This window comes from Phyllostomus discolor, chromosome 2 (genome assembly GCF_004126475.2).
Source record: "Phyllostomus discolor isolate MPI-MPIP mPhyDis1 chromosome 2, mPhyDis1.pri.v3, whole genome shotgun sequence".
NCBI classification, from domain to species: domain Eukaryota; kingdom Metazoa; phylum Chordata; class Mammalia; order Chiroptera; family Phyllostomidae; genus Phyllostomus; species Phyllostomus discolor.
This window is the reverse complement of record NC_040904.2, coordinates 101,476,360-101,598,255: the sequence shown is the minus strand read 5'-3', so window position 1 is coordinate 101,598,255 and position 121,896 is coordinate 101,476,360. Positions and strand designations below refer to the sequence as shown.

General features: G+C 40.6%; 4 protein-coding genes across 11 annotated transcripts in view; 2 read left to right on the top strand and 2 right to left on the bottom strand.

The window, feature by feature from the left end:
• Positions 1 to 1,334: 1,334 nt before the first annotated feature.
• WDR5B (WD repeat domain 5B) lies at positions 1,335 to 4,245 on the top strand. Of its 4 annotated transcripts, none has more exons than XM_028505252.2 (2): positions 1,335 to 1,443; positions 1,855 to 4,245. In XM_028505252.2, the coding sequence occupies exon 2, from the start codon at positions 1,960 to 1,962 to the stop codon at positions 2,947 to 2,949; it is 990 nt and encodes a 329-aa protein (XP_028361053.1). In that variant the 5' UTR covers positions 1,335 to 1,443; positions 1,855 to 1,959; the 3' UTR covers positions 2,950 to 4,245. The 4 variants fall into 4 exon arrangements, with proteins under 4 accessions (XP_028361053.1, XP_035874072.1, XP_035874070.1 ...); XM_036018179.1 differs by having other exon boundaries at positions 1,363 to 1,443; positions 1,887 to 4,245; XM_036018177.1 differs by having other exon boundaries at positions 1,374 to 1,478.
• Positions 4,246 to 6,034: 1,789 nt separating this feature from the next.
• Positions 6,035 to 38,843, bottom strand: FAM162A (family with sequence similarity 162 member A). 3 transcript variants are annotated; one of them, XM_036018180.1, is made up of 6 exons: positions 38,690 to 38,839; positions 22,771 to 22,901; positions 14,384 to 14,503; positions 12,551 to 12,659; positions 9,192 to 9,300; positions 6,035 to 6,294 (listed from the first exon to the last, which is right to left on the bottom strand). In XM_036018180.1, the coding sequence occupies exons 2-6, from the start codon at positions 22,826 to 22,828 to the stop codon at positions 6,202 to 6,204; spliced, it is 489 nt and encodes a 162-aa protein (XP_035874073.1). In that variant the 5' UTR covers positions 22,829 to 22,901; positions 38,690 to 38,839; the 3' UTR covers positions 6,035 to 6,201. The 3 variants fall into 3 exon arrangements, with proteins under 3 accessions (XP_035874073.1, XP_035874074.1, XP_028360628.1); XM_036018181.1 differs by lacking the exon at positions 22,771 to 22,901 and adding an exon at positions 33,242 to 33,251 and having other exon boundaries at positions 14,384 to 14,496; positions 38,690 to 38,837; XM_028504827.2 differs by lacking the exon at positions 22,771 to 22,901 and having other exon boundaries at positions 38,690 to 38,843.
• An 858-nt stretch (positions 38,844 to 39,701) lies between these two features.
• Positions 39,702 to 71,584, top strand: CCDC58 (coiled-coil domain containing 58). 3 transcript variants are annotated; one of them, XM_028504620.2, is made up of 5 exons: positions 39,703 to 39,802; positions 53,428 to 53,553; positions 61,996 to 62,142; positions 66,730 to 66,789; positions 71,295 to 71,584. In XM_028504620.2, the coding sequence occupies exons 2-5, from the start codon at positions 53,443 to 53,445 to the stop codon at positions 71,343 to 71,345; spliced, it is 369 nt and encodes a 122-aa protein (XP_028360421.1). In that variant the 5' UTR covers positions 39,703 to 39,802; positions 53,428 to 53,442; the 3' UTR covers positions 71,346 to 71,584. The 3 variants fall into 3 exon arrangements, with proteins under 3 accessions (XP_035874068.1, XP_028360421.1, XP_035874069.1); XM_036018175.1 differs by lacking the exons at positions 66,730 to 66,789; positions 71,295 to 71,584 and adding an exon at positions 63,562 to 63,775 and having other exon boundaries at positions 39,702 to 39,802; XM_036018176.1 differs by lacking the exons at positions 39,703 to 39,802; positions 66,730 to 66,789; positions 71,295 to 71,584 and adding an exon at positions 63,562 to 63,775 and having other exon boundaries at positions 53,404 to 53,553.
• A 35,647-nt stretch (positions 71,585 to 107,231) lies between these two features.
• The window catches only part of CSTA (cystatin A), a 16,340-nt gene continuing 1,675 nt past the window's right edge, over positions 107,232 to 121,896 (bottom strand). The window contains exons 2-3 of the mRNA XM_028505181.2: positions 112,747 to 112,848; positions 107,232 to 107,460 (exon numbers count right to left, since the gene is read on the bottom strand). Of these exons, the coding sequence (XP_028360982.1) occupies positions 107,332 to 107,460; positions 112,747 to 112,848 (231 nt within the window). The 3' untranslated portion in view covers positions 107,232 to 107,331. The remainder of the gene's footprint in view (positions 107,461 to 112,746; positions 112,849 to 121,896) is intronic.

Sequence of the window (121,896 nt, the reverse complement as noted above, 5' to 3'; positions counted from 1 at the left end):
TTACTTCTAATGAATAAATTATAATGGAAATAATTTCAATTGATGCAGAATTTAAGGTGTTTCTACACTTTCCAGTAAAAATCACAGTAATGTAGGCTAATAGGGAGGAGGCAGAGTTTAATCAAAATTGAACTTTAAGATATATTAGAGTGGAAAATGTCTCTAAAATGTTACAGAGGGGTGATCCATGATGGCTAAGCAGTGGCATAATGCATATAAATGGATGCTCCAAACCATTTTAAAGATGCTCTTCTCATTCCTAGAACCTCCTCATTGTGTTCATCTCATTAACTTGCATTGAAGACTAAAGCATTTGTGTAATTCCTAATTCCAAACTAAAGTAACTCCTGTCTAAATTCCAAACTAAAGTAGTAGGATCTTAAAGTATTATACGTGACCTAATTGTGCTGTTGTGCCTTATAAAGGGCACGACTTTCAATTATCCTTTATATGAAAGGAAACCCATTGTTCTGAATGTTTCAGTTCTTGACTGACAGAAAACACGAGGGATATTTACTTTTTGACTTCAACTCCGCCACCAGGAAAAACAACTTTCAAAACAACTGATTCTCTCGGGCACATTTTATTGGAGGATTGGAGACACTACCAAGTTTTTGGTAAACCTGTTTTTGTATAAAGGGAGTACAACTGAAAAGCACGTATGGTTTACATACTTTCACGGCCATTACTCATTTCTTAAAACTAGGGTAAGGTCTCTACAGCCTAATTACGAGTAACCTTACACATTTCTTACCCCATTCCACCTACTACTTTGTCCTTTCCTGTCTTAAGCACCTATGCAAATCTGAACTTGCCTTAATTTTCTTTAGAAGCTTAAAGCATAAGGAAGTGCTAAAACGTTTGCTCGTTCTCCCCCTTAATTACCACCGTGTCACGCTCTCTAAACACTGGCCTTTAAAGGCCCCTGAGACAACTACTTTATCCTTCCTTAAATGTTTAGGAAGAGCAGGAGCTTACACGTAGTCAAAAGCGCCTAGATGGGTCGACTACCTTAGACACCTTTCCGAAATGCATACTGTCTGGGCGGTTCACGTCCCCAAGGTGGGGCTTAACCCTCCGGCTAAGGGATGCAGTCCTTTCTTGACACACGGCTTGCAAAAAGAAAAATACTTTTTACATATATTCATTCACTGCTTTCCTCGTTAGACAGTCAGGTCTGAGACGGTCCAGGTGATCACCCCATCGGATAAGCAAGCAGTGCTCATTTGTTTGTGGAAGGCGGTGCGGGGAGCCGGGGTGAGAAAGACCGGAAAGAAACCTTGCGCAAGCGCACGAAGGCCTGCCCCATTGGTCACGTCAACTCGGAAGAAGGTGGGTGGGCGGGGCAGTGCTCCCTCTGCGCAAGCGCTGACCGTCTAGCCCGCTGTTTTAGGTTTACGCGGTCGGGCGGATACGTTTGTATATGCGGGATGCAGCCGTCAGGTCCGAACTTCAAGTAACTTCAAGTGTCTACGCAGGTTTTCTCTTAGCTTATGAGATTTTCTGTTTAAAACCGTGATGCATTCATGCTCAAGTACCTAAAGTCTGTCAGACTGGGTTTTTCAATGTTCTCAAAGATGTCCGAGTTGGGGGGAGGGGCGGTGAGAAATAGTTTCCGTAGAGCTTAACCCCGCCCCGCCGCTTAGACAGCTCTATACTTTCGCAAAATACCCGACATTAATACCTTACTTTGCCGACAACGCATGAGGCCTTTTTAATAATACTTTTCAAGTATTTGTTCCCAGGGGGAAGTGAGGAAAAACCGGTGGTCCAATCCATGCTGCTGAATCAGTGTATACCGTAGTTTAGAGACGATCCAGAAATTATAATCATTAAAGACCGTTTGTTTTTCAGTCTGATGCTTTAATCTTCATTTTGCTGGGCAGAAAGCCAAAATACCGGGCTGCCTGGTTCAGGGCCTGACGCCTAGCCAACCTACAGACTTGGAGCTTCAGAGCCATGGCAACGAAGGAATCTGACGTCCAGGCAGAGTCGGCCCTCACCTCATCAGCCAATCCCAGCAAACAAGAGTCTGAAAACCCGAACTATACTCTCAGATGTACTCTCGTGGGACATACGGAAGCAGTATCATCGGTTAAGTTTAGTCCTAGTGGAGAATGGCTAGCAAGTTCTTCTGCTGATAAAGTAATTATAATTTGGGGAGCCTATGATGGAAAATATGAGAAAACACTTTATGGTCACAATCTGGAAATATCAGATGTTGATTGGTCATCAGATTCCACTCGTCTTGTTTCTGCCTCAGATGATAAAACTCTAAAGATTTGGGATGTGAGATCTGGAAAGTGCTTGAAAACGCTTAAGGGACACAGTAATTATGTGTTTTGCTGTAATTTCAATCCACCATCCAACCTCGTAATTTCAGGATCTTTTGATGAGAGTGTGAAAATATGGGAGGTGAAAACAGGAAAGTGTCTCAAGACTTTGTCTGCTCATTCTGACCCAGTTTCTGCTGTTCATTTTAATTGTAATGGGTCCTTGATAGTGTCTGGTAGCTATGATGGTGTCTGTAGAATCTGGGATGCTGCTTCCGGTCAGTGTTTAAAAACGCTTGTTGATGATCCTAACCCACCTGTCTCTTTTGTAAAATTTTCTCCAAATGGTAAATATATTCTCATTGCAACTTTGGACAATACTCTTAAACTGTGGGATTACAGTAGAGGTAGGTGCCTGAAGACATACACTGGTCATAAGAATGAGAAATACTGCATATTTGCCAATTTTTCAGTTACTGGTGGAAAGTGGATTGTGTCTGGTTCAGAGGATAACCTGGTTTACATTTGGAATCTTCAGACTAAAAAGATTGTACAGAAATTACAAGGTCATACAGATGTTGTAATCTCAACAGCTTGTCATCCTACAGAAAACATCATTGCATCAGCAGCATTAGGAAATGACAAAACAATTAAACTGTGGATAAGTAACTACTAAACTCTTTAGAAAGCAAGTAGTACAGCCAAGTTGGATAAAAGATACTTAAAAAGATGGTTTCTTTTCATTTTGGCATGGTTTCATATTTCTTTTTACCTTTGCCTTGGGTTATTAAGATTTTAAGACCTATAACCTAAATTTACAAATCAAGACAGTTGGAAAAGCAAGTCTAGAACCTAGGGCTTCCAACTTTTAATCCTGAAGTCTGTTATTAATCTCTTTTATCTGTCCCTAGACAGATTTCCATTCTATTCCTCTCTTTTTTTAAAGATTTTAGAAGGGAAGGGAAAGGAAGGAGAAAGTGAGGGAAACACCAATGTGTGGGTGTCTCTTGCACGCCCCCTATTGGGGAGTTGGCCCCTAACCCAGGCACAAGCCCTGACTGGGAATCAGCCTGCAACCCTTTGGTTCGCAGGCTGGCGCTCCATCCACTGAGCCACTCCAGCAGGGGCCCATTCTATTCCTCTCAATGACTATTGTAGAGGATTGGTATAATGATATTTGAGAAATATTTAGAAGATTCACAAGACAGAGTGACTGATTAAATGAGGGGAGCAAAGGAGTTTGGGATAATTCCAAGGTTTTTGGTTTGGGAGACCATATGAGTAAGAGTGTAAGTCTGTGATGATGGTGGATTGAAGATGCATGTCAGATGCCACTCACACACTTAAGTGATAAGCCTACATCATAGGATGTGAAGTGGTCCATGGAATCAAGCCAGCAGATTGGGAAAAACAAACGGTTAGATTCATTCTAAAAGTCTAAAACATTATAAATGTTATTTTACTAAAGGACCCCTTGATGCTTTGTCAGGTTGTGTGCTCTCATGATTTTCAAGCAAACTAAATGTCTGAGTGGGAGGCTGCTCTTTAATTGTGTGTCTGACCCACAGGCTCTCACCCATGCTTCAAACTTAGTTCAGACATCACCACTTTGTGAAGCCATCACTGCCTGCTGGACTAACCACAGCTGACAGCTGAGTTAGGTTTTCCTGCTATTTCTATAGTTTCTGTTAGTAAAGTTAAAATATACCATTTACCAGTTGTACTGTAATAGTTTCATGGGCCATGTTTCCAGTATATTATGTGCTCTGTGGAGTCAATAAGTATGTCATATTATTCATCTTTGTATTCTCACTTTTTGTATATACAATGGACTCAAGTAGTGTTTGACAAATGACAGCAAATCACACCACCAACACTTCATTCTTCACCTGCTTTCACTAAATTTTCAGAATCAATTCCCCATACTATTATTTTTGTTGATTAAAATTAAAAGTGTCCGAGTAGAGCCTCACATATTAACTTTATTCCAATAGGGCTTTTAGAAGATAGAAAATGGTTTCTTCCCAGTATCTATAGAGACATGATGAAAGAAATCTAGAAATTAAGCAAAAGATAGTACATCAATTGAAAGGATTAAGAGCAAACCTGTCTTTTGTATTCTATAGTATCTTATACTAGTGCTCATTATATCTGATTTGCTTGACTAGTTCTGAGGCACATAAGATATTAGAGTTACTAGTAGGGTATGACTGCTAAGAAGTTAGTATGTGAGGATACTGGGAGAAGTGGGATTAGATGGGGGCAGGCTTATCTAATTCTGGCCAAGAAATTTCTATTTAACCCATAAAGAGATAGCCACTATAAGTTACTGAATACAATGACACAAAATGAGAAATGATTGTGTAAATTCTTGCCACACTGTAACATCTATGAGCTTTGGTTTAATGAAATATTTTTATAAGATAAAACACTTTAAAATGCTTCTTTAGAAGTTAATAATGGTAATTGTTCTATGAAGAAAGATTACTTGTTTTTATTATTTTTTAAAAGATTTTATTTATTTATTTTTAGAGAGGGAAAGAGAGGGAGAGAAACACCTGCCTCTCGCACGCCCCACACCGGGGACCTGGCCTGCAACCCATGCATGTGCCCTGATGGAACCAAACCAGCAACTCCCCGGTTTGCAGTCTGGTGCTCAATCCACTGAGCCACACCAGTAGGGCAGACTACTTATTTTTATTAAAATTGTATTAAAATGTACTCATAACATTGGTTTAGGTAACATAAGTGTTAACATAAGATAACAGTAACATTAGGTAACATAAGATGTAACATAAGTGTTCCAAAATAATAATGAAAAAACAATCTGTAAAAATGTATGAGAAATGATGCTTTTCCATAATTTTCAAGTGATAAAAAACAAAGAATTTGGTATCTAAAAAGTAGTTATGGTCAAGTTATCCTAAAATATATAGACAGACATCATTAACATCAGATAAATTATTAAGCTATAGGTAGACTGGCGTATTATATTTTACTGAGTATTTTATTAAGTCAAGTTCCCAAACAGCTGCATACACTGCTTTTTAATCTGTTACAACCCTTGTAGGAGACCCAGCAGGTTAATATGGCTATGAGGACCTGTTATCCATTTTTACTTGTGAGAAAATAAATGAAATACTTAAAAATAGAAACCAGCACCCATACCTAAATATGAGACAACTTGGCATCCCAAAGGTACAAATGCTGATCTTTCAACACTAATGAGAAAATGCATTTGATAGATTTTCATAACTGAATTTAGTGTAAAGGCAGCAGGAGAAGGACCAGGTGGGAATTCGAAGCCATGGAGCAGAATAGGTGACCGTGCTGGCCCCAAGCAACATCATGAGGCTGGGATTTCAGAGTTCTCAGAAACTTGTGGCCAGATCACTCTCCTCACCTTGCCAGGACACCTCTGTGTGCCAGCACACACCAAAATGGCAAAGTATGGTCTGAATGCTTACCAGGGCTCTGACAAGGAGCTCCCTAAATGCACTTGGGCAGTGTACTCAGCTGGCCTGTCTTATGTCTCCAGAATGAATACAAAGGAGAGAGAGATGCAGAAAAAGAAGCCATTTTAGCGTCTGGGGAGAAGTCACTTTGGCAATGGGAATCAAAGATAGATATGGTACCAGATTTTAAGGGAGAGTTAATATTAAAGTCAAAATAAGTTGTATCATTTTTCATTCTCTAATTTTCATCAAAAATCTGAGAAACTGCATTTAGCCTGCATTGAAGCCATGAAATGCAACAAGTCAGTTCTTTTAAGAAAATTTATTTGTACCTCTAGAGCAAAACAGGGAAATGGTTTTGTACCAACCATGCTTGCACGAAGTGGATCCTCATACCACATTCTTTTTAATACAGGTTATTGCTGAAACATTATTCCTGGATTTTCAAAATCCAGCCAACATGGATACCTCTGCTACTCTGTTTTGGCCTTCATAGCTGCTTCCTCTCTCAGACGAGCTTTCTTTTCTAAGTTCAGGCTTGTTAAAGATTCATGTCTTTTGGCAGCCTAAAATGAAACAATTTGAACAAGTAATTATTTATGCCCATTTGGGAGTGATGTCATTACCTTGCACTGAAGTCAGCGGGGTACCTAGAGCAGAAGAACGGATGGGCCTGCTGCACGATGGGCCCCACAGTCCCCTCTGGGTGACTTCTGCTTCCTCTGATGCCTCCCAGGACAGTAGTCCATCCATTCAAGCACTGCTCTTCCTTCTGGCCTCATTCATTCAATCTTCTAGCCTCTCTCCCTTTTTCCTGCCTTCAATATTAAATGCCTTCTCATTTCCATTTTTATCCCCTTTTCTTTCCTTTTGCTTTTCTTTGTTGCTACCATTTTTCCTCCAAATCTTATAAACTTTCACACTCTTCTAGCTTCTTACTCCTTTTTTTATCCCAAACATTCAGCTTTGGGGATCCCAAACTTCACCAACTACTACCATTGATGACTTCCAGCGACATATATCCTACAAGTCCATCCTTTGAGAGCAAACAGCAGTGGGGGAGAGGCACCCGTCCTTTTCCCTTGCTTCCCTCCCTTGAAGCTTGTATTACTAGACCAGCTTCAAAATTTTTATACCAAACAAGTTACACTATCACCCTATAAGGCAGTATTTTCTTATATCTGTGTAATTTCATATGTAAAGAATTAGGTATGGGAAGGGGAGGAGACTGCATGGCAAGTAGGGGATGAACACAAAACAGTGGCTAATTTCTCTCTTCTGATTCACATGAAGTTCAAAAGTTTTCCATTCCAGTGGCATCCGCCAACTTTCTAGAAATAGTTCCATAAAAAGCAAATAATACAGTTTTATGATACAAAACAGGAGAGAAACTCTCTAGAGAACACAGTGTGGCCCTGACTGGTATGGCTCAGTGGGTTGGGTGTGAAAGGTTGTCAGTTTGATTCCTGGTTAGGGCACATGCCCAGTTGAAGGAGTACAAAAGGCAACCAACTGATGTTTCTCTCCCTCCCTTCCCTTATTTCTTAAATAAAAATTTTTAAAGAATGCAGTGTATATACCCTTGGATGAGGCTAGAGGAGATCCTAGTATCTTCTATTCCGAGACTAAGGAGAGCTAGAAGTTCGTTTCCTTTTACTCTAGACTGTTGGAATAAGGAGGTCAGTTATCTCTGGGTTGAGAGAAAACCCTTTTAAATGTGATAATAGATACAAGACATCTCTTTCCAAAGGGAGGCTGAGATACATGGTATTAAAATAAAGGTTCGTTTAGTCCTGACTGGTGTGGCTCAGTTGGTTGAGCACTGTCCTGCAAAAAAAAAAAAGGTTGCCAGATCAATTCTGGGTCAGGGCACATGCCTGAGTTTCGGGTTCAGTCCCTGATAAGGATGCATACAAGAAGCAACCTATTGATGCTTCTCTCTTACATCACTGTATCTCTCCCATCTCTTTCTCCCTCACTTCCCCTCTCTCTGAAAATAACTAAATCAAATCTTTTACAAAATAGATATCTGACCATTGCTGCTGCATATAAAAGTAACTACTTTAATCACAAGATAGTACAATATGAAGTTTGATAACTTGCAAATTTGGCTCTCAATTTTTATCTTGGTGCTTATTAGCTATGTGAATTTGGGGAAATTATTTAACATCTTTTTTAATTTTAACTTTTTTTAAGATTTTTATTTATTTTTATAGAGAGGGGAAGGGAGGGAGAAAGAGAGGGAGAGAAACATCAGTGTGTGGTTGCTTCTCATGCACCGCCAACCAGAGACCTGGCCCGCAGCCGAGGCATACACCCTGACCAGGAATCGATTCAGCGACCCCCTCGGCTTGCAGGCCCACGCTCAATCCACTGAGCTACGTTAGCGAGGGCTATTTGACATCTTTTTAAAAAAGATTTTATTTATTTACTTTTAGAGAGGGAAGGGAGGGAGAAAGAGAGAGGGAAATAGTAATGTGTGGTTGCCTCTTGTGCACCCCCTACTGGGGACCTGGCCAGCAACCAGGCATGTGCCCTGACTGGGAATTGAACCAGCAGCCCTTTGGTTCACAGGCCAGCACTCAATTCATGGAGCCACACCAGCCAGGGCTATTTAACATCTTTTAAGCTTCACATTCTTCTTTTATAAAACACTTAATAAGAGAATCTACATCTTAGGTTCTTAGGGTTATTGTGGTAATTAAATGAGTTTAACTGCCTGCTATATATAAGCACTCAGTAAGTGGGAGCAATTTTACTATCATCTCAGGTTGAGGTTCAAACTGTGGCTCTGCCATTAGGGAGATGCATGACCTTGGGCAAGGTACTAAAGCTTTCTAAGCTATGTTTCCTCAGCTATAAATAAGGTCCTAAAAATAGTACCTACCTTGCAATGTTGTGAGGTTCAAATGAGATAACAGCAAAGTATAATACTTGGCAGACAGGTCATTTAGTGATAGTTATTAATAATATCTACATTAATACAATGATTTCTGCACTTGAATTCCTATGTACTGCTGAGGAGCTACGGTCTTTAGACATATGGCCCAGCTTGGCTGAGCTCGAAGCAAAGACTGTGGTAAGACTGCTCACCAGGATTAAGGCACTTAGAAGGGGGATAAACAAGCCCATGTACTGACAGTACTTTACAGACATGCATGGAGCTATCATTAAATTTGTCAGTGTCATATTTCCTTCACATTATTTATGAAATCTGTTTATGAAACTAAATACTTTTTACTTTGCACAAAATTTAGTCCTTCTCTTTGCCAAGGTTAGGATTTGCTGTTTATCCCCAGACGTGATATCCTAGGTTTGCTAGGTTTGTCCCTACTGTATCTTACTTTGTGTCTTGTAATTTCTTGTGTAGGAAGTAGCCTCCACTTCTCAGAGAATAAATACGAGGGTCCATCCCTGATTGCCTCTTGAGGAAAAGAAAGATAGAGAGGAAGTCCACTCTTACCTTCTTGCCCTCAATAACCATCAAGATGCATCCTGCCACTGTCAGGGCGATCATTACATAACTGATCTTCACCCGGACCTTGTTCTTTGCAGCATCGAGCATCTCAAACCTAATAATACAATGAGACCAGGAGAGAGAGTTCACTTTCTGAAGTTGCCAGCAGGATATAAAGCTCTGTACCACAAATCAGAAGTGGAGTGGTACCTATAAATATTAAAAAGGGGGTGGGGCCTGGAGATCTTGTAGGACTTTAGTGTCAATGGGGCATTTTCACAACTCACTTTTTATTTACATATAAAATATAATAAGATAGCACAAATCTGAAGTAGAACAGAAAAGAGAAAGTGTGAAGATAGAAAGTGAAACCAGGAACAAAGTCCCCCCTGCCAAAAGGCAACACATATTAATCTATGCTTGCTATGGTGGGCCCTGAGTTTGGCTCTCAAGTTTCACATTAGCAGCCAAAGCTAAAAGTGGAACCAATAGCTGTTTCTCCTTGAGGTTCTCAAGAAGATATTCTGTGATATAATGATTCTCTGAATAATATTCTGACAACAGATACTGCAATGAGCCTCAAAAGTTTCAACACAAAGCACAATTCAAAAGAAAACAAACACAGGAGAGACTTAAATAATGTGCTCTTTATACCCAACTTTTCTGCTCTCTGCCTTGAATCAGGAGTAGATTTGAAAATATCTGGAATAATATAAAGACCCTTTACACAATACTCCCTTAATGTTTATCTCTTAACTGATGTTTTGCTAAAACTGAGTGACAGTGAACTTTAGCTCTTTGGCAAGTGCCTCTTTAACCTGTTTACTGAATACAGATCCATGTGCCTTAATGGAAAGTTAAGGGTTAGGGTTAGATTATCATTCTTATGGGAAAGCTGAGAGGCCAAACAAGAGAGTATGAAGAGCCCTGGCTGGTGTGGCTCAGTGGATTGAGTGCCGGACTGTGAACCAAAGGGCTGCTGGTTCAATTCCCAGTCAGGGCACATGTCTGGGTTTTGGGTCAGGTCCCCAGTAGGGGGTGCAGGAGACACAACCACACATCGATGTTTCCCTCTCTTTCTCCCTCCCTTCCTCTCTCTAAAAATAAGTAAATAAAATCTTTTTTAAAAAAGTCTGAAGAGAAGGCCCTTCCACTTTGGTGATTCTGCAGTGGGTCGAAGCTCTATTACTTGACTGTTTGGTAGAGCTTCAGGGCGGGGCATGTAGAGTCCTAATGGGCATAGGATAGAGAACTGGGCTACTCAGTGGGTTATAATTAAGAAATGATTATCTCTAGATGATAGGATTGGAGTGCTAACTACCCCCTCACCCCCATTTTAACACATACTACATTTTAAATCAAAGAACAAAAAGTACTTTAAAAGTGCTTGGAAGGAAGCACAGGATCTGGGACACAGCAGGTAGTAGGAGAAGACCCCAAAAGCATATACAATGTTATGTGAGAGCTGGGACCCACTGAAGCAACAATGTGCATGGAGCGCTTCCGGCACTGAGGTTGGCGGGGCCTGCAGGTGGGAGAAACCAGAGACAACTGCTAAGGACAGTGAGTTGCTCTATTAAGAGCATCTAAGATCCCCCCAACCACAAACTAACTACCCATGTTGACAGTATTTTATGTGAGCTGGTACTTTTCCAACTGAAGTACTGTGATCCTCATGAAAAGTGATATAGTTTACTTTTGAGGGAACATTTAAAAAGTCCTAACTGGTATGGCTCAGTAGGCTGGGTGTTGCCCTGCAAATGAAATGGTTGCTGGTTTGACTCCCAGTCAGGGAAACATGTCTGGGTTTCAGGTTCGGTCCCCAGTTGGGGGCATGCAAGAGGCAACCAATTGATGATTCTCACACATTGATGTTTCTCTCCTTCCCTTCCCCTTTCTCTAAAAATTAATAAATAATATCTTTTTTTTTAATAGTAAAGTGCACATAAATAAGGCCATGACGCTGCCCTCGATTCTATAGGGAGTAATCACAATGGGCAAGTTAAGCAGTGCCTGTTCAGAAATATGAGCACAAAGAAAAATAAATGGTTGCCCAGGCTCAGAAAAAGGCCTAGGGTAACTCACTAGGTAGTACTTTGGGCTAGAGGGGATCTGGGAACCACCTACAGATCTGGGGCCAACTGAAAAAGGTGTTGCACAGCAAAGTCTACATAGCACCTGTTAGGTCCATGGGTGTATACCAGCTTGTATTCTGCTGGGACTTTCATAAAAAAATTGGGACAGGCACACATTTGATGTCACTTTTGAAATTTCCCACAAGAATATATTGTCACTTGAGCAAAGATGGAGTAGGGCTTTCCTGTTGAAATAATTTTTCCTCTTAAAATAATGTGCTATTTAATTTGACATGCAGAACCAGAAGGACTCTTTTTTAAAGGTGTTGTACACAGAAGGCAAATACTACTTATCTTTCTGACAAAGATACCCTGAATGAAACCACATCTTTTGCAATCATGACTTGAAACCAGAAACCAGAAGGTGCAGGAATAGTTTTCTTGCAGGAAGGGAATGAATAGGAGATTTGTCCCAAGTCCCTGTCTCTGAGGAGGACAATGCCCCACTGGGAAGATGGCATCTATTTCTCAGAATCTCTGTTGGCCAAGATGCAAACCAATCAGTGAAGCAGTGGTTCTCAACTGGGAATGATTTTTGTCCCCTCAGGGGACATTCTGGAGACATTTTTGATTGTCATCAATGAGTGTCACTGGCACATACAAGAGTGAAGAGGCCAGGGATGCTACTAAACATCCTATAATGCACAAGGCAGCCCCCAACAACAAAAATTATCTGGCTCAAAATGTCAAGAGTGCTGAGGTTGAGAAACCCTGGCTTAGAGGAGCATGTACTCATCATCTACAGCCTCTGTACGAGTCCCAAGACCTCAGCCAGGCTGGGTTTAAGGAAGGTGGTAACAGAAGGTGCTCTTTCCTGCATCCCAGAGATCCAGGAAATACTTTTATGCCAATGTCTGAGCACTTGAGTGGATTGCATAGAACATGGTTATTGTCACTGGTAACTGATACACCCAGATTAAAACAAATTACAAAGAGTGAACATCACTGTTTATTAACATTTCTGTAGCTAGGAGAAGAAATCTAATCAGTAGACTTCAGAGTATCTGCTGCTCACTAGGCACTATGTAACATATCAACGATAAGATACTGACTTCCTAGCACTGTTTTTATTCCGGATACTTGATAAAGACGAGACATTTGGAAGACGTGAAAACTGTTTTAAAATTTAGTTAAAAGTTTTTAAATAGTCAGACTCAGGGAGACTGCTTTTCCTTTAAAACAAATCAGTGAGAAATAAAAGCTGCTTACAACCCTAAGTACAGCACTCACGAGACAGTCTCTGGGATTTCTTCTTCCTTTTTGAAGCGACCCGACCATATCAGGATCTTCTTCTCCCAATCTGTAGGTTTGTGTAACGGCACTCGGTGTCTGTAAGTGTCTATGAGAAAAACAAGACAAGATATCTTATGTGAGATTATGACCCTCAAATTTAACAACAAAAAAATGTTATTTGTGTCATTTTAGAACTACTGGGCCTAAATATATGCCATCTGAGTAGGTTTCATTAATGAGCCTGGAATGGAGATAATCATCAGCGAAGGTGAAAAGAGAAGGCAAAGGGCTGAGCCTTGGGCATGACCCACACGAGAAAGAGGCAGTAGAGGAAAAATGAGTGGCCAAAGAGGCAGATAAATAAGAAAGGGACAAAACCACAGACTGTGAGAGAAAGTCTTTTAAAGAAAGGGGAAGTCACTGATGGCAAGGAGCAGGAAAATTTAGGGAATCACAGAATGTCAAGGTCGAAGGGACCTTGGAGGTAATCTCATCCAAATTCTACGTACTGCCTCCATCTCTCTTGCAGACAGACCTTCTCTTTGACAGTTACCTACATGTCACACTCGGCCCCACCTCCACACCTGTGTTTATGTTGTTCCTTTCACTTAATCAGAAGTTAACAGCAAAAGAGCAGGAAAATCAACAGGAAAAAAAACAAGAAACCAAAATCAAGAAAAGAGGTTTAGAAGTATAGAAATAGCACTACTGTAGTTTTATCTAAACCTTCTATCATTTGACACAGCTCTCATTATAGTAGTTTTCCCTTCTCATTGTAAGTACCACATACCCATGGAAGACAATTCAGAAAGGCTAGATGTGAAAAAAAAAAAAAAAGATAAAGATAAAAACCATCTCTAATTCCCTTGTCATAGCATAATCCCTATATTTTTATTTTGGTGTGTTTCATAACTCTTATCCCCGTAAGTATGTATGTATGTATGTGTAATTTATACCTGGGTTATGCTTGTGGCGTATACACAATCTAAAATTTTGTATCCTGCTTTGTTCAGTAACTTTGTCACATTTTCCATGCTAGTACATGGTATGTAAAAGCACCATTTCCAACAGCTGCATAATTTCATCAGGTAGATCTGACATATGTAATTAATAATTCCCAGTTAGTTGACATTTAGATTTATTTCTCATTTTTTTATTATGTATAAAAAATGGAAATGCCTTTACACTCAAAACTTTTCCTGTATGTAGGGATTATTCCTTAGGACAGATGCCCAGAAGTGCAATACCAGGTCAAAGGCTACAAACATTTTTAAGCTGTCGATAAAAATATTCTTTGAGGATGGTTCCTTTACATTCACCAAGACCTGCTTGGCTCAAGTGTACTCTCATGAAGACGCGACAAGCAAATAGTTCTTGGGACCCTACAGTTCATTAATTATGCTCCTTCTTCCCATAGTGGTGGCAATGAAAAGGGTTTGAGTTAGGGATAGGACTAAATGTGGCTGACATTAATGGCCAACCTAGAGTTTAGCCCAGATTATATTTTACCCAAAACATCATTTCTTGATTTAGTAATTTTTGGGGTTCCTTAAAATATTTCTAAACTACTGCTTACTTTGGTGCCTCTATTCTCCTACAAAAAGTGACAGTCCAATCTTTGAGGCAAGAAATAAACATGACAAATGAGAAAAATTAAGAATCACTGCTACCTGTGAGCACAGTCAATGTCAGTACAATTTGGAAGACCTGAACTACATGACAGTATGATGTAGTACCCCTGTCACCACCTGTCCCTTATGTTCTTTTGATGCCAATTGTCCTCTTTGGGAGCTGCCTAGTCCATGATTAGAAAATACAATAAAAACTTACGGGGTGGAGTTTTTGGACTTTCCTGTGGTTTGGTGCAAAATCCATTTATTCTCTTCAAATTAGAGTTTCTGGTAAGCCTTAGAAATGAGAAAGCATCTCTTTCACATAACCTACAATTCCCTAGAAAAGAGAGAAAAATATTTCAGAGGAAGAAAATCTGTTGTCTCAAAATAAGCAAAGAAAATATGTTGTCTGCCTGCAAAGTATATATTTAACAAAATCAACTCATTTAGGAAATGAATATACCCCTGGCTGGTGTGGCTCAGTGGATTGAGTGCTGGCCTGCAAATCAAAAGGTCACAGGTTTGATATCCAGTCAGGGTACCTGCCTGGGTTTCAGCCCAGGTTCCCTAGTTGGGGGCATGCAAGAGGCAACCAACGGATGTATCTCTTGCACACTGATGTTTCTCTCCCTCTTTTTCTCCCTCCCTTCGTCTCTTCCTAAAAAGTATGCAAGTAAAATGTTTAAGAAAAAGAAAATGAATATACTACTCTATTTGTAAGATATATGCACTATATTTATAGGTGCTAAGCTTGGTGTCATTTTAAAATATACATGTGTTGCTGATTAGAAAGTTAGGAATTTACAGCATTTTATCAGCTGTAAGTTTTATAAAAAGTACATCTCACATGTCTTATCATAACAATAATGGTTTAGGTGGAAATGTATTATGGCACCCAGCTGTGTAGGTAAAGATTAGCAAACTCCCAGACACGATAAACCAAAACATCAAGTTGCCAATACTATTGTTGTCAACTACGAGTAGGAACCTGCAATTGCAACGGGGGTTCTAGAAAATGTGTTCCTTCCAGACCATAATTCTCCAATTAAAAATCAATTTTGGATGTAATCATGAATTATGCATACTTTTAAAACTACACAAACATACATAAATATATAAAATTATATTATTATATATAAATATACAGGTTAATTTTTTTAAATTTATTGATCTTAGAGACAGAAAGGGAAACATTGACTTTTTGTTCCACTTATTTATACATTCACTGGCAGACTCTGTATGTCCCCTGACTGGGGATCAAACCTGCAACCTTGGTGTATCCACATGATGCTCTAACCAACTGAACTATCAGGCTAGGGCCTAGGTTGTTCATTTTTTCTAAGACATTTTATGTATTTATTTTTAGTGAGAGGAGAAGGGAAGGAGAAAGAGAGGAGGCGAAACAGCAGTGTGTGGTTGCCTCTTGCACACCTGCTACTGGAGACCTGGCCTGCAACCCAGGCATGTACACTGACTGGGACTCAAACATGTGACCCTGTGGTTTGCAAGCCAGCACTCAATCCACTGAGCAAGACCAGCCATGGCTAATTTTTAAAATCTAAATTCTAAGCACCTATAGAGAGTAGTATTACAAACCTCCAAATACTTACCACCCAGTTTCAACTATTATCAATACATGGCCAATAAATAGTTTCACCTGAACCCTACTCCTTATTCCCTACTGGGTTATTTTAAAGCAAAATCCCAAACATCGTATTAGCTCTTCTGTATATACTTCAGTATGCATCTCAAAGCAACACCTTTTCAAAATTCTATCTAAAATACCATTTGTATTACAAAAAATAATTTATCATCACATTATCATATAATTCAGTTTCCTGAATGGTTGAAAAATTTTTTAGTTGCTTTATTCTAAATAGATGCATATACTGAATATGGTTGATACTTCCTGTGTAGGTCTCCCTGCTTGCCCTCCTCCTTTTTCGTGTGATTTGCTGAAGAAACTAGGTCATCTGTTCTATAGAATTTCCCTCATTTAAGATTTTGTTGATTGCATCTCCATAGTGTTGCTTAACATATTCTTCTAACTACCCTATATCTTGTAAACAAATGTCTAAGGTTTGATCAAATTCAAGATAGAATTTTTTAGCAATATGTCATAGGTGATATTGTGTATTTCTTACTGAGTTGGATAAGAGGCATATATTGATTTTTTCTCTGCAATGTTAAGATTAGAGTAGATGATATATCAGTCTGACTTACCTCTTATAAAGTTCCTCACCAACCTTTCATCTGATGTTTTTAGCTAGATTCATTAGGAAAATTCTTTTCTGCATTAACTATTTGATTATCCTAAGGTAAAAGTTATACAGGAAATGTGGGGGAAATGCTTGATTTTTCCCTTTGGCTAGTTTTCAAATTAAATGAATTGGTTTTCTTGCAACCTCCATGGGCGACCTTTTGTTTAAACGCATCAAAAGGAACTCTTGTATTTCACCAATGTGATGTGCTCCACTCCATTTCAGTTATTTTTCTTTTTGATGCTCAGATGCTCATATCATAATTCACTGGGAACTCTTCTAATTGGGCTCCCAAGTCCTTTCAGCATGTACTCAGTGATGACTGATAGTTTTCCTACTTTCTGACAATATGTTCCAGACTCATTGTGATGCTTTCTGCCTACAAGGTGCTCTGGTTCTTTTAAAGAGGAAATGTTTTTAAAGATGCCTTAAGGAAGGATGGTCATTGTTACTGGGTTTGTCCCCAGTTGTTTTCAAGTCTTTCCAGTGAATAAAACTTGTAAATAGATGTGTCCTTAAAACAAATGTAGGACTTCCGGCCAACATGGAGGTGTAGGTAGACACACTGTGCCTCCTCACACAACCAAAAGAAGGACAACAAATTTAAAAACAAAAAAATAACCAGAACTGACAGAAAATTGAACTGTATGGAAGTACGACAACCAAGGAGTTAAAGAAGAAACATTCATCCAGACCAGCAGGAGGTGCGGAAACGGGCAGCCTGGTGGAGAGGACTTGCGGCAAGGCTGGCCTGGAGGACCTGGGCGAGGCAGGGGCTTGCAGATTGGGTGGTCCCATATTCATATGCAGAAACTGGAGGAACAACTAGGGAGCAAGACAGACCTCGAAACCCAGGGCTCCAGAACAGGGAAATAAAGTCTCCAAGCTTCTGACTGAACACACGTGTGGGGCTTGAGACAGTAGTGGGAAAAACTCCCAGACTCACAGGAGAGTTTGTTGGAGACACCCATAGGGTTCTAGAACGTACACAAACTTACCCACCCAGGAATCAGCACCAGAAGGGCCCAATTTGATTGTGGGTAGTGGAGTAGTGACTGAAAACCGGCAGAGAGCAGAGCAAGTGGCACAGTTCCCCCTTAGACCCCTCCCCCACAACAAAGTGAGAAGGGCTGCCCTGCCCTGTTTAATACCTAAGGCTCCACCTCTTACATGTAACAGGCGCGCCAAGACAAAAAAAAAAAAAAAAAGGGCCCAAATGAAAGAACAGATCAAAGCTTCAGAAAAACATAATTAAGCAACGAAGAGATAGCCAAACTATGAGATGCACAGTTCAAAACACAGGTTATCAGGATGCTCCAGGAACTCACTGGGTAATTAATTGAGAAGCATAAAAAAGACCCAGGCAGCAATGATGGTTGCACTAAATGAAATAAAGAAAAATCTACAGGGAACCAACAGTGAAGAGAAGGAAATCAGGACTCAAATGAACAGTTTGGACCAGAAGGAAGAAAGAAACCTTCAACCAGAACAGAATGAAGAAACAGGAATTCAAAAAAATGAGGAGAGGCTTAGGAACCTCCAGGACATCTTTAAATGTTCCAACATCCGAATTATAGGGGTACCAGAAGGACAAGTGGAAGAGCAAGAAACTGAAGACTTATTTGAGCAAATAATGAAGGAGAACATCCCCAATCTGACAAAGGAAATAGACTTCCAGGAAGTCTAGGAAACTCAGAGAGTCCCAAAGAAGTTGGACGCAAAGAAGCACACACTAAGGCACATCATAATTACATTACCCAAGAGTAAAGATAAGGAGAGAATCTTAAAAGCAGCAAGAGAAAAGGAAACAGTTACCTACAAAGGAGTTCCCATAAAACTGTCAAATGATGTCTCCAAAGAAACCTTACAGGCAAAAAGGGGCTGGAAAGAAGTTTCAAAGTCATGAAAGGCAAGGACCTACATCCAATATTACTCTATCCAGCAAAACTATAATTTAGAATGGAAGAGCAGTTAAAGTGCTTCCCAGATAAGTTCAAGTTAAAGGAATTAATCACCACCCACCCCTAATTATACGAAATGTTAAAGGGACTTATCTAAGAAATAGAAGATCAAAAATACGTACAGTAAAATGACAACAAACTCACACCTATTAACAACTGAACCTAAAAGAAAAACAAAAACTAAGCAAACAACTAGAACAGGAACAGAACCACAGAAACAGAGATCATGTGAAGGGCTATCAACAGGGGAGTGGGAGGAGGAGAGAGGGGGAAAAGGTACAGAGAATAACTAGCATAGATGGTAGGTAGAAAATAGACAGGGGGAGCTTAAGAATAGTATGGGAAATGTAGAAGCCAAAGAACTTATATGTACGACCCACAGACATAAACTAAAGGTGGTGGATGCAGGTGGGAGGAGATAAAGGGGGAAAAAATGGGACAACTGTAATAGCATAATCAATAAAATGTTAAAACAAATGTACGTTTAAAAACTTCTTGTTCAAGTACAGTAGTCTCCATTTTCTATCACTCCCCACCCTTGATCCTACCTCACTTTGGTTTTGTCCATGTGTCCTTTATATGTGTTCCTGAAAACCCTTTTCCTTCCATTATCCCCTCTTGCCTCCCCTCTGCTTATTGTCAGTTTGTTCTTAATTTCAATGTCTCTGGTTATATTTTGCTTGCTTGTTTTTGTTGATTAGGTTCCACTTATAGTTGAGATCATATAGTATTTGTCTTTCACCACCTGGCTTACTTCACTTAGCATAATGCTCTCCAGAGGCATCCATGCTGCTGCAAAGGGTAGGTATAGGGGACCGTTCCACATGGCGTGGGAAATGTAGACCAGTCCCCACTTGGAAAGGCCAGTGGGGAGTGAGGTCCTGCACACAGGATCCACGCCCATGAATAGGTTCTCCCGTGGGGAATCAGGCCTGCATTGTACCCAGGCTGCTATGAGGTTTGCTTTTGCTAAAACTCCCTCACCCTGGATTGAAGCAGAAAATGTTTACTTTATCTTTATGTATCTTTATCTTTAAATGTTTATCTTTAAAGTAACTTCCCAAAATCTATGCTAAACTTCTCAAGGATGAGTGTAACCAGTTCAACCACTTTTCCCTTTGTATTTTCAAATATCCTTCTTCTGTGATGTAATTAGCAACATCCTCTCCTTTGTTTTCTGTGAAAGGTAACCACCTACAGCAAACCTGTGCATAGTAAATGAGGACCATCTGCGATGTAATGTGCCCAGAAAAGCACTAAAAGCCTGTCCAGGCAAGGGTCGTGGCCCTCTCTCTCAAGAGAGTGGCCATGCCATCCCTTTTTCTCCACAGGACTTCTGTAGTCTGTGTGTTTGTTTATTTCCGAGACAATACACGAACTCTGCAGGCCATGGTCTGAATCAGGTAGGAGAGCTCCTTCTTCCTTCCTGCTGCACAGTATTCCATCATGTAAATGTACCAGTTTTTTGATCCATTCATTTAACTGATGGGCAATTAGGTTGCTTCCAGTACTTGGCTATTGTAAATTGTGTTGCTATGAACATTGGGGTGCACAGGTTTTTTTGAATTGGTGTTTCAGGATTCTTAGAGTATAATCCTAGCAGTAGAATTGCCAGGTCAAAAGGCAGTTCCATTTTTAATTTTCTGAGGAAATTCCATACTGTTTTCCAGGTTGGTGGCATAAGTCTGCATTCCCAACAACACTGCACTAGGGTTTCCTTTTCTCCACATCCTCTCCAACATGTGTGGTTTGTTGCTTTATGATGGCCATTCTCATCATTGTGAAGTGGTACCTCACAGTGGTTTTAATTTGCATCTCTCTGATGGCTAGTGACACCGGGCATCCTTTCATGTGTCTCTGAGCCCTCTGTATGTTCTTGGAGAAGTGTCTGTTCAAGTCCTTTGTCCATTTTTTAATTGGATTTTTGGTCTTCCTGGTGTGGAATCATGTAAGTTCTTTATCTATTTTGAAGATCAAACCCTTGTCTGAGGTATCACTGACAAATACATTTTCCCATACAGTTGGTTCTCTTTTCATTTTAATGCTGTTTTCTTTAGCTGTGCAGAAGCTTCTTATTTTGATGAGATCCCATTTTTCTTTCCTTTATGTCCCTTGCTCTAGGGAACATATCAGTGAAAATATTGCTGTGTGGAATATCTGACATTTTCCTGCCTATGTTCTTCTCTAGGACTTTTATGGTGTTATGACTAATATTTAAGTTTTTTATCCATCTTATTTTTTGTGTGTATGGTTTAAGTTGTTCCTCGAGTTTCATTTTTTTGCATGTAGCTGTCCAGCTCTCCCGACACCATTTATTGAAGAGGTTATTTTTACTCCATTTTGTGTTTCTGCCCCCTTTGTTGAATATTAATTGACCATAGAGAATTGGGTTTGTTTCTGGGCTCTCCATTCTGTTCCATTGATCTATGTGTCTGTTCTTATGAAGAAATAGTTTTTTTGTTTTTCATTTGAGAGGAGAGGGAGAGACAGAAGAGATACCAATGTGTTGTTCCACCCATTTATGCTTTCATTGGTTGATTCTTTATGTGCTCTGACCAGAGATCGAACCTGTAACCTTGGCATATTGTATGCTCCAACCAACTGAGCTACTCAGCCAGGGCCCACCTAGCATGTTATCAAGGTTTACCCATGTTGTAGCATTTTAGCATTACTTAATTTTTTTATTGATGGACTTTATTCCATTGCAAAGATATCCCAGAATTTCTTTAAATATTAGTCAATGGACATTTAGGTGGTTTCCACTTTTTGGCTACTATGAAGAATGCTGATATGGACATTTGTGTACAAGTGTTGGAGGGGACATTTATTTTCATTACTTTAGGGCACATACCATAAGGGAAAAGTGCTGGGTCATGTGGTAACTCTACAATTGATCATTTGAAGAGATGCAAGACCATTTTCTAAGTGGCTGCAGCATTTTACATTTCCATCAGCAATGTATGTGGGTTACAATTTCTTGCATCCTGGCCCATGGCCCACACTTGCTTTTATTTATTGTTTAAATTAAAATAATTCTAGCAGGTGTGAAGTGGTATCTCTTTGTGGCCTTGATTTGTAGTTCTTTACTGAATAACAACGATGAGGATCTTTCATTGGCATATTAGCTATTTGTATATCTTCTCTGGAAAATGTTCTTTCAGCTCCTTTGCTAATTTCCCAACTGGTTGTCTTTTTATTACTGAGTTGTATGAGTTCTTCATATATTCTAGATACAAGTTGTTTATCTTATATATAACTGCATATATTTCCTCCCATTTCATGGGTTGTCTTTTCACTATGTTGATGAGGTCTTTTAAATAAGAAATTTTTAATTTCGATGAAGTCCAATTTACCCATTTTATCTTTTGTTGCTTGAGCTTTGTCACAAGGTCACAAAGCTTTACTCCTATGTTATCTGCTAAGAATTTATAGTTTAACTTTTAGGACTGTGATCCACTTTCAATTAATATCGGAACATTGTATGTGGAAAGGATCCAACTGCAGTCTTTTGCATGCTGATATCCAGTTCTCCCAACATCATTTGTTGAAAAGACTATTCTTTCCCCTCTTGGATTTTTTTGGGCACAATACAGAAAATCAATTGACCAAATATGTGAGGGTTTATTTTTGACTCCATTCTATTTCACTGATCTACATTCCCTTGTGTTGTTGTATTTTGCCACATAAGTCTAATGTTCTATGTTGACTTGGTGGTCAGCCAATAACTGGACAGAGATTTCTTTAATTGCATTCCACCAATAGGTTTGCCAGCCTTTGCTGAAGGACTGTGTTTGTGCTGGGCCATGCTCCAGGGTGGGGTTTCTGGGACAGGGGAACTATTGGCACTGAATTAGCTCTGAGTCAGGTAAAAATAAAAGGAAAGAAAAGAAAAGAGAAGAAAAAAAGAAGAGGGGAGGGGAACGAAGAGGAGGGGAGGAAGAAAAGAAGAAAGGCCTGTGAGTACAGAGGTTTCCAGGGAACTGCCAGACAGGTCAAATAGTGACAGTTCTCCAGGGCTGGGGGTTTAGGGCTACTGCAAGTCCATGCTGCCTTCTTCAGTGCCTTCTAGGCTGCTGGTTTCCATGGCTCCTGTGATTGCAGGACCATTTGTTTTCAAAGCTACTGTGAAGTTGAGAGGGAATAGGAATCAGTTAAAACTACACAAGGCTTGCTGTTCTTACCACAATTAAGTGCTTTTTTCTTGGAAAAATGCTAGTCAGGTTGTCATAAGCCTCTGGTTATTTTCTAGAGGTCTGCAAAAATTGAGTTTAAGTATTTTTGGCAGTATTCTCACTACTCTTATACTAGAGTGGAGTTTCAGAAGTCCTCATCCTAACATAGCACAAGTCAGAACCTCTATTTGTGTCAAGATTTGTGGTTACCTGCAGTCTGATTTCTTTTTTTTTTTTTAATTTTTATTTCTTTCTTAAGAGGCCTCATTTATTCCAGTTTTCTAGGTTTATAATCCCAGAAACCTCTGTCTGGGTTTCAGTAACCACACCATCAGTGCCACTTAGTGGAAGCAACTAAAAACTACAGTTGAGCTGGGCTTGTTTCCTCATTTCAAATGTGGTTCATGTAGCATTTACTTCACCAGGACTGATGTGAAGATTAAATGGAAAAACAAACGTCACAGCACTTGGCAAGATGCTTGAAACACAGCAGGCACTCTAAACATTGTTTTTGTTTTTGTTTTTTGAAACACTACTTAAAACATTAATCTTCAAAACATTTCCAGAACACTTTTTCTGACCAAGATAATTATGCAGTTACCAGGGCATGAGAAAATTCTATGAAGCTTTTCAAAAGTTTTTTTATGGCTCTCAGGATTAAAACAAAATTATTTAGTTGTGTGGTCTCAAACTTCAGTGTGCACAGGAACCACTTGATTGGCTTGTTAAAACACTGGACATACTACCTCCAGTTTCAGAATCAATAGTTCTGAGGTAGAGGTTGGGAATTTGCATTTCCAATAAGTTTCTAGGTGAAACTACTACTTCTGGTTTGAAACTACACTTTGAGAACCACTGTGTTTTTAAAACAAACTGTGGTAAAATATACATAACACAAAATTTACCATTTCAACCATTTTTTAAAAAAGATTTAATTTATTTTAGAGAGGGGAAGGGAGGGAGAAATATAGGGAGAGAAACATTGTGTGAGAGTCACATTGATAGATTGGCTGCCTCTCACACACCCCAACCGGGGACCTGCCCCGCAACCCAGGCATGTGCCCTGACTGGGAATCAAACCAGCAACCTTTTGATTCTCAGGCCAGCACTCAATCCACCAAGCCCCACTGGCCAGGGCCCGTTTTAACCATTTTTAAATGTACAGTTCTGTGATATTAAGCACATTCACACTGCACCACCATCAGCAAAACTCACTGTCATCACTATCTACCTCTAGGACTTTTTCATCTTCCCCAGAGAAGCAATGGTTTCATGAGACCAGGAGGCCCCATCTCACACCATCCTGTCCCATTCCCTTCTGGCAGGCAGTGAGACAGAAAGGAACGAGGCAACTGGCAGTGAGCTAGAAGGACTCTGCTCTCTAAATAGGAAACAGAAACAGAATCAACAATTATTTCCTTTGGTGGCTGCACTTCCCCATCCCTCTTAATTAGAGCAGAGGCAATTTAGGAGAATGGAACAGAACAGACAGTGAAGAAGGATAGAAATTTAGGTAATAATAAAGCAAAAATGCTAACATGTATACGTACTTACTATATCAATCACACAAATAAAATGCATGTTTGCAGATTCTTAACAAATGATAACTGAGCATTGTTCCAGACAATATACAAAAACAGATAAAAATCTATGCCAGCAGAACTTACATTCTACTGAGAAAAAAATACACAGTTAGATAGTATGTGCTCCAGAGAAAATATATAGTTAGGTAGTCCAAACAGAACCAATAGTAAGTGCAAGGGCCCCAGACAGGTTCTGAGACACAGTGAATAATGTGAAAAAAGTAGGATTTGAGATTATAGAGGTACCTGAGGTGGAGGTGGGGGTAGGGACTTGAAGGTATGGGGGGTTTATGTAGATCAGAAAATATCTCCCAACTTTTTCTTACTGCAACTTCATACTGGATGCCAATAATTTTTAACTCCTTAAGGTATAAACGCTGATTAAAACATAAATATGATCTCATTATACATATTAGAAATAACAGACTAACGTAAAAAATAATTTTAAAGAACTGACATACCTAAAAAAATGAAGTACTTGATGTGGGCTCAGTTTTTATTTTGCTATTACAAAAAGAGCATAAAAGTTTTAGTACATTTTGCCCCAGACATCCAAGCCAAAAATGTTCCATTTTCTAGTGGACCACAATGGAAAACAAACATACAAATGAAAAGGAAAACAGCTCTTTAGCCCTCTGGTTGAACCTGCAGGCTGTCCCTGGTTGACAGCTCTGCATCCCTAGGGCCCCAGCAGGAAGTCAAGATGAAGCCTCAGCTGTAGCTAGGTCAGCTGGGATGAGGCTGGTGCGAGCACTGGCTTCCACCCTTTTGTCCCTTCCCTTCCCTTCCCTTCCCTAAAAAGCACTTCCAAATTCATGATAGACAGTGCAGAGAGGTGGGGATGCCTTTTTTCTCAGAATCTTTCAAGACCTTCCTGGAGATAAGCATCAGTGATGTGATTTGGGACATGATCAATCTCTGGGAATCAGTGATGATAAATGAAGGTTCAACAAATGCTAGACAACAAAGAGGCTTTTAAAAAATTTTCTAAGTGTTTCCTAATCTTTGTCAAGATCAGTTGTCAGGTGTGTTTCAAGTAGGTTGCTAGCTATGAAGTTTGCCAATGATTTACTTAGAAAAATGACATTTGTCAAAGCTCATAAAACTGTACATCACAGAGTTTTAATATATGCAAATTTAAACATATCAACCACGGCCCTGGCTGGTGCAGCTCAATGGATTGAGTGCCAGCCTGCGAACCGAAGGGTCACCAGGTTTGATTCCCAGTCAGGGCACATGCCTGGCTTGCAGGCCAGATCCCCAGTAGGGGGCATGTGAGAGGCAACCACACACTGATGTTTCTCTCTCTCTCTCTAAAAAGAATAAACAAATAAATAAAAATATCAAGCAGGATGTTGGAGAAATCCCAGGATAGAATGCAGAATGTGACAAATGTATCTAACTGTATTAGAAATGTACGACACAATCTAACCTCATAACCTTCAAGGTGGGGGAAAAAAGAAGCTGACCTAAGTAACTCTGGAAAACATTGTTTTGATTAGAAACTGTAAGACTAAAAACAAAAAGAACCATACATAAATACTGTAATTGACAAATTTGTTTTTTTTTTTAACATGAGCATGGGTTAACAATTCTAAAACTCCTTTACAAGTATAATAGGGCTGACCAAGTAAATAAACAAATGGTTGCCCTGGCTGGAGAGGCTTGGTTGGGTGCATCGTCCTGCAAACCAAAAGGCAGTGAATTCGGTTTCCAGCCAGGGCACATACTGGGTTGTGGGTTTGGTTACCAGCTGAGACATGTTCAAGAGGCAACTGATCAATGTTTCTCTCCCTCTCCCTCTCTCTAAAATCAATAAGCATGTCTTTGAGTGATGATAAACAAAAACAAAACCACATGGTAGATAATGAGATCCAGTTTTCTCACTGTCAGAGAAAGGAGTTCCAAAAGCAGGGGTGGAAAACTAGAATAAACTCTGTGGTGCTGGATCAGAGTTAGAACACTATCAACTATTTTAGTTTTACATACTTATATGTTATTTATGCATTTGTAAACATACAAAGATATGATGGACACATACAGACATAATTATTTGTATACACATGGCTTAGTATACATATACATATTTCCCAGTTCTACCCACTGGGTGGGCCTGGAATCAGTGACACATCAGTAGCAATATACACACTCAATGCCCAGATCTTTGTTTCTAAATACCATTATCCAAAAAAAGGAAGTGGAGCTCCTTAGAGAAAAATAGCTGATTCTAAGATGCAGCAGAGAAAATATAAGATGAATATGGAACATCCTGTAGCACCAGAAAGAACAAAAGTGTTAAAAAAAACAAAAGGATGGGGCGTGTAAAGGGACAAAGGAGCTGATCTGATAGAGCCCACAATGAAATAATTTGAGGAACATAATAAATAATACAGTAATAGATTATATAACTGAAGGCATAATATATATGAGCCCATACTGATATAAATAATAACTAGATGACTGAATAAATGAAGGAGAAGGGAGAAATCTTCCTTAAAGAGAAATCGCTAATATATGTAGATAATCTTCCCTCCTGGATCCTTCCCCCTTGAGTATGGATCAGACTTAGTGATTTACTTCCCAAGAACAGAATATGAAAAGGAAAAAAATAGTGACTTCACAGGAAAGAAACAAAGTGGACAAAGTCACCAGTCATAAAACATGTTCCTCAAACCCATAATACTAGTCTCATCATGAGAAAGCATCAAACAAACCCAAATTGAGAGACATTCTACCAAATATTTGACCAGTATTCTTCAAAACTATCAAGATAATAAAAATCAAAGCATGTCAAACTGTCACAGACCAGAAGAGACTAAGGAGACATGACAACTAAGTGCAATGTGGTGCCGTGGATCGAACCCTGGAAAAGAAAATGGACAACAGAGTAACTGGTGAGAACCAAATAGTCTGCCCTTCAGCTAATAGTAATGTGCTAATGTTAATTTCTTGGTCTGACAAATGTGCTGTGGTTACGTAAGATCTTAACATCAGGGGAAACTGGGTGAGGGCTGCACAGAACTCGGCACTATTTTTGCAACTTTTCTGTAAATTAAAATCATTCCAAAATACAAATATTTGAAAAACATGGGTACTTGGGTATTATTATCTTTTTGTTTTTACTTTATACATATTTTATAAGTATTTTATATTTACTTTATAGTTACTATTAAAAATTAGAAAGATTTGATGTTATTGCTATAAAAATGTCACTCACTTACACTCCAGTATGCTTTTGGAATGGGAAAGAAAAAGGAGTGGGGTAGAGTAGCGGAATTGCCCAATCCAGGGTAGACCAAAGATGTGCATGTGAAGATCGTCTGACAAGTGTACCCTCATAGAAATGAGAAAATTATACATAGTAGTTTATACTTTGTCACACCTTACTATTCTCCAGCATGGTTGATATTATCTGGGAGCTTTTTAGAAATGCAAACTTTCAGCTCCCACTCCAGACCTACAAAATTTTTAATGAGATATCCAAATAAACATTAAATTTTGAGAATCAAAAAGTCACCCATATTTATTCAACAGTTGCTGAGTACTTACTGTGTGCCAGACACATGGAAACCAATACCATATTCTCTAAAGTCTAGGACAGTGCTAGTTAGCCACAGCTGGGAGCGTCACAGAAATACAAATTCTCAGACTCCCACACCAAACCTTCGGAACCTTCTGAGGTGGGGTCTAGAAAAATGTTCTTACAAGCCCTCCAAGTGATGCTTATACAGACTAATGTTTGAGAAACACTGCTCTAGAAAACTGGATTTCAAACTCTGCCAATGGGAATCACCAGAACACCTTAACCAAAGGAAAAAAAAAGAAAGAGATGCACAGGGCCATGCCAGACCAATGAAATCCTAATTTCTGGGACTAGGACCCAGACCTTAATATTCTTTGAAGGATTCTCTAAGTGATTCTAAGGTGTGGCTATGTTTGAGGATCACTGCTCTTCAACATAACCAGCTAGAGTTCCCGGCAAACATAAGCTTCATGAATGTCCAGAGTGCAGCTGAAGAGCTTAATACAACATCTCCAGTTAGGCCCAAAATAAATTCCTCTTCAACAGTTAATTTACTGACAAGAAGCTCAGCTGTACTTCTAACTTCTGTGTATCAGTTATTTTTAATTCATTGCACTGAAAGTTTGGAATCCCTGTGGAGTATGCCCAGCTTTCAGTCTCGATCAAATACACCAGTCAGTCCTTGACAACACAGTGTGCACTGGTCTAGCTGCCTTGCCTCTTCACCCCCCTGTGGAAAAGGCTTCAGTTCACATCCCTCCTCCACAGCCGCTGGCTGCCCCTTGTGGGGGAACGCAGCCACTGTCTAGTTACCTCACAGTGAGTGACCAGAGTCCACAGTTCTGATCCTGCCTCAGTGGTGTGAGACTGTTTGCCCAACCCCCTCACTCTCTTTTCCTAGTTTTCCAGAAGGCCAGTAGCTGCTACCATGACCTCCACTGGGAGAGGCTTATTTCTGGGGCAATGATGTTCCTTTTTCATGCCCCACGGAAAGATTTCCTAATCTAAATGCTTACACAGTACTCATGCTAGTCCACAAATGCCTGTTTAATCCTTTTAGAATTGAAATAGGATATTTCCAGTCTTAAAATGTTTGCTGTAATAGGAAAGGGCGAGTCTGAGGAAGGTGCTTTGAAAGTTTGTTTCATGAACCAGTCAATTTTAAGTCTCAGGAGGATAAAGCTACCTGTATGCATATCTGAGTATAGCATAGTTCATACACATAACTATCTCATCAATACTGTATTTTATAACTATGATGAATTGTATGTCAAATGTTTATAGCTACTCTAATTGACCTAGTAGAAAGAATGATTAAATTAGGGTAGGTCTGTCATTTAAATAAGTTGGAGCTCTTACTTCTACCCAGAGCTCATTTAGATTCGAGAACCATTGATTTAGTTTCCACATTAGAAGCAAAGCTGAACTGCACTAAGGACTGACCACAACAAAACAAATGAGTAAAACTGAAATATTAACTTGCTTTGAGCTTTGTCAGTGAATCAGACCCGAATGGCTTGCTACTACTGTTCCGACAAGGAACCAATCTATGTGGCTTCAAATCTGATTTGCTCTGCTCCTGTATGTGGCTTAGACTTCTGGATCTGCCTGCCAGCCTGCCATCACTCACAAGCCTAACTCTGCCTTGTTACTGAGGTCCAAGCTAGCATTTGAGGGCTCCGAATATAAGTGATGACACTGGTCCAGCTCCCTCTGTGTCTGGTATTGTGGCTATCCACACTCCCCCACAGTGAGAGGCCTTTTGCCTGCTCTTCCCCCCAAATGATTTGGGAAACAGGCAAAGACGTTTTGAGCAGGAAAACAAACATAAGCAATGGTATTTCTGGAAGATAAATCTGAGTGCAGATTGCAAGCCAGGCCTGGGGTGGGGGGAGAAAAAGTAAAGGCAACAGGAGTGGGAAGACACGAATATGGAATCTCACTTTAGATGGTGTCACTACACTGTACTCAAGTGAGGTGTGTAAAAGAAATGGATAGCTGGGTTTCCCCAGAGGGCCCTGCCCTGCTCCCTGCTCCTGGCAGCTCCATGGCTCCCAGCCATGGTGTTCGTGTTCATGGCCTTCTGCTATATGCTGGTGCTGCTGTTCACTGCCAAAATCATCTTCTTCATTGTCTGGCACCATTTGATGAGCTGAAGGCTGATTACAGTAATCCTATAGACCAGTGTAACACCCTGAATCCTCTTGTACTTCCAGAACACCTCATCCATGCTTTCTTCTGTATTATATTTCTTCGTGCAGCAGTGGCTTACACTGGGTCTCAGTATGTCCCTCAACATGGCATTTCATATTTGGAGGTATACCAGTAGACCAATGATGAGTGGACCAGGACATGACCCTATGACTATCATGAATGCAGATATTCTAGCATATCGTTAGAAAGGATGGTGCGAATTAGCTTTTTATCTTTCAGCCTGTTTTTTTATTACCTATATATAGCATGACCTCTGCTTTGGTGAGCTCTTAGAACAACACACAGAAGAGCTGGTCCAGTCAAGTACATGCAGAAAAGCCACTAAATGAAGGGATTCTCTCTAGCAAGATCCAGTTTCCAAGAGTAGCCTATAAAATCTTATCAGTTGCATTAAAAAAATGACCCATTTTTTAAAATGTTTCCACATTTTTTGCTCGTAGAAAGACTGTTTTCATGTTATGCTGTTAAAGAATTTAAATGTAATTACATATAAATAGATATAAAATGATTACTTTTGGTGTTGACAGGTTTTAACTTGCATTGCTTAAGGAACAGCCATAAGCCCTTGAATGACTGCATTAATTATTGTTTGTCCTTAGTCCATTGGAAGCTTTTGTTTATAGGAACTTGTAGGGTTCATTTCGGTTTTATTGAAATGACATTTAATAATTGGGTATGAATTAGCTGTAGATATCAGGTCCTTCTGAGGAACTGAAAATACATGTCTGATCTGTGGGAAACTTCATGGGTTTTCTCATTTATCATGCAGACGATTATATAAGGATACATTAAAAAAAGTAAGAATAATAGGATTTTTTTCCCTTTGGCTTCAATATTACCCTTGTATACTGCATGAATGAGATTTCTATACTTCCATCAGAGTAATATACTTGCTTTAATTTTTTTAAAAAATAGATCTTTATAGTGACATTAAAAAAAGATTTCATTTATTTTTAGAGAGAGGAACAAGGGTGGAGAAAGAGAGGGAGACAAACACAATGTGCGAGAGCTATATCAATCGGTTGCCTGTCTCACACCCGCAAGTGGGGACCTGTGCCCTGACTGGGAGTTGAACTGGCGACCTTTCCATCCGCAGGCCATGGCTCAATTCACTGAGCCACACCAGCCAGGGCTGCTTTATTTCTTAACTGTAAGTGAATATGATATAAAAACATGTGCTGAATTACTTATGAAGAAATTGGTTATTATACTTACTGTTCTAATCTGGTGGTAAAGGTAGTTTTAAGAATTTGCAAGTACTTTAGATTCACAAAACTGAATGAAAGAGAACACTGTATAACCATCCTGCTGTTCCTTTAGTGCAATACAACAAAATTAAGACTTTAGTGCATTGTTTTAAAGATTACAAATAGCAATTTCATAAACTTGCTTAATTCTTAATAAAGACATATTACTGTCAATGTTAAAAAAAAGGAAGAAAATGGATAACTGTAAGTCCTAATGGAGAGAACCTAATGTACGTGAAAACTAATTGGGAGGAAAATTGGCAAGAAACAAAAAAAGGAAAGGAAAAAAGACAAAATTGGCAAGACAGACTGATAAGAGTTTTTGTGGGCTGGCTAGAACCCTAATCATCATTTATAACATTGGTTCTACGGGAAAAATCTTCTAGAGTTGAAAAAACAGATTTATAAATAAATCTCTGGCATCTGTCCAGTTTTTAAGTTGTGGGGGAAACTCTATGGGAAAAAGTCTTGCAATTTTACGTATCACCAGATACATGAAGTGTGGTGGCCACACTTCAGTGAGATGGGGCCGCTCCTTGGTGATCATTTTTCCCTCGTCAACATTCCAGCCCATTCCCAACAGGGGCTTTTGAAACTCTCTTGGCCTTAGCTAACTGACCTAAATTGGCTTTGGGACAGAAACAGATTCCATATTGCTCCACCTGTTTTCTCATCCCTCCCTGCAGGCTCAGAACACTGGTCCTTCACTCTGCGCTACTGAGCTCTTTCACCTGTAATTCCTCTTGCTAAGGAATGTTGTACTGAACTTTTCTCACAACCTCTAGATCCTTCCTTTCCATGCCAAATGTTTTCTCATTCTTAAAAAACAAAAACAAACAAACAAAACACACAAAAAGAACAAACCTTGAAATTATAAAAGTTAACATTTACACTACAAAAAATTTGGAAGCTAAAATAAATAAATAAATAAATAAATAAAAGTATCCATAAGCATACTCTCCAGGAGTAACAACTTAGTGTATTTCTTCCCAGACTTTTTCCTATGCTTACACACAACATATACATTTTTTTTATAATCACATAATACCATACCTGATGTCACACTTTTCCTAGATATTAATTAAAAATACTTTTGTAGCTATATAACATCCAACACAGATATAACCTGAATTCAATTATTCCCTATAGCTGGATCTGTCTCCCATTTTCACTATTACAAATAATGTTTCAGCCAACATTTTTCTACATAAATCTCTGATGGTATTTCTGATTATTTTCTTATATAGAATCCTGGTGGTTGAGGGCTAAAGGATATGATGATTAAAAGATATGAACCCTTTTAAGATTCTTACTATATATAACAAACTGCTTTCTAGAAAGGCTGAATCCATTTACACTTCTATCAATATTTGATGAGAATTCCTATTTCATCACACCACAGTGGCATTGAGAGTCCACTATCTTGGACAAAACATTTACTTGTTCTTAACAGCTCCTATAAATAAGACACTAATCTGCTTCCTTTCATAGCCCAAATGACTGAATAAGTGGTATGCATCTGCTACCTTGACCTCACCACCCAGTTTACTACAATGTTTCTTCCCCCACTCATTTTACTAAAATTGTTCTAATAACATTAATGATCTCTTTCTAATCACATGAATGTGTTTTTTAGATTCTTATCATTAGCTTCTTTGACTCCACTCTTCCATCTTTGTGGCCATTTGACTCTACCAGTCTCATCCTGCTACAGGGACTCAGTCCCTCTTGACATTCTACACCATTTTCTCCCTTTACCCCTGACCTCTACTATCTATCTTCTGTACCGTCCTCTTCGCTACCCTCCTACTATTTACACTATGTCAGGCCTTTCTAAGCTGCTGCCTTTGCCTCTATTCTGCTCTCCTCTCAGGGAGGACTCCTCCATTCTGTTTTAATAATCGGCTCCACACTGACGGCTCTCATATATGCCCTAACTGTATCCTTCCTTTGTCCTCAGGTCTTCAACTGAGAGTTCCGTCCTCACCTGTAACTAACTGCCACCCACCACGCAATAACGCACCATCCTCTCCACCACCCCTTCCCAACTTTCCCATTTCAGACGATGGGGCAACACTCCTTTGGTCCTCCAGGCTCAAAGACCTCAAGTCTTTAAAGTATTTCCTTAAATGACTCTATGTCTCATTCATACTAATTTCTTCAAAACACTTCACAGATATATTCCTCTTGTGTCATTCCCATCACCACCTCACACATTGGTTGGTTACTGAACTATCCTCACAGGTAGCAGCTATTCATGTTGTATGCAAGCAGTCATGTTAATTTTTTTAAAAGGTTTTATTTATTTATTTCCAGACGGAGGAGAAGAGAAGGAGAAAGAGAGGGAGAGAAACATCAATGTGTGGTTGCCTCTTGGACACCCTACACTGGGGACCTGGCCTGCAACCCAGGCATGTGCCCTGACTGGGAACTGAACCAGTGACCCTTTGGTTTGCAGGCCCACGCTCAATCCACTGAGCCACACCAGCCAGGGCCAGGAATATTAATTGTTGAAAAATTTTTCTTTTATCACTTCTGCTCAAAGGTTTCCTTTTTGTCCAAACTCATCTGATTCAAAATCTTCAAAAGGCCACACCATATCTCCTAGTACGGCCTGACCAAAATCCAGTGTAACCCTTTCTCCTTACTGCCCTTTCACTCCACACCCCCCACCCTGTCACTCACTCCAGACTCATTACTACCCCCGCCTTTGCTCATGTTAGTCTCCCATCCCTTCTGTTTCAGTGGAGCCTTCAGTAGATAATCATAACCTACACTACTTTCCCTTTCTCTGAGTGGTATGCTGGCTCTTGGGCAGGGGTTAGCAAGGAAAAGCCCTGATTTGCAGTGTGTGTCAATAACCCTCACCATGGCAGACTTTGAGCCACCAATTTATCATCTCTGACTGTGTGATTGGGAAGAGAGGTGCCCAAAGCCACTAGAACCAGCTCCAGGACACCCCAGAACTGAAAACCTGTCCGGTAACCCAAAACTTAACATATTGTCATGTATAAGCTCTCCAGAGGTACTACATAAATGTTCACTACAGTAAACTCCAGGCCTAAGAGTGGCAGTCCGCTCATTTTAGAGCTTTCATAGTGTACAGGACACAAAGTGTGTGCTTATTAAAAACCTGTTGGCAAAACCTGGAGGGAGAGATATGCAAAGCTAAATACCGGAGCAGGACAAAAGGGCATGAACTCACTTAGGGTTGGTTAGCAAAGACAAACAAAAACCCAATGAATGTAGTGGAAATAAAATCTGCATAGGAGCCAGGAGATATTGGTTATGGCCCACCTTTGTATTTGTGTGACCCTGGCAAGTCAATTTTCTTCTTGGATCTTAAGTTCCTTCATCTTTAAAATTAGGGGACTGGACTATGAACTGATCTCAGTAATGGATGCAAACTATGGACCCGCTCTCCGTAAACAGCTATATAAACATCAAAATTTGAATATAATTTTATGTCACATGTATTATAATTTCAGAGGTTTACAGGGACTCTCATCTGTGAAGTGGTCCAAGAATTGCAAGTTACCAGTAACCCTGACTTATATCTACAAAACAATAAACAAATTCAAGCCATAAAAGCCCATATTCTGTTTGCCAAGGGAGTATAGCAAAGATTTCCAAAAGAAAATATTAAAAATAAAAGGCCGTCATTTGAAGGATTAAGCTTTGGCTATTTGAAATTTTACTCACCTAGAGTATCTTATTCCTATTAATATTCTGGATAAGTGAGATATACAGTGGTCTCTTGGAATCTGAGTGGTCCCTTAGAATCTGGTTCTAGGATCCCCTCAGATAACAAAAACCCAAGGATGATCAAGTCTCATATAAAGTAGCATAGTATTTGCATATAATCTATGCGCATCTTCCCAAATGCTTTAAATAGCCTCTAGAGTACTCATAATACTTTATACAATGTAAGCACTATGTAAATATCTATTAAGCTGTATTGTTTAGGAAATAATGACAAGAAAAAAAGTGTACTTGTTCAGTAGAGATGCAACCATCATAGGCCTAATTAAACAGTATAAATCCGCAATAAGGTAACTTTTTTTTTAGTATTTTTGATCTGTGGTGACTAAATCTGTGGATAGTAGAGACTTTACATTATTTGGTTAAGGTTGCTTGTTACATCAGTTTTCATACTTGAAAATCCACTTGCATATGAATGTGTGCCTCCTTTTCATAAGTAAAACGACAGTTCATGACTCTCGTTTAACATCAGAGACCCAAAGAGCCACGACACATACATATACACACTTACTGTGAATAGACAGCTTGAACAAGGAAAAGAGCACAAGTTCCAGAATTAGAGGACAGGCTCATTTCCTGGCTCTAACATTGTGAAGTGAAGTGATTTGAGATAAGCCATTTAACCCTCTGATCAATGTTTCTTCACTTGTAAAATGGAGAGGGGATGATAAGACTTACCTAAGAAGGCTACTATGAGAAATTAGTCAAGTAAAATAACATACATGAATATATTTAGCTATAAAATGGGCAAACATGGGTGAGCAAATTATTTGGACTTGTTCACAAAACAAAAAACACTAAGAGAAGAACATTTGGAAAGAGTTACCCATATAACATCTTCAGTGGATCTATCTGGAATAAAATTGTTCTTAAATTGTCCAAGGAATTTTATTTTGATTGAGTGCCCAATATTAAACTCCTTACACATTAAAAGTATACTGAGAGGCTTTGGAATCTTTTAAAAAATTTCTTTCTTTCTTTCTGTTAAAGATTTCATTTATTATTTTAGAGAGGGGAAGGGAGAGGGACAGAGAAGGAGAGAAACAGCACTGGGTGGTTGGTTGCCTCTCATGCACCCCTTGTTGGGGACCTGGGCTGAAACCCAGGCTTGTGCCCTGACTGGGAATCGAACTGGCAACTCTTTGGTTCGCAGGCCAGCACTCAATCCACTCAACCACACCAGCCCGGACAGGCTTTGGAATCTTTATAATACATAAATACATTCTCAAGGCTAGAAGATGAACTACTTATAAACTTTCGGTCTTAGCTCCTGTGTAGTCAAAGTCCCTCTCACTCAATCTATTTTAGCTTTTTTACAGAGCAATGATCCTTTCACTTATCATGCTGAAAAGGTTTACAATAGTTAAAAGGGAATACAGTAGTCCCCCCTTTGCCATGGGGTAAACATTCCAAGACCCCCAGTGGATGCCTGAAACAATGAATAGTATCCATCCCTACATACTATGTTTTTTAATATGTACAAACACTTTACTGCTTCTCTTTGGCCTATCTGAACTGCCAACATCACTACTTTTGTGCTTTGGGGCATTATTCAAGTAAAGTAAGGGTGACTTGAACACAGGCACTGCAACATCACAACAGTCAATCTAACAATCGAGATAGCTACTAAGTGACTAACAATCTGATGGTGTATACAGAGTAAATGCTGGACCTGGGGGCAAGATGGAGTGGAAAGACGCAAGATTTAATCACAGTCAGGCAGAAGACAGCATAGGAAGAACTTTGAGACTGCAATACTGTTACTGGCCAGCGTCTAGCACCCTGGTTGCCAGGAAACACCTTTTACCAATTAGGTAGAATAAATAGTAAACTGAGGCAGAGGGAAGAAGGAGACATGTCTCACATGCTAACTTAGCAGTCCTGAGACTAGTCTGATAATATTGCCAGGTGTTCCAACATCACAAGAAACACCATGTTAGCAAGAAAGAAGGGAAGTCCTTGAAATTCTATGTAGCATTTCCACTATCTGGGAAAGAAAGCCTTGAAACTGTGCTTTCACCCCAGAGCCTGGAATGCAGGAGAGGGTCCATGGTGCCCAAGAAGCCTGTAAAACAACTTTGGTTAATTGTCTACCTCTGGTCACTATCTGTTTTACAAGGGAGTCCCTGATGCTGACAGAAAGAGCCCATAATTAACTTTGGAAAGTGCCCCAATTTTAATTAACTGCTTCCTGTCATGTAGTATTTGTTTTACAACAAGATGAACAAATGGGGTCTTGGGCAAGATAAGGATCCGGGCTAACAGACCCCCACACACCTAATTTTGTGTAGTCACATTCCCCCAGGAAAGCTCACACCACATTTACCTGTTAATCAATATGTAACTTTTTTCCTCCTATCCCACCAACTATGTAAGTCCTCAGAACAAAGGACTCGCTCTCGCTCTCTCTCTCTGGGGCTTGGGCACTCTTGAGGCTCTTGGCTCTCAGGCCACTGGGCCTCTGGCCACCTGGCCTCAGGCTGCCTGGGGACAGGCCACCCTGGTCTTCAGCCCCTCAACTTTTGCCATGCTGCTTTGCCCTGAAACTTTGCCTTTCGCCCCCACTCTACCCAGTCCTGTTTTCTTCCATAGGAACGGATCACTAATAAACTGATTACACACTAATAGATTTGCTTATCTGTAACTCTTTACGTGCATCAGCAAGAACCAGGTCTCTCCTGTCAATAACACTATTCAGAACTGCCCGCAACGTCAAAATTATAAATTTTTTATTTGTCATTTTCCTTTAATATTTTCAGACCACGACTGGCCATGGAAAATTGAAATGGTAGAAAGCAAAACACAAATAAAGGGGGACTACTATGTACAAAAGATTTTAGGCAAATTAGTTCAACAGATTGAACAAATCAATTAAATCAATCTCCATAGCCAAGTTTGGGGCGATTCTTCCTTTAAAATTTGAATTATACATCTCTTCAGTAATTTGTTACCAAGGAATAAAAGAATGATCATTGCGCCTTATCAAATCTTACAAAGGTATGTGGGAGTGGTTAGCTCTGGGGCAGAGACAAGAGGCAAATGCCGATTTCTTCGCCCTTACTAGGCAAGAGCTCAGCCGATTTCCCAAGGCAAGTTAAACTCTGGCTCCAAACACCCATTATACAGATGTTCACTAGGAAAACAAACTGCAGATCCTGTATTTACATAACACTCGAAGAAATTCAAAGTACTTAATTGCAAAATTGTTTAAAAGAAATTCCCCATTTTAAGAAAACTGTGAGACCTTAAATCTCTTGTCTAATCAGACTGGATTAAATGGATAAATGGATAGGAAACCCCAGACTACAGGTTTTCTTTGACAGCAGAGATAAACTCGAGATGGGGTTGCGGGCGCGGCGGCAGGGGGGTGGGGGGAGGCTCAATACTCAGTAGAAGTAACGGAGGGAGGGGAGAGATTAGGGTGGGAAAGCTGACTGAATTAAGCAATGAGGTAGTTCTAAGAATGGCAGGTGCATTAAGAGCTGAGCTTCTAGAAGGCTGGTGATGGGAGAGAGGAGAAAGGATGGGGGAGCAAGGGCTCAAGAAGTTGGTGGGAGCAGTGTGGTTACGAGCCAGGTGCGAGGGTCACATCAGGCTCGTCCCTACTGTCTGCTTAGCAGTTGCTCGCTCAGCCCTTGCTCTCTCCCATTATTACTACCATGAGGATACGATTCCAAGCAACTAGAGGGGAGTGCGTACGGCATCAAGCCACAACCAGGCCTGGGGAGGCTGCAAGATTCCTTCAAACCTAGTGGCCAAGGTGGCTGCCCGCCGCCCCCACATTCACTCCCGCATCTCACCCGCCGCCAGGAGCAGGCCGCGGAGGCTCCCCATCGCCGCCTACTCCACCGAACCGCACGACGCCTAGGAGAAGGCAGTGGCGCGGGAGGACTCAATGTCACCGAGGGCCGCAAAGGGAAAGACGTAGGGGGAGACGGTGATTGGGACACGTGAGAAGTGAGGGGCGGAGCGAACGGACCGTGCTTGACGCAAAGAGCGTATGGGAGGGTATTCCGGGACTTACCGTGTGAGACGTTCGGAACGTGCCAGACTCGGAGAATGTGGGGGCGAGGCGTCTAGCGGGCACCACCTGAGGCACGCGTCCTTAAAATGCACACACAGAGTATGAGTATAATGAGCCTTTCCTATACGTATTATTCTTTGCATCTAAGAAAGTACTCGTTTAAAATAGAAGAAAAGTAGTGTAACTGCTGTATAACTTTGGCGAACTGTAGACTCACGAAATCATACTGCCTAGGTAAACTGTATTTCAGTGTTTTCAAATGAATATACAGTATATGTCTTTATAAAAAACACGTAGGTGAGGCATACCTTGTTGGGTTTGGGAGTGTCTCTCTGGCTAATGTGTATTTCCTATTTCTGTTTACCTATTTTTATAAAACTAAACATTACACATCTAACACCTGCTCAACCCTTATGCACCCACTCTGACAGAAATGTCTTGACATTTCTGAGTGGTCCCCAGTTCTTAATGAAGGCCCCTCAGCTTTGAGAGGTAGATAAAGGAAGGGAAGGGTTAAGAAACACCACTTCTACTCCACCAGGGAATTGTCTCCCTTATTATAAGAAGATGGGATTAGGGTAAAACGATTCCTTCAAAAGTTCTGACATTCTTCGATCCATGCGTATGGGTCAGTTCCAGGAGGTCGTGTTAAAGCAGTAGGCAATGGAAAGAACAGTAGAGTTCTAGGTTCCGAAGTGAATGAGGACTAGGGGATAAAACAGGCCTAGAGCTCAGCCTTTCTCGCGGAGGTATGCCTAGAAATATTTTGTCAGGCGGCGCCGCGGACACCTTTGCTCCGTGGTGATTGGCTGGCGAAGGGGGCCTCGCGTTTGTCCAATATGGCGGCGCCCAGTGGCGGTGGAACTGTGAGGAGTTCGCCGAGTTCCAGGTGATAGGGTTTTTCTCAGTGGCAGGCGTGTCTTTTGTTTTGTCCCCGGACCTGTTCTCTTCTCTGGCCTAGGAGGGAGTGCAGACTAGTTGTGGAAGAAGCGGGCAAATTCAGACCTCCTTTTTCGAGCTATTGGAGGTCATGGGGGGCGCGGGCTTGGCTTTAGGAAGCCAGTCTGCTCCTTGGGGGTCATGGTTCTCTCTGCGTCGCTCAGGCCTTGAGTAACCGCCCGGAAACTCCAGGTGGTTGCGCGGTGATCAAGCCGCGGTGGGTAGGGATTGTAATAACGTTTTGGCCACCCCCGAAATCTTTTCTATCCTATACCATTCCCCCTCGTATTTTCAGTTGAGCATTTGTAGGAGATTTTTTTAAGTGGAGAGCTTATTTACTTGATAAAGTAAAACAACTTGGTACAAGTTTTCCTATTTTGATGGGCAGAACGTTTGGAGTCTTGAAGGGGAGATCATTCTAGTATCTGCCTGGGTTCTGCTGCCTTCCTAGGCATTAGAGAAAATGTAACATTTAAGAAAAAGGCTGTATCTTTTATATGTTCAAACACCAGAGGTCTATGATTAAATATTAACCCATGTGTTAAAGGACGGGTTTGGATTTTGACCAAGTTGCAATGAAAGTTCTCTGTTTCAATGTAGTTCCATATGTGCTGCTGTCTAGATAAATAGTTGAGTTTTAAAAAATCATGACCATACAAATGTATTTTTAACCAAGATAATGAAAAGTCATTTCACCTGTCGTTGACCTATCTGTAGTAAGCTTTGTGCTTTGAGTCATTTTGTAGGGATTGGTAATTCTTGAAGGTGGTCTCAGCAGGCTGAATTCTCTGACAAATATCATTTGGCCAAAGAACTTAAGTGGGGTCTTTTTTATGTGGGGTCATTGCTCACTCTTCACTTCAGCTGCTTATTAGATTAGTTTAGCACAGCGGCTGACTTCAAATAATCCATGTGTCCAACAAATGCAAACACTCGTAAAATTTTTAAATAAAGACTTGGCTTTGAAAGTATGTGGACTATTTAACGTTTACTGGCCCCTTTATGGCTTTGGTTTTGTCACATTCATACTATGATTTAAATTGAGTTAATGCACTCATAATTTTGCAATGATAGTTTTAAGGTTTATGGGAAAGAGCTCTGGTTAGGGAGTTAGATGTTCTGGATTTAGTACTGCTTCTCCCATTAACAGCTTTGGAGCTGACCACTTAACCCCTTTGGGAATTAACTTTTGAATATATAAAATAAGGTTATTTTAAGTAACATTTATAACTGCCTTCTCCAGTTATTTGAATTCCTAAAACCAAATTTCAGAGAATCGCTTTTTGCTTTTAAAACATCCAACAGTGCTTAGACAACACTGATTTTTCTTTTGGAAGGTCAGATAAGATGTTGTAAGTGGGGCAAAAGTTAAACTGTCTTACAGAATCATTCTGTTCACACAGATAATGTAAGTAAAGATATAATAAAATAAGTCTCTAGTGAAACCTGGGGGGAATTTTTAGATACTTTCTCTAACGTGGTTTATAAGGGAGAATATCCTGGGTTAAAAGTCAGAAGATCTGGTTTTCCAGGGGTGGCCTTAGCACATCATTTAACCTCACTGTAAATGAGAATAACGTTTGCCCCTACTGCCTCAGAGGCACACAAGAACATAAGTGAAGGTGCTGTAAAATTTTAAATTTTAGTATAGCTTTTAGGTTTAGATAAGTTTGTTAAATTGTAAAGCATGGTTAACTGAGTGTGACATAGTCACAAATTATTCAGCAAGTTTAAATTATTTAAAGCTATGAAAAACCATTACATTTTCTTTTTTAATTAAATACTTTTGAATTTTATTGTTATTCACTACAGTTTTCTGCCTTTTCCCCCCAGCCCTCTGTACACCCCAGGCATCCCCCACCTCCCTTCTCTGTTTCCACCGCCCCCCTTGGTTTTGTCCGAGTGTCCTTTATAGCTGTTTCCTGTAAAACCCTTCACCCTTTCCCCCTCATTATCCCTTATGTCCCCTCAGTTGTTCTTAATTTCAGTGTCTTTGGTTATATTTTGCTTGCTTATTTGTTTTGTTGATTAGGTTCCACTGAAAGGGGAGGGTCATATGGTATTTGTCTTTCACACCTGGCTTATTTCACTTACCATAATGCTCTCCAGTTCCATCCATACTGGACCGAAGTGTAGGAGCTCTTCTTCTTTCTGCTGTGTAGAATTCCATTGTGTAAATGTACTATAGTTTCTTGATCCATTCATTTACTAATGGGCTCCTGCATTAGTAAATGAGTGCAGGGTGGCTCACTCTGCACTCATTTGAGGTAGCTTCCAGCACTTGGCTATTGTAAGTTGTGCTGCTATGAACATTGGGGTGCATAAGTCCGTTGAATTGGTGTTTCGAGATTCTTAGGGTATAATCCTAACAGTGGAATTGCCGGTCAAAAGATAGTTCCATGTTAGTTTTCTGAGGAAATTTCCTTCTGTTTTCCATAGTGGTTGCACCAGTCTGCAATCCCAGCAACAGTGCACTAGGGTTCCCTTCTCCACAACCTTTCCAACACTTGTTGTTCGTTGATTGTTTATGTTGGCCATTCTGACTGGTGTGACGTGGTTTAATTTGCATCTCTCTGATGGTGAGTGATACTGAGCATCCTTTCATTTGTTTCTGAGCCCTCTGTATGTCCTCCTTGGAGAAGTGTGGCTGCTCAAGTCTTTTGCCCATTTTTTAATTGGGTTTGTCTTCCTGGAGTGGAGTCATGTGAGTTCTTATATATTTTGGAGATCAAACTCTTGTCTGAGGTATCATTGGCGAATATGTTTTCCCATACATTCAAATGCTGTTTTCTTTACTCATGCAAAAGCTTTTTATTTTGATGAGGTTGCATTTGCTTATTCTTTCCTTTATGTCCCTTGCTCTAGGGGACATATCAGTGAAAATATTGCTGCATGGAATATCTGAGATTTTCCTGCCTATGTTCTTCTGAAGGACTTTTATGGTATCACGACTTATATTTAAGTCTTTTATCCACCTTGAATTTATTTTTGTGTATGGTGTAAGTTGGTGATCGAGTTTCATTTTTTGCATGTAGTTGCCCCAGCTCTCTCAACACCATTTGTTGAAAAGGCTATTTTTACTCCACTTTATGTTGCTGCCCTCTTGTCAAATATTAATTGACCATAGAGACTTGGATTTATTTCTGAGCTCTCTGTTCTGTTCCGTGGTCCATGTGTCTGTTCTTATACCAGTAACAGGCTGTTTTGATTACAGTGGCCTTGTAGTACAATTTGGAATCAGATATTGCAGGTTCCTCCTACTTTGTTCTTTTTTTCTCAAAATTGCTGTAGCTATTCAGGGTCGTTTATGGTTCCATATAAATTTTTGAAGTGTTTGTTCTATATCTGTGAAATATGTCATTGGTGCTTTAATAGGTGTTGCATTGAATCTGTAAATTACTTTGGGTAGTATGGACATTTTGATAATGTTAATTCTTCCAATCCATGAACATGGCATCATTCCATTTGTTTGTGTCTCCCTTAATTTCTTTAATCAGTTGTTGTGTAGTTTTCTGAGTACAGGTGTTTTACCTCTTTGGTTAGGTGTATTACTAGGTATTTTACTTTTATTGTTGCTATATCAAATAGGATTTTTTTCCTTATTTCTGTTTCTGAGATATTTTATTGTGTTGTACAAAACGCCTTTGATTTCTGGATGTTGACTTTGTATCCCACTGTTTTTGCCAAATTCATTTATTACGCTGAGCAGTTTTTTTGGTAGAGTCTGTAGGGTTTCTATGTACATTATTATGTCATCTGGAAACAATGACAGTTTTTGTTTCCTCTTTTCCAATTTGGATGCCTTTTAATTTCTTTTTCTTGTCTGACTGCTGTGGCTAGGACTTCCAATACTATGTTGAATAAGAGTGGTGAAAAACCAGCATCCTTGTCTTGTTCTTGAATCTTAATGGGAAAGCTCTAAGTTTTTGCCCATTGAATATGATGTTGGCTGTAGGTCTCTCATATATGGCCTTTATTATGTTGAGGAATGCTCTCTCTATTTCCACTTTGCTGAGTGTTTTTTATCATAAATGGGTGTTGTACTTATCAAATGCTTTTTCCGCATCTATTGATATGATCATGTGATTTTGTCTTTTCTTTGTTTATGTGATGTATTATGTGTGTTGATTTGTGAATATTGTACCATCCTTTATCCCTGGGATGAATCCCACCCTGATCATGGTGTATGATCTTTTAATATATTGCTGGATGCAGTTGCCAATATTTTGTTGAGGATTGTAGCATCTATGTTCATCAGCAATATTGGCCTGGGGTTTTCTTTCTTTGTTGTGTCTTCTTCTGGTTTTGGGATTAGGATGATGCTGGCCTCATAAAAGAGTTTGGGAGTTTTCCCCTCTTTTTGGATTTTTTGGTTTTTTTGGGATAGTCTGTGAAGGATAGAGGTTAGCTCATCCTTAAATGCTTTGTAAAATTCTCCTGTGAAACCATCTCGTCCAGGGCTTTGTGTGTTGGGAGTTTTTTTTTATTACTGCTTCAATTTCATCAGCTGTTATTGGTCTGTTCAGGCTTTCTGTTCTTTCATTGAGTTTTGAAGATTTATTTTCTATAAATTTGTCCATTTCCACCTAGGTTTTCAAAATTTCTTGGCATATAGCTCTTCATAGTAATTTCTTCAATCCTTTGTAGTTCTGTGGTATCAAGTTGTAATGTCTCCTCTTTCATTCTGCTTGTATTTATTAGGGTCCTCTCTCTTATTTTCTTGATGAGTCTGCTTAAAGGCTTGTCGATTTTTGTTTATCTTTTCAAAGAACCAGCTCCTGGATTCATTGACCCTTAGAATTGTTGCTTTTAGTCTTTATGTCATTTAATTCTGCCCTGATCTTGGTTATTTCCTTCCTTCTACTTGGTTCTGGGGTGTCTTTGGTTGTTGTTCCTCAAGTTCTTGTAGGTGTAGGGTTAGGTTGTTTATTGAAATGTTTCTATTTTTAGATAGGCCTGTATCACTATGAACTTCCCTCTCAGGGCTGCCTTCTCTGTGTCCCATGTTTTGGTTTGTTGTGAGTTCATTTTCATTTGTTTCCAGAAACTTCATGATTTCTTCCTTAATCTCATTTTGACCCATTCATTGTTCAATAGCATACTATTCAGTCTCCATGAGTTTGAGTGTGTTTGAGTGTGTTTGAGGTTGATTCTAGTCTCATTCCCTTGTGGTCAGAGAAAATGCTTGTTATGATTTCAATTTTCTTGAATTTGTTGAGACTTGTTTGTGTCCTATCATGTGGTCTGTCTTTTGAAATGTTCCATGTGCATTTGAAAAGAATGTGTATTTTGCTTCTTTGGGATGAAAGGCTCTACATATATCAGTTAAGTTCATTTAATCTAGGACATTGTTCAATGCTGTAATATCTTCATTCATATTTTGTTTGGAAGATCTCTCCATTTTTGACAGGTGGGGTGTTAAATCCCTACTATAATTGTGTTGCTCTCAATATCTTCCTTGAAGTCCTCCAAGATTTTCTTTATGAATTTGGGTGCTCCTATGCTGGATGTATATATATTTACAATGTTTATGTCTTTTTGGTGGATTCTTCCCTTCAGTATTATGAAGTGACCTTCTGGGTCTCTCTTTATGGCCCTTTTTTTGAAGTCTATTTTGTCTGACACGATTATTGCTACCCTGGCTTTTCCCCCTGTCCATTTGCTTGGAAAATCTGTTTCCAGCCCTTCACTTTCAGTCTGTGTAGGTCTTTTGTCCTGAGGTGGGTCCCTTGTAGGCAGCATATGTGTGGGCCAAGCTTTCTTATCCATTCAACTATCCTATGTCTTTTGATTGAAGCATTTAATCCATTTACATTTAAGGTTATTATTGATAGGTACTTATTCATTGCCCTTTTTTTTGTGTGTGCCTGTGTTCCCCTCCTCTCTCTCTCTCTCTCTCTCTTTCTCTGTCTTCCTTCTTTTCTTCCTTCCTTTCCTTAAATCAGACCCTTTAGCATCTCTTGCAGAGCTAGTTTGGTGAAGGTGTATTCTTTTAGACTTCTTTTGTCTGGGAAACTCCTTATATGGCCTTCCCTTTTAATTAATTGAGAGCCTTGCTGAGTAGAGTATTCATGGTTGCAGGCCTTTGGTTTCATTACTTGGAATATTCCTTGCGCATTCTCTTCTGGCTTGGAGTGAAACCATTACATTTCTATGTAAGTACCTTAAATGTGAAAAGCACAGCAATGAATATAGTGGAAGAAGAAATGAGAAGTCATGTACTTTTTAATTGTAAAGATTAGGTGTATTTTTTTCACATTTTTATTATGACAATACTCATAATTACAGAAAAGTTGAAAGACTTGTGCATGAGAACACTCAAGGACCTACCATCTAGATTCTGTATTCAAGTAGTTTGCTGTATTTACTCTATCATATACGTATTCATCAGTCCATTTTTTATTTTTTGGTAACATGTCAAACTAATTGCAAACACACAGATACGTCATCCCTAAAGATGTCCTTCACTATGCATATCATTAAGTAGAGTTCATATTTGTATACTTTCTTTCTGTAAAATTTGTATTAGTGAAATACACAAATCTTAACAGTACTAGGTTAAATGAGTTTTGACATTTATATATGCCTCATTAACATAGAGAATAATACCATTATCTTTCAAAGCTTCTTTATGCCCCTTTCCAGTCATCCCATCCCCATCCTTCTTCCTTCTTCCCTCTTACACCAGTGTTCTGATTTTTTTTCCATATATGTGCATGCTTTAAAGTTTAGGAGTTTTTGACCTGGCCGGTGTGGCTTAGTGGAATGAGTGGTAGACTGTGAAGCAAAGGGTTACTGGTTCAATTCACAGTCAGGGCACATGTCTGGGTTGCAGGCCAGGTTCCCAGTAGGCAGTGCACAAGAGGCCACTACACAGTGATGATTCTCTCCTCTCTTCTCCCTCCCTTGTCTCTAAAAATAAATGAATAAATTTTTAAAATACCCCAAAGTTTAGGACTTTTTAAAGTGTTTTAAATTTTTATAATTCTTATTATTCTATTGTAAAAGTTGAACTTAGCACTTCTAGAAAATATCCTGTTTGCAAAATGAAATAAAATCCAGAAGAGAATGTTTAAAGTTGAATGTCTGGGATGCCATTTTAACATTCAGCAAGAATTTATCGGATATTGTATTAGCCTGCTAGGGCTGCCATAACAGATACCACAGAATGGGTGACTTAAAGAACAGAAATTTATTTTTTCCCAGTTCTGGAAGCTAGAAGTCCAAGATGACATCCTATCAGGATTGGTTTCTGATGAGCCTCTCTTCCTGACTTGCAGATTGCCGCCTTCTCACTGTGTTCTCACATGGCCTCTTTGTGCATGTACAGAAAGATCTCTGGTGTCTCTTTTCTCTTACAAGGACTCCAGTTCTGTGGGATTTGTGTACTACCTCAATTACCTCCCTAAAGTTCCTGTCTCCAAATATAGTCACATGGAAATTTTGGGAAGAAACAATTCAACCGCTAGGTACCAGGCACTTGGGAAGACCCGTGGACTGAATATAAAACATAGAAAATTTCAAGAATATGAATAAAATGCTATAACAGTTCAGAGAGAAGTCAAGAGATGATCATTGAATTGGGCCTCAAGTGGATAGGATCCAAGGGTATTTTAGGTAGAGAAAACAGTACATAAGGCTGACAGTTTATGTATTTGGGGGAAATAGCAAATCAGTATTGCTAGAACTCCAGATTTGTGCAGGGGCACTTTGAGATTGCACACAAGATGGGGACCAGACTGTGGATGGCCTTGGATGCCAAATGTGAGGGTGGGGGGTCACTTTTGAGCAGAGCGGGTGAGATGATCAAATAGGTGCTTGAGGGAGATTCACTACTTGTGCCATGGTCTTTGTTCAGGCTCTGTCATTTTTTGCAGCTAGTTTTGTGACAGGTCTCCTTACTTTCAGTTATTCCTTTCTGTAATATATCCCCCCTTCAATCTAATCTACTCAAGAGGTAAAAAAGAAAAACTTTTACCTTTTGGAACAGCATGGATGGACCTAGAGATTATTATGCTAAATGAAATAGGCTAACCAGACTATACTGGTTAAAACATTAGCAGACTAATACAAATACTGTATGATTTCACTTATATGTAGACTCTAATAAACAAAATAAACTGACAAAGTAGAAACAGAGACAGGGATACGTGGAGCAGGCTGACATCTGTCAGAGAGGGGTGGAATGGGAGGACTCAATGAAAGAAGGTGAGGGGATTAGCCAAAGAACATACATGCATAACCCATAGACACTGACGACAATGTGGTGATGGCCAGAGGGAAAGGAGAGTGGGGGCTGGATGGAGGCAGGCAAAGGGGAAGAAAATGGGGACGTCTGTGATAGTGTCAACAATTCATCATGAAGTCTTACCAGCTCTGTTTTCAAAATATATCCTGAATCCAGCTTCCTCTCCCTAATTCTGCTACCACATTATCAAACTCACTTTATCTTGCCTAGACTACCATAGTAGTCTGCTAAATGGTCATCCTGTTTCCATTCGTCTCTCTGTAGTCCATTCTCTAAATAGCAGCCAAAGTTATTTTTTAAAAATTAGTCATTTATGCCATCCCCTTGCCTAAAACTGTTACTGTTAAAACAGAATCCTGACTTCTGGCAAGATGGAGGAATAGGTGGACGTACCGTACCTCCTCGCACAACCAAGATTAGAACAACAATAATATACAACAATAATTTACAGTCAGAATAATGCCCAGATCTGGCAGAGGATTTATCTGAATGGAAGTCAGGCAGCCAAGAAGCTGAAGTAGATGCGTTCATCCAGACTGGTAGGAGAAGACGAGCAGGGCGGGCGCGGTGCTGGTGCGGGTCAGCGGCGTGAGGAGGTCAGGGAAAGTTTGGCGCGAAATCGGCGCGACAGCCATCCGGGGCGCAAGAACGCAGCGGTGACCCCTGAGTACGCAAGTTGTGGCTGGCAGACCCAGAGGGTAGCGATTGTGGACCAGGACAGAACTCGCAGCCTGGGAGCCCAGAGAAGGGACTGAGCCCAGGAGAACGGAACTACCGCCATCGTTTTCTCCCGTCCCCACTCCTGCTCTCACCCCTGCCCCCACATATAACGTCACAATCTAGCAACTGGGGTGCCCAGCCCCAGTGAACACCTAAGGCTCCGCCCCCCACCGTAACAAGAGCGACCAGACCGAAAAAAAAAAGGAGAGACAGGGGAAAAATATGTTTTCAACAGAGCAGATCAGTCCCCCAGGACTCATCCTTTTGAGCAACCAAGAAATAGCCAATCTATCAGATGCACAGTTCAAAACACTGGTGATCAGAAAACTCACGGAATTGGTTGATTTTGGGCGCAATTTAGATGAAAGGATGCAGGTTACCATAAAAGAGATGCAGGAAGATACGTGGAGGAGAGCCAATAGTGAAAGGAAGGAATCTGAGTCTCAAAACAATATAGTGGACCAGAAGGAAGATAGAATCAACCAAGCAGGAAAGCATGATGAAATAAGAATTCAAAAAATCGAGGAAAAGCTTAAGAGCATCCAGGACACCTTTAAACGTTCCAATATCCGAATTATAGGGGTATCAGAAGGGGAGGAGCAACAAGTGGAAAAGTTATTTGAACAAATAATAAAGGAGAACTTCCCCAATCTGGCAAAGGGAACAGTCTTCCAAGAAATCCAAGAAGCTCAGAGAGCCCCAAAGAAGTTGGACCCAAGAAGAAACACACCAAGGCACATCATAATTACATTAGCCAAGGTAAAAACGAAGGAGAGAACCCTAGAAGCAGCAAGAGATAAGGTGACAGTAACCTACAAAGGAGTTCCCATCAGACTGTCAGCTGATTTCTCCAAAGACACCTTACAGGCAAGAAGGGGCTGGAAAGAAATATTCCAAGTCATGAAAGACAAGGACCTACATTCCCAGATTGCTCTATCCAGCAAAGCTCTCATTTAGAATGGAAGGGCAGATAAAGTGCTTCTCAGATAAGGTCAAGTTAAAGGAGTTCATCATCACCAAGCCCTTATTTTATGAAATGCTAAAGGGACTTATCTAAGAAAAGAAGATAAAGAAAAGACATGTATAGTAAAAGGACAGCAAAATCACAAATATTAACAACCACACCTAAATCAAAACCAAAAGAAACTAAGTAAACAATTAGAACAGGAACAGAACCACAGAAATGGAGGGCACATGGAGGGTTAGCAGCCGGGGGGTGGGAGGAGGAGAGAGGGGGAAAAGGTATAGAGAATAAGTAGCATAGAATGTAGGTTGAAAATAGATAGGGGGAGGGCAAGAATAGTATGAGAAATGTAGAAGCTAAAGAACTCATAAGTATGACACATGGACATGAACTAAAGGGGGGAAATGTGGGTGGGAGGGGTGTACAGGGTGGAGGGGAGAGAAGGGGGGAAATGGGACAAGTGTAATAGCATAATCAAGAAAATATATTAAAAAAAAAAAAACAACAGAATCCTTGATGGTTTCCATGGTTTCTGTTGTCCTTCATTTTCTTCTACTCTAACCTCACCTCATACTACTTTCTTACTCACTCCTAGCCTACTCCTTTTAGTTCTTTATGCCAAAGTTTGTTCTTGCCTCATAGTTTTTTTACTTATTTCCCTGGACATTCTCATAGTTGGCTTCATATTTAGGTCTCAGCCCAAATGCTTCATCCTCAGAGAGGTCTTTCTTGATCTCCATGCTAAGGTAGGCCATTCACTCACCCAGCCACGCTTCATCCAGTTACCTTAGTGTGTTTTCTTAAACCCCTTATCTGCACTTTCAGTTACTTGCAGTCAACTATGGTCCAAAAATATTAAATGGAAAATTTCAGAAAGAAATAGTTCATAAGTTTTAAATTGCACACCTTTCTGAGTAGCCTGCTCCATCCCACCCAGGACATGAATCAATGAGCCATCCCTTTGCTGCCTGCCAGTTAGTTGTTTAGTAGCTGCCTTGGACTTCAGATCTACTGTCTTGATAATGCAGTGCCTGTATTCAAGTAACTCTTAATAATGTCCCGAGAGCATAAGAGTAGCAGTGCTGGCAGTTCAGATATGTCAAAGAGAAGCTGTAAAGTGCTTTCTTTAAGTGAAAAGGTATGTATGTATTAAGGAAAAACACAGAATATATAGGATTCAATACTGTTCATGGTTTCGAGCATCTACTGCGGGCGGGGGGAGGAGTGGTCTTGGAATGAATCCCCCATCAATAAGGGGGGAGTATACTGAAATTACCTTGCATATTGTACTTATTATCTGTGTCCTCTGAGAATTTTGTTCCATAAGAGCAAAAAGCTTTTCTGTTCTATTAACCACTGTTGTCCTGGTGTTTAGAATGGTGCAACAGCCCTGTCATGGCTGCAGTGGCTCAGTTGGTTGGAGCATCATCCTGTAGACTGAAGGGTCACATGTTCGATTTCTAGTCAGGGCACATACCTCCATTCGGGGTTTGATCCCTGGTTTGGGCGCATATGAGGAGGCAACCGATAGATGTTTCTCTCTCACATCCATGTTTCCCTCCCTCTCTCTCTCTAAAAGCAATGAAAAATATCCTCTGGTGAGGGTAAAAAGTAAATAGATAGAAAAGAAAGAGCTCTGGCTGGTGTGGCTCAGTGGGTTGGAGTGTTGTCCTGTAACCGAAAGGTTGCGGGTTTGATTCCCTGTGAAGACACGTAGACACATATTTAGGTTGCAGGATCAGTCCCTGGTGGGCACATACAGGAGTCAGTCAATCCATGTTTCTCTTGCATATTGATGTTTCTCTCTTCCTCTCTAAAAGCAATTTAAAAAATGTCCTCGGGTGAGGATAAAAAAAAATTCTTGAGGCCTCTCAATCAAGGAAAGCTTTATCTAAAAGGTGTAACTTAAACATTAGCCTAAGAAGATCAGTTCGGGTTTATTTTTTCTTAATAGTAAAATTGTAGGAGGTAGAGTTGGCAAGGTAGGTCCCTGTTTACTACTTGGCTATTTTTTGACAGTCTAAATAGTGCTAACCATCATTTGTTTGGAACTTGCCACTTACTGACATGATATATCCTCCAGTGTACATAAAACATTATTTAAAGTTCCTTAGTGAATATGTTGAGATGAACTCCTCTAAGAGTTCAAGTGTACAGAGAATGATGGTGCTATTGCCAGAAATAGATAGAGGAAGATCAAAAATAGGTACAAGACGAGGGAATAAGACAGTGAAGTTGGTTTTGGACCTGATATTTACCCGTGTTTTATTAGTTGAAATTATGAGCCTTCTACGAGCTGTTTTATTTCTAGCTTGAAATCTAGAAAAGATCTTTGAATTACTAATGAAAGATTAAAGACTAATAGGAACAGAACCTGGACTGCAGACTTAGTCTAGGCAGCCTAAATGGTTAATATAATTGGAAACAACTTAAATGTTCATTAATGGGGAAGTGGATAAGCTGTGGTACCTCCACAGGATAGAATATTAATGCAACTATTAAAAATGTCTTCAATGTGTTTTTAATAAGGGCAAAATGCTTATAGTATAATGTCATAAAACTGGACTTTGAAATGTTACATAGTACCTTAATTTTATAAAAGTATTCATAGATATTTATAGAAAAACTAAAGGGACAAAAATATTGGTAATGGTTAACTGTGAATGATTTTTATTTTCTTTAGGATTTTCTAATTTTTCTGAGACGAATGTGTAATGCTTGGATGTTTTCAGTAATAAGTCTGTTGCTAGTACTACTTAATAATTTTACAGAGATCACATTTGTTTGTTTGTAGGTGGGAGAACAAATGTAAGAAAATAACTTTAAAAGAAAGAGAAAGGCACACTATATATACCTCTTCTAGTAGCCGATGCCCAGTTTTTCTGGTGATGGAAGGTTGGGAGGAGGGCTGTGTGTGCTGGGTAGGCCTGTTCTCTCCAGAGGCAAAGTCTTCTTCCCTTTTGTAATCATTTTTCTTTTGGTTGGTTTGAGAATTGGAGCCTTTTTGGGGAGAAGTGTGAGCTATAGTTACTAAGGAAGGTGAGTGATTATCATTTGTTCTGTAAGCAAGAAAGCCATGAAGAGGTTTGATCCTTTCTCTAGCAGCATATTCGGTTTTACTTATTTTTGTTACAAAAATTATACACAGCCATAGTAAAAAATGAAAAGTCTAAATGGATATATATAGATTAATTTAGCCTAAAAGAGTATAGATTGATTTCTGTATATTAACCACTACTGATAGTTTCTTGTGTTATCTTTCCAGAAATTCTCTACCTAGTACCACATTTTAGAATGATAGAGAGGAAATGGGATAAGCAGTTATGCTGCAGGAATCGAGCTCAGTAGAACTACAGTCTGTATACTGGAAACAGGAAGAGCACACACTACCTACTAAGTACTGTGGGTTTAAAAATGAATAAAACAATCTTTACCTTAAGATGATCCCATTATTAGGATTACTAGTACATAATTCTTATAATGAAGATTTTCTTGTGGTTGCACTGTATTTGGCATGGTTTCCCCACTCCTAATGTACAGGGTTGTAATGTATCAAGGAGCTTATTTTTTTTGTTTGTTTAAATGCTTTTTTTTATCACTTCATTTTCCATTCAGGTTATTCTTTTGTTTTAAATATGTATAGGAATTACTCAAGGTGATGAGGACGATTGATGACAGAATAGTACATGAATTAAACACTACGGTTCCAACAGCTTCCTTTGCAGGGAAAATTGATGCCAGCCAAACCTGTAAACAACTTTATGACTCTGTAAGTATATCTTTTGAGTCTTTCTTTTGTGCTGTTTTTATGTCTTTCTTTGCAGGCAAAATAAGAACTCATTTGATAAATGTATAATTAAACTGTAGATAAAAGAAGGACACCTTCATGTTTTTTCTTGCCCACACCTGAGGGGCTTAGACCTGAAGTTTGTCTGTGTTTTATTAGTTGAAATTATGAGCCTTCTACATGCTGTTTTATTTCTAGATTGAAATCTAGAAAAGATCTTTGAATTACTAATGGAAGATTAAAGGCTGATAGGAACAGAATCTGGACTACAGGCTTAGTCTGAATGGCCTAAATGGTGATTATAGTTGGAAACAACCTAAATGTTCATTAGTGGGGAAGTGGTCAGATAACTAAAAGTTTTAATCTAATTTCTACAGACTGAAGAAATGTGTGGTAGTATGCACAAGTCTGTGAAGGAATGGTTCTAAGGAACGGGAGTGGTTGTTTTTTGGCCCCCTCTTGGGAAGCCTTTAATTTATGCACAAAGGAATGAAGGAAAAAGTGCAAACAGTCAAGTAAAACAGTGGGTCTAGAGCATTGGCTTAGAATGAAACTATCTAAGAAGGCAGAGAGCTGGTGTAAGAAAACCCTTCATGCCTTCTGTCTTCTTTCTTCCCACACTCATCAGGAAGGGGAATAGAAGCATTTGGCAGTTGAGATAGGAGAGTCACAGATAAATTGTTTCTTCCTGAGACTTTGGTTTCTCAAGTATGTATTTTTTCGTCGACTCTTAAAGATTCCCTTTATTCCTCTCTTTAATTTCCAAAAGCAGAAGGAAATAATGATATAGCTAAATATTTTTTTATAGTTTCTTACATCTTTTCTTTAGCTTGGAAGCTAAAGTTCTAGTGCTATTTGTTTTTTAGGCTCTACTGCAAGACTACTATTTGGATTCAGTGCCTTATAAAGAAGGTGTTACTTAAAACCTCTAGTCCATTTCTCAATTATGAAAAAAAAATCAATTTTGGATGAGCTTATTGATATCAGTTAAATTCAAACTATTAACTGCAGCTATTTTTGTTTTTCTTCCATATGAAAGTATGTTATTTTACCGAGTAGTTGGTAATTCTAGTGTCTTGAGAAGATCACAGGGTTGTGGGCTTTAATGAGTAGAATCCAGTATTGGAAGTAGGGAGCACGTGGTCTAGTCCTGGTTTATTATGAGGTTGTTTGACTGTTCACTTGTTTCTCTGGGTAGCTCTGTCTGAGGAACTGGAAATTTATGATCACTTTAGTGATGCCCCCTCTCAACACATATAAGCTTTATAATCTATTCAGTTGTTTTCAATCTTTTTATTAATTTAGAGGTTTATATTATAGTGATTTAACCACATAGATTCCAGATCTAGATTATATCTCACCTCTGCTGCTTCCTCAGTGGATTTCCTTGAACTTGTTATATAACCCCTTTGCCTCAGCCTCCTTTTTGTAAAATAGTATCATAATAAAACCTCATTCATAGGGTTGTTAAGAACATTAAATGAGTTAATATAAAGTACTTACTGTACTAAATGTTTTACATAAGAATTCTTGATGCTTCTATTTAGTTACTGCTATGTTATTTCCTATCCTTATTTGAACCAGGATAGTCTTGCATACTAAATTTGAAACCTTTCTGTTTTGGATATTCTTATGTGCGAGGGGGAACATCCCAAACATCAGAATATATTTATGAAAAATTGTGTATTTATTCTTACATGTTTAAACTTCAGTCACCTTCAAAGTACTCTCCAATTGATGCAAGACACCCATCCAGATGTTTTTTTCACTGTGCAAAACAATTTTTGAACTTGTCAATTTTGATGGCACTTAGTGCTTCTGCTGTTTTTTCATTCACCTCCTCCATGTTGGCAAAACATTTCCCTTTGAGGACTTTCATCTGGGGAAAACAAAAAAAGTAGTGTGGGAGTAGATTGGTTGAATAAGGAGGGTGGGGTACGGGAGTCTTGCTGGTTTTGGTCAAAAATTGCTGAACACTCAGTGAGGTGGGCGGGTGTGCTTGTAAATCACCCATCATGAAATGGGCACATTGAAAGAGTCTTCAAAGAAAGCCTTCAAAAAAATCACTGAAGCTGGGGCAGCCTCTCACAACAAGACCAGCTGGTATGCTGATTACAGATGGGTTCCTAGAACACTCACCTAGTGAGGGAAGCCTATACTACAAGATAATTCCTTTTTTTTTTTTTGGTCTGCCTTTGTATGTCTGTCTTTCTCTGCCGGTATCCTAGAGGGATCCAACAACATGAACATCATACAAAGGATTGTTTATCAAGTAGTTTTGTGCCAGGGATCAGGCCTGCAGCACAGTGTCTGTGCTAATAAAGTACCACTGAGTTCCCTCAAATATGTCTTAGTTAAGAAGTGGAACTCTGAAGTGTCTAAGCCACTTACAGTCACCTTGATCCTTTCTTCTGTAGCCAGTGAAGGAGTATTTACACACTAATGGTAATGCTTCTTCATAGGAGATGAACAGCAAGGCTCTTATGAAGCACTCGTTTTAGTAATTCCAAGTCTTAGAAGTATACTCTTGGTAAAAGTAAAATAATTTTAATGAGATCTCTATATTAGAGCACATTCCCTTGAATCTGTGAAATTTTTCTAGCTTTATTTGTTTTCAAGGTAAACATAAAAATCAATCCTGAGCAATTTAAAGTCTGTGAATTTGGAATAGTGCTTTACAAATGCAAAAATATTATTGGTGTCATAGTGATGGATTTATTCTTAAAGGCATCTCTTTAATATAATGAACCTTTGGAATATATACTTAAATGGTATGCTTCCTCCTTGCATCATTTTGTCAGACGTTCTAGAAGATTTAAAACACAAAAAAATGCTATGACAAAAACTAATTTTTGTTTGATTTTAATGATAGTTAAACCAAGGGTCATTGTCAAGTTTAAAAAAATAAATTATGGGAGATAAAAAATAAATAAATTATGTTTGGGAAACTAGAATTTAATGTAGAATTTATTTAGAATCAACCCTTGTTTTAGAAAGAAAAATACCAGAAAAGCTATAATTAGGAAAACTGTTGGCATTATATTTCCCTTAAAGTTGAAAACACTGTTTTAAAATAATGATTAGAAGACATATGAAATTTTAGACTGAAAGAAGTTTTCAAAGTTTGGATAATATAAAACTGCAAAGTCCTAGACAAACACCCTTTAGACTAGTTTGAAATCATTCTCCTACCTCACCCCCATGTTTTCGTTTCAAAATTGCTTACCCCAAATCAAAGGAAGTGCGGTTATGATATGCCTATTGCTCAGTGTTTTTCTCTTGTAACCAAAGGCCTTCCTTGCCTTTTACCAAGTTTCTTAATAAGTATTGCCTTATTTCCTGTAGTAAGCACGTATATATGAAAGCACATATATATGAAACAGTTCTCATGTGACCAGATCCTCCAGCATCTGAATTACTAATGAGCTAAGCCTGGTTTATTGCTTTATTTTTCTCTGGTATTGCTTTATTTTCCTGTCACATAATCTATTACAGTCGTCTCTCACTATATTGTGGTTCACTTATTGTGGCTTCACTGTATCATGGGCTTCAAAAACCTGCGAATTTTATGTTGTTAAAATTACATAGGTTTAAGAATGTAGAACATGTTTAAGAGCATATGAAGTGTTTATGAGAGTGTAGGAAAGGTTTATAGGAGTGTGGGAAGGGTTTATAAAGCCTTAAAATACATCTAAATAATAAAATAAATATAACGCCGCTACTTCGGGGATTTTCACCTATTGCGGGGGTCTCTGGAACGTAACTCCCGCAATAGGTGAGGGATCACTGTTCTAGCTATCAAGCCTTCTCATTCCTTTGACATAGATGTACAAAAAGCCCATGCATGTTCCTCTTTTACATGGCTCTTAATTCTGAATTTTAGTGCAGAATGGTCATTGAAGACCAGATTAAAATAATTGATAATACAGAGTAAAAGACGTTTTGGCCAGTAGTTTCTCTTCACATCACATGGGTTCCCAGGGGGCTAATCCGAAGGAGAAGTAAGCAGGTGAGGGTATGAGGGTGGGCTGCAGCCAGAAGTGTATCCACAGGAAAGAGGCAAGTTAAGAGGGGAATAGTGGAGGAAAGCCCAACCAAAGAAGGAAACTTCGTGATGAGAGAGAATGAAAGGAAAATGTACAAAATTCAACTTTGGTTTTAAAGTGAAGATAGAAAAATGTCAACTGTAATTGAAAAGTAAAGTTTAAAAATATTAAAAATAAAAAATTACTTTTAAAATAATTAACCAAAATGCAGATAGAAAAATGAAACTGTTTTGTTACATGCTACTAGTTGGTTCTAGTATTATTTTACCAGTTGCTGAGGGGCTAGACAGATATCAAAGTGATTAAATAGCAGCTGATATCTTAGCAGTGGATTGAGTTGTGTTGCCCTAAATATGAAAGGTAGAAAAAATATTAATGATTATTTTCTCATAATCCATAATTTTACAAAAGGGGAAACCGAAGCCTGGAAATGCGAATTATTTCTCCAGTCTTACACAGCAACAGGGAGCACTTCCTAACTCTGAGGATGGTTCTTTTCTTTTTATTCTCCTTTTTTTAAAGGCAAAATTAAAGATTTATTTAGTTAACGAGCAGTTAAATAAACGACATTGGCTTCCTCCTTGTGATAATGTTATCTTAAACATTGGCCTAAAATATTAATCTTGAACCTTAAAGACCCAAAACTTTCTAATTGGGCGGTGAATAACAAACTCTTAGTACACTGCCACAGTAATCTTACAGAGTTGTTGGGAGTTCATACATGTGAATCAAAACAAGTTAATATACGTGAAGCACCTGGTCAGTACACAATAAATATCTGTTTTTTCCCCAGTCCTCTTATCTTTCCCTTTCAATTAACCCACAAAACACATTATGAGCCACAGGAGTTAAGCAAGGCCATAAATAGAGCCTATGGTTTGAGTCTATAGGTTTAGGTTTCAGAATACCTGAATTCAAGTCTATGTTACCTTGGGCAACTTACTTCACTTCTTTTTTTTTTTTAATATATTTTACTGATTATGCTATTACAGTTGTCCCATTTTACCCCCTTCACTCCCTTCCCACCCACATTACCCCCCTTTAGTTCATGTCCATGTGTCATACATATAAGTTATTTGACTTCTACATTTCCCATACTATTCTTACCCTCCCCCTGTCTATTTCCTACCTACCATCTATGCTACTTATTCTCTGTACCTTTTCCCCCTCTTTCCTCCTCCCACTTCCCTGTTGCTAACCCTCCATGTGATCTCCATTTCTGTGGTTCTGTTCCTGTTCTAGTTGTTTGCTTAGTTTCTTTTGGTTTTATTTTAGGTGTGGTTAATAACTGTGAGTTTGCTGTCATTTTACTCTATATATTTCTCTTTTCTTTTTCTTAGATAAGTCCTTTAACATTTCATATAATAAGGGCTTGATGATTATGAACTCCTTTAACTTGACCTAACTTAACTTAACTTCTCATCTGAGAAGCACTTTATCTGCCCTTCCATTCTAAATGAAAGCTTCGCTGGATAGAGCAATCTTGGGTGTAGGTCCTTGCCTTTCATGACTTGGAATACTTCTTTCCAGCCCCTTCTTGCCTGCAGGGTCTCTTTTGAGAAATCAGCTGACAGTCTGATGGGAACTCTTTTGTAGGTAACTGCCTTGTTTTCTCTTGCTGATTCTAGGATTCTCTCCTTCATTTTTACCCTGGCTAATGTAATTATGATGTGCCTTGGTGTGTTCCTCTGCCAACTGCTTTGGGACTCTCTGAGCTTTCTGAACTTCCAGGAAGTCGATTTCCTTTGCCAGAATGGGAAAGTTCTCCTTTATTATTTGTTCAAATAACTTTTCCACTTGTTACTCTTCCTCTTCTCCTTCTGGTACCCCTATGATTCAGATGTTGGAATGTTTAAAGGTGTCCTGGAAGTTCCTAACTACCTCTCATTTTTTTGAATTCTTGTTTCTTCATTCTTTTCTGATTTGATGTTTCTTTCTTCCTTCTGGTCCACACCGTTGATTTGAGTCTCAGTTTCCTTCCCATCACTATTGGTTCCCTGTACATTTTCCTTTATTTCAGTTAGCGTAGGCTTCATTTTTTCATCTAATTTGCTACCAAATTCAACCAATTCTATGAGCATCCTGACTACCAGTGTTTTGAACTGTGCATCTGATAGTTTGGCTATCTCTTCGTCACTTAGTTGTATTTGCTCTGGAACTTTGATCTGTTCTTTCATTTGGGCCATTTTTTTATCTTGATATGCCTGTTACGTAGTGAGGGGCGGAGCCTTAAGCGTTCACCAGGGTGGGGTAACCCACGTCACTGTATTGTGGTACTGTATGTGGGGGAGGGACCCAAGAGGGAACAATGGCACTTGCTCTGCTCTCTGCCAGATTTCAGTCCCTTCCCCCACTTTCCACAAGCAAACTGGGCCCTTCTTGTGCTGATTCCCAGGTGGGTGGGCTTGTGTACATTCTAGGATCCTGTGCATTCTAGGTCTCTCCAACAACCTCTCCTGTGAGGCTGGGAGTTTCTCCTGGTGCCTCAACTCCACAGGTGTTTTCAGTCAGAGGTTTGAGGCTTTATTTCCCTGTGCTGGGATCCTGGGTTGTGCAGTCTGTCCCACTCCCCAGTTTCGTCTGGTTTATCTGTGCACAAATGTGGGACCACTAGGTCCGCCATCCACCTTGTGCACTGCATTCTGCTCCACAGTCCGCTGCCTCGCTGAGTTGGCCAGCCACCACTTTGTGCGCCCTGGTCTGCTAGCTGCCCCTTTGCTGCAAGTCCTCTCCACCTGGGGCTGCCTGACTCCACCCCTCCTACCGGTCCTGATGAATGTGTCTTCTTTAACTCTTTGGTTGTTGCACTTCGATACAGTTTGATTTTATGTCAGTTCTGGTTGTTTTTGTTTTTAAATTTGTCATTGTCCTTTTGGTTGTGCGAGGAGGCACATTGTGTCTACCACTTCCATCTTGGCCATAAGTCCCTTACTTCACTTCTGTTTTTATTATCTTTTGGGAAGAGTAGTTCCCTATCCTCAGTAGAGCCTTTAATATCCTATAATTATACCTGAAAGAGTAAGCAAGCAAAGAAGTAGCGTGTTAATGAATGAGATTTGGGCCTTGAACTGTCCTTGGGAATCATATGTTACAGTGAAAAATATGAGCATATTAGAGAAATTTGCCATAGGTGGGATTAATGTCTTTTAGGCCGTTTACTTTTACTTTCCTTCTCTTTCCATGGGTATGATTTATAATTAATGCACTTTTAGTACTGCACTCTAGAAATGCAAAGGCTTATTCTTTCCTGGTGAACATTAGACAGTCGTTCTCAACCGTAGGGTCCTAATATGATCATTTAAGAGATATACTTCTAGTAGCACATGAAGAATGCTTATAGAATGGTTAATTAAGTTAGTCCTGTACTTTATCTATCTAGGCACACACACAACATGTACATAAAATGGTTAGGTTATACCTACTGTAACTATTGCATTAGGTTATTCTCTCTTCAGAGAGAAGCAGAAATATAGTTACATGGAACAAGTTAACACATTTTAGTTGGAGGTGAACCACTGTTATTTATGTACCATTATAATGGTGATTATATATCACTTTAGTGTTTGCTTTTCCCATCCCCCAAATTTGGGGGGTATCATCAAAATTTGGCTATGATCACAGGAGTGTTTGGTACTTGACTATCATACTGCTGGAATCAAGGCAGAAAATAGACATGAATTGTTATATTGGATTTGTTACATTGACATGAAGGTTAGCAAAGAATTGCTCTGTCAGATGTCCTTTCAATTAGCACACACAATTGATGGAATCAATACTCTGTACTTTGTACATAATTTGGTCTTATTAATACTTTAAAATCTTAAAAAGGGCTCTTACATAGGTAAATGTAACTTTCTTTGTTTTTCCATATATAACTAAGAGTTTCTCTACATCACTTACTTTATAATTTCTTGCACTTGGTGACAACGTGAGGCCATAGAAAGCACGAGAGAACCAAAGAAGAGGGGGAGAATACCAATAGAAAGTGGTCCAGAAGATGTGTGAGAATGGGTGTGGGGTCGGGGAACACATGGATGGAATAATGAGGAGAGAAGGGGATGGCAGGGAAAAAGAGAATGACATAATAGGCCCAGGGTGGGCATCCCGTGTGCGGGAGCAGGGGTTCGGGACAAGGGGCAGGAAGCGTCCCGGGAGCTCACTGAGGAAGAAGACAAGCCCAACCACTGGCAGAGCTGCTTCCTTTCGTCCTTTTTTAGGTGGGTTAGCTGACAAGCACGATCTGCTCTTCTATAGATTTAATTTTTTAAAGCTCGTTTTGGAAAGCATTACATTTCTATACTCTAAAAATAAGGATTAAAAAAACTAAAATGTAATAAATTGGTATGATTTTTCTCTTTTCACTCCTTTGTTCTTCTAGTTGATGGAAGCTCACGCCAGTAGGGACAGATTCATAAAAAATTGTATAGCTCAGACTTCATCAGTAGTAAAACATCTACGAGAAGAGAGAGAAAAGAATCTGGATGATTTAACATTATTAAAGCAACTTAGAAAAGAACAGACAAAGGTAAGTTGAATAAGGCTTACATTTCTGAGGCAAAGTTTTTCCAAACTTACCCTTCAAAATAAAAGCAGTTTTATTATGAAAAATGTAGAGTAAGATATGATCATTACTTTAAAAAAAATGACCAGGAAACTAAAACTTTATTTTTAATGGACTTTATTTTATTACATATGGAAGTATCCAATGGTAAATTGGTAAGCTAATTTGACTTTCATGAACATATGCAGTGTAATCATTGTTTATTTTTATTCTTTTATATATTCTGCCATTAAAGGTAAGAGGCTTAATTCAGGCCAATACCACATCAGAAAATCTAGGGAAATCACATCTGTATCTGTACCTTGAGGCTTGACCTGAGAAGAAACATCTCTTAAATGTATTTACATTTTGAAAATATATATCTCTGGTTTTATCTGCTGAGATGTAATACACATAATTAACTTGAGGACATTACACTCTGCATCCATAAAAATATAGTACAATTTAATATACCCAGATACACTAGAACCTGATCATAATTTATCTCTCTACTGGGGAGAAGTTGTTATGGGTCTTTGGCTCTTGTTCGACATGACTTTGTTTCCATTTCATCTTCCATTCCTACAGCTTTTGCTGTAAAGGAAACAGCAAGTGCCCACTGAGTGCTGTGTCAGAGGAGGCTGTATCTGTCAGAGTTAGCTGTAGTGTAGGTAGGGTGTGGACCTCAGGGTATAGTTAATGAAGCAGAACACTTTTGGATGGCCCTTAAATGTGACATGTCAAGAAAACAGTTGAAATGTATATGTACCATATTTTATTATGTGGAATGCATTGTTGTCTCTTGAGGTTCACTTAAGGGGTAACTTTATTTTGATATAATTTCAAACTTACAGAAAAGTTGTAAAAATAGTGCCAGTAACTCCCATGTAGTCTTCACCTATATTTACCTATTTGTTTACATTTTGCTGCATCTGCGTCACAATTTATTCTCTTTAGCCTGCCTTTTTCCTCTATCCTTGCCTCACTATTTCCTAGTCTTCCTTTTCCTTCCACCACATATGTACACACTTTTTTTTCCTGAGCCATTTCTAGAGTGTCTTGGGTATATTGTACCCCTTTAGCCCTGCATATGTTGGTTATTTCCTAAACACAAGCATTTTTTTTATGATCACTGTGTGATTATCAAAGTCATGTCTGTATTTTAAGATGTCACAACACATGATTTACTGATCCTTGCATGTCCTGTGAGTAAAAATCCACTGTGGGATGGAATCCTGTTTTTCATACTGAACAGTTATAAAGTTTACCTTTTGTTTGGTAGATGTAGCCAAGCACTGAACAGGCGCCTTGTCATCTCTTTCAAGCCTTTGTTGTTTTAGCTGCTCACAGTGAGTGCGCACTTTCTGAGCCATCCCACTGATGCAGTGTGTCTCACTGGTACAGGAGTCCTCCACTGCCTTCACAGCTGTCTTTGGTCATGACACTGCTTCAGCCCTTATTCTGTACCTGCTTATTCATCAGGCAGTGATGGGTTCCTCAGACAGTGAACTTGTGCTCTATAGAGTTTTATGGTCATCTTACTTTACTGTTAATCTTTATGAAGGCCTAGAGAACATTTACATAACCCTGGTTCAAATGTAGTTATTTTTGGATTTTGTATTTTTTTTTAAGATTTTATTTATTTATTTTTAGAGAGGGAAGGGAGGGGGAGAGAGAGAGAGAGAGAGAGAGAGAGAGAGAGAGAGAGAGAGAAACATCAATGTGCGGTTGCTGGGGGTTCTGGCCTGCAACCCAGGAATGTACCCTGGCTGGGAATCGAACCTGGGACACTTTGGTTCCCAGCCCGTGCTCAGTCCACTGTGGATTTTGTATTTTAACAGACTCTTGAAGGTATTATTGACAAAACTACAGAGCAGGGCTGTTAAATCAGAAACTAAAAAATCACTATTTGCAAATTAGGCCAAACAAAGAATAAAGTGACTCTTGTTAATGGAGAGCAAAGTTCAAAAACCAGTGTGTGTTTTTAGAGTGTCACACACTGCTCCACCCCCAGTTCTGCCCTGTGCTTTTAGGGCCCAGAAGGAATCACCAGGAAGACCAGTCAGTGAGTTAGGAAAGACAGGTAGCTTTCTAGCCTGGTATCATATAGGAGGACTGTAGGGTGGCCATGAATAGTACTGAAGCAAGTGAGGAAAGTTGAATTTTTTATGTTTATTCTTTAAGTTTGCTATGGAGATTATGGAATTAGAAAGAGACAACTCTTACGAGATGTTCCAGCTCTACCTCTTCATTTTCTGTATGAGGAAGCTGAGGCTCAGCGATACTAAGTGACACCCTCAGAATCACAAACTAGTAAGTGGTAGAACTAGGACTTTAACCCCTCTCTTCTGACTCTGGGTTCAGTCAGGGTTTTTACATTAAGTTGCGACTGATAGTCAAATTTTGGCTACTTTAGTGGACATATTTTATTTATATACAGAGGTGCCAGTTCTTTACCTGAATTTTTAACTAAGAAAAAGTACATTCCTTGCTGGAACTGTATAACTGCTGTCAGCTGTTAGTGGCCTTTGAGAGGAAGTTTAGCTGTTTAAGACCCAGAGCCTTTTAAAAAAGAACCAGCTCAAAGGAAGCATTATGTTGGTACAGTTGAAGTTTGATCAGGAATTGGCTGTAATATGTGCAGTGTTCAAGAACAGAAAAAAAATGTGGACTATAAAGGCAGACAGCTCTAAGGAAATAAATCCCATCCATCACTTGGTGGCTTTGTAACCTTGTAAATTGCTCTGACTTCTGATTTTCAGTTTGTAAAATATAGTTGGTACTTAATAACTTTGTTTTTCTTTTTTGATGAGGATTAAACAAGCTCACTGGTTGATTGATACAAAGTAGTAGCCCCTTTCCTTTCCTTTCCTTTCCTTTCCTTTCCTTTCCTTTCCTTTCCTTTCCTTTCCTTTCCTTTCCTTTCCTTTCCTTTCCTTTCCTTTCCTTTCCTTTCCTTTCCTTTCCTTTCCTTTCCTTTCCTTTCCTTTTTGGGGCTCTGGTACTCCATATTTGTTACATTAGTCCTCTCCAACAGCCGCCTGTCCCCTGCCTTTTCGGCACCAAAGACAGGTTCTCCCAACCAGTGGTTTCCACCTTTCGTTAACCACTACATAAGGGGGCTGGGCACACATTAGCTTCTGTGGCAGTACACTCTCTTTTTGTAATTATTCAAAGGTTTTCTGATATATTTTGAAAACCTGCATCCTTTAATGGGTAATTACTTCTCCTTATTAATGTTCCCTCTGGAGCTGTATAGGATAGGTCTAAACCCACATGAAATCCCTTTAAATATTTCAGATCAGTTGTGAAGACTTGTTTTAGTGTCACGTTATTTGAAGTTGTTACTTCTTTGGCAGACAGTCCAGGCTCTGACAACACTGACACTTTAATGATTTCTGGTCTGTACAGTTAAGTAAAATCTGAAACCGCAGTCGCATTGGTGTGTGCAGATGTGTTTCTTCAGGCTCACTGCTCCTTGACAGCACAGCTGTGGCCATCAGAAATGCAGCCCCAACCCCTGTTCCAGTTTAAGTCCTGTGTCCTGGCCCACACTCTGACAGCAGTTCTGAATCGGGGAGCCATTGGATCAGTGCCAGGTTCTAGTCTTATTAGTGTTACATGCACGATTCTCAAACCTCCTGCCTGAGCTATAATCCTGGCCGGATTCTTGCATGGGCTGGATTCCTGGTCTGGGGCATGTTGGTAGGTTCTTTGGCCTAGTTCGCTGACTCACCATCCTGGCTTTTACCCTCTTAGCTGTCTCCAGCTGTAAATCATGCTTTTTTCTCCAAATTTTCCTGAATATTTTCAAGCCTTTTTCCTAGAATTGCTGACTCCTTTCAGGCTTCTCTAACCAGAAAGTGACTAGGAGATTGATGGGCCCTGCCCTCTGAGCCTGGCCATGGAATTGGCTACTTTTATGATTAGGTTGGCAGTTATAAAGAAAATTAGAAAGACTTTAGCATTTTTGCCTGAGACCTCTGGAGTTGTATGATCAAGATGTGAAAGACTCATGCCTTTCAAGATCACTTGGGCCTTATATATTCCTCTCCCTTTCTCTCTTGTTTCCCTCCCCTGCCCCGATTCTTTTTTTATAATCCAAATCAGATTGCCATCTCCTTGCCCCTTTTTTGTTCCTCTCTGCTGTCTTTGCAATTCCATATTATAGGATCAATAACTGTAACTGGCATTATTGAGTTCAAGGACATGTGAATTTATAGATCTTTTAAAATCTTACCAAATTGTGCTTTATAGAGGTTGTGCCCATTTATGCTTATAGGCCATTTTTATTTCTTCTGTGAACTACTGGGAATTTGAGGGTTTTTTTTTTTAAGCTCTCAGAGTGATTCTACTATGCAGAAAAGCTTGAGAATCATGGGTAACATAAGATTTAACAATTGACTAGTTATGGGGAGAATGGGTTAGGTATGTCAAACTTCGTTCCAAGACATACTGTTAACAAAGATTGCAGAAGCAGTGGCTGGTTTTGTTGGGAAAACATTATGGAGTTTGGTTTTTGTTTTTTAATTTCACTTTTCATAACTTAAATTTGTTTTTCCTTTCTTGCAGTTGAAATGGATGCAGTCAGAACTGAATGTTGAAGAAGTGGTAAACGATAGAAGCTGGAAGGTATGAAATGTTAGCGCTCAGAGAGAAGTAGGAGGAACACTGAACTAGCAAAGGGAGACCAGGAGAGGAGTCAGGAGAGCTCTGGGGCTCTTAAGAAGAATAGAGACCCTTCATTTACAAGCAATTGAGGGTTTTCACTTTTTTTGAAGGGGCGTGGTGGGTGTGGGTAGCATCCAGGTAAAGCCATCTTATAAAAATTGGCTTTACAGTTATGGTAGAATCATATGACCTGCCATGGGAATAGAGTTGGAGACATTCTGTATGTTTCTTAATACTAATTATGGGCGTATTTGATATTTAGAATTTTTACTCTGGTTAACTCAGAACCTTCACCAAGGTTATTTGTTAAAATTAGTCATTTTGATCCCAATTACTTTGTATAAATTGTTGTATCTTTAGCTACCTGTCACAGTAGCTCGTTTTCTAGTATCTGATCCTGAAACATTTTTGTACATAGCCTTTGGTATCTGACAGTAGGGCTTTTTTATGGCTCCTAGATTCACATGATCCTTTTCACCACCTGCATACTTCTGATTAGGGTTTAACAGAGTGGGACCAAGATTCTAGGACTTTATATGTAGTCAGAATTTTTTTTTTAAATCCTGACTTTAGTTTTCTAAAAAGATATTATCTGTATACCCCTCTCTAAAATTATACACCTCTCTTGCCCTGGCCAGTGTGGCTCAGTTGGTTGGAGCATCTTTCAGTAATCAAGGGTCGCAGGCTCAATACCCAGTCAGGGCACATTTGTAGGTCAGGGGTTGGATTCCTGGTCTGGGGCATATATGGGAGGCAACCAATTGATATTTCTTTCTCACATCAGTGTTTCTTTCTATCCCTTTCTTTCTAAAAGAAATGAAAAAAATATCCTTGGGTGAGGATAAAATAATAATAATGAGGCAGAAGAGAGTATAAGGGGGAAAAATACAAAAACTATTAAAAACAATAAAACTATATAGCCCTCTTTTTTCCGCAGGGCAAAACTTGTTAAATCGGAAAGAATTAACTGTAAAATTTGTTTTATCCTTTGAAAATAACCAATGGAATTGGCTTAACCCCGTGAGAGGTTACCTGAACCAAAAATTCAAATGTACCAACTTGCAGAGCCATGGATAAATTGCAAAATACAAATTAATTGTCTTTGCTTTATTATATATACTTTTTCAAACTATAAGAGAAAGTTTATTTAGAAAGTCACAGAGGTAGAAGTGAGGCACAGAAGAAATAGGCATAAGGAACAAGTGACAGGCAAAAGACGGGCCCTTGGAGCTCGGGAAGAAGAGGCGAGGAAACTTGGCCTGGATGAAGGGGACGGTGAAAGGCACGGTTGTGCCCCATAGAGAGAGCAGCCTACGTTTCTTTATTCTGTCCTCTTCGCCAAGATTTCCTATTCCTGCCCTTTTCATTAGTGCGATATGGTGTTGGCTACTTAAAAGATTTTGGCAATATTAGTCCATTTAAATTCTTCAGAGAGATCCTATTTATACTTGGTGGGGGCAGGGATACAATAAATAACTGGTTTGAAAAATCCAGTACGGAGGTTAATGTATGTAAAATGTATTGCAGGGGGAAGAGTGAAGCATTTTTGGATTTGATAATTAGTTTTAAAGAAATTGAGGCAGGATAGTAATAAGAAGCTAGGGAAATTCCTTGGCAAGCGGAATGGGGAAACTAAGACAAGATGATTAAACAAGGTCAAACAATCTGAAAAGCTTCCAGCTTGTAAGTAACAGCGTGTAAGTTGTAGTGAATCGGAAGACCTTATCTTCTCTAATCAAAGACACTTAGGAGCAAATGTTTTATATTCCCCCTCATAACCAGATACATAGCTTCAATCACCCTGGTCGGGGAGATAAGAGAACAGGGACCCAGAAAGTGTCGTTTATGTCAGCTAAGCTCAAGGATGGGTGGAATCATAAGAACAAATTACAAAAACCTGATTACAGCCAGACAGACCAAAGATAAAAGTAAAACAATAAAGCAGACCAAAGAATAATCCCAAATTCTGTTATTTGCTCATTTTAATGCATCAGCATATTAAAAATGTGCCTGAAAAGCTGATGAATATTCTGCTGAAACCCTCCCCTAAAATTCTCACCTGCAAAAGAAAAATAAATACTCTCAAGACAAAGACTCAGTGTGGGTTTGCTCTAGAGCATGCCATGCCCCTTCTCTGGCATGAACTTTTTATTTCCTCCTAAACTCGAAGGGTCCCCATGAGACTTGCAACCAGGAGAGCAAGGGGCAGCAGCAGCTCATCTGGGCGTACCCCCTGATCCTGTCTCCAAGGCTTCCTTTCTCTCTCTGACTTTCCAGTGAGCTAATAGCAGTCCTGCCTTGGCTCACTTCTTTCTTAGTAACATTTCTGTGGAGCCAAAGCAGAGCACTGCCTACACTCCTATTGCTTCTTCTACCCTAGGTCCTTCCTTTGTTTCATTGTCCCCAGCTTTAATAAACACTCAAAATCATCTGGACTCATGCTGTGAAATCTTTCCTGCTTAAAGACAAGAACTATTGGCTAGCCTGAGGCAGGCATGCTCTGGGCCCGGTCCCCATCCAGTTACAATATAATCCTTCCACCCCACAGAAAGTGACCTTTCCCATTTGTTTCAAAAATAGGAAAATGGCACCCTGGTGCAATAATCCTGCAAAAGCGGTTAGGAAGTTATTTAGGAAAAGAATTGGAGAAGCTCGCCCGAGTCATATGTATCATCCCAACCAATGTGTCAAGGCCAGAAATCTGAAGATTCCTTTGGTCTGAGCATTGGGAACTTCAGGGAATGTCAGGGCTAAGAACTGACATGTGGCAAAATAAACTACAAGATTGAGGAGCCAGAAAGAGTCTATAATTTTGACTTGTTTTTTTAATTGTGAGGTGCACATGCTAGGGAGCATGTAACATGTAGAACTTCAGAATGTTAATAAAATGAGCACTCATGTATTTACCACCCAGCTTAAGTAATACCAGCTGAGTAATACCAGCACCTTAAAACCTCCCTATGAAGATTTTGCTTTTACTTTTGTAATAGTCAACAGCAGCCAAAATAGGTTTTTCTTTTTTAACCTTAAAATGATCTTTCCCTGCCCTGGCTGATGTGGCTCAGTGGAGTGAGTGCTGGCCTGCAGACCAAAGGGTCACTGGTTCGATTCCTGGTCGAGGCCCATGCGTGGGTTGCAAGCCAGGCTCGTGGGAGGCAACCACACATTGATGTTTCTCTCCCTCTCTTCTTCCCTTCCTTCCTCTCTCTCTCTAAAAAAAATGATTTGTTCCTTATGTTAATGAAATTTGAGGATAAATTCTGAGAATTTTAAAAAGATATATCTATAATTTTTAAAAATACACATTTTTAGATACATGATTTAATTTTTTGAATATGAGAGGATATACAATAAAATTCTACCTATGATTCCTCTCTATTATAGCCACTTTCCCCTTCCCTCTGAATGGATGGTGTATGCTTTCAGATATTTGCACCTTTTTAAATTTTATGTGTGTGCATATAAAATTTCATCACACAAATGTAAGTGGACTTGTCACACTTTATTTTTTCTTAACAGATCTTGGAGATCTTTTAAAATCAGAACATAAAAAGCTTCCTTATTCTTTTTTATGTTTACATTGTATTTTGTTGATACTCTGGCTTCTCTTCAGATTGTATAAATCTTTTGCCTTTTACATTGTATTCTGTTGAATGGCTGTATCATAATTTTTGGTTACCATAAGCCCATATTGACAGACAGTGATAAAATGTTCTTTTTAACCTTTTTGATATGTAATTTGTTTAGATTTTTAGGAAGCAAAGTAAATAGAACAAAACATGTAAATTTATACAATTTAACAAAATATAGTCTCCCTTCAAGCATACATACTTGTGAGAAGGCGCTACCACTCATTTAGAAAAGCACAAGAGATATCTAAGTAAATTTTATGTCACAAAAAAAGGGGGAAAAACCCTTAAACTTATTTTAGATATTTTTGTCTACATGTCTAAAACAAGTCCAGAATAAGAAACTGAACTGTTGGTTGGTTAGTTACTAAATAAGCTAGCCTGTGATGATTTTTTTTCCTTGAATAATTTAAATTTGATTAAAACAATAACATTGCCTTATAAATGTATATCAAGGCTTTCTGTGCTCTTAGCACTTCATAAGTCAGTTTGAACTGATGAGAAAATCACTGTTTCCTAAAACTGTTGACGGGAAAAAATGAATTATGCCCTCCTGAACCATGGTAAATTTTTAAAATTTATTTATTTTTAGAGACAGAGGAAGGAGGCAGAGAGAGAAACATCAGTTGGTTGCCTCTTGTATACACCCTGACCAGGGACTGACCTCAACCTAGGCATGTGCCCTGACTGGCAAAAGAACCGGCAATCTTTCGCTTTGCGAGATGACGGTCAACCAACTGATCCACACCAGTCAAGGCAGAACCATGTAAATTTAATTTGGTTCCAGGCCTGGTTTATTCAGAATAATTCAGTGACTTGTTTCTTTTTAAATATCAGGTGTTTAATGAACGCTGCCGAATTCACTTCAAGCCTCCAAAGAATGAATGAATAGATATTTTAAAAACGACCGGGTCATCTCATCAGAGCTAAGCATGACAGGCATCAACAAGGCAGGCTTCCTAGGATGATTTCTGAGCCAACAGTTCAAGACCTTTTGTTGATTTCAGCCCCACTTAGCCAAGACCTCACGTATAAATAATTCTGATAATTATGGAGAAATCAACTGCTATTTTATACTGATTCTGTAAAAAAAAAAGTTTTGTAACTATTAAAATAATTTTCTGACTGTGTGTGTATATTTATTCATTATTTTTCTAGTTGAGACAGTAAGTTCTTATAAGAGAATATTGAATACAAATTTAGTACCTGATTTTGTGTTATACCTTTATGATTTCCACAAATTTATTGCCTTGAACATGGACCTTTTTGGTCATTGATGGTTTTATCCCTTTATTTTTGTGGGTTTATTGCTGTTCAGTAAAAGGGCAGTATTAATAGGTTGGATACTGCCCAAAGAAACTTTCTCTTAGTACTTTGACTTCTCTTGTTTTCAAACTCAAAAACATAACTTTGGGTGGGATTTTTTTTTTCCTGGACAGTGAAAAGGAAAGCAGTAAATCAAGTTCAGAAAAGGGAAAAGCAGAGGAGGGCTTCATGATAGTATACAAATGAGTCAGTAAAACAGAAACAAAACCTCATATCAGGATTTGGTCATTGCAAAAAAACACACATTTTCTAGCGCAGGATGATTTTATTAGTTTCTATTGCTATGTAAAAAATTACCACAACTTAGCAGCTTTAAATCACGCCTTTTTGTTATCTTACAGTTTTGTAGGTTGGAGGTCCAGGCAGGCTAGACTAGGTTCTCTGCCTGGGGTCTCAGGCTGAAATCACGTCAGCCAAGCTGGATTCTCTAGGGGAAGAAGCTGCTTCCAATTCATCCAGTTTGTTGTCTGAATTCAGATCCTTGGGTTAGGATTGAAGTTCCCGGTTCCTTGCTATCTGTCATGGGCCACTCTAAGCTGTTGGCCATCACCCTCGTTTCTTGATGCCTCCTTCCTCTTGAAACTAGCAGCAGTGCATTGAATCCTCTTCATTCTTGGAGTATAACTTCCTTTTCTGCTGTAAGGTACACTAACAGCTTTTACAGGGTTTTCATGATTAGTTTAGGCCTACCACCGTAATCTTCCTTTTGGTAAACTCGGCATCAGTTGACTATAACCTTAATTACATCTGCAAATCCCTTTTGCCAGGTAATGTGACATCACAGATGTAATGTCTCACATTCACTGTGTGAGGGGTTAGAGTAGGGTATCTTGTAGAGCCATTTTAGCATTTTGCCTACCAGGATTTAAACAAGTCACCTGAAGAGTTCTGGTCAAGATGGCAGGATAGGTAAAAATGATATTTGCCTCCTCTCATAATCATATCAGAATTACAACTAAACTATACAACGATTATTCAAAAATACCCGAAATGGAGCTGAATGGAAGTCCTGTAAATACAGAATTAAAGAAGAAAGCACACTGAGACTGGTAGTAGAGGCAGAGATGTGGAATGGGCTGGTCCCTCACCCACTTGTAGCAGCTAAAAATCAGGAGGGATAACTCAGCTGTGGAGGTCCCCCCTGAGGAGCGAGGGATCCCAGCTCCTCTGGTCCAGGGTTCCAGTACCAGGAATAGAAGTCCCCATAAAATGAGTAAAGATTGAGGCTGAGGAAGATGGAAGGAGATTCTGGAGTCCCAGGCAATTCCTCTTAAAGGATCTCAATATGGACTTACTCAGACTCACTCCTGAACTCCAGGGCAGTGGCAGCAGGTTGGAATGCACCAGAGACTTATTAGCAGGAAATGAATTATTTGGCATCTGGGCAAGAACTAGAGGGGTAGCTTTCTCCCAGACAAAAGTGCTGGCAGAGTACATTATTCCTTCATTGAGACCTCCAGCCAACAGAACTAGAAGGTAGATGCTAATCTGTGTCTCCATCACCTGGATCACACTATTAGTCCTACCCTGATGATTCCCTAAGGTCCCACCCCACCCAACTTTTGGACCCAGCCAAAATGTTTCCATATGAATGGCTTGTGGCTCATGCTTTAGATTCTCTAAATCCTCTCAAGAAACCAGCATCTGACCTCAGCAAGTCCTGTACCTTTCACTAAGTAGCCCCAGGCCTGGCACTAGCAGCAGCTGGCCTTGGTTCACAGCTTGGCCTTGCCTGGTCACTTCCAAACCCTGCACAAGTAGCAGCCATCTGCAGATCACTTTGTAGCTTATGCCAGGTGACCCTGGGCAGAACACAGGTGGTTGCTGACCCTGTCCTGCACCTCCTGAGAGACCTCAGAACACACCCAGTGGACAGCTTTAGACCGCATTGAAGCACCACTACCCAACCAATTCCACAAGCAACACACTCAAAAGGAGAACTCAGCAGGCACCAGAGTCCTGCTGAAGTAAGTCCTGTTCTGTAGAGTGGGCCCCTGCACATCTGATACTCCGTGGTGGAAGTAGCTTGGTGTTTGGTAGTCACAGCCAGTTCTTGCAGCTGATTGGCCTGGGTAGATCCTTCCCATTGATGTGTGAACAGTAATCATGGCTTAACTGCAAGAGGAGGGTGGACATAGTTCACACAGGGGGGCACACCTTAAGTACCCAGCTTGGGTGATCAGGGAAGCTGTGCCCCTACACCCTACAGTACACCTACTACTCTAGGCCACTCTGCAAAGCCTGGGGGGACACAGCAGCCCTACTGAATGCATAGAAACAAACATAGGTTGCCAAAGTTAGGAGACAAAGAAACATGAGCCAAGTGAAAGAACAAAACTCCAGAAAAAGAACTAAACAAGATGGAGACAAGGAATCTGCTAGATGCAGAGTTCAAAGCACTGAATACAGAGATGCTTAATGAACATGGTGAGAACTTCAACAGCATCAAAGAGAACCAGTCAGGGACTTCCAGGCAAGATGGAGGCATACACAGATACAGTTGGCCTCCTTGAACAACAAAAAGAAAGATAAAAAAAAAAAAACAAAAAGTAACCAGAACCAGAAAGTTGAACCATATAGAAGTCTGACAACCAAGGAGTTAAAAAAGAAACATCCATTCAGACCAGAAGGAGGAGTAGAGACGGGTAACCGGGGTAGAGAGGACTCACAGCAAGGCAGCAGCTGGAGGACTGGGTGGGCTAGGTGCTGGTTTGTGGAGTGGGCAGTCCTACAACTTGTCAGGATGGGTGGGATAGGACAATTGGGAACCTAGTTACAATTAGCATTTTGGACTACAAATATGGCCACCGTTTGGACTACAAGTAATATGGCAACTGAACTCTGACCTGGAGGTGGTGGTGATGCCAGACCAGGAGCCACCAATGCTGTGTTGCTTCTTTGTTCACCGAGAACCAATCCTTAGCTCCCTTGTGAAGTCAGGCCATATAAAACTCCCACCCTTTCCCTTCTCTCAAGCGGTCTTCTCTTAGCCCTTTCTCCTGGCAGAGAAAACGTTGGCCTGGAGCACAAACTTCCAAAATAAAACTTATCTGCCTGTTTCTATGGCTAATTAGCTGTTTATTTCCTTGGCAGGGTCTAAGAAAACCTTACACATTTGTGTGCAGATAAATCGGGAGGAAGAACTGGGGAGTGACAAAGACCACAAAACCCCGGGTTCCAGTGTGGGTGAAATAAAGCCTCAAAAACCTCTGGCTGAAAAAATCTGTGGGGGTGGTGGTGGTGGAAGAAACTCTTAGCCTCACAGGACAGTTCATTGGAGAGACCCAACAGGGGCCTAGAATGTACAGAAACCCACCCACCCGGGAATCAGCACCAGAAAGACCCAATTTGCTTGTGGGTAGAGAAGGAAGTAACTGAACACCGAGAGCTGAGTAAGTGACACTGTTCCCTCTAGGACCCCTCCCCTACATAGAGTGCCACAATGCAGTGATATGGGTTACCCCATCCATAAGACAATGCCCCTCACTAAGAAACACGTACCAAGACAAAAAATATTGGCCCAAATGAAAGAACAGATCAAAGCTTCAGGAAAAAAATATAACTAAGTGATAACAAGATAGTCACCCTGTCAGATGCACAGTTGAAAACACTGGTAATCAGGATGCTCATACAATTGGTTGAGTATGGTCGAGAAATAGAGGAAACAGTGAAGGCTATGCAAAGTGAGATAAAGGAAAGTGTACAGGGAACCAAAAGTGAAGGAAAGGAAACAGGGACTCAAATCAATGGTTTGAAGCAGAAGGAAGAAATAAACATTCAATCGGAACAGAATGAAGAAACAAGAATTAAAAAAAAAAAAAAACAGAGAGTCTTAGAAACCTCTGGGACAACTTTAAATGTTCCAACATCTGAATCATGGGGGTGCCAAAAAAAGAAGAGGAAGAGCAAGAAGTTGATAACTTATTTGAAAACATAAGGAAGGAGAACTTCCCTAATCTGGCAAAGGAAATAGGCTTCCATGAAGTCCAGGAACCTCTGAGAGTACTAAAGAAGTTGGACCCGAAGAGGAACACACCAAGGCACATCATCATTACATTACCCAAGATTAAAGATAAGGAGAGAATCTTAAAAGCAGCAAGAGAAGGAAACAGTTACCTACAAAGGAGTTCCCATCAGACTATCAGATGATTTCTCCAAAGAAACCTTGCAGGTAAGAAAGGGCTGGAAAGAAGTATTCAAACTTGTGGAAGTCAAGGACCTACATCCAAGATTACTCTATCCAGCAAAGCTATCATTTAGAATGGAAGGGCAGATAAATGCTTCTCAGATAAGGTAAAGCTAAAGGAGTTCATTATTACCAAGCCCTTAATATATGAAATGTTAAAGGGACTTATATAAGAAAAAGAAGATAATCAAAAATATCTATAGTAAAATAACAAACTCACAACTATCAACAACCAGACCTAAAACAAAACAAAACAGAAAATGAACTAAGCAAACAACTAGAACAGGAATAGATTCACAGAAATAGAGATTACATGAGAGTTATCAGTGAGGAGGGAGGGGGGAGAATTGGGGGAAAGGGGATAAGAAGCATAAATGGTAGGTACAAAATAGCCAGGGGGAGGTTAAGAATAGTATGGGAAATGGAGAAGCCAAAGAACTTCTATGTATGACCCATGGACATGAACTAAGGTGTGGGAATGATGGTGGGAGGGGGAATATAGGGCAGAGGGGAATAAAGGGGAGAAAAAAATGGGACAACTATAATAGCATAATCAATAAAACATGTTTTTTTAAGAGCCAGTCAGAATTGAGGGGAACACTAATTAAGATGAAGATAATTTATAGGGTGGGTGAAGTTAAGAATCAAACCAGAAATTGGGAAAAGAAAAGGAGTTCTGGCCAAGATGGAGGTGTAGGTAGAAATCCTTTGCTTCCTTACACAACCAAAAGGAGAAAAGCACCCAATCTAAAGTCAATAAACAACCAGAAGTGCCAGAAAGTCAAACTGCATGGAACGCTGATGACCATGGAATGAAAGAAACAGTCAAAATGAACAGTCAGTTAAGGTAGTGAACAGAGAGAAACTGCAGTGAGGTGGTGGACTGTGAGGGCAGGGCTGGCTGTGGTGCTGTGGCAGGCTGTGCAGGACGGGCTGACTTAAGGGGAAACTGAGACTCAGAGGTGGTTGTGGACAACGGCAGTTCCCACGGTAGAAGAAACTTCCAGACTCAACACAAGAGTGCATTGAAAAGTGCACTAGAGAGGAGCAGACCAGCTGCATTGTCCCCTCTCTGGCCCCTCCCCCACAGGCAGCTCTGCAGTGCAGCAAGGAGTGTTGCCCTGCCCTGGTGAATACCTAAGGCCCTGTCCCCTTACAACTGATCAGGGGTCCCAAACAAAGAAATAGGGCTACAATGAAAGAACAGTGCCAAACCTCAGAAAGAGACCTAAGTGAGAAGGATATAGCCAACCTATCTGATAGAGAATTGAAAGCCCTGGTGATCAAAATGCTCACAGAACTGATTGAGCTTGGTCAAAAAATGAAATATTCAGGGAACCAACAGTGACAGAAAGGAAACCAGGACTCAAAGCAATGATTTAGAACAAAAGGAAGAAATAAACAACCAATCAGATCTGAATGAAGAAACAAGAATCCCAAAAAATGAAGAGAGGCTGAGGAATCTATGGGACAACCTGAAATGTTCCAATATCCGAATTATAGGAGTGCCAGAAGGAGAAGAAGAAAAACAAGAAATTGAAAACTTACTTGAACAAATAATGAAGGAAAACTTCCCCAATCTGGCAAAGGAAATAGACCTCCAGGAAGGTCAGGAAGCTCAAAGAGTCCCAAAGAAGTTGGACCCAAAGAGGATCACACCAAGGCACATCATTATTAAGTTACCCAAGATTAAAGACAAAGAGACAATCTTTTTTTAAAGTTTTTATTTATTTATTTTTAGAGAGGGAAGGGAGGGAGAGAGAGAGAGAGAGAGAAAGAGGGAGAGAGAGAGAGACAAGGAGAGAGAGAGAAACATCAATGTGCAGTTGCTGGGGGTCATGGCCTGCAACACAGGCATGTACCCTGACTGGGAATCGAACCTGCGAAACTTTCGTTCACAGCCCACGCTCAACCCACTGAGCTACGCCAGCCAGGGCTCAAAGAGACAATCTTAAAAGCAGCAGGAGAGAAGGAGAGAGTTACCTACAAAGGAGTTCCCATAAGGGTATCAGCTGATTTCTCGAAAGAAATCTTATAGGCAAGAAGGGGCTGGAAAGTATTTGAAGTCATGAAAGGCAAGGACCTACATCCAAGATTACTCTGTCCACTAAAGTTATCATTTAGAATGGAAGAGCAGATAAAGTGCTTCTCAGGTAAGGTCAACTTAAAGGAGTTCATCATCACCAAACCCTTATTATATGAAATGTTAAAGGGATTCATCTACAAAAAAGAAGATAAAAAATATGTACAGAAAAATGACAGCAAACTCACAGTTATTAACAACCACACCTAAAACAAAAACAACCTAAGCAAACAACTAGAACCAGGAACAGAAACACAGAAATGGAGATCACATGGAGTGTTTTATCAACAGAGGAGTGGGAGAGGGGGGGAAAGGTACAGAGAATACACAGCATAGATGGTAGGTAGAAAATAGACAGGGGAGGGTAAGAACAGTATGAGAAATGTAGAAGCCAAAGTACTTACATGTATGACTCATAGACATGAGCTAAAGGGGGTGGAATGTTTGTGGGAGGGGGTGTGCAGCATGGAGGGGAGCAAAGGGGGGAAAATGGGAGAATGTAATAGCACAATCAATAAAATATATTGAAAAATAAAAAAAAAAGAAATCAGGTGATGATCTAATTGTTGCTCCATTGTGGGTAACTACCTGCTTTTCTCTTGCAGCTTTTAGGATTCTCTCCTTGTCTTTCACCTTTGCTGTTTTAAGTATGATGTGTCTTGGTATAGGCCTCTTGGGTCTATCTTGTTGGGGACACTGTGTGCTTCCTTGCATTGTATATCATTTTCTTTCTCCAGACTAGGGAAGTTTTTAGTCATTATTTCTTGAAATAGGTTCTCAATGGTTATTCTCCTTGCTCACTTGCTTCTCCTTCTGGCATTCCCATAATACAGATGTCAGGCCTAAGCCACTGGCTAAAAGATAATACCACCACACCACCATCACCATCCCCACTGTAGGCAGGCCACACTATGGGCCATCAGTGACCTGTGGTTGCTGAGTGTCTGACATTCCATCTCCATTCTCACATTTCAAATTTAAATCAGTTATTTTACAAAGCATATTTCTATTTTGAAACAATCTCAAACTTACAGATAAGTTGTAAAAAAACTTTTTCTGGTCATTTGAGAGTAAGTTACTTAGAATGATATCCCATCAGCAACTACTTTATTTTGCATTTCCTACAAACAAGTATAATGTTCTGAGTAACTGAAATACAACCATGAAAATCAGAAAATTATCATTGATATATTTGTTTGCATCTAATCATTTTCCAGATAACATTCAAATTTCCATAGTCATCCCAAACATATCTTCTATTGCAAAAGATCTAATTCAAAATCATGAGTTCTACTGAATTGCCATTTTGCTCTTTTTTAATACCTCTATTGAGATATAATTTACATTCCATGCAATTCACTCAATGAAAGTATATAATTTAATCATTTTTAGTATATTAAGAAATGTGTGCAACAATCACTACAGCCAATGTTTGGACATTTTCATCACCTCAAAAAGAAACTCCATACCCGTTAGCAATAATTTCCCATCTCCCTCCATGCCCTCACCTCTAAGCAACCACTAATTTACTTACTTTCCTTCTCTATAGATTTGCCTAATCTAGACATTTCATATATATGGAATCACAAAATATTTCGTCTTTTGTAACTGGCTTCTTTTACTTAGCATAATGTTTTCAGGTTCATCCATATGTACCAAAAGTTTATATTGTTTTATGCCCAAATAATATTCCAGTTCATGGATATACTACATTTTGTTTATCCATTCATCAGTTGATTAATATTTGAGTTGCTTTGACCTTTTGGCTATATATTTATATAGTTAAATATATGTATTTATATGACAAACTCACTGCCAGACTCATATTCAACAGGCAAAAACTACAAGTGTTCTCCTTAAGATCAGGAAAAGAACCCTGGCTAGTGTGGCTCAGAGGATTGAGCATGAGCTGCTAACCAAAGGGTTGCCAGTTCGATTCCCAGTCAGCACACATGCCTGGGTTGCGGGCCAGGTCCCCAGTGGAGGCCATGTGAGAGGTAACCACACATTTTCCTGGCTGGTATGGCTCAGTGGATTGAGTGCCGGCCTACAAACCAAAAAGTAACTGGTTCAATTCCCAGTCAGGGCACATCCCTGGGTTTCAGGCCAGATCCCCAGTTCAGAGTGTGCGAGAGGTAACTAACTGATGTATCTCTTGCACATTGATGTTTCTCTCCCACCCTTTCTCCCTCCCTTCCCCTCTCTCTAAAAATAAATAAATAAAATCTAAAAAAAAGGATCAGGAAAAAGACAGGGATGTCTGCTTTCATCTTTCTTATTCAACATAGTATTGAAATTCTTAGCCATAGCAATCAGATAAGAAGGAGAAATAAAAGGTATCCAAATTGGAAAGGAAGAAATAAAACTGTCTTTATTTGCAGATGACATGATACTGTACATAGAGAGCCCTAAAGATTCCACCAAGAAACTAATAGAACTGATCAATGAATTCAGTGAAGTAGCAGGATACAAAACTAATATCCAGAAATCAATTGCATTTTTATGTGCAATAATGAATTAACAGGAAGGGAAACTAAGAAAACGATCCCATTCACAATTTCTTCAAAAGGAATAAAGTACCTAGGAATAGACCTAGCCAAGGATGTGAAAGTTCTGTGCTAGGAAAATTATAAGACACTGAAGAAAGAAATTGAAGAAGAAACAAATAAATGGAGGCACATGCTGTGTTCATGGATAGGAAGAATTGACATCATTAAAATGTCCATACTTCCCAAAGCAATCTATATATTCAAAGCAATTCCTATTAAGATTCCAATGTCATATTTCACAGAACTAGAACAAATATTTCAAAAATTTATTTGGGACCACAGAAGACCCCACATAGCAACAGTAATCTTGGGAGAGAAGAACTAAGTTAGAGGAATCCTGGTACTTAATATCAAACTATACTATAAGGCCATAGTGTTCAAAACATCCTGGTTCTAGCATAAAAACAGGCAAATACATCAATAGAACAGAATACAGAGCCCAGAAATAAACCTATATCTGTATAGTCAATTAGTACTTGACATTTGAAGCAAGCACATACAATTGACTAAAGATAGGTTACTTAGTAAGTGGTGTTGGGAAAATTGGACGGGTATGTGCAGGAAAATGAAACTAGACCACCTTCTTATGCCACATACAAAAATAAATTCAAAATGGATTAAAGACAAATATAAACCTCAAACCATAAAAATCCCAGAAGAAAATATAGACGGTAAAATCTCAGCCATTGCTGGTAGTGATATTTTATCTGCTATATCTTTGCAGGCAAGGGAAACAAAAGAAAAAAGTAAACAAATGAGACTATATCAAACTAAAAAGTTTTTTAATGGTAAAAGAAAACATTAACAAAATGAAAACACAACCCACTGAATGGGAGAACATATTTGCTAATATATCTGATAAAGGGTTAATATTCAAAATTTAAAAGGAACTTATAAAACTAAACACCAAAAAAAAAAAACCAAACAATCTAATTAAGAAATGGGCAAATGTCCTGAATAGACAATTCTCCAAGGAGGACATACAGATGTCCAGTAGATATAGGAAAAGATACTCAACATCACTAATCATCAGAGAAATGCAAATTAAAATCACAGTAAGGTATCATCTTACACCTGTTGGAATAGCTATCATTAATAAATCAACAAACAAGTGTTGGTGAGGATGTGGAAAAAGGGGAGCGAACACTTTTGAACTGTTGGTGGGAATGTAGATTGGTGCAGTCACTGTGGAAAGCAGTATGGAGATAGCTTAAAAAAATTAAAAATGGATCTTCCTTTTGACCCAGTGATCCCACTTCTGGGAATATATTTGAAGGAACCCAAAACACTAATTCAAAGGAACATAAGCACCCCTGTGTTCATTGCAGTGTTATTTACAATCACCAAGATTTGAAAGCAGCCCAAGTGTGCATCGGTAGATGAGTGGATAAAACAACTATGGGACATTTACACAATGAAATACTACTCAGCCATAAAAAAGAAGAAAATTTTACCCTTTGTGACAGTATGGATGGAGCTGGAGAATATTATGCTAAGTGAAATAAGCCAGTTAGAGAAAGACAAATCCCATATAATTTAACTCCTATGTGGAATCTAATGAACAAACTGAACTAACAAGAAAATAGAGACAGGCTTATAGATAGAGAGCAGGATGATAGATATGGGGGGTGGGTGTTTAGGGGGTGGAGGGATTGAGCAAAAAGGAAAAATGACTCATGGACAAGGACAATGGTGTAGTGATTGCTGGGGGAAGGGGAATATAATGGGCTTAAATGCTAATGAAAAAAATACAATAAATTTTTTTTTAAAGAGCCCTGTAAAATATAACCAAAGACACTGAAATAAGGGATAGTCTGACAGTGGCCAGAGGGGAGAGAAGAGGGAATTTCAGGGGGGAATGGGTAGGGTTTACAGGAGCAAATTTGGAGGACACATGGACAAAAACTAGGGGTGGGGGGTAATGGGGGGGAAGAAGGAAGGGTTGGGTGGGTGGGCTGGAATGGGAGTAGGGGGGAGAAAACTGTACTTGAACAATGATTAAAATAAAAAAAAAAAAGAGCCCTGTCTGGTATGGCTCAGTGAACTGAGTGCCAGCCTATGAACCAAAGGGTCACTGTTGGATTCCCAGCCAAGGTACATGCCTGGGTTGCAGCCCAGGTCCCCAGTAGGGGATGCTTGAGAGGTAACCACATATTGATGTTTCTCTCCCTCCCTTCCTCTCTCTAAAAATAAATAAATAAAACCTTTATAAAAGTTAAGAAAAATAAAAAGGATAGTTCCTTTATTGATAGTTGCATTTATTAGCAAGGATCATTAATCAACAGCCAGTGAAAGGAATAAGACCACTTTTGGAATGTGACACTGAAACCCTGTCAGTTCAGTTCATCATACTTGCTTTGGTATGTCTCGTAATCAAGCAGCTTCAAAGACTGGTGTCATTGACACAGAGGTCTGAATACAGTAACATGAATATAATGATTGTGAGCTACCTACACTTGAAAGACAAAAATAGGGGAGAAAAGGAGGTTCATTTGCCACATGATTTTAGAAGGGAGAAGAAATGCAGAATTGTCCTAGAAAATTTGAGATTTGTGGTTTCCCTACCTATAATAGAACTACTTTATAAATGCCCACCGGTAGGACTCAGCAGGGCCCAGGGGGTGGATAGTCTGGTCTCCCTTATAAAGTGAAGGGATCTTGCTGGGAAGTTATTGGTATGAAGATTGAAATGGTAGTTTGGGTAAAAATTTCTCCTTTTGATCTTGGCTGAGACAAAATGTTTTGCTTAGAATAATATTTAGTGTGTTCTGATGCCCTTTCCTTCCTAATTTTAACAAATACCACGTATCAAATATTTCTTCTGTGTCAGACACTATGATGAGCATTTTGTGTACGTGATTCTATTTACTTATTTTTAAAAATTTTTAAAAATCATTGTTCAAGTACAGTTTTCTCCCTTTTACTCCCATTCCAGCCCACCCACCCAGCTCTCCCCACTTCCCTCCCATTACCACCCTCCCCCTAGTTTTTGTCCATGTGTCCTTTAAATTTGTTCCTGTAAACCCTTCCCATTCTCCCCTGAAATTCCCTCTTCTCTCCCCTCTGGTCACTGTCAGCCTGTTCTCTATTTCAGTGTCTTTGACTATATTTTGCTTGTTTCTTTGTTTTGTTCATTAGGTTCCTGTTAAAGGTGAGATCATATGGTATTTGTCTTTCACTGCCTGGCTTATTTCGCTTAGCATAATGCTTTCCAACTCCATCCAAGCTGTTGCAAAGGGTAGGAGCTCCTTCTTTCTTTCTGCTGCATAGAATTCCATTGTGTAAATGTACCATAGTTTTTTGATCCATTCATTTACTGATGGGCATCTAGGTTGCTTCCAGCACCTAGCTATTGTAAACTGTACTGCTATGAACACCGGGGTGCAAAGGTTCTTTTGTATTGGTGTTTTAGTGTTCTTAGGATAGAGTCCCAGCAGTGGAATTGCTGGGTCAAAAGGCAGATCCATTTTTAGTTTTCTGAGGAAGTTCCATACTGCGTGCCATACTGGTTGTACCAGTCTTCAGTCCCACCAACAGTGCACTAGGGTCCCCTTTTCTCCACAACCTCTCCAACACTTGTTTGTTGCTTTGTTTATGATGGCCATTCTGACTGGTGTGAAGTGGTATCTCATTGTGATTTTAATCTGCATCTCTCTGATAACTAGCGATATTGAACATCATTTCATGTGTCTTTGGATCCTCTGTATGTCCTCCTTGGAGAAGTGTCTGTTCAAGCCCTTTGCCCATTTTTTAATTGGGTTGCTTGTCTTCTTCGAGTGCAGTCATGTAAGTTCTTTATATATTTTGAAGATTAAACCCTTGTCTGAGGTATCATTGGCAAATATGTTTTCCCATACACTTGGTTCTCTTTTCATTTTGATACTGGTTTCTTTAGCTGTGCAGAAGCTTTTAATTTTGATGAGGTCCCATTTGTTTATTCTTTCCTTTATGTCCCTTGCTCTAGGGGACCCTATTTACTTCTTATTATGGGCCTGAAAAATGTGGAACAATGATGACTTTATAGATGCTGAAGCAGATTCAGAGACATTAAGGACAATAATTTTCCATAAACCTCTCAGGTAATAAGGAACAGAGCCAAAACTCAAATTCAGACTTCAACACTTATGTTCTTTTCACTCTATGATGTAACCTATCAAAAGCATTCATTCCATGCTTGGAACAGGGCACCACCCTTTGCATACATTATTAGAGCCAGTAGTTAAGCATCAGACTCTCTGGTTTCTGCTTTTATAGTTGTCTGATCTCTGTTACTGAGGGGATAAAGGGACATTGTGAATCTTCCCTGTTTATGCCTGAGCCATGACCTCTATTGTAAGAATGAAATATAGTCATGTTCTCTCCCAGGGAGAACTGGCCTTTCTCCCTGGGAGTTTAGTACTTTTAATATTTAACTGTTTCTCAGGAAGAACTGGCCCTTCTCCCAGAGAAACCTGTTGGCTAGCCAAGTAATGCAAGGCCCTAGGTTTGTAGCCACTTTTGTCTAAAACATATTTAAACATAGCTCCCAAAGTGGGACTTTGGAATCTCACCCAACAGGAGGATGCTTCGCTTGGAACTTTTCCCAGTTGGATCTTGATGTTGTCTCCAGGTTTCCCCAGTATATATGTTTGGGTGCTGGTGAATTCCTGTCTTGTGATGTATGATCTTGATTCTTGCTTTCACTTTGCTGTCACTTAATAAAGCGCTTAGTCATTCATATTTGACTTGGGTTTTTTTATTATCTGCGAATCTGAACTTCCAAATTAAGCGACCATGATCATGAACATGCCCCTTAACAGCAAGTTACTTCACCTTCCCAGGGGTCAGTTGTCTCACCAGTAACACAAGAAAAAGAATCATGCTTATCCAACAGATTTGTGGAGAGGATTAAATGAGATAATACACACCCAGCTCTTAGAACAGTGCCTGGTACATTCTCTGAGCTCAGGAAATTTTGGCCTCCTTTGTTCCACACAACACCATGCAAAGTAGGTTATTGTCTGCTTTGTGTGAATGAAGCAATGATGGCTCAGAGGAGATGAGGAGCTGCAATCACACAGGTTTTGACTAGTCGAACAAGTCAAACAAAGGTTCAAAGCCAGGACCAAAGTTTACAATCCTTCCATTTTACCACCTGCCTGTTGACAGGCACTTGAGAAGGAGCAGAGAGGGTCACGTCACCAGCAACACCTTCCATCTAGAGTGACTCAGAGCAAAGGGACTAACAGCTAGGCTGGTAGGAAGTCTGAGGGAACTGGGGTCAGTGGCTATAGACCAGTAGGAGACATTTGTAACAGAAGGAAGGAGAAGACAGGGAAAGTGGGCAGGGGAGAAAAGGGTAGGGGAGAAAAGGAAAGGGAAGAGAAGAGGCTGTGGTTAAGACTGGGCAGGTAATCTTTAGGGAAGACATTCTCAAGATAGTTTTCTGATGCATTTTTAAAGAAACTTATGAGCTAATCAATATGTGAAAGTTACACACTTAGATTAATTGTAAATTATTAAAATAATATCCTAATTTTGATGGAATGCTTGTTACTGAACAAAATCCTGTTTTATTTGGAAGGAGTTCTTTTCCAGCTGTGAAGAGAGCAGGCTGCTTTCTGAGCACGAGGAGGCTCCCACACCCCAGGGCCCCACACCCTGCACACACCCCAGGGCCGGGCATATTTCACAGCTCCACTTGGTAGAACTGGATCCATCCACTTCCATAACTCGGTATTGTGATTTTCTCATGCTGAGCTGGTTAGCACCACTTATTTTATTTTCTTTGTTAAAAACTGTTTAGAAAATTTTTACATCTTAAATATTTTTTGTTAAAAAGAAATAGTGCCTCTTTCAAGTAATTTAGTAAAGAGTATGTAAATGCTTTTGAATATCTGTTGTTATTATTTTTAAAACAAAATTATCATCCTCTCAGTACAAAAGGACAAAACTGACTCCCAAATATCTAGAATTGACTTGTTGAATTGGTTCTCTCTCAATAAGTACATAAGCTTTTTCTTTAGTTGGAACTGGATAACAATACATCTTTTCATTTTTGATATAGATATAAAATTAATTTTTAAAGTATTTTAAATGTTCCACTGTTTTAAACCAACTATTTTCAACATTCTGCATCTCCTGATACAAATAAACTAATTACTAAAATTCTGTGGCATGCCAAAAAATACACTTTTGCCAGTCTGCCAAAAAAAAAAAAATAGGTATAATTTTTATTCATTCAAACTGGACAGCTATTGTTGTGTTGGCTATTGCATTTTTTAAAAATACATTTTATTGATTATGCTATTATATTTGTCCCATTTCCCCCTTCACTCCCCTCCACCCTGCCCACCCCCTCCCACTTACATTCCCTCCCTTTAGTTCATGTCCATGTGTCATAAGTTCTTTAGCTTCTACATTTCCCACACTATTCCTGCCCTCCCCCTGTGTATTTTCTACCTATTGTCTATGCTACTTATTCTCTATATCTTTTCCTCCTCTCTCCTCCTCCCACTTCGCTGTTGCTAACCCTCCATCTGATCTGCATTTCTGTGGTTCTGCTCCTGTTCTATTTGTTTGCTTAGTTTGCTTTTGTTTTAGGTATGGTTGTTAATAACTGAGTTCGATGTCTTTTTTTACTGTTCATATTTTTTATATTATTTTTCTTAGATAAGTCCCTTTAACATTTCATATAATAAGGGTGTGGTGATGATGAAGTTTAACTTGACCTTATCTGAGAAGCACTTTATCTGCCCTTCTATGTGGGGCTACTGGCCAGCAGTATCCATCTTGGCTGTGGATGTTCGTTGAAACATGCTAAAAACATGCACAGAGACGACCAGGTCCTGTGGGGGAATATGAACAGAAGGGCCACTCCTCACGTGGGGAGTGCCTTGGCCACCCACTCTCCTGGAGGGCACCATGGCCACTCCTCTCATGAAGAGTGGCCCTTCTGTTCCTATTCCCCCACAGGACCTGGTCGTCTCTGTGCATGTTTTTAGCATGTTTCGACGAACATCCACAGCCAAGATGGATACTGCTGGCCAGTATCCCCCACAGCTGGCACCCCTCATTGGGCACCAGCTGACGCATGCCCACCTGCCTGCAGTGAGCACGGAATGCTGCGGATGGTTCGTCGAAGCACGAGAAAAAACATACACAGAGGCAACCAGGTCCTGTGGGGGAATCGGGACAGAATGGCCACTCCTCACTTGGGGAGCGCCCCGTGTCCATACCCAGATTTTTATTGAGAAAACAGGCTTAGTTTGTGGATTCACAGTCTGGCAGAAAAGATTAAAAGATGTAAACAACTTACAAAGGTGGGGACAGGACTCCTGCTGAGAATTTGGGCAAAGTCTGTGGTCTTTAACATATGAAAGAGGTACAGGTTCCAAAAGTTTCCTGCCTGTGCTTTTAAATTCCAAGATAATAACATCCTCCAGTAAACAGATCTCACAGGATTTTGCATTTTCTATGTCCCAGGCCTGATTACCCTGGGGGTCCGCCATTTCTGGTCTGGGCTGTTTTGCCCTTGCAGGCCTGAGTTAACAGAGAAGATAAAGGCAGCCAGGAGACTTGGATTTCTCACATTGAAGAGCAAAGACTCAGGCTTTGACAAAGCCAAAGGGGACAGGGGCTGATGTCGATCACCCTTTCATTTCCACAGCCCTGCGAGTGTTGTCCCCGACATTCCTTCGTGAACGTATCTGTCTTAGATTCATTCTCTATCCAAGAGAATTGTTACCCGTCATTGACTGCCATTCAAGCCAGGAAAATAAGTTTTGTCTCCTTAGTGGCTCCTGGTCTGGAGGTCTTTCACTCAGCCTAAGTCACAGGGAGTTACAGCTTCCTGAGACCAGGCAGGGTGGCCCGCAACACTTCCATTCTAAATGAAAGCTTTGCTACATAGAGCAACCTTGGATGTAAGTCCTTGCCTTTCATGGCTTGGAATACTTCTTTCCAGCCCCTTCTTGCCTGTAAGGTCTCTTTTGAGAAATCAGCTGACATTCTGATGGGAACTCCTTTGTAGGTAACTGTCCCCTTATCCCTTGCTGCTTCTAGAACTCTCTCCTTCATTTTTATCTTGGCTAATGTAATTATGATGTGCCTTGGTGTGTTTATTCTTGGGTTCAACTTCTTTGGGACTCTCTGAGCTTCCTGGACTTCCTGGAATTCTATTTCCCTTGCCATATTGGGGAAGTTCTCCTTTATTATTTATTCAAATAACTTTTCCACTTGTTGTTTTTCCTCTTCCCTTTCTGGTACCCCTATGATTCGGATGTGGGAACCTTTAAAGATGTCCTGGAGGTCCCTAAGCCTCTCCTCATTTTTTTGAATTCTTGTTTCTTCATTCTTTTCTGTTTGGTTGTTCCTTTCCTCCTCCTGGTCCCTTCCATTGATTTGAAACCCAGTTTTCTTTCCATCATTATTGGTTCCCTGTGCATTTTCCTTCATTTCTCTTATTGTAGTCTGCATTTGTTCATCTAATTTACGACCAAAGTCCACCAATTCTGTGAGCATCCTGATCACCAGTGCTTTGAACTGTGCATCTGATAGGTTGGCTATTTCTCGGTCGCTTAAAAAAACTGGCTCTGAAGCTTTTAATTCTGTTTGAGCAATCTTTTTTATTTTATTTTATTTTTTTCCTTTGGTCTGGTTGCGCCTGTTACGTATGAAGGGAGGCACCTTAGGTGTTCACCAGGGCGGGGCACCTCAGTTGCTGGGTTGTGATGTTGTATGTGGGGGTGGGGTCCAAGAGGGAATAATGGCGCCTGCTCAGCTCTCTCTAGGACTTCAGTCACCTTTGCCACTTCCCACAAGCAAACTGGGCCCTTCTGGTGCTGGCTCCCGGGAGGGTGGGTTTGTGTACTTTTTCAGACTCTGTGGGTTTCTCCAAAGAGCCTCGTGTGAGGCTGAGAGAATCTCTCGGTCTGAACTCCCACAGGTGTTTTCAGTTGGTGCCTTTAGGCTTTGTTTCCTGGTGCTGGGTCCTTGGGTTGCGCGGTCTGTGTTGCTGCCCGTTTTCGCTTAGTTTGTCTGCGAGTGAGGGTGTGGCTATGGACAGCCAGCTGCCTTGCGTGCCTCCCTGGGTCTGCTCATTGTCTCCCACACCCAGGGTCTGCCACCGGTTCGTCCGCTGCCCCTGCACTTCTGGGATCCACCAACTGCCATCTGCTCCCTGTGTACCCGCGTCTGCCAGCCACCGCTTTTTCCTGCCAGTACCCCTCGACTCCTCTGTGTAGGCCTCCAACTCTGCCCCTCCTTACCGGACTGGATGTATGGTATTCAGACTCGTTCAGTTCATTTCTCTCTGTTCTGGTTGTTTTTTGTTTGTAAATTCTTATTGTCCTTAGTTTTGGTTGCTCGAGGAGGTACAGTGCAACCACCTATGCCTCTATCTTGGCTGGAACTTTTTTTTAATTTGATGATCTAAGGGAAAAGTGGTCAGTGCCCCTCCCTGATTAAATAGTCAGGTTCTGCATGTTTTAAAAATTATTGTAGCACACCATTGAAAATTACTGCTTTAAACTATACTTTAAGTGCCACAAGTTGAATCTATTTGAGTTGCAAAAATTTTTTAATTATATTAATCAAAATGAAAACAGGCGAGGACTTCCGGCAAGATGGAGGAATAGGTGGACGCACCGTACCTCCTTGCACAACCAAGAATAGAACAACAATAATTTACAGACAATAACACTCAGAACTGACAGAGGGTTTATCTGAATGGAAGTCGGACAGTCAAGAAATTTAAGTAGACCCGTACATCCAGACTGGTAGGGGACGACGAGCCGGGCGGGTGCGGGGCTGGCGTGGGCCGGCGGCACACGGAGGTCGAGGAAAATATGGCTCAAAATCAGTGCTAGAACGCAGCGGTGATCCCTGAGTATGCAAGCTGTGGCTGGCGGACCCAGTGAGGCAGCAATTGTGGACCAGGGCAGAGCTCGCAGCCCAGGGTCTCAGAGAAGGGTCTGAGCCCAGGAGAATGGAACTACTGCCATTGTTCCCTCCTGTCCCCGCTCCCGCCCCCACATATAACATCACAATCTAGCAACTGGGGTGCCCAGCCCCAGTGAACACCTAAGGCTCCGCCCCCCACCGTAACAAGAGCAACCAGACCGAAAAAAAAAAAAAAAAAAAAAAAAGGAGGAGAGATAGGGAAAGACATAAGATATGTTTCCAACAGAACAGATCAGTCCCCCAGGACTCATCCTTTTGAGCGACCAAGAAATAGCCAATCTATCAGATGTACAGTTCAAAACACTGGTGATCAGAAAGCTCACAGAATTGGTTGACTTTAGGCGCAATTTAGATGAAAGGATGCAGGTTACCATAAAAGAGATGCAGGAAGATATACGGAGGAGAGCCAATAGTGAAAGGAAGGAAACTGGGTCTCAAAACAATACAGTGGACCAGAAGGAAGACAGAATCAACCAAGCAGGAAAGCATGATGAAATAAGAATTCAAAAAATTGAGGAAAAGCTTAAGAGCATCCAGGACACCTTTAAACGTTCCAACATCTGAATTATAGGGGTACCAGAAGGGGAGGAGCAACAAGTGGAAAAGTTATTTGAACAAATAATAAAGGAGAACTTCCCCAATCTGGCAAAGGGAACAGTCTTCCAAGAAATCCAAGAAGCTCAGAGAGCCCCAAAGAAGTTGGACCCAAGAAGAAACACACCAAGGCACATCATAATTACATTAGCCAAGGTAAAAACGAAGGAGAGAATCCTAGAAGCAGCAAGAGATAAGGTGACAGTAACCTACAAAGGAGTTCCCATCAGACTGTCAGCTGATTTCTCCAAAGACACCTTACAGGCAAGAAGGGGCTGGAAAGAAATATTCCAAGTCATGAAAGACAAGGACCTACATTCCCAGATTGCTCTATCCAGCAAAGCTCTCATTTAGAATGGAAGGGCAGATAAAGTGCTTCTCAGATAAGGTCAAGTTAAAGGAGTTCATCATCACCAAGCCCTTATTTTATGAAATGCTAAAGGGACTTATCTAAGAAAAGAAGATAAAGGAAAGACATGTATAGTAAAAGGACAGCAAACTCACAATTATTAACAACCACACCTAAATCAAAACCAAAAGAAACTAAGTAAACAATTAGAACAGGAACAGAACCACAGAAATGGAGGGCACATGGAGGGCTAGCAGCAGGGGAGTGGGAGGAGGAGAGAGGGGGAAAAGGTATAGAGAATAAGTAGCATAGAATGTAGGTTGAAAATAGATAGGGGGGGGCAAGAATAGTACGGGAAATGTAGAAGCTAAAGAACTCATAAGTATGACACATGGACATGAACTAAAGGGGGGAAACGTGGGTGGGAGAGGGTGTACAGGGTGGAGGGGAGAGAAGGGGGGAAATGGGACAACTGTAATAGCATAATCAATAAAATATATTAAAAAAAATGAAAACAGGCAAAAGAGGTTTAAATTATTTTCCCAGTCAATGATTGAAGTTATTCCTTATATCCACTCATTTAGACTCATAGAAGCAATGCTTCGAGGTGAGATAAGCTTCAAGAGAGCTTCTGGGCCAGCCCAGGCCTTCAGGCTCCCACTTCACATGTGAAGTAGCCATAGCCACAGGCTAAACATGATCTGAACTTTTGTAAAGTCATTTTGTATAAAATTTCTGGAAATTAAGTTAAGAATCAATATAAGAAGGGTTTCTAAGTTAACAAGAGAAAGGTGTCATAAATACACTGACACCTACTAAATTTGAGTTTACTACTTGGGAGGTATGCTAGGTGGGCATCTTGATTGAGGACAAGGTGAAGGAAGAAATTGGATGGTAGAGGTGACAGGGAGCATCACATAAAGTGAGAAATACAGCCTCTTAGTGCCAAAGTGGATGCTGAATTCTAACCTTAATGCAGTAATTTATTCCAGCAACCACTTGAGTTTTGTATTCTACAGCTTCAAATTCTTCGTCTCATTTGTTTTTTTTCTTTGAGCTGTGGTTTAACCTTAAGAAAAGAAAAGAATAAACACATTATCAAAAATATTTTGGATTCCATTTATGTGACTTACACATGCAGGACCTCATGTTCTTAAATGATGATGATGAGATCTAAGATATTTTCATATTTCAAAGAAAGAAAACACCTATGTTTAATACGATTACATGGGCTAACTCAAAGATTTTGTTGCTTTAGACTGAATTTACATCAACTCCACGTGGAGATGTGGTAACTTGGTTATAATGGTAATGTTTTAACTGGCAAAACTCTAAGGCTTATGTTGAGGCAGGATAGTAAGAAGCTAGGAAAATTTCTGGGCAAGTGGAATGGGGAAACTGAGACAAGAAAATTAAGGCCAAACAGAGCAATTTCTAGCCAGTTGGTGAATTGCAAGAACTTATCTCCCCTAACAAGGACTCTTGAGAGTGAATGTTTTGTACAACTCCTCCCTAACCAGAGAATATGTAGCTTAAATCTCTCTGGTCTGGGAGATAAAGAAGAGAGACCTAATTAATGTCATTGGTGCCAGCTAAACCCAAGGACAGGTAAATTCAGGTGAACAAATAAATGTTATTAAAAGCCAGACAGACCCATGACCTGGGTGGTATGGTTCAGTGGACTGAGTGCCAACCTGTGAACCAAAAGGTCCCTCGTTTGATTCCCAGTCAGGGCACAAGACTGGGTTGTGGGCTAGGTCCCCAGTGAGGTTACATGAGAGGCAACCACACAATGATGTTTTTCTCCCTCTATTAATCCCTCCCCTTCTAAAAATAAATAAATAAAATCTTAAAGAAAAAAAGCAGACAGACTCAAGAGAAAGGTAAAACAGTATAACAGACCCAAGGATATTTCCAACCCTGTCCCCCACCATGTACACTCATTTTGACACATCAGCATATTTAAAATGCACCTGGAAAGATGATGAATATTCTGCTAAAACCCTCCCCTAACACTCTCATCCTCAGCAGAAAGATAAAAGGAAAAGCCCTCAGGACAAAGGTGCAGTATTGTCTTGCTCTATAGCGCCCCCGTGCTCCTTCCCAGGTATAAATCTTTACATCCTCCTAAATTTAACAGTTTCCAGAAGAGTTGCAGCTGAGGGAGCAGTGGGCAGTGGCAGCTTGACCTGGGCTTACACCCTGATCCAGCCTCCAGGGCCCCTCTTTTCTGTGACTTCCCAGTGAGCTAGAAGTAGTCCCGCCTTGGCTCATTTCTTTCTTATAAGTTTGGTAGGGAGCCAAAGCAGAGCACTGCCTACATTCTCTCCTGTTACTTCTTCTACCTAAGGTCCTCCCTTTGTTTCACTGTCGTAGTCTCAGTAAACAAAATCTCCTGGACTCATGTGGTGAAAGCTTTTCTACACGAAGTCCAGAGCCCACACACTACAGGCTGGCCAGGGGCAGACCCGCTCAAAGCTGGCTCCTGTCCAGTAACAATATATGTCTTTGATTTTTTTTTTTAAAGGGGAAAGGCAATAATTACTCCAATACAAATTAAAAAAACAATTCCTGACTCAAATTGCAAAAATAGTACCGAATTATCTTAAGATCCTTCATTTAATCTCATCTGCAAGTCCCTTTGCTGTGTAAGGTGACATTTTCACAGAATCCAGGAGTCTGGATGGCCATCATTAGTAGTAATTAAATAATTAAATTATTTAAATATCTAGCTATTTTGAAATAACAGTATACGGAAATACTGATCTGAGTTTGCCTATTTTGGCATCTTATTACAATGAAGCTAGAAAACAGATTTGGATCCGTTAATGAATATTATCTCATACTTTGAAGCATGTCTCTTGAAAACATGTTTGCCAATGAAAGAACATGTTTCTAGAAGTTATGCAATGTGTTCATAAAAGCATCAATCTAAAGAATGTTAATTACTTAGACTGTCACTAAAAATCAAGGCTTCTAAGAATTAAGAATTATAGCTAAATTGGAAAGAAATGGTATGGTTTGGTAACAGAAGGTACAAGGTGTGAAAACACTTGTGGAGGGGAACGACTGTGAGTTGAAGAGGGTTTGTGTAGGTAGCACAGGGTCTGTGCAAGTGGAAGAAGGTTTGTGAAGAGGGATCTTGAGAGGAAATTATAGGTAAGCTGAATAATAAATTAGATGAATGAATCTAAGTATCAAAAGTAAGCTAATACAGAATTTGTTTTGTTCTTTTCATTTGTTAAGAGGAAAAAAGATTTTTCCTGTATCTGCCTAGTATGCAAAGATTTTGTTTTTTTTTTTTTTAAATAATAATTGTGTGTTAAGTTGTGTTAATCAGGCATTTCATTGCTCAAAATCCCATATTCTTTTATTTTAAGATTTAATTAATTAATTTAGAGTGGGAAGGGAAGAAGAAAGAGAGAGAGAAACATCAATGTGTGGTTGCTGGGGGTCATGGCCTGCAATACAGGCATATACCCTGACTGGGAATCGAACCTGCGACACTTTGGTTCGCAGCCCGAGCTCAATCCACTGAGCTATGCCAGCCAGGGCTAAAATCCCATATTCTTTATTGTAAGAACTGAAGTTTTGCTAGCGTGTATGTATGTTTGATACCCTTATTGTCACTTTAGGTAATAAATAATATAGTTTCTTAATGATATATACACTTTTGGTCAAGTGCATTTGAAAACCTCCCCAGGCTTTAAATTTTAACAGGCTTTTCTTGACCTAAAATTGGCATTGGGTCATTCCAGTGGGTCCCTGGAATGCATTGGGGATTTGTTCTTCCTTTTTATTATGAAGAAATTTTGAACTAATTAGTCCTATTTATTATGCTTAAAATACATAGTAAGTTTTGTCAAATAATGAAATAATAAGTATGTTGTATTTGTATACACATATTTTTATTATTAAAGTTGGTGTTCTAGAGATTATACAAAAATCTCCTAGATTCTACAAGGTTCTGATATACTTTCATTTGTAATTTTAGTTGTTATCTTAAAATATTGTTGCAAGAAAGCAAATCCCTTTGTCAAATGCATTATAATCAAATCAGTAACCACATTGTTCTAATGGTTTTGTTTTGTTTTGTTTTGTTTGTTTGTTGGTCATTTAGAGACAGCCATTGTTTTACTATGATGCATTTGCAAAAATATATTATACCTTTGGAAAAGTTTATGAAACGAACTCTGACATACTCTATATTACAGGTTTCAGTCATATCTTTGAAGTGAATTAAGGTTTGCAGAATACTAAGGAATAACTGCATCCATAGAAATACTGGCAAATAATCAGTGTAGGGTAAGTGGAGGCAGGCTGGCTCCCTCACCCAGGTGTCTGGGTAACTAAGGGAAGCAGTGTTCCCATAGCCGTGGAGAGGCCTGATAACCAGTGTTCCCATAGCCTTGGGACTGGGTCTGATAAACTGTTCCCATAACATGAAGTAGGCTCACATGAGCAGAATTATGTTATGTAATGTTCTGGCATTTTTCCACCTTTGTTCCCCTCTAGTACTTAAACAGGTAGGGACTCCCTGCTGGGGATGATGATGATGAGACACACACAAGGGGACGGGTGCCATGATGGGTGTCATGCTGCGGAGCAAGGGCCATGACGTGGGACATGCAGGGAGACATGCAGCTTATAGTGTGTGTGGATTGCCCAGCCATGATAAAGGCATGTCAGACACCCCAACGGCTCCATGAATATTACTCCATCTGCTTGAATACCTTGGACCTGCCCGGCTTTGAAGGGTTGCAACACAATCAGTATAAATAAAAATTAATTTTGGGACATAATAAACAAGATAATTGTGGCTTATATAACTTTTTGATAAAATATATTGCTAATTTTTAATCTTTTGTTTTTCAGACATAAGAAAACTTTAAAAAATAATTTGGTAAATTATACTTTCATAAGCAATATTGAGACATTTATATTTTTCTCCATACCTCATCCCTGTGGACTTTGGAAACTCTTCATGAGTTGAATATTATCGCCATGGCAATATGCTTGTTTGCGTAAATCCAATAAAAATCTGATTTCTTTATAACAGGACACATAAGGACAGTTTCTAATTGTGGTTTTATTTACCAAGCCTTTGTCGGGAATGCCATAATCAAAAGAGACAAGCCTGGACTCTGGATGTCAACAGAAAGCCTGAGGAATAAAGATTGACCTTGAAGCCAATAAAAGCCCCTTGGAGAAAAGGCCTGGTGACTTGGTCATGCAGAATGTTCATGGCAGTCTTTCCAGGTCGATTTCCTGAAAGATGTTGAGGAAGAGACCTCAAGACATTTTGGGGTCCTCGAGAACCTGAGGAGCTCCCCCAATCTGTAGATATTGTAGGCAAGGCCTGATGACAATTGTGTGGCTTGGCTTTGTGCCCTGAATCTCAGTCTTAAAGTTCCCTGTGATATTCCAACAAAGCAGATTGGAAAGAGCCTATATGATCAACTACTGTTCTTGTTGTGTTTATGCAAATAACCAAGACAAGTTAAAACTGGACTTAATGCAGTCTCTGATTAAAATGAGGGTAATTTGGGGGACAGAAACTGTCCCCCAGTGGAAATCACAATGCCCAGTTGCAGATACTGGACTCCAGTTAAAGTTTTTTCACCTACAAACTGAATTGGATCATAAATTTATCTAGGTTTTTTTTTTCAAACTAATGTTTCATTTTTCTTCCATTCTTTGCTTTGGAATTATTGAAAACTACTGATGCAGTACCAACCTACAGAATTTACCTGATCACCTGGTGAAATTACCAGAGACATTTAAACTACAGAAAAGAAGATATATCAGGTTGTCACTGCTTAAGTTCATTTCAGCAAAAACCTTGTATTTGGAAGCCTTCTTATCTGGCACTCTTGGAGAGTCAGAAACTGGTTTATGACTTACTGTATTCATTAACTTTTGTGTTATTTCTGCTTTCATAGAGTCTCTACAAGAGCCTCTACTCTTGTTTACCTGGTTGCTTGTTTACACTGTGTAGGTCTCACTTTAGAAGCCCATTTGCATTGTCACCTGCTGAAATGAGACTCAGTGGCTTGGCTGAATGGAGTTGTTAGCAGGACCATAAGAGGGTGCAGCCAGGAGGCTCTCCATAAGGGATTTGTAATGGGGTCCAGAACTCAGGGTGTCCAGGAAATACTAAAAACATGGTATGTCATCACCCCCACAAATCTGAATTGGGGATGGGACATATGGAGCAGGGCCATTGAGAGTTGTTTTCAACAGCAACAGCTTTTCAGATAACCTCTAGATTGGTCATTTAACATATCTATAACTTTTAACTGGTTTCATAGATATGTTAAATAGCTGTGGCTGTGCTTTGAGCCAAGGTGATGGAAGTGACTTCCACCCAGGATATAACTGGGAAGCAACTCCCTCTGATTACAGTGCCTGTGTGAGAGCTTGGAGAAGATTGGTTCCACACCACAGGGCCACACCTGCCCGGACTTACTATGGCAGCCAAGAAAGGGTGGAAAAATACGGGCATGCTGGCAAGTGTAGCCAATTATGGGCGGAGTCAGAAATGGAGCTGCAGAGGAAGATTGGCACTGGGATTTAAATCCAGGCACAGCAGCCGTGACAAGAATCACTGTGTAACTTTGGGTCTCCCTTTGCCATGGAGCTTAGGAAGCTAGAAAGCAAGATGTAGCAGCGATGCAGACCTCTCTCTTAGCAGTTCAGAAGAATGCAGAAGAGACTGTGGGAAGGAAAGGGGTGAAAGGACTCTTGCTGGTGGGCCATGAGAAGGTGCCATGTGGTTCTGGAATAATAACTGGAGATCCTGGTGACACAGCTGGTGATGCTGGGAACCAAGGGAGGCCTACCAGCTGAGCAGGGATTACTGGGAAGAGCTGGGGGCTACCTGAGCCACAGACTTCTATTTCTTTCCCTGAGATACGGTACCCCAGACTGGGCAAAGGGGGGAAGGAAGGATCGTGTGTGCTTGTGGGTGTTTTTAGGGGCTTTGGGATTTTTATGAAGACATTAAGTCCTTACTCTTAAGTCTGTATAACTTTTGAATAAATAATTCCTTTCCTTTTCACCACTCTTTGACAAGTAGAGCTATAATTCCCTGGTGGTGAGCAAGGCAAACCTAGTATAGGGGACCCCAGGAGAAGGAGGTGTCCATTTGGTAACACTGTGCAACCCCTTCTCCTGTGGCCAATCAGGGAAAATCATGGGAAACCACAAGCGCAGTAGCTTTAAAGTAATACAACTACATGTACATGAATAGTAAAAGCCTGCCAAAACTAGCCAGGAAGGATCAGCCCTTTAAGAATAGAGTCCCCGGACTTCCGGCAAGATGGAGGAATAGGTGGACGCACCGTACCTCCTCGTACAACCAAGATTAGAAAACCAATAATTTACAACAATAATTTACTATCAGAATAACACCCAGATCCCGCAGAGGATTTATCTGAATGGAAGTTGGGCAGCCAAGAAGTTGAAGTAGACGCATTCATCCAGACTGGTAGGAGAAGACCAGCCGGGCGGGCGTGGGGCTGGCTCGGGTCGGCGGCGCGCGGAGGTTGGGGGAAGGTTTGGCGCGAAATCGGCGCAAAAGCCATCCGGGGGTGCAAGAAGGCAGCGGTGATCCCTGAGTACGCAAGCTGTGGCTGGCAGACCCAGAGGGGCAGCGATTGTGGACCAGGGCAGAACTCGAGGCCCAAAAGCCCAGACAAGGGTCTGAGTCCAGGGGAACGGAACCACCGCCATTGTTTTCTCCCGCCCCGCCCCCACATATAACGTCATAATCTGGCAACTGGGGCGCACAGCCCCGGGGAACACCTAAGGCTCCGCCCCCCCACCGTAACTAGAGCAACCAGGCGGGAAAAAAAAAAGGAGAGACGGGGAAAAAAAAATGTTTTCAACAGAGCAGATCAGTCCCCCGGGACTCATCCTTTTGAGCGACCAAGAATTAGCCAATCTATCAGATGCGCAGTTCAAAACACTGGTGATCAGAAAGCTCACGGAACTGGTTGATTTTGGACGAAATTTAGATGAAAGAATGCAGATTACCATAAAACAGATGCAGGAAGACATGCGGAGGAGAGCCAATAGTGAAAGGAAGGAATATGAGTCTCAAAACAATACAGTGGACCAGAAGGAAGATAGAATCAACCAAGCAGGAAAGCATGATGAAATAAGAATTCAAAAAATTGAGGAAAAGATTAAGAGCATCCAAGACACCTTTAAACGTTCCAACATCCGAATTATAGGGGTACCAGAATCAGAAGGGGAAAAGCAACAGATTGAGCACATATTTGAACAAATAATAAAGGAGAACTTCCCCAATCTGGCAAAGGGAACAGTCTTCCAAGAAATCCAAGAAGCTCAGAGAGCCCCAAAGAAGTTGGACCCAAGAAGAAACACACCAAGGCACATCATAATTACATTAGCCAAGGTAAAAACGAAGGAGAGAATCCTAGAAGCAGCAAGAGATAAGGTGACAGTAACCTACAAAGGAGTTCCCATCAGACTGTCAGCTGATTTCTCCAAAGAGACCTTACAGGCAAGAAGGGGCTGGAAAGAAATATTCCAAGTCATGAAAGACAAGGACCTACATTCCCAGATTGCTCTATCCAGCAAAGTTCTCATTTAGAATGGAAGGGCAGATAAAGTGCTTCTCAGATAAGGTCAAGTTAAAGGAGTTCATCATCACCAAGCCCTTATTTTATGAAATGCTAAAGGGACTTATCTAAGAAAAGAAGATAAAGAAAAGACATGTATAGTAAAAGGACAGCAAACTCACAAATATTAACAGCCACACCTAAAGCAAAACCAAAGCAACTAAGTAAACAATTAGAACAGGAACAGAACCACAGAAATGGAGGGCACATGGAGGGTTAGCAGTAGGGGGGTGGGAGGAAGAGAGAGGGGGAAAAGGTATAGAGAATAAGTAGCATAGAATGTAGGTTGAAAATAGATAGGGGGAGGGCAAGAATAGTACGGGAAATGTAGAAACTAAAGAACTCATAAGTATGACACATGGACATGAACTAAAGGGGGAAATGTGGGTGGGAGGGGGATACAGGGTGGAGGGGAGAGAAGTGGGGAAATGGGACAACTGTAATAGCATAATCAATAAAATATATTAAAAAAAAAAGGATCACCCAAAAAAAAAACAAAAAAAAAGAATAGAGTCCCTCCAGCCCATGAGGTCAGTCTCTGCTTGGAGTTGGCCTGCTCCCCTGTTCTCTGCTATAAACTCTGGGTGTTCAGTTCAATTCTTTGTCCTGATCACCAAGAACCTGGTTACCTGTGCCCACCTGTGACTGGACCAGGTGTTTGAATTGGATACAACAGTTTCATATCAAGATGATGACGCTTCAGGGATTCCAGCCTATCCATACTTGGAAAGGATCATCTCACACTCCCTCCGTTCTAGTCTCGGGTCCCATTCCCTTGTCTCCCTTAGATCAGGCAGGGAAAGACTTCCGTATGCTATGTAAGCAGGGACTATGTCCCTTGTCAACAGGAATTAATTATTGATAAGAAAATTAACTCCCTCATAACTCCTAAAAGATTTTAGGAATGGAAGTCTTTGAGTGGGGAAATGAGACAGGCAGCAGGAGCAAGAAGCTAGGGAAATTCCTGGGCAAGTGGGATGGGGAAGGTGAGACAGGAAAATAAACAAGGCCAAACAATTCCAGCAATTTATAGCCAGCTAGTGAATTACAAGACCTTATATTCCCTACCAAGGACACTTGAGAATAAATGGTTTATGCCTCTTTTCCTAGCCAGAGAAAACAGAACCTCCCTGGCCATAAATCACACCCCTTACAGGCCTTGGGGAAGAGAGGAAGAGGAATTCTAATGCAAATGAAAAGATCACACTGGAACAAAGGAGCCAGCTGGGGAAGAAGCTGCAGACTTCTCTTTCAGCTACCCCTCCCAAGAAAAACAGCCTGTTTGTGCTTTCCCTAGGGATTTCCCCCTCCCAAATTCCCATACTTCCCTTATATAAACTTGCTTCTGTAAGCTCTAGGTAAAAGTGGATGTTAGGGTTTTAACCTGGTACCTTCTCAGGCTGCTGGCCTCTGATGTGAATAAAAGTGCAATTACAATCCAATCCCTGTCTCCGCTTTTTGGCTGAGTGGTGACAGGCAGCCCGAGCTCTGGACTCGGTTGCCCTTCTGTCTCACATTTACTGCAGGGGTCTGTTGAAGGCAGCCCTTTTTGGAGACCATGGGAGACGTGTCCATCATGCCTTGCTGTCAGGAAATGGCTGTGCTATCAATTACACAATTTGTGGAGAATTGCATAACTGGCCTTGTTTCTGTCTTTGCTTTGGCTCCAATGACCTTAAAAGCCAAATGGGCAAGCTTTGCCTCTGTCAACTAATCCTACTTTATTTTAGAGAAGCCAGCATTTAGTCTAATAACCTCACTGTAGCTTTATTTGTTTTTTAGTTCTTACTCTTATTTTTCCTTCCTCCAGTCCCAATCTTCTCCATTACATACGGTGCAAGTTTATCTTGTGGCTGTGATTTAATAACCTAGGTGTGGTGATTTTGAAACTGGAAAAGCCAGGGTTCTGGCTGCCTGTCACCTACCAGACCTGATAAGCAGAGACAGGGCTTGAATCTTTACGGGAGCTTTATTCAGATGGCCGGGGATCTGAGAAGACGGTGGGTTTGTACCCTAACAGACTGTCTTACATTTCCTTTCTAGCCAGCCTTTTTTATAAAGGGGCAAAAATGTAGGTAAGGGATTTGGGACTCAGGAAACAGGTTGATCGGATAAAAGCTGCATTCCAGCAATTTCCCAAATATCCAGTGACTGGTGATTTTCTTGTCCATCTATGTCCTGGGTCCTGGGTGATTTTCTTTATCTGAGTCCTGGGCTGCCAATCATCTCTCCCTGGAACAAATGGTCAGATACAACCTTGATTGCTTATGGGCTCTCCTGGAGCACAAAGGTCAATCGCTTGTGGTCTCCTGGAGTCAGGGAGGGCTGTACCTGTAGTTCTTGAAACAATAGCTTTTCATATACATTAACTACTGGGCTTATTAACTATTACCTGAAGCTAAAGTTTTCCCACTCTTGAGTTCCCCAATTAATTTAAATCCTTTTTAGGATATCTCAGGGTGTTACAGAACACACACAGGGGTACGATATACTATTGCCAAAAGGACCCCCCACTAGGTTCGATAGTGTGCCACCTTAGGAAAGACATCTCTCAATGCCAGAGATTTGTGAGAAGGAAAGGAAATGTTTATTTAAAGCTATACAGACCTAAGGTAGTGACCTAATGTCTTCATTAAAATATCAAAGACTTTTTGGATACCCACAGAGGTCCACAGTGCTTCCTTCTCTCCCTGCCCTAATTTGGCTTACCGTATCTCGGGGGAAAAGAAGCAAACATCTATGTTTCAGGCTGCCGGCACCATCAGCTGTGTCGCTGTCCAGGCAGGATCTCTAATTAATCCAAAGCCATGTGGCACTTTCTCATGGCCTACTGGCAAGAGTTCTTTCACCCTTACTCCAGGCAAAGTCTCTCCTGCTTCCCAGGCCATGTGGCCAAAGGGAGCACTCTAAAGCTGCGTGGTCCTCTTCTACCAAAGCTGCAGAGGTCCCCATTCTGGCCTAAACTGCATGGTTGTCAGCAAAGCTGTGGGGAGGTGGGGGTTGCCACTCTGCCAAAGCCGAGTGGCGGTTCTCTGCAAAAGCCCCATGGTGATTCCCCACGCTGGCAAAGCTGCCTGGTTCCCTTTTTACCTAAGCTTTGGGGGTCTGCACTCTGGCAAAACCACGTGGATCTCTCTCCAATGGCTGCCGTGTCTGGGTTTAAATCCCCACACCAATCTTCCTTTGTACCCTCATTTCTGACTCCTCCTACAATCAGTTACACCTGTCAGCATTCCTGTATTATTCCGAGTTTACTGGGCTGCCATCGTGAGAATGGGCAGGTGTGGCCCCATGTCATGGAGCCAATCTTGTCCAAGCTCTCACGCAAGTGCTGTCACCTGCGGGACCTGCCCACATGGGTGCCCAGTTCCATCTTGGGGGGAAGTCCCTTCCATCCCTCTGGCTCAGAGCATGGCCACAGCTATTTAACATATCTATGAGACCAGTTAAAGGTTATAGATATGTTAAATTGAAGCAGAAGACAACATAGGAAGAACTCTGAGACTGCAATACTGTCACTGGCCAGCATTTAGCACTCTGGTTGCCAGGAAACACCTTTTACCAATTAGGTAGAATAAATAGTAAACTGAGGCAGGGAGGAGGAAGGAGACAAGTCTCACATGCTAACTCAGCAGTCCTAAGCCTGTTCTGATAATATTGCCAGGTGTTTCAATATCACAAGAAACACTATATTTACAAGAAAGAAAGCCTTGAAACTGTGCTTTCATCCCAAGGCCTGAATGTGGGAGAGGGTCCCAGGGCCCAAAGAAAGAGCCCATAAATAACTTTGGTTAATTACCTACCTCTGGTTGTTACAGGGTGCAGCCAAGAGGGGGACCCCAAATAGGCATTTGAAATGGGGTCCAGAACTCAAAGTGTCCAGGAGATTTTAAGGTGTCTTCACCCCTTCCCCCACAGGTGTGAGTTGGGGGAAGGGGCACACAGAGCAAGAACATGCAGGGCAGCTTTGCAGCTAATCCATGGCATGGTCATTTAGCATACCTATAGCCTTTGGCTGGTCACTTAGATATGCTAAATAGCTATGGCCATGCTCAAGGCCAGGGGGATGGAAAGAGACCTTCCCCCCAAGATGGGACCTGGGAGGCAGGTCCCCTGAGTTACAGCGCCTGCGTGGGAGCTGGGAGAAGATTGGCTCCATGACATGGGGTGACACCTGCCCAGACCCACGATGGCGACCAGAAAAGCTGGAGAAGACAGCAAATTGAGGGCAAGTGTGCCCAAGTGTAGGAGGAGTCGGAAATGGGGCTGCAGAAGAAGATTGGCGCGGGGGATTTAAACACGGACACGGCAGCCATTGGGGGAGAAACCACGCGGCCTTGACGGAGTGGAGACTCCTGCAGCCCTGAGAGAGGGAGAACCACGCGGCAGCCTTGGAGGAGAGAACCATGCAGTTTTGGCAGAGTGGGGACTCTCCCTTCCTGCAGCCCTGAGAGAGAGAGGACCACATGCCTGGCAGAGTGGGGATCCCCACAGCTTTAGAAGGGGGAACCACCACCTGGTTTTAGCAGAGATCCTGGTGGCTCAGCCGAGGGTGCCAGGAATCCAGGGAGGTCTCCCAGTCGAGATAGAGTTCTAACTGGAAAGAACCAGAGGACTGCCTAAGTCATGGACTTCTATTTCCTTTCTTGAGATACGGTACTCTGGACTGGGCAAAGGGGGAAGGAAGGAAGGACTGTCTGTTTGTGGGTGTTTTTAAGGGACTTTGGGATTTTGGTGAAGACATTAGGTCACTACTTTAAGTTAGTATAGCATTAAATAAACATTTTCTTTCCTTTTCACGAATCTCTGGCATTGAGAGACGTCTTTCCTAGGGCAGCGGACATAACGGACCGGGGCCTTCTTTCAATAATAGTATATTGTCCCAGGCCCCCCCCCCCCCCCTTGTGTGTTCTGCAACATGGTCACTATCTATTTTAGGAGGGAGTCCCTGATGCTTACAGAAAGAGCCCATAAATAACTTTGGAAAGTGACTCAATTTTAAGTAACTCAGATATTTGTTTCACAACAAGATGACCAAATGGGGTCTGGAGCAAAATAAGAATTTGGATAGTCACATTCCCCCAGGAAAGCTGGTACCACGTTTACCCATTAATCAATATGTAACTTTTTTTCCCTCCTATCCCACCAACTATATAAGTCCTGAGAACAAAGGACTCCCCCCCCCCCCCCCCCCCCCCCCCCCCTCGGGAGCTCAGGATGCTCTCTCTCTCTCTCTCTCTCTCTGAGGGGCACTTGCTCTAGGCCACAGGGCCTCTGGCCACCTGGCCTTAGGCTGCCCAGGGGCTTGCCACCCTGATCTCCAGCCTCTCTTGCTTTTTTCACCCTGCTTTGCCCTGAAACTTTCCCTTTCACCCCCTACTCTACCCGGTCCTCTTCTCTTCCATGGAAGCGAGCCACTAATAAACTGATTACATACTACTAGATTTGCTGATATGTAATTCTTTACATGTATCAGCAAGAAGAACCAGGTCTCTCCCATCAACCAAATGGCCATGCCAGAGGTTAGCTGCAAAGCTGTTGCTGTACAAAACAGCTCTGCATGTTCCTGTTCCATGTGTCCCTTCCCCCAACTCACACCTGTGGGAGGAAGGGGTGAGGACATCCTAGTATTTCCTGGACACCTTGAGTTCTGGACCCCATTCCAAATCCCTATTTAGGGCCCCCCTATTGGCTGCACCCTGTTACAAGGGTAGAAAAACATAATCATTTCTAGGTGGAAAATTGAAGGTCATGACTAGGGTTGTGTGGATTATATTTAAACCCAGATAGGTAAGCAATGATAACCAGGGCCAAATACAGGTTCTGTTTGCAATTTCAGAACCTGCTTCAGTTGTTCCACAGGTTTATCAATTCTGACCTGCTTCCTGACTCACCTTCAATTGCTGCCCACGACAGAGACTGACAAGGCTCTGGCTGCTAGCAGCTGGCAGAAGTGCCCTGCTTTGGTAAGTTTTTTGTCTCTCTAGAACCCACATGAAACTTGGCACTGTCTGGGTGGTAGAAGGAGACTTGCCTTGGGACAGAAACCACACAGTACAATATACAGATGATGTAGAATTATATATTTGAAACCTGTATAATTTTATAGACCAAAGTCACCCTAATAACCTCAATAAATTTAAGAGAAAAAAAAGATACTTCTATGAAACAGGTATAGAGCGAGGCTCACTAATTTAGAAAGCAATAGCTGAAGTAAAACTGATTTGTTCAGATGGCTAAAGTTTTTTCTCCCTTTGATAAGCTTTGTCTCCCAGAAACTTGCATTTTAATAGATGGGCCAGATAGTTCTTAAAGAAACCAAGTATTTGCATTTCAAAGGTATGGGGAGGGGGAAGCCAGCTCCTCCTAGAAGGATTTGGTTTCCTAGAACCAATTACCTATAAGCCTTTTGAGATGAAAAGGGGAGGTTTGGGGAAAGTAAAAGGATTTGATGGGCTCTGAATTGCTTCTGGAACCACACCTCTGGGCTTGTACAGACTTCATTTGTGAAGCTAGGACAGTCAAATTTAATACCTTGACAACTGGGTTGCCACCCAAAAGTTGGCAAAGGACTGACAAATCCATCCACCCATTTTTGAAATATCTCTTTCCATGGCTTTCTAAGATGAAAGCTATTTGCAAACACATCAGAGTAAAATAATGTCTGTCTCTAGATGAGAAGAACTTAAAATGAAGTTCTGGTTATGGATCTGATGATAATACAATTGATAAAGAACATTTGGCCCTGGCTGGTGTGGCTCAGTGGATTGAGCACCAGCCTGAAAATGAAGGGTCACTGTTTTGATTGCCAGTTGGGGCTCTTGCCTGGGTTGCAGGCTAGGTCCCCAGTAGGGGGCCTGCAAGAGGCAATCACACAGTGATGTTTCTCTCCCTCTCTTTCTCCCTCCCTTCCCTTCTCTCTGAAAATAAATAAAAGTTTAAAAAAAAAGAACAATTATTCAGGCCTGACTAATTTTTATAAGATTTCCAATTGATATCAATTTGTAAGGAACTTCTGCTCTAAAGCAATAACATTGATTTTGAGAAAGAAAAGGTAATTACTATTTAATACAATAAACAAACAGTTGAAGAGATTAATTTATTTTAAAAATGTTTCTTTATTGGTAGTTGCATTTACTCACAGGAATCATTAATCAGTAGCCAGTGAAGGAAGCAGACCACTTTTGTAACACACCGCTAAAAGCCGGTCAGTTCATCATCCTTGCTTTTGTCAGTCTGATAACCAGTAAGAGTCAAAGACTGCTGTTGTTGAGGAAGTGGCTTGAATATTTTCATGTGAATGTAAGTATTATGACCTACTCGCACCTGAAAGATAAAAGAAAGAAAAAGGAGGTTCATTTGCATGGATCTATGACAAGTGAGAATCCATAGACCTTTACACGCCATAAAAAAAGAAGGAATGTTTTGCGATCGCATGGATGTGTTACAGGGTGCAGCCAAGAGCAGGGACCCCAAATGGGCATTTGAAATGGGGTCCAGAACTCAAGGTGTCCAGGAGATTTTAAGGTGTCTTCACCCCTTCCCCCACAGGTGTGAGTTGGGGGAAGGGGCACACAGAGCAAGAACATGCAGGGCAGCTTTGCAGCTAATCCATGGCATGGTCATTTAACATACCTATAGCCTTTGGCTGGTCACTTAGATATGCTAAATAGCTATGGCCATGCTCTAGGCCAGGGGGATGGAAAGGGACCTCCCCCCCAAGATGTGACTGGGGGGCAGGTCCCCTGAGTTACAGTGCCTGCGTAGGACCTTGGAGAAGATTGGCTCCATGACATGGGGTGACACCTGCCCAGATCCACGATGGCGACCAGAAAAGCTGGAAAAGATAGCAGGTTGAGGGCAAGTGTGGCCGAGTGTAGGAGGAGTCGGAAATGGGGCTGCAGAGGAAGATTGGTGCGGGGATTTAAATCCAGACACGGCAGCCATTGTGGAGAAGAAGCACATGGTTTTGGCTGAGTGGGGACTCCCATGGCCCTGGGAGAGAGGACCATGTGCCTTTGCCAGAGTAGGGACCCCCGCAGCTTTAGAAGGGGGAACCACCACCTGGTTTTAGCAGAGATCCTGGCAATACAGCTGAGGGTGCCAGGAACCCAGGGAGGTCTCCTAGTCAAGACGGAGTACTAACTTGGAATAACCAGAGGACTGCCTGAGCCATGGACTTCTATTTCCTTTCCTGAGATACGGTACTCTGGACTGGGCAAAGGGGGAAGGAAGGACTGTGTGTGTTTGCGGGTGTTTTAAGAGATTTTAGGATTTTTTGATGAAGACATTAGGTCACTAGTTTAAGTTTGTATAGCATTAAATAAACATTTCCTTTCCTTTTCACGAATCTCTGGCATTGAGAGAAGATGTCTTTCCTCTGGCAGTAGACATAACGGACCTGGGGGCTTCTTTCAGTAATAGTATATCGTCCCAGGCCCCCCTTGTTTGTTCTGTAACAGATGGACCTGGAGATTATTATGTTAAGTGAAATAAGCAAGTCAGTGATAGACAAAAGGCATATGATCTCACTTATATGTGGAATCTAATGAACAAAATAAACTGATGAACAAAATAGAAACAGGCACAAATACATGGAACAGACTGATAGCTGTCAGGAGAGGCGGGAAGGAGGTACTGGATGAAAGAAGGTGAAAGGTTTAGTCAAAGAGTGTATATGCATGACATATAGACACCTAACAGTGTGGTGTGGGTGGTGAGGGCAGGAGGAAGTGAAAAATGGGAATAAGGGGATATCAGTAATAGTGTAAACAATAAAAATAAAGAAAAACCAAAAAATTATGCATAAAACCATAAAAGACTTCATTACAATAAGCTTTTCTGGAACAATATACCTAGACCAGCATTCTTAGACACTTGGTTATCAGAAACTTGTCACCTTATTGTATGAGAGAAATGGCAGGTTAAAGGTATGGAAAGTTACATAGGTCCTAAGCATATTTTATTTTATATTTTAATACAATTTGGGCACAAATGAGGTGCATTTCATTTTCAAAGAGGTACAGAGGCACAGTACCTGACACTTTTTTTGACTTCCAAACTGGGACAATTTATTTGCCACGTGATTTAAGAAGGGAGAAGAAAAGCAGAATTGTCCTAGAAAATTTGAGATTTGTGGTTCTCATTGTATATTATAACCTGTTTTATAAATGCCCACTGATAGGACTGAGCAGGGCCCAGGGATGGACAGTCTGGTCTCCCTTCTAAGGTAAACTGATCTTGCTGGGGGGTTATTGGTATGAAGATTGAAATGGTAGTTTGAGTAAGAATTTCTATTTTTGATCTTGGTTGAGACGATACAGTTGTGCTTAGAATAATATTTAGTGTATTCTGATGACCCTTCCTAACATAAATTTATTTTATTTTAGTTTTTTAAAAGATTTAATTATTTATTTATTTTTAGAGAGGGGAATGGAAGGAGAAAGAGAGGGAAACATCAATGTGTGGTTGCCTCTCACGCACCCCCAACTGGGAACTCTGCCTGCAATCCAAGCATGTACCCTGACTGGGAATCGAACCAGTGGCCCTTTGGTTCATAGGCTGGCACTCAGTCCACTGAACCACACCAGCCAGGGCTGCTAACCTAATTTTTAAAAATGCCATTTATCAAATGTTTCTTCTGTGTCAGACACTATGATGAGCATTTTATATACTTGATTCTATTTATTTCTTATTATGGGCCTGAAAAATGTGGAACAATGATGATTTTATAGATGCCGAAGCAGATTAAGAGAGATTAAGGACAATAATTTTCCATAAATCTCTCAGCTAATCAGGGACAGAGCTAAAACTCAAATTCAGATTTCAACACTTACGTTCTTTTCACTCTATGGCACAGGTGGCAAACGCAAGGCCCACGGCCAAATCCAGTCCTCCACCCTGTTGTCTCTGGCCCGGCACCCTGTTTCTACACAGCAGCAGTGCTGAACTTTCACTCAGCTGTTCAGGAGTAGTTACATCTATAGTCCTAAAACTACATTTGGCCCTTTGAAAGCAACCGCAAGGCTAATGTGGCCCCTGTTGAAAATGAGTTTGATGCCCATGCTCTATGGTGTAACCTATTAAAACCATTCATTCTGTGCTTGGAACAGGGCACCAGCCTTTGCATACATTATTAGAGCCAGTAGTTAAGCATCAGACTCCCTGGCTTCTGCTTTTATAATTGTCTGATCTCTGTTACTTTGCCTTCCTGGGGAGTTAGTTGTCTCATCAGTAACACAAGAGAAAGAATCATACTTATCCAAAAGATTTGTGGAGAGGATTAAATGAGATAATACACACCCAGCTCTTAGAACAGTGCCTGGTACATTCTCTGAGCTCAGGAAATTTTGGCCTCCTTTATTCCACACAACACCATGCAAAGTAGGTTATTGTCTGCTTTGTGTGAATGAAGCAATGATGGCTCAGAGGAGATGAGGAGCTGCAATCACACAGGTTTTGACTAGTCGAACAAGTCAAACAAAGGTTCAAAGCCAGGATCAAAGCTTACAATCCTCCCATTTTACCACCTGCCTGTTGACAGGCCCTTGAGAAGGAGCAGAGAGGGTCACGTCACCAGCAACACCTTCCATCTAGAGTGACTCAGAGCAAAGGGACTAACAGCTAGGCTGGTAGGAAGTCTGAGGGAACTGGGGTCAGTGGCTATAGACCAGTAGGAGACATTTGTAACAGAAGGAAGGAGAAGACAGGGAAAGTGGGCAGGGGAGAAAAGGGTAGGGGAGAAAAGGAAAGGGAAGAGAAGAGGCTGTGGTTAAGACTGGGCAGGTGATCTTTAGGGAAGACATTCTCAAGATAGTTTTCTGATGCATTTTTAAAGAAACTTATGAGCTAATCAATATGTGAAAGTTACACACTTAGATTAATTGTAAATTATTAAAATAATATCCTAATTTTGATGGAATGCTTGTTACTGAACAAAATCCTGTTTTATTTGGAAGGAGTTCTTTTCCAGCTGTGAAGAGAGCAGGCTGCTTTCTGAGCACGAGGAGGCTCCCACACCCCAGGGCCCCACACCCTGCACACACCCCAGGGCCGGGCATATTTCACAGCTCCACTTGGTAGAACTGGGTCCATCTACTTCCATAACTCGGTATTGTGATTTTCTCATGCTGAGCTGGTTAGCACCACTTATTTTATTTTCTTCGTTAAAAACTGTTTAGAAAAATTTTATATCTTATAATTATTTTTTTCTTAAAAAGAAATAAGCCAGACTGTACCTCAGTTAAATTATTTAGTAAACATCAAGTAAATGCATTTGAATGTCTGGTGTTATATTTACTAAATCAGAATTATCCTCTCAATACAAAAGGGCAAAACTGACTCCCAAATATGCAGAGTGGATTTGTCTGTCGAACTGGTTTCCTCTCAGTAAGTACACAAGCTTTTTTCTTCAGTTGGAACTGGAACAATACATCATTTAATTTTTTGACATAGATATAAAATTAATTTAAAAAATTTTAATGTTTCATTGCTTTATAATATACCTTCAGTGCCACAAGTTGAATCTATTTGAGTTGCAAAAAGTTTTTAATCATATTAATCAAAAGAAAATGGGCAAAAGAGGTTTAAATTATTTTCCCAGTCAATGATTGAAGTTATTCCTTACATCCACTCATTTAGACTCATAGAAGCACAATGCTTCGAGGTGAGATAAGCTTCAAGAGAGCTTCTGGGCCAGCCCAGGCCTTCAGGCTCCCACTTCATATGCGAAGTAGCTATAGCCACAGGCTAAACATGATCTGAACTTTTGTAAAGTCATTTTGTATAAAATTTCTGGAAATTAAGTTCAGAATCAATAGAAGAAGTCTTTCTAAATTAACACGAGAAAGGTTATAGGGAACCATTCCACATAGCGTGGGGAATGTAGCCTAGCCCCTATTTGGAAAAGCTAGTGGGAGCGAGGTCTGGCACACAGGACCCACACCCACAGACACTTTCTCCCATGGGGAATCAGGCCTGCATTGTACCTAGGCTGCTTGCTTCGAGACTTGCTTTTGCTAAAACTTCCTCACCCTGGATTGAAGCAGAAAATGCTTACTGCATATCTCTAAAGTAACTTCCTAAACTCTGTGCTAAACCTCCCAAGTATGGAGTATAACCAGTTCAACTGCTTTTCTGTAACCACTTGATCTGTAACATTCTTCTCTTTGAAGTAATTAGCAACATTCTTTCTTTTGTTATCTGAAAAAGGTAATCACCTACAGCGAACCTGTGTAGAGTAAATGAGGACCATCCTCAGTGTAATGTACCCAGAAAACAATAAAAGCCTGTCCAGGCAGGGGCTGGGGTCCTCTCTCACTCAGAGAGTGGCCATGCCATCCCTTTATCTCCACAGGACTTCTGTATTCCATGTGAATTTGTCTCTCGAAGCCACAACACACAGACTTTGAGGGCTGGGGTCCACATCAAAAAGTGACATAAATACACTGACATCTACTAAATTTGAGAGTTTACTACTTGGGAAGTATGCTAGGTGGGCATCTTGATTTAGGACAAGGTGAAGGAAGAAATTATTTGGTAGAGATGAGAGGGAGCATAACATAAAGTGAGAAATACAGCCTCTTAGTGCCAAAGTGGATGTTGAAGTCTAACCTTAATGTAGTAATTTATTCCAGCAACCACTTGAGTTTTGTATTCTACAGCTTCAAATTCTTCGTAAGTCTCATTTGTTTTTTCTTCAAGCTGTGGTTTAACCTTAAGAAAAGAAAAGAAAAGAATAAACACATTATCAAAAACGTTTTGGATTCCATTTACATGAATTACACATGCAGGACCTCATGTTCTTAAATTATGATAATGAGATCTATGAGCTGTTTTCATTTTTTTTTGGTTGCCTCTTGCACACCCCCAACTGGTGACGTGGACCCCAACCCTGGCATGTGCCCTAACTGGGAATCAAAACAGCAACCCTTTGGTTTGCATGCTGGTTGGTGCTCAATCCACTGAGCCACACCAACCAGGGTGTAGTTTCATATTTCAAAGAAAGGAAAACACCAATTTTTTTCAAAAGCTTTTATTTCCATTGATGCATAGTTTAGTAGAAATCTATTTTAATAAATAAAAATATTAAGTCTGGGTCAAATATGACTTGATCACATTTGTTTCAGTATAGTATAGATTTTATTACGTAAAATTTTATTTAGTATTTTGGTGTCTGCAGTCTTTCCTAAATGGCAGTACTGTTTTGTTTGTTTGCTTGTTTTCCATCACGATTTATTCCACCTGTAACCTCTTGCATGTGATTTCACTCATAAGTGGAATCTAATTAACAAACTTAACTATCAGGTAAAACAGAGACAGACTCAGAGAGAGCAGGCTGACATGTATGGAGGGGAGGGACGGTGGGTGAGGACTTGGGGGGTGGCAGGAATGGGGGGAAGGGTTTTCAGGAACTACTACAAAGGACACATGGACAAAACCAAGGGGGAGGGTGGAAGCAAGGAAAGGAGGTGGGTTTGGCTGGGGTGGAGGGAATGGTGGGGGGAAAATGCAGACAACTGTAATTGAAAAACAATAAAAAAAATTTTAAAAAGAGAGAACTTACAAACATGGAAAAAGGTGATAATTGTGGGGAAGAATGTATGGGTGGAAAAGACCAATCTTTAATAAGATCACATGGGCTAACTAAAAGGTCAAATTTTGTTGCTTTAGGCTCAGTTTACATTAACTCAATTTGGTAGTATGGTAATGTGGCAATATGGTAATTCTTTTTTAAATTGTCACCTGAAGATATATTTTTTGATTTTAGAGAGAGAGGAAGAAAGGGAGATAGAGAGAAAGAGAAAGAGAGAGACAGACATTGATGTGAGCAAGAAACATCTATCAGTTGCCTCCTGAACACACCCTGACAGGGGATCTATCCTATAACCTAGGTATGCGCCCTAACAGGGAATCAAACCCCCCAACCTTTTTGGTGTACAGCACAACGCTCCAACCAACTGAGCCCTCTGACCAGGGCTGGCTATACGGTAATGTTGTGAGTGGCAAAGCTTTGATAGTTATACATGTCTTTGACTAATATAAAAAAGGGGCAGGGGGAGGAACCATAATTACTCTTCCATTAAAAATTTGTTTTGAACTAATTCCTGACTCCAAATTGCAAAAATAGTACTGTATATCTCAAGATCCTTCATTTAATCACATCTGCAAGTCCCTTTGCTGAGTAAGGCGACATTTTTACAGAATCCAGGAGTTTGGATGGCCATCATTCTGTCAAACACAGATGCCAGAATAAGCTTAGATGCCAGAATTCCTGAACCAAGGATGAGAAGGGAGCAAGAGAGTCTCAAACCCAATATGTGAACTTTGAACCCAAGTTTTCAGTGTAGGTCCTGCATTCCGGTTCTCAGCTGGGCCTCATGTGCTAGCGACCACCATGGTCTCTCTCAGTGGGTTGCTGCTAAAAGTCAAGCTCGAGCCTTTGCTCTGGGGGAGGACAGGTAGTAGCTTGTCTTGCAGGGTGGAGCACAGTGAGAGGGAAGGGTCTGGGGACAATCTGACTGCTCCTCAGATGGATCACCATCAATCCTCTGGCTTTAGGCGCATGCCTCAGTCTCCTCTCCATCAGTTTCTGGAGTTGCTCGTGCTTGAGGTAGTTTGGAGCTCTGCAGTGAGAACCTGTTTGTGTCTGGCTCAGACATTCCCCTCTGCAGCTCAGGCTATGTCTGGATGGCTCAGTCCCTTTCCATTGTTCATCTCCTTTCCATCTTCCACAGTTTTGCCTCTATCTCTAAGGTGGTCTTTGCCTATCTCCTGTTGTCCTTACAGCTGTGTGTCTGTGCCCCTTTCCCCTGATCCCTTCTATTATTTAGAGGGAGGAGGAAAATAAATGTGTGTGCTTGATACACCTTGTTTATTAGGAAGTTGCCTCCCAGCCCTTCACTGGAGCATCTACAGTCCAAGACAGACCTTCAGTCCTTCCCATCAGTGTGCAAAGGTTTTCAATCCTTTCCTATTAGTGCCTCTCTTTGGGTGCCACAAGTGTTTTCAAGAAGGAAGCCATTTGCAAGGTGGGCATTCTCAGACCACTTTGAGGGGCAAACACTTCCTGGACTAACTAACACCTGTTTCTTCCTGTCAACTTCCAAAGGATGGGAAGAATTTAGTTGCTTTCTTGAGATGGAAAAATGAAGCTCCAAATGGAGGGAGGAAGAAGACGAACAGTGAGAAAAAAAACAGAAATGAGAAGAGGGAGGGTGTAGGAGAGAGAAGGCAGAGTGGGTAATGGTGGAGAGAGAGGATGAGTGAGGGAAGGGGTTACTGTCCTGCTGCTGCCTGGGTCCTAACCGGTTTCAGTCAACGCTCAGTACCAGTCAAGTCAGAAAGGGCTGGAAAGGGTTAATCTGTACACAAAACCCAAAATTATCTATTTTAACCTCTCACAAATGAGGAACCTGGCCTGTGAGGAAAACATGACTGCTTAAGGCTAATAAATTGCTGATTATAGTTATTCAAAGTTTTGAATTCCTTGCCCAATGACTTATGTATCTGAGTTCTCTGTTGCAGTTGTCTATACTCTTCTGGTTTCCAGTCTTTTTGGTCATATTACAAGTATTTATTTCTATGTGTCCTATCTAGAGCTGTAACTTTCCATTGCATCTATGCAGTCTGTGAATCCAGAGTCTTCCATGAGACAGCGGTCCTGGCTTGTTTCTGTAAGTGCACCAGCACCTGCCGGAGTGTGTGCCCTGATTTCAGGTTCACTGTGGAGTATTCCCTGGGAACTGGAGGGATTCGGTTGCAGGATCCCCTGCAGATACCAAAATCTGCAGATGCTCAAGTCCCTTCTGTGAAATGGAATAGTACATATTTGCATATGGCCTGCAGCGTACTTCATTAGTATGTCTTCAGTATAGGGCTTGGCACATGGCAAATTCAAGTTTTCATTTTTGGAACTTTCTGGGGGTTGTTTTCTCCAAACATTTTGATACATATTTGGTTGAATTTGGAGATATGACACCAGTGGATATGGAGAACCTACTTATTTATTAGCTGTAGCCTTGCTCCCCCTTTTCATAAAACAGATTTGCATTGTTGGAAGCTATGAACCAAGGTGATCAGATTTAAGCTGAGGAGCAGGAAAAGGGGCAGAGCAGGAAGGAGCTGGTCAGTGAAAACTCAAGGTTCAGAAAGAAGCTTGGTGCCGAATGGCCCCCCAGGATGGATGTTCAGAGGGTGAAGGCCAGCTAGGAGTGGCGTTCAGGAGCCTGGTGGAAAACAGCCAGACCTTGGGCTGAACACAGTTGGGGTTCAGTTCCTCAGCCTGCCATGCATGGTGGTGGCTGAGGCACTGGAGGACACAGTGTAGGGGAATTGCTTGGGCCCCAGCAGGGGCAGGATGCCACCTGCAAAGAGCGCCTGGTGACATACATGTACCCCAGGGCTGTTCAAGCATTTCTTGCTGCTGCAGAGCATGAATCTTGGCAAATTGTTAGTTCTCTGGGATCTGAGGATTCTAGCCATGCTGCACACAACACCCAGGAGCTTTTCTTGTATCTAATATTTCTGCAGAATCATTTAGACTATGCATCATTTAGGACAGAATAGATGGGAAGGTAATGGTGACAATGTGGATAGGACATATTTTGGGAAGTTTTACAGTGTAGTGAGGAAGGAGAGTTTGGGCAGCAGCATGAAAATACAGGAGGGCTGGTGAGAGGTGCCTTGTGGACATTTGCTGTCTGACCATGTTTTGAGGGAAGGGGGAAGCATGGGGCAAAGCACCCGGTACACAGGAAGTGATGGCATCTGGCATAAGAGAGAAGGGCTGACTTAAGAAAAGAGGACAAGGTCTTAGCTGGGAGGGTGGAATAAGATCAGAGTGGGGTACATAAATCGGGGTACTCTTACACAGGATGACTGCAACCTTCTAAGAGTGGAACTGAGACACTGGCTGGAGGGACCATGGCGCTGGGAGGGACTGAGGAACTGAGGAGACATAAGGTCCAGCTCCATCTCTGTGGGGTTTCTAGAAAAGGACCAACAAGCTATGACCAAAAGGATGTTCTGGCAGCCCCATGGTTCTATTGCGGTTATTCACTGTCATGAATCCTAGATTTGAAATGGGTGAGTTTTCTGTGATTTGTATGTTCCTTGATCAATTTTTTGTGAAGCTGAAGCAGAAGCTGAGGAGGAAGTGGTAGCAGTGGGAGTGACCTCTAAGTGAGGATCGGGATGCCAGAAGCTCACTGGGTCATGGAAACCAGGGATGGAGGAGAGTATGAAACCACTCATTGTGGGTCCAGGCTGCTTGAGTGATCTAGTAGGCCTATGCATGTGATGGCGATGGTAGGGTGAGTGCCTGAAGGAATCTGGGGTGGTTGAATGGCAGGTTCTCTGGGGCTGGGGCAATGAATGGGAGAGGTGACTGAGGAGGAGGTTATAGTCAGAGAGTAGAACACAAATTTGTGGGTGAGTGAGTGCCATGACATGCTAAGCGCTCAGGTGTGTCCATAATGGTATGCAGACGGTGTGTTTGTGTGGTGTCCTGGCAGACAAAAACCACAATCTGTGTGTATGCCAGTAATTGTACGCAGTAATGTGGTTTGACTTGTATGTGTGGGTTTTATGTGTATGTACCTGTGCATGTGTAATTATAGCTCTTATTTCTAAAAATAATTATTGAAATATTTCTTTCCTACTCATAAACATTGTCAGAAATCTCATGCAATATATTTTTTCTTTTTTACTTACAATATAAAATAATGGAAAGCAGTAATGGTTCAGAAGCTATTGCTAGTCAAGTCATTCATTTAATCCTTAATTATATATATACAAGGTGGGGCAAAAGTAGGTTTACAGTTGTAAGTATCTGAAACATAGAGCTTATGCTTGTGTTATTATTTATGTATTAATCATTGTATTTTTCATGTGAATCAATGTATTTTTACATTGTAGTTTCCTGTGAAACTACATTTGGCCCACCCTGTATTATTGGTTTTTATGGGTGGAGCATGTATGACTCTTTATTTTCTTGTGTATATCTCTTATCTCCAACCTACTCTGTAAATTTCTGAGGGAAGGGACTATCTTTGTCTATAGTAATAGACAAAAGCCCTTCTCTGTCTATAGTAATTCACACAGTACTGTGCACATCATCAATGTCTTCTGAATGAAGAGACTGGGCTTGTTTTTCGTGACAACTTTTCTCCCCAAATAGGAAGAAGGGTATAGCCAAGCCACTCAGCTGATATCCAGAGACTCTCAGATGAGGAGGGTTTTTTCCTGTGTAGTCTGGTCCCAAGCACCATTAGCATAGTACACGACTCTGCAATTACCATCCAGTCTCTGTTATCTTCAAAATGTGGACACTCTTTTCTTCTCTTCCCAGAAGTGTTCATTTTCTGAACCCTAAACCCTTTGTTTGATCTTCTTCTGACCTCATCCAACACCTGTCTTTCATTTTGATGTCAAATTCCTCGAGTGTGCAGTTATCATTTTTCGAGATGCTTTCCCCTCTCTATGGAATGACCTTTCCTTTCCTCTCCCTCCTTCCTAATGGGGTTCTTCCTTCCATTGGCATTCCACCAGGAAGCTCTCCAACAACATCAGGGAAAGCCAATAAAGTTCAGCTCCTTCAAGAACACCTGTATTTTAATGGGCAATTTCCCTAAGTGGATTGGAAAGTCCTTGACGGCAGGCCCATGTCTTACAGTCCACATGGAACTTCTGAGATGTTTAAAACAGTGCTAGACACCTAAGACATATTCAAGAATTCATTGGTATCCATTACTCATGCTGATTTAAATCTGAGGCCTCCTGCTTGCACAGAGAAGGCAAATTTGCTACACCGTATCTCACCACCATTTTTCCCTCACCCCACGTTTCTCCAGATTCCTGCCACTGTACAGTAGAAAAGGGAGGTGGTCAAAAATCTGGAGATAGGCTAGCTTCTTGATTAGGTGTTTATGAACATATTTTAATCTCAGTTTCTTCATCTGAAAAATGGACATCATGCTTTTCTCCCTGCCTCAGGGGTTGGAAGGATCAAAATGAGAGACTGAAAAGGAGGCCAAAGCTTTTACAGCTGCAAAGTGCCTTTCTGGGGTGAGGAAGCTACTAGAAATACCTATGTCTCGTTCTCCCTCTCTGACAGGATTGGGGCCTGAGATGGGAGGCAAGAAACACATGGCTCACAGACAAATATTATTAACAATGCAAGGTCTTTGGATAGCTTCTTGTTTAAAAAACAAACAAGTTCTTGCTAACTAAGATAGGCTTTTAAAAATCATTAAAATTAAGCCCTGGCTGGTGTAGCTCAGTGGATTGAGCATGGGCTGAGAACCAAAGGGTCACCAGTTTGATTCCCAGTCAAGACACATGCCTGGGTTGTGGGCCAGTTCCCCAGTGGGGGCCATGTGAGAGGCAACAACACACTGATGTTTCTCTACCTCTCCTTCTCCATCCCTTCCCCTCTCTCTAAAAATAAATAAATAAAATCTTTAAATTAAAAAAATCATTAAAATTGAGACTTCTGGCAAGATGGAGGCATAGGTGGACGCATCGTATCTCCATGCACAACCAAGATTAGAACAACAACAATTTAGAGGCAGAATAACACCCAGAACTGACAGAAAATTTATCTGAATGAAAGTCGGACAGCCAAGAAGTTGAAGTAGACCCATTCATCCAGACCAGTAGGAGGGGCGGAGACAAGCAGCCAGGCCTGAGGTTGTGGCACGGGGAACAGGGAGAGTTGGGCACATAAGGCATCTGTGGTGTGCAAGATCGCAGCTGGCAGACCCAGTGGGGCGGCGATTGTGGAGCAGGTCAGAGTGCATAACCCAGGATCCCAGAGAAGGGACTGAGGTCCCACGGAGAACGGAGCTACTGCCATTGTTCCCTCTCGCCCCCTCCCCCACCCTCACCCCCACATACAATGTCACAATCTAGCGACTGGGGTGCCCAACCCCGGTGAACACCTAAGACTCAGCCCCTCACCATAACAGGTGCGACCAGACCAAAAGAGAGAGAGAGAGAGAGAGAGAGAGAGAGAGAGAGAGAGGGAGAGAGAGAGAGATGTGTCTCAAACAGAAGAACAGATCAATGCCCCAGGACTCATCCTTTTGAGCGACTAAGAGATAGCCAATCTATCAGATGCACAGTTCAAAACACTGGTGATCAGGAAGCTCACAGAATTGGTTGATTTGGGGCACAAATTAGATGAAAAAAATGCAGGTTACCATAAAAGAGATGAAGGAAGATGCACGGAGAACCAATAGTGATGGGAAGGAAACTGGGACTCAAAACAAGAGAGTGGACCAGAAGGAAGAAAGAAACAACCAAACAGGAAACAATGGAGAAATAAGAATTCAAAAAAATGAGGAGAAGCTTAGGAACCTCCAGGACATCTTTAAACATTCCAACATCCGAATTATAGGGGTACCAGAAGGGGAAGGGGAAGAGGAAGAGCAACAGTTGGAAAAGTTATTTGAACAAATAATAAAGGACAACTTCCCCAATGTGGCAAAGGAAATAGACTTCCAGGAAATCCAAGAAGCTCAGAGAGCCCCAAAGAAGTTGGACCTAAGAAGAAACACACCAAGGCACATCATAATTACATTAGCCAAGATTAAAATGAAGGAGAGAATCCTAGAAGCAGCAAGAGATAAGGAGACAGTCACCTACAAAGGAGTTCCCATAAGACTGTCAGCTGATTTCTCAAAAGAGATCTTGTAGGCAAGAAGGGGCTGAAAAGAAGTATTCCAAGTCATGAAAGACAAGAACCTATATCCCAGATTACTCTATCCAGCCAAGCTTTCATTTAGAATGGAAGGGCAGATAAAGTGCTTCTCAGATGAGAAGTTAGTTAAGTTAAGTGAGGTCAAGTTAAAGGAGTTCATAATCCCCAAGCCCTTATTCTATGAAATGTTAAAGGGACTTATCTAAGAAAAGAAGATAAAGAAAAAAATGTATAGTAAAAGGACAGCAAACTCACAATTATTAACAACCACACCTAAAGCAAAACCAAAAGAAACTAAGCAAACAAGTAGAACAGGAACAGAACCACAGAAATGGAGATCACATGGAGGGTTAGCAACAGGGGAGTGGGAGGAAGAGAGAGGGGAAAAAGGTACAGAGAATAAGTAGCATAGATTGTACGTTGAAAATAGATAGGGGGAGGGTAAGAATAGTATGGGAAATGTAGAAGGTAAAGAACTTATAAGTATGACACATGAACATGACTAAAGGGGGGATATGGGTGGGAGAGGGTGTACAGGGTGGAGGGGAGTGAAGGGGGGAAAATGGGACAAGTGTAATAGCATAATCAATAAAATATATTTAAAAAATCATTACAATTAAAATTTCCCACACCCTGTATATTTAAATCTCTTATCCTTCATCCTTCTTACAGCTCTGGTCCTTGGAGAGTCTCCAGGGGATTTTCCATGGTTAGAGAAGCTTTCAGGGAAAAATTTGAAGTAAACAATTGTGATGCCTCTCCTAGGCATACTTTCTTAGTCTTAACAGCTCTGAGGTCGGCAGGGCAAGAGGTGTTATCTTCATTTCACGAATGAAAAGGAATATTTTGGCAGCACTGTGTTTTTAGAAAGCTCATCTCTCACAGGTCTCTTAGGACATAATGTGTCTCTGATCCTGTAAGCAAGTGAAGTCATGGACAGCAGCAAGGGCATCACCTAAGAGCTGGTTAGGAATGCAGACTATCAGCCTCACCCCAGATCCACTGAGCCAGAATCTGCATTTTAACAAGTCCCCAGGTGACTCATGTGCACATTCAAGTTT

What these genes read in the sequence shown, in the direction of transcription:
- WDR5B (XM_028505252.2), top strand. Translation starts at nt 1,960, where the DNA reads ATGGCAACGAAGGAATCTGACGTCCAGGCAGAGTCGGCCCTCACCTCA.
- FAM162A (XM_036018180.1), bottom strand. Translation starts at nt 22,828, where the DNA reads ATGAGGCCTCTTAAGAAAGAAATAAAAATTAAAAAAAAAAAAAGAAAT. An exon ending in AAGTCCAAAAACTCCACCCC is followed by an intron (nt 12,660 to 14,383) that starts GTAAGTTTTTAT and finishes TTTTTCTCATAG; the next exon opens with ACACTTACAGACACCGAGTG. An exon ending in TGGTTATTGAGGGCAAGAAG is followed by an intron (nt 6,295 to 9,191) that starts GTAAGAGTGGAC and finishes GTTTCATTTTAG; the next exon opens with GCTGCCAAAAGACATGAATC.
- CCDC58 (XM_036018175.1), top strand. Translation starts at nt 53,443, where the DNA reads ATGAGGACGATTGATGACAGAATAGTACATGAATTAAACACTACGGTT. An exon ending in GTAAACAACTTTATGACTCT is followed by an intron (nt 53,554 to 61,995) that starts GTAAGTATATCT and finishes TTGTTCTTCTAG; the next exon opens with TTGATGGAAGCTCACGCCAG. An exon ending in TTAGAAAAGAACAGACAAAG is followed by an intron (nt 62,143 to 63,561) that starts GTAAGTTGAATA and finishes TCACTGGTACAG; the next exon opens with GAGTCCTCCACTGCCTTCAC.